The 135,419-nt window shown below is 38.2% G+C and overlaps 17 protein-coding genes, 1 long non-coding RNA gene and 1 pseudogene across 27 annotated transcripts in view; 8 read left to right on the plus strand and 11 right to left on the minus strand.

Annotated features, from left to right (window-relative positions):
• The first annotated feature begins 347 nt into the window (after positions 1–347).
• Positions 348–8,971, plus strand: LOC148731987 (putative histone-lysine N-methyltransferase PRDM6). 3 transcript variants are annotated; one of them, XM_088758415.1, is made up of 6 exons: positions 348–624; positions 1,290–1,476; positions 3,429–3,694; positions 4,296–4,551; positions 7,370–7,531; positions 7,731–8,971. In XM_088758415.1, exons 3-6 carry the CDS (start codon positions 3,449–3,451, stop codon positions 8,315–8,317), a joined length of 1,251 nt encoding a protein of 416 aa, XP_088614541.1. In that variant the 5' UTR covers positions 348–624; positions 1,290–1,476; positions 3,429–3,448; the 3' UTR covers positions 8,318–8,971. The 3 variants fall into 3 exon arrangements, with proteins under 3 accessions (XP_088614541.1, XP_088614539.1, XP_088614540.1); XM_088758413.1 differs by lacking the exon at positions 348–624 and adding an exon at positions 655–885; XM_088758414.1 differs by lacking the exon at positions 348–624 and adding an exon at positions 656–885 and having other exon boundaries at positions 1,344–1,476.
• Positions 8,972–9,097: 126 nt separating this feature from the next.
• On the plus strand, positions 9,098–15,101 carry LOC148731988 (uncharacterized). Its single transcript, XM_088758416.1, has 5 exons — positions 9,098–10,812; positions 11,337–11,550; positions 11,893–12,161; positions 12,324–12,582; positions 13,530–15,101. The coding sequence occupies exons 1-5, from the start codon at positions 10,795–10,797 to the stop codon at positions 14,234–14,236; spliced, it is 1,467 nt and encodes a 488-aa protein (XP_088614542.1). The 5' UTR covers positions 9,098–10,794; the 3' UTR covers positions 14,237–15,101.
• A 434-nt stretch (positions 15,102–15,535) lies between these two features.
• On the plus strand, positions 15,536–21,512 carry LOC111336163 (putative histone-lysine N-methyltransferase PRDM6). Of its 3 annotated transcripts, none has more exons than XM_088758408.1 (5): positions 15,536–15,678; positions 16,895–17,108; positions 18,698–19,002; positions 19,596–19,854; positions 20,212–21,512. In XM_088758408.1, the coding sequence occupies exons 2-5, from the start codon at positions 16,895–16,897 to the stop codon at positions 21,099–21,101; spliced, it is 1,668 nt and encodes a 555-aa protein (XP_088614534.1). In that variant the 5' UTR covers positions 15,536–15,678; the 3' UTR covers positions 21,102–21,512. The 3 variants fall into 3 exon arrangements, with proteins under 3 accessions (XP_088614534.1, XP_022797975.2, XP_088614533.1); XM_022942240.2 differs by having other exon boundaries at positions 15,575–15,723; XM_088758407.1 differs by lacking the exon at positions 15,536–15,678 and adding an exon at positions 15,748–16,698.
• Positions 21,513–23,096: 1,584 nt separating this feature from the next.
• Positions 23,097–26,654, minus strand: LOC111336247 (putative histone-lysine N-methyltransferase PRDM6). Of its 2 annotated transcripts, XM_088758811.1 has the most exons (6): positions 26,487–26,654; positions 25,802–25,937; positions 25,270–25,501; positions 24,691–24,959; positions 24,327–24,585; positions 23,097–24,214 (listed from the first exon to the last, which is right to left on the minus strand). In XM_088758811.1, exons 3-6 carry the CDS (start codon positions 25,490–25,492, stop codon positions 23,493–23,495), a joined length of 1,473 nt encoding a protein of 490 aa, XP_088614937.1. In that variant the 5' UTR covers positions 25,493–25,501; positions 25,802–25,937; positions 26,487–26,654; the 3' UTR covers positions 23,097–23,492. The 2 variants fall into 2 exon arrangements, with proteins under 2 accessions (XP_088614937.1, XP_022798068.2); XM_022942333.2 differs by lacking the exon at positions 25,802–25,937.
• An 810-nt stretch (positions 26,655–27,464) lies between these two features.
• LOC148731989 (putative histone-lysine N-methyltransferase PRDM6) lies at positions 27,465–33,427 on the minus strand. Of its 2 annotated transcripts, XM_088757283.1 has the most exons (6): positions 32,480–33,427; positions 32,305–32,410; positions 31,680–31,854; positions 30,167–30,438; positions 29,239–29,500; positions 27,465–29,019 (listed from the first exon to the last, which is right to left on the minus strand). In XM_088757283.1, exons 1-6 carry the CDS (start codon positions 32,485–32,487, stop codon positions 28,436–28,438), a joined length of 1,407 nt encoding a protein of 468 aa, XP_088613409.1. In that variant the 5' UTR covers positions 32,488–33,427; the 3' UTR covers positions 27,465–28,435. The 2 variants fall into 2 exon arrangements, with proteins under 2 accessions (XP_088613409.1, XP_088613410.1); XM_088757284.1 differs by lacking the exon at positions 32,305–32,410.
• A 124-nt stretch (positions 33,428–33,551) lies between these two features.
• LOC111322345 (centrosomal protein of 120 kDa) lies at positions 33,552–43,743 on the minus strand. 2 transcript variants are annotated; one of them, XM_088757282.1, is made up of 22 exons: positions 43,613–43,743; positions 42,876–43,060; positions 42,451–42,537; positions 42,184–42,310; positions 41,483–41,643; positions 40,620–40,823; positions 40,041–40,316; positions 39,696–39,920; positions 39,407–39,603; positions 39,176–39,325; positions 38,729–38,849; positions 38,437–38,501; positions 38,047–38,137; positions 37,635–37,823; positions 37,215–37,304; positions 37,016–37,108; positions 36,615–36,727; positions 36,037–36,085; positions 35,842–35,964; positions 35,514–35,705; positions 35,337–35,389; positions 33,552–35,221 (listed from the first exon to the last, which is right to left on the minus strand). In XM_088757282.1, exons 1-22 carry the CDS (start codon positions 43,641–43,643, stop codon positions 34,939–34,941), a joined length of 3,105 nt encoding a protein of 1,034 aa, XP_088613408.1. In that variant the 5' UTR covers positions 43,644–43,743; the 3' UTR covers positions 33,552–34,938. The 2 variants fall into 2 exon arrangements, with proteins under 2 accessions (XP_088613408.1, XP_022781191.2); XM_022925456.2 differs by lacking the exon at positions 43,613–43,743 and adding an exon at positions 43,152–43,562.
• A 719-nt stretch (positions 43,744–44,462) lies between these two features.
• On the plus strand, positions 44,463–47,153 carry LOC111323325 (uncharacterized). The gene is made up of 3 exons (XM_022926682.2): positions 44,463–45,347; positions 45,915–46,073; positions 46,411–47,153. The coding sequence occupies exons 1-3, from the start codon at positions 44,463–44,465 to the stop codon at positions 46,525–46,527; spliced, it is 1,161 nt and encodes a 386-aa protein (XP_022782417.1). The 3' UTR covers positions 46,528–47,153.
• LOC111323420 (uncharacterized) lies at positions 47,132–48,650 on the minus strand. Of its 2 annotated transcripts, none has more exons than XM_022926792.2 (5): positions 48,310–48,650; positions 48,114–48,225; positions 47,889–47,960; positions 47,491–47,543; positions 47,132–47,383 (listed from the first exon to the last, which is right to left on the minus strand). In XM_022926792.2, the coding sequence occupies exons 1-5, from the start codon at positions 48,648–48,650 to the stop codon at positions 47,275–47,277; spliced, it is 687 nt and encodes a 228-aa protein (XP_022782527.2). In that variant the 3' UTR covers positions 47,132–47,274. The 2 variants fall into 2 exon arrangements, with proteins under 2 accessions (XP_022782527.2, XP_088613411.1); XM_088757285.1 differs by having other exon boundaries at positions 47,856–47,960.
• A 31-nt stretch (positions 48,651–48,681) lies between these two features.
• LOC111336976 (dynein regulatory complex protein 8) lies at positions 48,682–50,744 on the minus strand. Its single transcript, XM_022943208.2, has 5 exons — positions 50,563–50,744; positions 50,398–50,470; positions 50,150–50,229; positions 49,894–50,003; positions 48,682–49,221 (listed from the first exon to the last, which is right to left on the minus strand). Exons 1-5 carry the CDS (start codon positions 50,709–50,711, stop codon positions 49,106–49,108), a joined length of 528 nt encoding a protein of 175 aa, XP_022798943.1. The 5' UTR covers positions 50,712–50,744; the 3' UTR covers positions 48,682–49,105.
• A 53-nt stretch (positions 50,745–50,797) lies between these two features.
• LOC111320668 (DET1- and DDB1-associated protein 1) lies at positions 50,798–53,915 on the plus strand. The gene is made up of 5 exons (XM_022923333.2): positions 50,798–50,868; positions 50,946–51,026; positions 51,529–51,583; positions 52,418–52,479; positions 52,936–53,915. The coding sequence occupies exons 1-5, from the start codon at positions 50,866–50,868 to the stop codon at positions 53,056–53,058; spliced, it is 324 nt and encodes a 107-aa protein (XP_022779068.1). The 5' UTR covers positions 50,798–50,865; the 3' UTR covers positions 53,059–53,915.
• Positions 53,916–55,035: 1,120 nt separating this feature from the next.
• LOC111329162 (protein unc-13 homolog B) lies at positions 55,036–80,853 on the minus strand. 2 transcript variants are annotated; one of them, XM_022933809.2, is made up of 45 exons: positions 80,633–80,853; positions 80,034–80,163; positions 77,260–77,289; positions 76,573–76,672; positions 76,032–76,252; positions 75,165–75,293; positions 74,091–74,425; positions 72,231–72,421; positions 71,183–71,261; positions 70,255–70,335; positions 70,046–70,097; positions 69,838–69,945; positions 69,083–69,142; positions 68,781–68,901; positions 68,527–68,633; positions 68,135–68,173; positions 67,716–67,818; positions 67,338–67,379; positions 66,905–67,032; positions 66,709–66,824; positions 66,492–66,554; positions 66,275–66,375; positions 65,750–65,900; positions 65,390–65,458; positions 65,187–65,276; positions 64,850–64,903; positions 64,531–64,730; positions 64,259–64,344; positions 63,814–63,875; positions 63,238–63,308; positions 63,068–63,164; positions 62,481–62,549; positions 61,837–61,911; positions 61,479–61,637; positions 61,019–61,107; positions 60,641–60,694; positions 60,239–60,346; positions 59,808–59,862; positions 59,613–59,681; positions 59,110–59,199; positions 58,838–58,985; positions 58,660–58,755; positions 58,519–58,554; positions 58,168–58,291; positions 55,036–57,812 (listed from the first exon to the last, which is right to left on the minus strand). In XM_022933809.2, exons 2-45 carry the CDS (start codon positions 80,128–80,130, stop codon positions 57,530–57,532), a joined length of 4,638 nt encoding a protein of 1,545 aa, XP_022789544.2. In that variant the 5' UTR covers positions 80,131–80,163; positions 80,633–80,853; the 3' UTR covers positions 55,036–57,529. The 2 variants fall into 2 exon arrangements, with proteins under 2 accessions (XP_022789544.2, XP_022789614.2); XM_022933879.2 differs by lacking the exons at positions 80,034–80,163; positions 80,633–80,853 and adding an exon at positions 77,457–77,622.
• On the plus strand, positions 72,874–76,242 carry LOC148731990 (uncharacterized). The gene is made up of 4 exons (XR_016000254.1): positions 72,874–73,783; positions 74,165–74,399; positions 75,214–75,301; positions 76,042–76,242. It is a non-coding gene; the product is annotated as an uncharacterized LOC148731990 (long non-coding RNA).
• Positions 80,854–84,292: 3,439 nt separating the features above from the next.
• On the plus strand, positions 84,293–93,612 carry LOC111329064 (E3 ubiquitin-protein ligase RNF126-B). Its single transcript, XM_022933699.2, has 11 exons — positions 84,293–84,441; positions 85,558–85,610; positions 86,162–86,222; positions 86,869–86,902; positions 87,171–87,285; positions 87,479–87,516; positions 87,707–87,761; positions 89,525–89,600; positions 90,024–90,117; positions 90,350–90,465; positions 91,090–93,612. The coding sequence occupies exons 1-11, from the start codon at positions 84,361–84,363 to the stop codon at positions 91,147–91,149; spliced, it is 783 nt and encodes a 260-aa protein (XP_022789434.2). The 5' UTR covers positions 84,293–84,360; the 3' UTR covers positions 91,150–93,612.
• LOC111328988 (uncharacterized) lies at positions 92,024–99,778 on the minus strand. The gene is made up of 13 exons (XM_088757360.1): positions 99,578–99,778; positions 99,434–99,496; positions 98,434–98,807; positions 97,987–98,046; positions 97,636–97,886; positions 97,257–97,317; positions 96,968–97,033; positions 96,465–96,593; positions 95,751–96,065; positions 94,994–95,071; positions 94,556–94,690; positions 94,175–94,457; positions 92,024–94,029 (listed from the first exon to the last, which is right to left on the minus strand). The coding sequence occupies exons 1-13, from the start codon at positions 99,633–99,635 to the stop codon at positions 93,347–93,349; spliced, it is 2,556 nt and encodes an 851-aa protein (XP_088613486.1). The 5' UTR covers positions 99,636–99,778; the 3' UTR covers positions 92,024–93,346.
• A 102-nt stretch (positions 99,779–99,880) lies between these two features.
• On the plus strand, positions 99,881–101,394 carry LOC111342203 (DNA-directed RNA polymerase II subunit RPB11-a). The gene is made up of 4 exons (XM_022949285.2): positions 99,881–100,040; positions 100,135–100,224; positions 100,659–100,833; positions 101,105–101,394. Exons 1-4 carry the CDS (start codon positions 99,988–99,990, stop codon positions 101,138–101,140), a joined length of 354 nt encoding a protein of 117 aa, XP_022805020.2. The 5' UTR covers positions 99,881–99,987; the 3' UTR covers positions 101,141–101,394.
• Positions 101,395–102,102: 708 nt separating this feature from the next.
• Positions 102,103–104,813, minus strand: LOC111342296 (protein boule-like). Its single transcript, XM_022949397.2, has 6 exons — positions 104,014–104,813; positions 103,662–103,759; positions 103,529–103,583; positions 103,107–103,163; positions 102,809–102,949; positions 102,103–102,489 (listed from the first exon to the last, which is right to left on the minus strand). Exons 1-6 carry the CDS (start codon positions 104,125–104,127, stop codon positions 102,478–102,480), a joined length of 477 nt encoding a protein of 158 aa, XP_022805132.1. The 5' UTR covers positions 104,128–104,813; the 3' UTR covers positions 102,103–102,477.
• Positions 104,814–106,454: 1,641 nt separating this feature from the next.
• On the minus strand, positions 106,455–111,749 carry LOC111319446 (uncharacterized). The gene is made up of 9 exons (XM_022922245.2): positions 111,511–111,749; positions 111,162–111,295; positions 109,362–109,407; positions 109,196–109,267; positions 108,713–108,783; positions 108,188–108,263; positions 107,805–107,867; positions 107,085–107,154; positions 106,455–106,716 (listed from the first exon to the last, which is right to left on the minus strand). Exons 1-9 carry the CDS (start codon positions 111,622–111,624, stop codon positions 106,634–106,636), a joined length of 729 nt encoding a protein of 242 aa, XP_022777980.1. The 5' UTR covers positions 111,625–111,749; the 3' UTR covers positions 106,455–106,633.
• Positions 111,750–122,758: 11,009 nt separating this feature from the next.
• Positions 122,759–125,721, minus strand: LOC148731991 (uncharacterized; annotated as a pseudogene).
• A 3,761-nt stretch (positions 125,722–129,482) lies between these two features.
• LOC111343294 (uncharacterized) overlaps positions 129,483–135,419 on the minus strand; it is a 7,285-nt gene continuing 1,348 nt past the window's right edge. The window contains exons 2-9 of the mRNA XM_022950474.2: positions 135,186–135,319; positions 134,562–134,607; positions 133,841–133,912; positions 132,671–132,741; positions 131,414–131,489; positions 130,955–131,017; positions 130,242–130,311; positions 129,483–129,731 (exon numbers count right to left, since the gene is read on the minus strand). Of these exons, the coding sequence (XP_022806209.1) occupies positions 129,649–129,731; positions 130,242–130,311; positions 130,955–131,017; positions 131,414–131,489; positions 132,671–132,741; positions 133,841–133,912; positions 134,562–134,607; positions 135,186–135,319 (615 nt within the window). The 3' untranslated portion in view covers positions 129,483–129,648. The remainder of the gene's footprint in view (positions 129,732–130,241; positions 130,312–130,954; positions 131,018–131,413; positions 131,490–132,670; positions 132,742–133,840; positions 133,913–134,561; positions 134,608–135,185; positions 135,320–135,419) is intronic.

Below are 135,419 nucleotides of genomic sequence, written 5' to 3' on the forward strand. Positions count from 1 at the left end.
TTTGTAGGATTTAAGAAACTGAATCAACCATTCCTTTGAGATTTATGTGGTTTAGAAGTCAATTTGTCTTGAAATTCCTGTTTCTATTTTGAGTGAGCTTGATAAGTTTTAATCAAGTCTAATTGCATAGTTTTATTGTGATTACCTACCCTTAGTATGCAAATTATGATTTCCTCTTAAATGACCTAAGTGAACTTTTTTCGTCTTTGCATTCAAAGAAGACCACAAAACACCTTGCGAACATATCTTTCTTCTCTAATGAATCATTATGCGACATTTCGACGTCACCACTTTGCGAAAAAAAAATTTAGTCTGCGTTTGTTAATAACACGCTTTCTATGGTTGAGTGGCTTTAGAAATTCGTGAACAATTAACTCAACCAAGGACGTGATCTATTCAAAGCTTTAAACGAAAAGACACAAGAGTAGAAAGATCTCACAAGACCCTAGATAGATAACGGTACAAACGAAACTACCACAAGACCACAGACTTTACAGTGCAACAGCCCGCTACAACTTCACGTGCACATCATCGTACATCATTCGAACTCACTCAGAGAAGGCGTTTATTTCATATTCAAGTTATTTCATGATGACAATGAAAAGAACACCGTAGAAGCGAAGGGTGAGATTGACCAATCAGATAACTTTATAGAGCTTATTTCAAGCCAAGCGTGGATAAGTGACAGCTTATACTGAAATGAACATTTTGGAACTTCAATTCAACGCCCGTCCAAAGTGTTCAGATTGTTTTTAAATTCAATCGGTGCACTTTAGCCTTCAGCTGACACATTTTATGACAAGGAAATCGAGCAAACAAGACGTGTCCTGCAAAATGTCACATCTGTTTAGTGAAGAGGCTAAAAAGAGGCTTGAGCTAAATTTGGTAAGCATTAAACAGAGAGAGAGAGTAATTCCGAGAATGCTCCGTGTAGAGCAAACGAGATATATTACGATTTCAGCGGGGAACAAAAAAGGCGGTTTTATTTCTTGTCCTCTCTATGCCTCTTATTTAAAAACAGAAAGTACATTTTGTTTTCGGATTGTGCCAACATATTTGTTAATTTACTGTTGCCGGGAAGTACTTATTCCAACCAGACTTTTTCTATGATCGACTGCTAAGGCAAATATCACTCATTGCATTTGCAATTTAAAGAACCAGTTGTCTTGTTCTAACACGTAGTTCAGTCGACCAGACCTAATTAATTTACATATGCTATCTCCCGTAGATTTAATGTTCAGGTTAATTCGAGATTCTTTGTAATTTTAAGACATAAAATTTCTTGTCAGTTGAATCAGATTGCTTTGCCATCTAACCTGGAACCCAATGCATCTTCACATCAGAGCCCCAGATATTTCACCCCTTCAGAAGTGTTTACCGTCCTTTATGGCCAAACAACACGGTGGCAGGTGAATAAAGATGAAATTGGTTCGCAGTCAGCAGGGCGTTTTGTAGAACAAGAAGCACTCAATCCAGGTAATTTTTGTGAACATAATTTAGAACGTTTCGTGCGCCGAAAATATTTTGACTGGAAACCAAAACCAATCACGCGCGACTTCGCGTCAAGGCGCGTATTGATGGGAATAAACACGCGCATTTATACTCAGTTTTCTGATTTGCTTTCATTGGTCTAAGATTGTCCCTGATTTATTTACGGTTTTGAAGAGGACATCTCGACTTTTTTCTCGGCTTTAACAATTATCGATGAGTCCAGTAATACTATAGTTCCTTGTCTGCACCTGACAATTAAGAAACAAATCATCCCTTTTCTTTCCTCGAAAAAAAATTGCACTTGAAAGCAAAACCTTCTTAGGTGCTTAAATTATTTTGTGTGTATAATCACGTAAGATGAAACGAGTGGAGGAAATGTATAAATGTCGCAACATTGGTCACCAGTTTTCTCACCTGATCAGTTATCTGGTGAGGCCTAGTGACTATTATAAATTTGTTATTTGGCGAGAGCTTACTTTCAAGAAGATCATACAATTTAGTTTGGCTGCTGCAGAAACGTCATTCATAAGGCTTGGGATTTAATTTATTCTTTTTAAACTACAGTGGTTGTTTGAAAAATACTTCAATTCAATGACAATTACCTAGAGCCAAACAAACAAATTAGAATCTTGACAACCATTTTAGTAGTTACAGGCATTTATTTGGAATGATTGATAGAGTATTTCATAGTTTTCCCAACTGTGACTGTGCAGTGGTTGCGCTTTATTCACCTCTGAGTGCCCTACGTTATGATGTGCAGTCATGCAATTAAATAAAATCTATTTATAAAGGAGTTTTGTCGCACGAAAGTTAGGTCTATACCAAACATGACGTAAATCCAAACTTCTTTGCCACAATTGCGAAATATTTTCTAGTATGTACCAAAGATTTCCGTTCGAATAGGCGGACGAAAGCTAAATTGGCAACTATTTCAATGAGAAATATTTGCGATAATAGTTTTGTGGTAATTAAAGTTTATGATGCTGTCCTTTAACATTCATTCTTTTCAGTTAAGTATTCAAGACTGGGGGGATACCATTCAAACCAATTATGTTAATAACGTAGACGGTTGCATTGATGTTTCAAGAAAAGGAGGAAAAATATTCAACGTATTTTTACTCCTGAACTTTGTTGAGTTATACGTTAAGATTGATTCCTCAATACACGTTAGCTGAAAAAATTACCAGATTTTTCGCATCAAACATTCTGTCCACGGCATGGATAAGCAAACTCGTTGATGTAAATTATGATAAAAAAACAACTTGACAAAAAGCTATTTATCATCAAGTTCAATTTTAAATTTAGTCACAGAAAACTTGATTTAACGACCTCGAGAGAAATATGGAAAGTTTAAGCACACAACTCCACAGACTTTTCCACTCACTTTGACTGGCAGCAGCGTCACGCGAGTGGACAGATGGAATGTTTTACCTTCTTGAAGCATTGCTCAGGGCAAAAAAGGGGGGCAGACAAAGACCTTTATTGAAATTTTAATTGCCAGAGATAATTCTAGTTTTCTATAAGTATATGATGAAGGTAGAGCATGTCAGAGCCTGTACTTTCCTCAGACACTAGCCATCTAATCATGGCAAAGATATCCATAGATTTTGAAATAATCCATGATGAAGATTTTACCATCATTACTTACAAAATCGATTGTCTTGGTCATAAGTGGGGCAAAACCTTTCTTTCTCAAGATCTCAATGTCAATTCTCCCTACAGTCTGCCATACATTTCTTGATGTTTTTGCTCTGAGAATTTGGGAATGAATCAAACCATAGCCCTCAGTTGATATTTTTTTACTTTATCCTCATCACATTGCTGTATAGTGATAACGTAAGCAGAAATTACTCACCGGTCAGTCCTGAAAAGATTCATATAAATATTCCCAAAGAAGGTTGGAGCAGTCTAACTGTGATCACTAATTTTTCCTTCAGCATGTGAACTTTGTCAATCGATGCCCCGTGGCTCATGCGCCCTGCATAGGCAATCCACTCAGCCTTTGATTGACAAACGTGTAAGCTACGCCGTCAAGTCCTTACCATCGGAATGTAAGCTTGGAGTCTCCTACTCGGCTGGGGAGGGGTACGGTGTGTACACCAATCAGCCCATTCCTACGGGAACATGGATTGGTCCATTTGAAGGAAGACGAATTCGTCCACGTGACGTCACATCAGAAATGGATACGTCACACATGTGGGAGGTAAATTGAAATAGGGAGCCTTGGGAGCCTGGGTCTCATCTCGCGCTGTTGAAAAATAGCGGCCAGTTGTTGTCGCAACAAAAAAAAGCAGCTTAGATAAGTAAGGAGCAGTATTGCGTTCGTTTGACTCCAATTTATAAGAAATTCATCGCAGAAGACGTGCAAAATTTAGGAAGCTGACCACGACAGCAATGATGTAGGATTTAGCAAAAAGTACATAAAAATCGTGTTTTTCTAATAAAAACAAGATCAGGACTATGATTGGGAAAGATCTAGTTCTTCCAGAGTTAACTTTCACAGGTGAAAAGAGAATAGAAACCAACTGAAATTTGTTCTCATGCCCGACAATAGATGATGAGTCAGGAGGATTAGGATCTGAAATAGGTCCAGTTTGAACTCTGAAAGTTTTTTGAGTGTCAAAACACTTTGCTGTTAATCGGTGAAGTAGTTTAAGATGAGAGCACAGGTCTTTCATCATCGATCCCCGTTACGTCACTCGTTTGTTAAGCTTCCTACGCTGCCGCACTGGTTCGTAAAGGACGCACGAAAACAATACAATAGCGCGCATGTGCATTTAAATAAAACGCAATCAATCCCACAGATATACGAAGGTTCCACATTGTCTCATTACATTGACGGGAGTGACGAGAGCTGCTCCAGTTGGATGCGATTTATCCGCTGCGCAAGACATAAGGGCGAGCAGAACTTGTATGCATTTCAGTTTAACGGAAACATTTACTACAGAGCGTTCAAAGATATTCCAACAGGCACAGAGCTGCTTGTATGGTACGATGACAAATACCCGATGTACATGGGCATTCCATTCGTTAGCGCTTTTCCAGGTGAAGCTAGTTCAGGTGAGATATTGGGTCAAATTGATGTTCAAGTTAAGGCAGTGTGTATTTTAAAAGCCTCTCATCTATATCTAGCACAAGTTATTAAAACTGGGTTTCTCACCAGGTGGGTACATTAAAAAATATTTGAAAATACAAATTAAGTTACACTGGTGGTTAAAAGCGTCTCTGAAATTAGTAACAATAAAAATGTTCCCTTTCACTTCCCCTAAAGAAGGTCCATGATTGCGACCGAAACGTCGGGAACATTTTTATTGTTACTAATTTCAGAAACGCTTTTAACCACCAGTGTAACTTAATTTGTATTTTCAACTATTTTTGAATAGCACAAGTTAGTTGAAAGATGGAGGTAGTCAGAAAGGTAACTACATCGTCATTGAGAGAGACAGACAAATGACATGCAGCGACAGATAGTTAGTGGTTCTCGATTGATAAACAGGCAAGTAATTAGTGAATGAGTTGGCTAATTATTTCTCAGACTTCCTCAGTCAGTATCGATGTGTAGGTAAAACTGCCAGCCAACAGTTCAGCTACTTAGTTACTTCGTTGATCATCCTATCCAGCCATCCAGCCATTGCTTAGTAAGTCGAATTTGTGTCAGTCAGCCTTTTGTGAGTTATTAAGTCAGTCATTGTGAGTCACAAAGTCAGTTGATTGACAATTTGTCAGTAATCCTATCAGTCAGTCATTGTGAGTCACAAAGTCAGTTGATTGACAATTTGTCAGTAATCCTATCAGTCAGTCATTGTGAGTCACGAAGTCAGTTGATTGACAATTTGTCAGTAATCCTATCAGTCAGTCATTGTGAGTCACAAAGTCAGTTGATTGACAATTTGTCAGTAATCCTATCAGTCATCCAATCTGTCATTGGGCCGCTCTATACGTCAATTAGCCAGCCAGATTGCTAGCCAGATTGTCAGCCAGATTGTCAGCCAGATTGTCAGCCAGATTGCCAGCCAGATTGTCAGCCAGATTGTCAGCCAGATTGCCAGCCAGATTGTCAGCCAGATTGTCAGCCAGATTGTCAGCCAGATTGCCAGCCAGATTGTCAGCCAGATTGTCAGCCAGATTGCCAGCCAGATGGTCAGCCAGATTGCCAGCCAGATTGTCAGCCAGATTGCCAGCCAGATTGTCAGCCAGATTGCGAGCCAGATTGTCAGCCAGATTGTCGGCCAGATTGTCAGCCAGATTGCGAGCCAGATTATCAGCCAGATTGCCAGCCAGATTGTCAGCCAGATTGTCAGCCAGATTGTCGGCCAGATTGTCGGCCAGATTGCCAGCCAGATTGTCAGCCAGATTGCCAGCCAGATTGTCAGCCAGATTGTCGGCCAGATTGCCAGCCAGATTGTCCGCCAGATTGTCAGCCAGATTGTCGGCCAGATTGTCGGCCAGATTGCCAGCCAGATTGTCAGCCAGATTGCCAGCCAGATTGTCAGCCAGATTGTCAGCCAGATTGCCAGCCAGATTGTCCGCCAGATTGTCGGCCAGATTGTCAGCCAGATTGTCGGCCAGATTGTCAGCCAGATTGTCAGCCAGATTGCGAGCCAGATTGTCAGCCAGATTGTCGGCCAGATTGTCAGCCAGATTGCCAGCCAGATTGTCAGCCAGATTGCCAGCCAGATTGTCCGCCAGATTGTCAGCCAGATTGCCGGCCAGATTGCCAGCCAGATTGTCCGCCAGATTGTCAGCCAGATTGCCGGCCAGATTGTCAGCCAGATTGCCAGCCAGATTGTCAGCCAGATTGTCAGCCAGATTGCCAGCCAGATTGTCAGCCAGATTGCGAGCCAGATTGTCAGCCAGATTGCGAGCCAGATTGTCAGCCAGATTGTCGGCCAGATTGTCAGCCAGATTGTCAGCCAGATTGCCAGCCAGATTGTCGGCCAGATTGTCAGCCAGATTGCCAGCCAGATTGCCAGCCAGATTGCCAGCCAGATTGTCAGCCAGATTGTCAGCCAGATTACCAGCCAGATTGCCAGCCAGATTGCCAGCCAGATTGTCAGCCAGATTGTCAGCCAGATTGTCAGCCAGATTACCAGCCAGATTGCCAGCCAGATTGCCAGCCAGATTGTCAGCCAGATGGTCAGCCAGATGGTCAGCCAGATTGTCAGCCAGATTGTCAGCCAGATTGTCAGCCAGATTGCCAGCCAGATTGTCAGCCAGATGGTCAGCGAGATGGTCAGCCAGATTGCCAACCAGATTGTCAGCCAGATTGCCAGCCAGATTGTCAGCCAGATTGTCAGCCAGATTGCCAGCCAGATTGTCAGCCAGATTGCCAGCCAGATTGTCAGCCAGATTGCGAGCCAGATTGTCAGCCAGATTGTCGGCCAGATTGTCAGCCATATTGCCAGCCAGATTGTCAGCCAGATTGCCAGCCAGATTGTCAGCCAGATTGCCAGCCAGATTGTCAGTCAGATTGTCGGCCAGATTGCGAGCCAGATTGTCAGCCAGATTGCCAGCCAGATTGTCAGCCAGATTGTCGGCCAGATTGCCAGCCAGATTGTCCGCCAGATTGTCAGCCAGATTGTCAGCCAGATTGTCCGCCAGATTGCCAGCCAGATTGCCGGCCAGATTGCCAGCCAGATTGTCAGCCAGATTGCCAGCCAGATTGTCAGCCAGATCGTCAGCCAGATTGTCAGCCAGATTTTCGGCCAGATTGCCAGCCAGATTGCCAGCCAGATTGCCAGCCAGATCGTCAGCCAGATCGTCAGCCAGATTGTCAGCCAGATTGTCGGCCAGATTGCCAGCCAGATTGTCAGCCAGATTGTAAGGCATTACAAGCTAAGCAATCCTCACAATTTTCAATAACTTGTCATTCTCACAGCCACGCATGACAAAAAACAAGACAAAATGGTACCGCAACAGTCCAACCGACCAATAAACTCAATATCATCCTCAGTAAAACCTCAAGACACTACCCGATATACAAGAACAGCCTCTAGTTCCCAGTTCACGCCAAGTACAAGTCCTGTTTGGAGTTCTCAAGGTATGTAATAGTAATCAAAGTTTAATGTCTTTTTATTGCCCGAGCCAGAGGCTCATGTATGAAACGCTAGACAACAACCCACTATCACACAGTAATCTCGTGCGTGGGAAATTAACGTCTCCTACCCCTAACCCTGCATAGTTGATCCCCTATGAAAAGGAAAAGCAACTGATTAGTTTTATTTGTAACTTGTTTTCAGATACGAAAACTCCGCCGACTGATGCAAAAAGACTACCTCCGCTTATTCCGACATACACCTTGAACCAAAGACGACCATCGTTAGAGAGCGTACCACGAGACCAGAGGTCTCCTTTGAAAAGTGACGTGAAAAGTGACGTCGCTAACCTAGGCAACAATAGAATACCCAGTCCAACTAGTCAAACAAGCGAGTTAACATCATGGCGATGTCAACAGTGCCATAAGACTTTCACTCAGCGAGTTGCATTACAAATGCACGTTTGTCCAACCCAACCAACCAAACCTTACCAATGCGGACAGTGCAGTAAGACATTCACTAACTCCTCAGAACTGCGCGCGCACGTGGTATCTCATACAACAGAGCGGCCGTTCAAGTGCGGCTTTTGCTCGCGCACGTTCGTTGGGGCAACGACGCTGAATAATCACGTGCGGACTCACATGGGTCAGAAACCTTTTAGCTGCGAGAAGTGCGGCAAGACATTTTCACAGGCTATGCACCTCGCGAGACACGCGCGGGAATCGTGTGACCTCGTGAAGGAAAAAAGTAGAACTGATACTGGCACAGCACATACGCTGTCGACCTTCTAAGCCACGAGGGTTTTTTTCATGCTACATTATTTTTTTAAAAAAGGAGTAAACTGCTCTTTATTTAGTCGAAAGAAACCTCAAATTATGGATAAAAATGTGAAAATAAGATACTTAATCAAACTGAAAAACAAAAAAAGTCAGAAAAGATTAACGGAGAAATTGCACTTTGCGTTCTTGCAAAAAAATGCCTGCGCGTTTATTGAAAGATTTTTTTAACCAATGTACATCACAGGATCAGAGGTATATCGCATTACTATTTCACTGTGTAGGTAGACAAAGGAAATAAAATTTTTGAACACGTCACAGTGTCTTCTTTATCATATAGAGCATACAATGATTGATGGGCATCAAGATTCTCTACACAGTGGGGAGGAGGGGGGTGGGGTGGTGGTTGTTGGGAGGACCCATGAGTGATCAGGTTCAAATCTTTTTCCCAGATCATACTTACGCGATTGAACTGCTTGACTTTGAGGCCTGGATACAAAGCCCAATTAAGACTTAAAACGAGGGTATTAAAATGACCCCCGCCTCTTGAAACGTCAGGCTTCCAATATCGCTTATTTAGTTAGCATGTGTTAATTCGTTTTATGCTTAAAGTATTTTTGGTTCCCGCCAGTTTTAATTCAGAAGAGTTAATAAATCTGCTTTGCTTGACTTCTTTTATTTCTGACGGCTTCTTTTGTGTGCAGAAGCCATGCTATTTGCATTTACATATTTGTGAAAGAGGTCCTTGTCATAGCTTAACTAAGGTACCATACATCAAAACTGCTCTTAAAAAACTTGTTCTGCTGACATCTTCTATGTAACAAGCTATCGAAATTACTTCCGTGAGGGCAGTAACATTGATAACTCAGGCCTTTGGCACATTGGTATGTTGGATTCACAAAGTAATATCAACTAACAATAGGAATTAGGTGTTTGTTCTCCACAGGCCATTTAAAAGACTGCATTCCATGCAAATACGTGCGGCGTGTTTTCTTAAATCGGAGATTAGAAGCTTCTCGGGAATCTTTTCCTTTTGTCTCTTGTTCCCCAAAGATATCTGTGTCCATTGTTGTCAAATGTTGACATTAACTAATGAGTTCTTCACGGAGCAGTGATTTCTTTTGCAGCAGACACAATTTAAAAAGTCATTAATAATCAGACAGTTTTTTCCAAAGTCTTTCGGTCTATTGGTATTTAAATCAGAAATTGATTTTGTATAACTAAGTTTGTGAGTAAGGACAGTTCTCCTGTCAAAACTCGATATAATGATATTAAATACCCTGGAAATGTGCATCGCTGTGCACGAAAGGAAACCGTTCTTCAGCGAGAGAAACGCCAACAGTCTTTTAAGAAGTACAACGTCGCAGATTGCTGTGATAAACAAACGGGTTTATAAATATTCAAATCCTTTTTCTTCGCAGGGCTCTTAAGAAGGGTTACGTTTTGCTTTGAAAAGAGTTACTTAAAAGCATTATAAAGCTTTCATTAACTTTATACCAGCAATGGTTTCGAATGGGATAATTAGGGTGACAAAAGTCCAGTCCGTGAGAGGGTAAAACATTTCTTCTTGGTTTTTTGGTGTATGCGGAAAGATTTGATGTTTGATGTTTAAAAGTTTTACAGAAATTCAAAGTTATCATGAGTTTGAATCATTTATACACGTGAGCAAAATCTGATTGCACATAATAGAAACGGGGAGACGATGGCTGCTAACAAGACAGCCGAATAAAATAGTAATTTTGGTTTTATCAATTGAGTTGATAAAGTAAATTGGCCACCGTAAAGATTTTCAAAGCTGACGTTTCTTTAGAAACTGACGCCCTTTATCGGATAAAGTAGTATTGTTCGTATGGGCCAAGAAATGGAATAATCAACAATAAATAGTTCTAGGAGATCCGATATAATTATTACTACGTAACGATCTGCGTGAAATGTTATAAACAAAAGGAAGGTGTCAGCATATATTTCGAATACATTAACAGTTTTGGCGCTAAAAAATCATTTCAGAGAAAGTTAAACTTCTAAATATTTTCAGGCGAATTTCACAATCACTTTTAACTGCGTCAGGTTTCATGAATTATCTCAGACGATAGCTGTATTATTATAATTTCATTTACATCATTGATCAATGCATCCTTGAAACTTTGTTCAATATTGCCATGTGGGAAATGGTTGTAGCTCTAAAATTAGGCGAGCTGATACATGCGGAAATGGCGCGAAATTATTGAAACCAGTGTCATTGTTTGGGAGCCCAATCGTGGTAATTATGTAAGAAAACAATACTCTCTTCGTACGTGGACGTTCAATTAAATAGCAAAAAGGGCGCTAAAGTGTAAACCGTCTCTTTAGTTAAATTATAAATCACAAATTTGACAAACAGACCGAAGCACACATGTCCGGATTCTCTTGTGGGCCTTCCCGCGGTAAAGACAATAACAAAAACCAAGTTGACGCACAGCACCTGAGTTAAACCGAAAGAATACTTCAATGAAATGGAGCTAACATACGAGGTAAGAAATTGCATCGAATTTAGACATAAATGAGTGTAAAGCGAAAGGTAAACAGCATCATCAGGAATCATTGTTTGAAGAAATGGGTCCAGTATGGTTTTATGTTTCATGAACTGTATTTTAAACCTGCATGTTAATATCCCAACAGTCAAAAACTGATAATTCAGCTCGGCAATATTGCGTTAATGTTTAACAGCCATTTCCGCTAAATCTGTTAAATCTAGTAGTCTTTTTTCCCCCTCTTTTTACCTTGAATCTTAAAATATTCGATTAAACATCCCGTCAGTCGCTGCATTTGTTTATTCTATAAATATTCCCATTTTGTTTTTGAAAGCTAAATAGCTTTTGAGCAGCGATTATTACTTGAAGCGAATTTATTCACGCACTGATGAATTTCTTCAAAGTCAGTCAGATGAATATTTATCATCATTAAAAATTTGTTGTCGTTATAATCAAAATCAACACTATCGATATCCTAGTGTATGCTTTAAGGATATTCTCCTTTTTTATTCTTTCCCCTTTAGAAACAAAATCTTGAGATTTCGACAAAGAATTTTCAACCTGTTTTAAAGAAACCACGGTTTCAGAAAAACTACGCTAATTTCAGTCCCTCCAGAAGGAATTCTACAGGGAACAGCTTCAGTTATGAAGATTTACTGAGCTTTTTGTTCGACAAGAACAATATTCGGCCCCTAAACATCGAACAATCAGCCGTAACACACCAAAAAGATTGCTTCTGTAAGTATGCTGGAGTAAATGATTGATCTCCTTGGGGTTAATAAGTTAAAGTCAGCTTTAACTAGTGTTCTATGACAGCCTCTCTTTTTCATATGATTCAGGATTAGTAATTGAAAGAAATTCAAAGCACAAAGCGCAAGGTACTAGTGAAGCGCAATGGATCATGGGAAGAGGGATAAAATACCTAATTCACGAATCCCCTTCAACTTTTGCCCATTATTTTAGTTTTCATTTGTGTGTTGTACTCTGTGTCCGTGTTTTTTTGTTTTGTTTTTGTTTTGTTAGGGTTAGAATGGACACACACAAGGAATTATGGAATTTTTGTGATTTTGTCATTTTCAGGGTGTAACGCCAGTTTAGTAGAATCAAAGTTTCGGTGTCCTCAACACAGATTAGAAAGCCTTGGCACGAAGCAAACAAATCAGTTACCACTCACGATAAGATCCCTTCCGCCGGAAGTTGGCTTGTGTCAGTCCAGCATTCCTGGCGCAGGATATGGGGTGTGTGCTAAGAGAACAATTCCTATTGGTGCATGGATTGGGCCCTATGAAGGAAAGTTTGTGAAGCCCGAGGAAATATCTTCTGCTGTAGACACATCTTACATGTGGGAGGTAGGGTTTCTCTTGGAAAATACACCGTGCAAAATATTTTAAATATAGTACGTCCTCAATCGCTTGGTAGACACACAGCAAATTTAAACTAATTGGGTGTTGGCCAAATGGCTTTACGACGATTACATATTTGATTTACCCCCCCCCCCCCTTTCCCAATAGATCTACAAAGACGGCATAATGACAGGATGCATTGATGGCAGCGATGAAAATTATTCCAGCTGGATGCGTTTTATCCGCTGCGCACGACACACAGGGGAACAAAACATGTTTGCATTTCAATACCTGGGCAAGGTGTTTTATCGCGCTTTCAAGACCATCCAACCAGGACAGGAAATGCTTGTGTGGTACGACGACAAATATCCACAGTACTTTGGTATCCCCTCAGCTATGTTTGACATGGGTACTGTCATACCAAGTGGTGAGTGACCCTTTCTCCTCTAACATTTGAGCAGTCACAATAAAGATAAACAAATAAACAACAAAAACCACAAGAGACATAGTACCCACAGTCCACTAAATCCTGGATTGGAAGTGGATATATGTGGCAGTTACACGAGGCGGGTCACCGTTCCTGGTATTCTGCGTAACGAGTGAAAGGTGGGGAGTGTAAGTTTTAGGAGGTGACCGAGACATAGCCAAGATGACGAGCAATTCCAGAGGATTCCTCTGTAGTTCTGACCTAAACCAGGAGTCCATTACCCGGAGCTTCCATCTTCCATACTGACCCTCTGCGCCAACCCTGTTCCGTATCTTTCTATTTTTAGAAGCACCTCCCACGGCGGTTTTCGCGGGTGTTTTTATAATAGCCAATCATAAGAGAGCTGTCGTCTCTATTGTGTTACGTCTCTATTGTGTCACTTGTCAGGCCGCACGAAATTATTTCAACAATGGCGGAAAGCGCGGAAAGATTAAAGAGCCACCGCAAATATCTCAGTTCTAAAAATAAAAAGATACGGGACAGGGTTGACTCAAGGGTACAACTGAGATGGAAGCTCCGGGTAATGGGCTCTTGCCTAAAATCGTTAAAGTGACAAATGAGAGAAAGTAATACAAATGTTTAAGTTCATCTGAACTGGAGGATAAGTGGCTGAGACGTTAAAGCACTTGTGGTAATAACTAAAAGTCTGTCAAGTGTCATCAGCATAGTTAGAAATGGGGGGAAATATTTGAAAAGTTTCAAAGTGAATCTCACGATAAATAACGGTTTACCTCTGGTAAAGATGACATTAGTGGTTGTGCTTGACTTGTTAGTTAGTTAGTTGTGATTGAGTGGTTGCTAGTGTTTATGATTGCTTTTATATTTAAGACAGAGATGATATGAAAAGTTTACAGCAGCTTAAGCTAGACTTTACATTGTTTTGTTAGATACCAGCTCCAAACTTAATGAGGTGATTGTTGTCACTACTCACGTAACAAACCAGCCGTTAGACACCAGTCCACAAAGTTCCTTCTTTCCCAGTCCTCCTCCCTCGCCTGTTTCTCATTCCAGTAGCCAATTTGGATCAAATCCAGTTAGTTTGAAAGGAAATTGCTCTCCTATACGTAAGACCGGCGATGAAAGGCTTTCTTCTCCCAAGCACGAAGGCGCGATGAAACCTGTGCCAGACATGAAGTTCGTCTTTGAGAATGGCTACAGTCCGCTGAAACAGAATGAGGGTAATGCAGTAACAGAAGCTGAGCGAGGACGTCCTGAATCATATGAATCACTCTCGCTGCCTGGGGATGAATCAAATGTTTGTAAAAAGACAGCAGCAGTAAATACCGACTCCAAAGCCACGGAGCTTAGCGTAGGAACAGCTACAACTTTTAAAGAAATGTCTGTGTCTCAGATGGCAATTGGTACCCAGATCCCACCAATTCCTTATCAGTGTGGTCACTGCCCAGCCTCTTTTAACAATGTCTGTAAATTGCGCGCACATGCTGTCATCCATGTCAGCAAGAAACCCTTCAAGTGTGGGTACTGCTCACGCTCTTTCACGGGGGCAACCACTGTGAACAACCACATTCGATCACATGTTGGAGGCCGATTGTTCGCCTCTAGAAAACGTCCTCTCCAGACTGAGGAAGTGTGAATTCACTCGTAGTGACAAATTAAGGAACAGAATAATAAAAGGACCTCCTCACTGTAAAAAATAACATCGAATGTAGAATTTGTTAACGGGTAAGAAAATCATGAAGAACTGCGGTTGTCTTGCCCGGGCACTGATGTGTTTGCAAACACTTGTTCTATTGAACGTATCACGTGCAATGACGCCCACTCAAACTCTTGCACTCCATTCTGAGTAGGAAAAATTCTGCGCAAAAACCAGGAAAATGTCTGCACAAAAAACCAGGAAAATGTCTGCGCATAAACCAGGAAAATGTCTGCACAAAAACCAGGAAAATGTCTGTGCAAAAACTAATAAAATGTCACATCAGATGTAGAATGAGCTAACGGGTAAGAGAGGCATAAAGATCTGCAGTTGTCTCGACAGTCTTTTTGCAAACACTCGTTCTATCGAACGTATCGTGTGCAGTAATGCCTACGAAAACTCTTGCGAATGGAAAAAAATTCCGCGCTAATTTGAATCATACTGAGTGGAATCAAACTCTTGTGATACTTAAAGTGTTGAGCAAGGCTCAGATGAATACACCTTTCCTCTGGCATTTCTGTTCATATTTTCTTGCAACAGCACGACGGTAATGTTTGGGACATATACAAGAGTTCCCATTTCTAATATATTTGTGAACAGAAGAGAATAAGATAGACTAATAGTATTGCATTAAAATCCTGTAATGTTCGAAGATAAGACTTACCACAACCTTGTTAATAACTTATTACAAATACTTAATATTAATTGTTGTGGAGTGGAAATCACATAAACAGTAAAAACATTTGTCCAAAAAAGTAAGAGAGAGAAAAATGATATTTCAGTAGTAAATCATTCAGAGTCTTTCGCGTGTCGATATTATTGTTTTGTACGGCTTAAAACTGCAAGGCCCCCAAAGAATTATACCTCGAGGGCTACCTAAACCGCAGAGCAAGTGCCAGGTATCACAAACATCCAGTGATGGGCTTTCTTCCCCTTGATCTTTAAGTGCTAGATTTACACGCAAATCAATTTAATTGCATTGACTTTCTCATTGGCTTAGGAAAATAAAGAGGCTTTAAAAATCATTAATCGCACAAATGCTCTGCTTTGGAATACAGCATAAAAAAACTAACTACTTCAACTCTGATCACTATACAGAGCTAAGAGAGCTGTTATAGGAATACATACCATATTTAGCACGGGAGCAAATACTAAACTTTCACTAAAGAATATCTTTCATGCCGCGATGCCCTCAGACGGTGCGCTGTGAAAGTGACGTAATTTGAATGTCAATCAAATGTTGACATTTCTATTGAGTCAGTATGAGTGGTTGGGCACACCTTGGTCAATCTCCATGAACGCAACGACGAGTTTCTTGCACAAAATGGGCGGTGTTGCTAGTTATTTCCTTGAAATATGCCCTGGAACTTAATACCTTTGAGGTAAGCTTTAGGTCTTTGCACCTCCTTCCAAGCGAGCACACTGAGGTAAGGAAACTGTATTTTTTATGTGATGCAAATAAAGGTTTGTGCAGATAACCTTCTGATGAGAGGTGTGTATAATTAGACACAGAAACCAAACAACGCGTTCTAGAGGCGTCGAAACGTTAACTTTAGGTTTTTCTGTTCGTTTTAATAGCCAAATGATGTCTCAGATGGCTATTCATATCATCACACTCGGCAGATCTAGAAACTTTCGTTCATAAAAGCGTTTTTAAAAAAATTACCAATCCATAACAATAATTAAAATAGTGGTTGAAAATTGATCTCGATTAATTCGTGTTTTCAACGGGAAAGTAATCAAATTCGTTCCAAAAACCTCCGTTTAATTAAAATGTACCTCAATATGAAATATTCGTTGAGCTTGTTCATTTGGATTCAAAGTTGTGGAAGTTCTCACGCAAAATTTGCATTTTTTTCAATCTCCAAGTTACGCTTGATTAGTTAGGGACGACAAGACTCGCTAAAACCTCTGCACAACAGATGAGATCTCGCCTCACCACAAAGGGATCACTCTAAATTCAAGTGACTTATCTTTATGAACTGCAATGGTAATATGTTTTCCAACTGCCCACGTAAAACCTTCTAGATAAACTCGTGTCGAAAGTAGCAGCTGGGGTTGCTCGGGCGAAGAAACAACAATGAATGTGAGCAAAGGAAGCTTCTGACAGAAATAAACACAAAACGTATGCGTTTTGATAGACGATTTCTTTGCACAAACATGAAATAAGTTTGGCGCTTGCTAAAAATAGTTACTTACAAACGGTCGTCTCTTGCGGTCATAGACACGATTTAAGTTTATTACGTCACAAGTTCGTCAAAGTCGTCAAAGTCAAAACAAAGTAATCACACATTGAAAATCTTATGGAATCTTAGCAACTTGGAAATATGTTGTAGTGATCGTTGCAATGCCAACCTTAGTCCCTGACGGTGGCAACTTTCGCTAATTTCTTTGTCAAAATGGTAATCATCTTTAAAATTTAGGGCAATCCGTTCTTGGCGCGCATCCGCGTAATCTCAAATATTTTTCACCTGAACTCTCTTGGGTTATTTCATTGGACTCTGTGGGGAGCAATGGATGAGCGGTGTTATATAAGTGGACTTGTGCTTGAGTCTTACATCAGTTTTGTGATAAATCGATTTACCTTTTGAATTTCAGATGAGTAGCGCAGGCATTTCACGTCCTAAATCCACAAGCGAACACACATTATTAAATCGAACGCAACGAAGAATTCGCACACAAGCCGCGGATGCCAACCTTTGTACCACAGAAGATCTTTACCAATGTTTATACCAGCGAAATCAAGTCATTTCTGTGAGCAAGGACGATTTTAGAACTTCACGTCTACATAAAGAAGAAGTGTTCAGCTACTGTAAGTCGCCATTTTGTCCAATGTTTGCCAAAGATATTTTTCAACGAATATTTCCGTAACCAATTGCAAGGTTTCGCAGGTTTACATCGGTATTGTTAAAATAGAGTTGTTTGCGGTTTAATTTTTCTCATGATAGAAACTAACTTTGCTTCAATTCCGTGTGGATAAGGTTTTAATTAATAAGTGTTCTCAGAAGATAACTGGGTAAATTGAATTAGGGACATCTGCACAATACCAAACACAACTTTGTAACATTCATCTAACAATTTTGACCAGTTTCGAAAAATTCTTGATTCCACCGTGATTACAAATAACCTCGAACAACATCAAATTAAAAAACCTATGTAGCTCCGCACAATATTTTCTTACCTCAGTATAATTATAAAATGTCTTAAGCAAACAACAGTCCTTTATGTGGAAGTTTTTTTTTTTATGTTTATGTGGAAGTAGCAAGAGACCGAAGCATATGTTTAGCTACACTTCAATATCATCATCCGATAGTTTTAGACAGAGATTAGAGGAGATTTGTTGTTATTTTCCCCATTCAGTTTGGTCGTCTTAAATTTAGTATATTGCATAATCTGTCATTTAAAAAAAAATTACAAACGGTTGCCGCTTCAACTTGACCGGAAGTTGGCTTTGGCCTTGGAATAGCGCCTCTGATGATCATTTTCCGCATAAGTTGAAGCCTAAAGAACTTAAATCATAAAACAGAATTTGGTTGATACCAAAATAGAAACTGAAAAATGCACATCTATCAAAACGAAAACGATCCTTCTCCCAAGTTATTTACTTGTTTTATGCTGTCTAGTTGTAACAACAGTTACCATAACCTAGAATCAAAGAGCTTTGATAGGAAAAGGCCGATTTTGCCACTGTTTTCATATGAAGAACCATTCCTCTAACATCTTAGAGTAAAAGGTGTCTCGTAATTAATGGCCTCTCAGAGTGACTTCCTCATACGTGCCGCGGTTTGTTTGCCTCTAAATCGAGCTGATTGTGAGTGACTTGAAGTTCGCAAAAATTAAGGTTATAAATAGCTTCATTTCCATTCACCTCTATTTTTTCATCCTTGTCAATAGAATGGGATAATGCGCTTTTTAGGTTTCGTTTTAATCAAGTCGGATAAAACATACTGATACTTTTAGAATACCGTTTCTTCTGAAACGATGATGATGATGATGATGATGAACTTTATTCATGTGTCAATTATAAAATAGCAGTAGTAAAACCACTGAGTAAAGACACAACAAGGTAATTTAAATAAAATAATAAATAACTAAATAACTATTTAATGTACGATTAAATAGCTTAAAATATACAGCATAAAATCTGTGGTCAACAGAATTAGGCTAGGGGACCTTAAGACGTGGGGGGGGGGGGGGGGGAGGAAGAAATAGTCTGAGCCTAACTAAGATATAACTAAGAATCATGCACTGCAAACCAAGCAGCCCACACAGCCACCAAATCCATTCCTCTAACTGCCCCCTTGAATGAAAAACAGTTACGTAATAGAGTTAACCATGCACGTGCTAACTTAGGAGCACATCAACATTAAGCTGTATCATACCTACTCTCTCCTCCCTTAGGGTGTAAAGGATGTCGCCTGGAACGGACAGAGCCATGTCAATTCCATGATCCTCAACTGTCATTCAAACTGACAACTTCAGAAAACCACAACAATAACACAAACAATAAAAACGTAAATTTGCCGAATGCGGTCGAATCGTTTCCAAACGAAGTGGGCTTGTGCATTTCCAGTATTCCTGGGGCGGGCTACGGAGTCTGCGCAAAACAGATCATTCCAGTGGGTACGTGGATTGGACCATATGAGGGGGAACTGGTGCGGCCTGAGGAGGTGGTGCTTGGATGTGATGCGTCATACATGTGGGAGGTAGACTTGGTTTATCTACGATTTAACTGACGATTGAGTAATATATATACGATGGCCTCTATTTGGCGCCAAAATACGCATGGATACTTATCCGCGGACACTACATGGAAAGTTCACTTTTCAGTGTTCTCTGATACAATTTTATGAACAAAATTACATATTCCTTCTTTTAGCTTATGTAACAACCACACGACGCTTTCTCATCTTGAAATGAATTTTGAGCGCAGAGTTTTCCGTATTGGACGTGAGGTTTGAAAATTGGGGAAGTACATCTATATTCAGGGTTATCTTCGTATTTGATGAACATTAAGCAAATAATCCCTTGAGATTCGCGTTAGGGTGATGCACAAAATGTTAAGTGGCAAATTTGAAGCGTTTCCCATTAAATGTTTTGTACTTTTCTTAAGAATAAGCTGTAGAAGAACATATGCTAAGTAAGGGCCGCAGATAAGTTTAATGTATTGAAATTCAGGAATTTTTAGACCTGCAAGATCGCTTTGGCTGTATAAACATATGACTCCGATAGAGCTAGGTTTAACTTCATTTAAGTCCTTAAGTTAATTTTACGCGTTTTATCAATCATTTTTCGACAGATATTTCACGAGGGAAAGTTGCTATATTACATCGACGGGAGCAATGAGAACAAGTCCAGCTGGATGAGATACATTAGATGCGCAAGGAATGGAACCGAGCAAAACATGTACGCTTTCCAGTACTGCGGTAACATTTACTACAGAGCCTTCAGGGACATCCCCACGGGCGGCGAACTGCTGGTTTGGTATGATGAAAAGTACCCACAATATATGGGCATTCCCCTAGAAATATGCGAAATATCCTTCAGTAATCCTGTTGGTAAGAATAGTTCGTATAATGGCAACTATACTTAGTAAGTCCGCTACCAACATAGAGAATTTCCTAGGAATTATTTTGCTGGATGTGGAGAAGTTGTGTACGTACAGTCTTGCATAACGTCTTCATCTTCATTCGTCATCTTCAAGATTTTCGTGTGCTTGCAAAATGTAAGTGCAAAACCATTTAACGGATGACTTAGCACGTAATACTTGCATTGATAAAACATAAATTTATATTTTCTATTTTAAAAACATCATGTTTCCTGTGAATGAAAAATACCCTGTAAAGTCATCGAAATACAGTAACTCTCCTTGCATACAGTTCTCAGACATCTTCTTGTGTGTGTTCTTGATACAGATCAAAGACAGCATCCCGAAATGGTCGTTGTAATTCCACATGATAATCCCAATCCAGGTTCCTGCCATTCAAAGGAGTCTTCATCCAGTCCCTGGAAGGATAATCTACAATTCACAACCAGAGTCAGATCCATATTACCGTCACGTGAACAATCACGTGTCAAACGGTGCTTATCTAATAACACTTCTAATAGAGGCGAAAGTCTGCGTGCATATGCTGAGGAATATAAACGTGTCCGCCATGTTTCCTGGACAGCCGATGGTACGCCATTACAAACCAGTGCGCAAATGACTGAAAATTCTCTTTCTTCGGAAGAAGCCCGAAGTAAGCCTGTAAGTCCAGTTCAACATTTTGGATTAAAGAGCGTACATGTGCAAAAGATTCCAAACAATAACCGTCGTGACCTCAAGTCTTCTGGGGGAAAATACAGTAACGGCTCAAAAATGGCGCCGTCAAGCATAGACGAGAAGCATGCGCAGCTACGGTCTACTGATGAAGATGAAATCAGTTCGGATGGTTCCGATGCGAACTTTTTCAACTGCGGTCAGTGTGGGAAATCATTTGCTCAACGCTCGGTGCTTCAGATTCACGTATGCCCCAACATGCCACGCAAGCCCTATCACTGTGGACAGTGCTCTCAGACATTTGATCATCCAAACGAGCTGCGCACGCATGCTGTCATTCATGTGGGCGAGAAGCCATTCAAGTGTGGTTATTGTTCACGATCATTTGCAGGCGCAACAACTCTTCATAACCACGTGCGCACACACACCGGTGAAAAACCTTTTTTATGCGAGAGATGTGGAAAGAACTTTACTCAGGCCTCCCAGCTTCACAAGCACGAGAATATACCCGGGGATTGTGTTCCATATGATGGCCTGCCTGACTGAAAGATTGCTAGCAATCTGGCTCTCTTTTTATGAAGCTCATAGCTAGTGTTCATCATACATTTTTTAGTTGATAAGATAAATTATTTCGCAAAAAATCGATTCAAAGATTGCTTAGGGAAAGGTTTTGTGTGACAGTAGCAAAAAATAAAGATGTCTCGTTGTAATTGAAAAAAAGAAAAACAAGTCCATTCATTTCTTTTCCCGAAAATTTCAATCCAGAATTATTCGTCCGTCTCAAATCTGATAGAGGATGTCTTCTCTTGTTAAATTGCGTAGGCATAGCAATAACGTCGTGAAACAAAATGTTCTTTTTTCATTGTTATATTTGAAACGCACACCTCAATGGCTTTTACCACGAGTAACTGTTTGACGTTAGCAACAAATGAAAATAAATTTTTGCTGTTGGTGGCATTTTTCTCAAGATATATCTTTATGAATTAAATAGAGGTGAACATTACTTTGAGCAAATGTTGAAATTCCGCAGCAGTGCCTAATAATAGCACTATCTCTTCATTTATTTTGTTTTTCCTAATAATAAATAAGCGCAAAAATAGTTTGCGCACAGACAAGGAAAATAGCAATCGGAAACAGTGACGGATATCAGCGGAAGCGAGGATGATGATGACGCACTTCCCTTTACGTTATATCCCAATTTGCCCCAAAAATTTGCGCGGGTGAGAACGATGTAAGGAGTTTGAGTGGCTTCCCACGGTTTCCCTCCATCCCTGATTGTTCTATAAAAAAAAAAACAAGCTTTGAGGACTTCTTGGTCACGTCTCAAGAAGAACTCACAGAAAACGAAAACAAAGATCTCCTTTCTCTTGTAAACCCCCGTTTTGTCTGTTACGCAGATAAGAATATTTTCAGGCTTCTCTGTTTTCTCTTTGAAGAGCCTGGATCGCCACTTCTACATTCATATTAAAATGCGACGCTGTAATTAAACATGAAGTCAGTTGTGCATATCTCACAGCAAATAAATGAGCAACTCCAAGAGATTTATAATTGTTTTCGTCAATTCTATTCAGAAAAATCAGTGAACTGTTTAGGATCATTGTGAAGTTATTGCTATTTATTTCAAACAGAAAAACATCAAATTTCCGTGTCATTCCTACCTTCTGTTTCGGCTAAAATCTGAAGTATATACGTGTTCGATTTGCGATGTTAAACTGAATGCAAAAAGAGAAGGCTCGGTCATTTAGTTCCAACACTGAGAAAAGATACGTGGTTGTTTATAAATCAATGAAACATGACGGCTTTCAAGGTGAAGGTTGGGGTGGGGCTCTTCAAACTCCGAAGGAAGAGAGAGAGAGAGAGAGAGAGAGAGAGAGAGAGAGAGAGAGAGAGAGTTAAGGGCAACGACAAAACGCTTCGAATAAAGATTAACTTTTTATACTTGACCCAAACGAAGAAATTCTTGTCAAAAGACTGAAGTATGGGCGATTTTAATTGTGCAATTCTTGGGCAAAAAATGTTCCGCCGACTGAGCAAGATGTTTTTATCTGCGCTAGGTGGTAGAATCACGATTGCCACAGGCGGACAGATAAAAATCTTTTTATTTTACGCCTGCTAAATTAAGGTTTATGTAAATAGTCGGCGTTCTTGAGAGAGTATTCACAAATTGCCAAACAAATTATCCCTCAATTATAATCACAGAAGCATATGTTTCTTCTCTCAACCCAGAACTCGTTAATTTTTTTCATGGTATTGCGTTTGACGTTGTGTAAGGCTGAAACAAAGCTGTGAACATGCAAATCAGAAACACGAGTCTTAGAAAACTTATGCCTAAAGGTTGATGACATTTGAAAAATTGAGGAAAACTTCGTGTAATAGAGTGCGCTGAAACACGTTTAGACATTTCGCTAGCGAGATCTCGCGCGAAACAGATATTGTGCGCGTGTCTTCCAGATTAACAGGATACTAGTGGTCTGGCAATTATATGTAGGAGGATTGTTGGTAATTCTGTTTCAATATTCAGATGAAAATGGAGACTACAGATAGTTTGTGTGGGATGAAGCCTTTTATTTTCAAAAACAATTAGTTCGAGCATCAACTTCCTTCCGTATGTACAATTTTCCATCTCGTAAAAGTGCTAACATTTTTGTCACGTTGTGAAAACTTCTGGATATTTACATTTTTTACGATACGTGATTACAGTTACGACTTCCTACATTTCTTCTTAAACATAAAACTCGATGTTGCTTTAGCTCTTTTGTATCGTCCCTACCCGCTTTCCCGAACGAATCACCTGTGTTTTCCTTTTAGGATGAATCACATGAAAATCTACAAACTTTGCCGCTAAGATCAGGTGACAAGATCTGAGCTATGAGCTCTCTTAAGGAACACTCAAAGTTTTAAAAACATTCAGATGAAGGTGAATTGTTTTCATTCTCTTCACACCCGTACCACACAGTCTCCAGGTATTCTCTGATGTCTGCTGAGCTGTGATCCTTGTGTAAAGTTCTTGCCGCACTTGTCGCAGACAAAGGGGCGTTCACCTGTGTGTGTTCTGATGTGGTTGTTCAATGTGGTCGCCCCTGCAAAAGCACGCGAACAGTAGCCGCACTTGAATGGTTTCTTGCTAGCGTGAATGACAGCATGCCCGCGTAGCTGAGCTGGGTGGGCGAAGCTCAGTGAACAGTGACCGCACTGGTATGGCTTCTTTGGGGCTTCATGGCACACATGAACCTGGAGCATGGTTCTTTGAGGGAAGGACTTTTTGCACTGGCCGCATTTCCACAAACTTAGTTCTGTAATGTTACTGAACGCGGGCTGATTGATTTTAGTGGCGTTGATCTGCCTGTCTTCACAAGAAGCTGGTGAGGGAGAATTGCTCCTCTCACTCTCTGGCGATGGCAGTGGATTGGAAAAGTTGGCTGCAGTGACAGAGGAAAAGTCGAAGGCGGAGGGCACTTCGCTCTGAAAACCATTCAAAGGCTCTCCACTGATTGGCATAGAAGGTGAATGTTGCTGGAGGCCGATTGGCTGGCTGTTTGGTGATGGCGGGCTTCCAGGAGAAGGTACTGAGCTGGGAGGAGTAGGAGGGTACTGATTTTGTGTCGAGGTCTCGGACGGCAAGCGCACAATTTCTGATGCTTCTGGATTATTTGACTTCCCTAGAGAAATTACAAACAAAGAACGTCTCAATTTCCCTTTAACCTCAACAAAACCGTCGCCACGAATCGCAGAAATTATCAGCCACTGCATAAAACATAGCTGAAATCTTACCTTTGACTGTAAGAGAGCCCAAATCAAAGACCGAGCTCGGAACGCCAAGGTACTGTGGATATTTATCATCGTACCATACCAACATTTCTTGTCCGGGCTGAATAGTCTTAAATGAACGATAGTAGACCTTACCCAAGAACTGGAAGGCAAAAAGGTTTTGTTCTCCTTTGTGGCGAGCACAGCGGATGAACCGCATCCAGCTGGAAACCTTTTCATCGCTGCCGTCCACAAATCCAACCAGTTTACCGTCTTTGAAGATCTGTTAACGTAAACAGAGAAATGAACAACACAATCTCCATACACACACACACACACACAAAAACAAAACAAAACAAAACAAAATATGATCATTCAACTTTCCTACCTCCCACATGTAAGATGTGTCTGTAACAGAAGAAATTTCCTCGAGCTTCACAAACTTTCCCTCGTAAGGACCTATCCATGCCCCAATCGGAATTGTTTGCTCGGCACAAACTCCATATCCTGCCCCGGGAATGCTGGATGCACACAGACCAACTTCCGGCGGAAATGATCTTAAAGCGAGAGGCAATTGACTTGTCTGTTTCGCGGCAGTGGTTTCACGTTTATGATTTGGGCAGTTAAAGTCTGGGTCTGTCGTGCTAGCATCACACCCTGAGAGAAGAATAATAAACATTCGATATTGCCATGTTTCATAAAATAATAGAGAATGGATTAAGTCATATTAGCGCTACGCACGCAAAATCACGGTTAAAAAAAAATTAAGTAACCTTGCACTGTCGATAGCTGTTCAAAGTCTTTTCATTCAAAATAAGAACACAAGCATTATTGTGAGATTTTGATGCTGTTACAGGATGTATCGAAGGAACAGAAAACATCTTGCGAACTTTCTTTTTCCTTTTTTTTTTTTCAAAATCATCTAACGCATCATTTCGCGCAAGCAATTCAAGCACGAAACACTTACAAAAACAACCCGCTGCATCTTTTTGTCCTAAAATTTCACGGGTGTTAACTGGATGAACAGTGGATACGTTAAATAGGCACTTCTGCACATCAGCCATAGAGAAAGAAAACTGTTTCAAGTTCGAAACTGATGCGCTTTTGGAGGAAGGAGTTGACATCTTCGCTTTCTTGGTCACGGGCTGATAAAAACTGTTAGCGCTTTCTCCCCCAAAAGGTTTGTTCATTTTTCGCGTCTGCAAAAAATAAAACAAAGTTTGCATTAGATAGAATTCAAGAACGAAAACATTCAAACTTCCATTACAGAAAAAATAAAAAATAAAATCAAGAAGAAAATGTCAAGGCCGGATGAGGAAACAATATAGTGTGTTTGTCCGGTGCGATTCAATTCAATGATCACATGACAGTCGCAATATTGCTTTCAAGATCGCTGACAGAAATCAGAAGTCTATTAAGTTTGACTAAACTTGGTGAGCGACATTAACTCTTAACTCTGTCCGTGATTCATTGACTCCACAGTAATTATTCACAAATACCTCATTTCCGAAAGCACCGAAGCAGATCCGTTTTTCGGCTTAATGAACTATAGTCATTGTTCCAAGCTGTTAGCAAGACTTTTTAGAAATTCTGTTTCTTTTCTAAACCATGACCATCTGTTTACCTACGAGAACACTGAAAATGGACGGTAACCTTGAAAATTGTTTTTAAGGGTGAAAAAATATGAGAAACGTCATACAAATTGCACTGGTATTTGGCTATTGTTTTTCCCCTTTAAAAGTTTAGGTTCTTGCATAATGAGATTTGGAAACTCAAATCTTCGAGTTTCAAAGGTGACGTCGTAGAAGAAACCACAAGAAATGTGTTTATCGATTGTCCTACGTTGCTTTGGAACGATTGTTGTCGAAATATCGCCCTCAGACGCTCATATGCGTGGATCAGGGCGAGTTGGTAGGAAACTCAATTCGGTGAGGCGTAACAGGTTTAAACATCAAGAAGGTGAGGAAACGAGAGAAATCAAGAACGGTTCTATACAACGCTACAAGCAAAAATGAGTCCAAACCATTAAAAGAACGAGAGATGCGCAGTGTTTCATGCAACTCAAGCGTTTTTTCCTCCGTTTACTAAAGATTCGTGGAATTGGGGTTTGCGTTCCGATGCATCATTCGACTTCACCCCAAAGTGGGTCGCCCAAAATAAGTTTATTTTAGAGATTGAACCTACCTTGCTTTCAACTTCCATTTGCAATCCTCTTAAATTATCGATCTTCAAGTCTTCTTTAAGTTTGGCGAGTACAGAGTCGTATGCCTCCTCACTCCCTGAGCGCTCTCTTTCCACTCAGTGCGCAAAGTAGACGTGTGATTAGTTTAAAGGACAGAAAACTGATTAATCCGAAGGCGGCGGGTGTTTATTCGCCCGCCTTTTTATGCAAAATTCACATATTTTGACTGAGGACAAAAGTCAATTACCTTCACGGAGAATTACCACAAATAATAAAAATAGAAAACAATAGACTTTAAGCACTTTTCTTCTCATTTTCTCTCAAAGTTAAGCTCAGACACTTTTCATAAGATACTGTGAATACAAAACAGCAAGGCTGCAGAGACAGAGCAAAATCTCAATTCAAGCGCAGTGTAGAGTTTATAATCAAGCAAGATATCCAATTTGCTTTATGGCGCCCCTGCAAGGCTGATGTGATCATTGTTCAGCTTAGCTGCTCATGCGGAGAAATGAAGCTGAAGTTTCTATCGTTTCCTGGCTTATCTCTTTCGTTCATCTGTAGATTTCATTTTCGTATTTTGTTTCTGAGCGATTTTGCACGACACCAGTCTGCTTTGTCTCTATCGGCAAACCCTGCACTTGAACTTTTAGTTCTGGTGCAGAATAAAGACTATTTTAGATTCATTTGGGAATGGGAAAGACAAAGAGAACAAAGGCAACTAAGCGAGGTTAACTAGGACCACATATTCATCAGTGCAACAGTACTGTGCTGAGCTAGGAATCTGTGCAAGAACTCTGGGAAGTCAGCACCCCTTTTCTCCATCAACGTACAAAGGGTTTTTTAACTCGCGTTGCGCAAATTAATGCCAAGTCAATTTTCTTTAATTCATTCCCTTCAACATCACTAGAAAATGCAAAGGTAATGAGCCATAAAAACAAATAAAGATGAATAAACGCTTTGGTGAACGAGAGAAAAGACAATGATGGTGAATTTTTCTTTAATGAAGATGCCGACAGAGAGGTAAAACTAGGGAAAGAATCAAAACTTGTGCGTAAACATTCTGCAAGCGTGTAAAACGTGATCTGACCAAGTCAAACAAGATGTCACCAAAACGCTAAAAGACCTTCGGTCACAATCAACCAGCCAAAAATTTTTATTTGAATACCCAGAATTCTTCTGATAAAATTTCGGGCATGATCGGTCTTCAAAGTTCGCTTGGTCTCCAGACTCTCTCCTCCCTCTCTTTCACGTGAAAATAATCATATTTAGCATATACGTATCACACACTTGTGTGATTAGTCTCCCTCGCAGTCGTTTTTAGTCTCGTCATGCAACGCTTCTCCCCACAAGGGAGGGGAGGAGCGTTGCGTGACGAGACTAAAAACGGCTGCGAGGGAGACTATTGTGTGATACGTGTGAATGGTGCTTTTTTGTACGCACTCATTGGCTAGTTCGGAAGTGAATAGCAAGCACTAGTCACTTCCACTTCAGTAAATAATTGTTAATGTATTCGAGAACCTTTTGCTTATTATATAAGAGAAAATTATTTGAATAATAATAATAATAATAATAATATTAATAATGATAATGATAATAGTCATAATAGTAATAATGACGATGGTGATAAAATTATTAAAAGTCGGTATTACCGATGAAATCATAAAACTAACATAAGCATTGTTTTCTGACAGTTTCGCTCCTTTCCTCTGTATGTTCAATAGATTAGCTATTTTATGCTGGGTTTTTGAAAACGCGAATTTTCAAACAAACTTTTCTGCAAGCTTTTTTATTCGTTACGGTGGCCAATTTACAGTTTCAACTTAGTTGATATAACCAAATTACCTTTTTTGCAGCAAACTGGCTGCTTAAAATTAATGTGTCAGAAGTTCTCAAAATGTGCCAAGAATTCCAAAATAAACTCTCTTCGACAAATTTAATTGTAAGCGGAGATTTAGCTTTTGATGAATGAAATGGGCAGGGTGCTTTTACATTCGCGCGGATTTCTTTGGTGTCTAGAAAGAAGTCCAGGCTGACAAAATGTTTTCCCGCACTTATCACAGCCAAAAGGCTTTTGTCCGAAATGAGATTTAATGTGATTGTTTAGTGTTGTCGCGCCGACAAAAGCGCGCGAACAGAAGCCACATTTAAAAAGTTTTTCACTGGAATGCGACGTGACATGCGCGCGGAGCTGAGAAGAAGAGGAAAAAGCCAAGCTGCACTGGCCACACTGGTAAGGCTTGGATGATTGGCATGGGCAAACATGAATTTGCAGGGCCACCCGCTGAGTGAAGGTCTTGCGACACTGCTGGCACCGCCATGTAGTAAATTCCCTTTCCGGAGAACTTTTGGGAACGGGCACCGGTATATTTCCAGGGTCATTAACGTCACTTTCTACGTCACTGTTAGAAGAGGACCGCTGACCATCTGCATCGCTGTCCGATGATAATTGTCTACGCAATAAACTAGCAGGAGCATACACAGCTTTCCGCTCGGATTTGCTATCCTCTGTCGGCTGTTTTACCATTGGCCGAGAATCTAAAGAACAAACACCAACAGATGTAATGTAAAATATACGATAGCAAATCATCCTTGTAGTCTGTATGCTACATTTTTACTTAAAAAGACATCTGAGGTATTGCACTTGAGATTCACGAGGCGAGTAAACTTTTCTTTAGCCTGTTTCAAATACTCCTGCAAACCATATTGACGATACTACTTGAAAATTTGTAATGAATAATTAACAAACATAACTACCTTCAAAATCTTTTACCAAGGACATGTTCTGATATCCAAACGGTATTCCAAAGTGCTGTAAATATTGTTCATCATACCAGACAAGAAGTTCTTCACCAACGGTAATGTCTTTGAATGACCGATAGTATACGTCGCCCTTGTGCTGAAACGCGTAAAGGTTTTGTTCATCTTTTGAGCGTGCGCACTGGATAAATCGCATCCAACCTGATGTCTCCTCATCACTTCCGTCAATGAAACAAGTTAATTTGCTTCCGGCGAAAATCTAAAAAGTAAAAAACCAAAGGAAGCAAAAACAACAACAGCAACAACAACAACAACAAAAATCAGCCTAAAAAGTCCATGATAACCTTATAAAGTGTCTTCACTTTTTAGAAAATCAGTCTTACGTCTTCGATGCATTTTTCAAGAGGTATACAGACCGTGTTATGCTCAAACAAGTTTCCTGCAAAGGGATCGATATATCTTGACTTGTACAATTTGTTCTGGCACCAAATAAAAGAGTCTTTCCTCCCCTAAAACACTAACGGTTATGTAAATGCGGCTAGACACGAGTAATAAAATTTTCTCCCTCTCCATACAAGAAAACTTATCAGAGAGCTTGAAAAAACGCTGGTGGGTAACCTATGATGGAAAAGCATTTCACCAAGGGAGGGAATAGGGAACGCTGGTGGGTAACCTGTGATGGAGTAGCTGACTCCACCAAGGAATGGGAACTGGTCTCTTCCTAAACAACCGTTGGGATAAACGCCGGCTGTTATAGCATGGTGTCATAGAATTTACTTCTCACAGAGCTTACAATTTTCTTAATTGAAGTACCGGACAATCTTTCGTTTGATCAATACAGAACCCACAGGCTTATAGTAAACCTTCAACCGCCAGGCTGTCTGCATAACAATGTATCGGATATGGTAACGCAGTAGACTCCTACCTCCCACATATACGATGTGTCCATGCCTAATTTGACCTCTTCTGGTCGGATTCTCCGGCCTTCAAATGGCCCAATCCAGGTGCCCGCAGGAAGGTGTTTCCTGGTACTAACTCCTAACTCAGTCCCAGGGACACTCGATCTGCAGAAACTCACTTCCGGCGGAAGTGACCTCACAGCTCTGCTCTCTTGCAGAGCTTTGTGGGTTAACATCGAATGGTGCAAACCATGTAAAGGACAAGGTACTGAATATTCTATCTTACAGAGAAAACAACCTGAAAAAAAAAAGGGTATTTTTTTTATTTAACACGCGTTTACGTCTTCAGCGCAAGATTCACGATCCGGAGTAAAAAAAAAAACTTATTTCTTTTGACAGTGTCTCTGGCGGTTGAGTGTCTTTAGCAGACAAAGAAGGGCGTATGAAGTGTTTACTCTTACGGAAGAATGAGAAGATTGGATCCCTCGGGTATTTGCGATGAATTTTGACAACAATTGCACAAAAAAATTCACCTCTTTCAAAAGAACTGCTCGAATTGAGTCCTTGAGATTTTGGGTAACGCGAGCGACACGCCTACAAGCTTCCACAGATAGCGTGATTATTTTCCAAGTGAGGGGTTTCTTACGAAAGACTACTTGAGATAATGGGGTTTGAATGTATAAGAAAACGCACGTACGCAAGCCTATTGAATTAATTTAGCCTTTAGATAGGCCTCAAACTTTTGCATAACAAACACTTCTAAATCGAATATTCTAGAGAGTTCTGTAAGCAAGTTAAAAAGTGTCTAGAAAGGCATTTCTGGCCATTTGCTTTTTGCTTTCTTGATGTCTTCAGCAGTATGGGCTAAACTGCAGAATACCCTGCCACTCATTTACATGTCACTTCATAAGAATAGCCTCTACTGTGTTAAATACGAACCTAATTCATCTCAGTGGGCATCGGAATTCGACTTATTCGTGGTTGCATTTAGAAAACGTTCAACAATAGCGTCCATTTTAAAGGGACGTGTGGTTCCTTGTAGCTTTTCAAAAAATGACGTGCGGTATTTTCAAGCTTTTCAAGACAATGGAAAAAAGGCAGAGGTCACGACTCCAAATGAAACGAAAATTAACCTAAAACAATAGAAATGATATTACAATATCAAGACAAGAGATAGATATCTTTTGATCTTGAACGTAGTCGCTAGTAATAAATGAAAAAAATATTAAATGCACATTCAAAGATGGAACCACTTCAAGGCAAACTGCAAATTGTCCCGAATATCGCACCAGGTTTTACGGGTGACTTTACCTCGTTAAGTTAAAATCACAATTTGATAATGTCTGAACATTTAAGAAAAGTTTTTCAGGACCGGTTTATTATTTTTACTGCGTGAATCATGAGCGTTTTAGAGGGAAGGGTAAGTTTACTTGAAAAGTTGGCAAACACGCTATATCCGGTTTCGTGAGTAATTCTAAATATTTAGTCTTGGGAGCGACTAAGCCTAAAAACAACGGATTTACGAATGAATAAACTTACGTAATTTCTTGTTAAAGCCCTCAAAATTCTGTCTTCGTAGTTTATCTACGTCAACAGACACAGGTTGTTTTCTTTCGTATAAGCAGCTTCTTACAGCGGCAGAGGTAATTGTGTATCGCTTTCTTTCAGACGGAGAGTTCGCCACAAACGCCCTTTTAGTCGAGGAGCGGTCGACCTGAAATAATCGTATTGTTAATTAGATCCGTGATTTAAATGCCTTTAAAAATAAATTGACTTTTTTCTGCCAAGATGGCATGACCCATAAGTTATTAATTATAAGGACATGAATTTTAAATGTTGCATGCGAGAAAACCACGTTTTATGTCCGTAGAAGTTCATAATTAGGAGGGTCAATCTTGTAGAATGTAACATTGTGTAAATTACTGGTAGAGTAAAACGGTGTAAATTGTGTTTGGCGATTGTTCTCTCATTCGAGGGGGACTTCAATTATCAGCGTGATTTTGAGGATCGTAAAATTTGTTTTCATCACAATTGCCGAGAAAGATATATGAATCTCAATAAAACTCACCACAATATTTTACAACTATGGCAGTGTATGAATTAGGATAAGAGATTTAAACACTGCCCATTGCACCAAGTTATTTGTTTCAGTGTCCCAAAATACCTTTAGACATTGCTTGTCGGGTAAGAGTTCCTTGTCCTCTGGTGAGGAGGTCAGTGTCCACACTTCTTGAAAGATTGCTCTTTTTTCCGCTGGTCTAGGTGTCAAACTACTATTCAAAACTAACCAAACTACGAATACTGTATAACAACTTGGCAATTTTATAGACAATACTCACCAACTCATGCTGGTTTGACCTCTTCATCTCTTCAAAGTGCTCAAATATCGAAGTGTCTCGGCTCCCTATCTTAAATGAACCGTAAGCTATAGTAACAGGTGATGACTACACCAGTAACAGCTTATTTGTTGTTACTACCTTCTGCCCAACACTGACAGAGAAGAATCTGCTCGCAGATTCTAGAATCAATGATCAGCCCATCGCACGTGAATCACAGATTTGGTCTTGGCAAGAATCTGATTGGATAATTATCTTTCTGGTTGCTGATTGTTCATTATTCGTGCTCACTGAGATTTTAAGAGACAAGAGAATACTGAATCATTGATGAACGAGTTGTGCATAACATTTGTCTTTGAACCTACATCTGCTCTGTTCGATTCCGACAAAAAGTCATCGCTTCCGCCTTTTTCGAAACCCATCCCCAAAAAGTGGAGTTCATTTGTTTGTTTCTTTTTTTGGAAAAGAATTGTCAAAAGAAATTCACTTCACACGAACACAAAGTTCTTGAGGCACTCAACCATATCTGAAATGTTAATACGTGGATCATTTCAGCGACGATGCTCAACTTAAATTTGTCGGCAGGCGCTATTTTTGCGTTTGAAGGAATCTTTTTTTCAGTTGGCCTTCTCTCTTACGCGCGGTGTCATGGCTGGAAAGAGAGGTATCTGATGGGTAGTGTTTAATCTGCGCATGGAAAGTGCTGCTTAGAAGCCATTTATTCAAGGTCTGCGAAAAATTGAGCTCTGCCGTAAAATTGATAAACCATTACACTCCGATTATCAACATAGAAGCAGCGGAGCGAAAAAATGAGCGAGGTTTGGATGGTTGACCAGTCGATCAACCGACCCGACCCAAGCTCCCTCTTTCTTTCGGGAAAGAGTTCCATATAACCCCATACATTAATTATGCATTCATTTCATAAAGACTAAATATAAAGGTTTCTTTGCAACACTCTATGCATAATTAATGTATGGGGTTATGGAACTCTTGCCTTTTTTCGCTTCACTCTTACTACTACTCCATTTGCTACTGCGTTCGTTAAATATATCATGAAAGGTCAAACTAAACAAACTAAAACGAAAAAAGGACACGCCTATGTATTTTTACAAACAGAATTTATGACCGCAAAATAATTACATAATAAAACAGCGAAAATTGCATTCGTCTAGTTATTTAAATTACTTGTGTACTCAAAGAATGTTAAGAAAGTAAAAATACTTTATTAATTTACATTAATCCGAGACCTATTCATAATCAAATCCGTCTGCGTCTTCGTTTCCTGTTTTAGATTGATAAAAACTGGCACTGCATTGTCTATGGCGGCATGTTGAGCTTGGCCGCCCTTCCTACTGCAGACTTGGCTGTAATCATTCAGGACAAGTCTTTGTGTCAGTAAACAACAGAATACGTGTAGCGTAGAGATTTTTGGTAGCAAACCACTTTCACACTCCTTTAAATAAACTTTGCTCGATTTAACTCTCCTGTAGCTTCACCCTTAGGTGTCACCGAACAGTAATGCAAATATTTCGAGAAATGAAGGCAAGCGCTGGCAGAGATTGCGCAAGAAATTTCAAATCGAACAAAACGTATTGAAAGCGGTTTCACTTCTATTTCTGATAGCGTTTGTTGTATGCCTTAATTGTATTGGTATTAATTTTGTTAAGGTGTGTACAGTGTTTCAATCAAGGCGTCACACACTCCACAGGTTCTCGCACATTACTTTACTTTCAGTTCTCACACATTACTTTGTTTTCAGTTCCGCGGAAAAGTCTCAGAATCTAAGTTCGTTCAAATTACAAACCGTTTTTTCACCTATTTTGAAAATGGTCAAACTGCCTTCTTTGTGTTCTGCAAATCGCGTCATCAATAAATGAAAAACAATAAGTATTTTCTTCTTTTTTCGTAGAATTGCCAGTTCCAAACACATGCCACACAATCTGTGATCGTTAAACATTTGGCTTAAAAGACTAGAAATCTGCTGCAGAACTTGACGCCTGATTTTTAAATGAGGAAATACAAAAGTACTGGATTATTGAAAGAAGCTCGCAATCACTATTCAACTCTTCTCGTGAATCCCTAGACTACCATTAAACCTTCTATTTCAGCGTAAACTGTCGTGCCGATCTGTAGAAATATCCGGGCGCCGTATGGACTCTGAGAGAGCGAAGCCTCACTGACTTTTATGAATCTTCCGCGAGGGACTGCTCATAGTCTAGCTATTCTTCGCCCTTCTCAAATGTCCCACCCCTCCCCTGCCCTACCGGAAGTGCGCAGTGCCTTACATCCCCAGCCTTTCCCCCTCTCCTCTTCACCGCTCCTCTCCTAGTTTTTATATCCAGTTTTCCCTGCAATTCGCATTACGAAAAGTTCAATCAATAAACCAATCGGGATTACTTGGTACAAATTCTAGCTTCCTCCCCTTCCCTCACGTGCCCCTGCTGGCACGTGATATGATTCTCTCACGTGCCCCTACTGGCTATTGCGTCTCTTATTTGTCGATCTAGTTCAACTATAATCCGATCATCAGTGGTGTAAACTCCAGTATGTAACAACGTGTCTCTTTCCTCGATCAGTTTTGCTATCCTGCTGTCTATGTCTTCCTCGTCATGTTCATGAACAGATGTGAGTCCAGGTGAATGCTTAACGCTTCTTCTTAGTGAAGAATTGGCATCTGATGTTCTTCCCTGTCCTTCAGTTGGCGCTTCATTCACCCGAGCTTTCGCCTCTTCCTGCTGTTTCAGTCTGTTGTAGAGAAGGAAGGGACACCCATGAACTCATGAGGTCAATCAGAGCATATTGAACATTTTTAACCACAGCATTTGACAACGACAATAAAACTAAAACACCCACTGCTCACCTGGCTAGTTCAAGTTTAATTTCTTCCAGTTCCTCTTTCTCAGATTTAACAACCTATATGGTTAAAGAAATTCAATGATAAAACAAAAACAGCGCTATCAATAAATTTAAAAAAGTACTCATAAGACCTAAAGTAAAGATACTGTCACAAGGTGTGGTAGGCGCACACAGTATGTACCTCCTTCTCCTCAGCGGCAAGATAACGCAGGCGCATGTGTTCCAGCTCTTGCTCTTGTTTTTTTAGCCGCGCTCTGGCAGCTGTCTGCTCTTGCTGTTTCAGTCGCGCCAGTTCCCTCAGCGCTCGGCCCCACTGCTGCTTGTAGTGGATCTTTGACTTGTTCGCAGTTTCTAACTTACGTTCAAGTTCCGTCTGTTGGGGAAAAGATGAGTTATAGCGGTTAAAACAGACTTTTTTCATTTAGTTCAATAATTCAACGGTTTTCTTCAGAGGATAAAAGAAAAGAAATAAATCAACAACATATAAACGTTCGTAATAACAGTTTTACCTTTTCCATTCTTAAAAGATTTATTTCAGACTCGAGTTTCACTTCAGGTTTTGTCAGCTGCTGTTCCTTGTAAGCCATAAACTCATTCTCCTTTGCTTGATATCGTTTCTCTGCTTCGTAAACCTGAACAAAATAGTAATGGATTAATTCCAAGAAACAGAACTAGCAACTACTTTGGAGAAGGATGTTACTTACCTGCTCCACTAGTCTCTGTTTCTGTTCTTCCAGGCCCTTGACTTTCATCCTTGAAACAAAATTACTCACATCAAAGTCTGTGACTTTGGCTGCACAAGGAGCTCGCAACAAGTGCAATAAAAATGCAATCTTGTGGTCGAATTTCAAGACTATTTCCGTAAGAATGTGCGCCTTTTTTTTTCCTAATGCATACGAATACACGCTGGGAGAGAGAAACGTAACAAAACCTTAATTACCACTATATTGTAATCACTGTGAAAAAGAGTACAATCACCTTTTAACCATAGAAGTTTCAACTCTTAAAGCATCTTTCACTAAACACTCGGAGTGAAATGGCATTTTTTCAGGGAAGGAACAAACAGAGATTTTTTGAAGGTCTCAGGGGGAAGCAAAATACTATGACCTCTAACAACAACAATGTCAACTGCACTTACAACGATGAAAACTCGATGCATCCCCCCCCCCTCCATTCCATCCGAAAACACGCTTCGAGCATGTAGCACTCTTATCAAAAATACGCTGTACAGCAATGCCGGCTCAAAGCAATGGTTAAACATCAATCAATAGTATCACGAAACCTCTCCATTTCTACTTGATGTGAGCAGTCATCTTTCAGTCTCCGCGCAGCTTCTCTCATTTCTGTCGTCCTTCGTTCGTGTTCTCGTTCTAGTTCTATCTTCATGTGCATCACCTACGGAACCATTATATTGAATTTTAAAAATGTTGCCCATCAACTATTTCGTGGCGATCCAAAGCGGTAGACGTCTAATGCTTCCCATTCTGACAAGTCCCGCTTACTTTTGCTTTGTTATCGAGTTCCGTGTACTTAAAGATTGCATCATATGATCCATAAACCCAGTATTAGCAGACAAAAGTTGAGTCTTACGTTTTTTTGAAAGCTTTTAAAACAAAAGTGAAGCAATATTCACATGAGATGAAGGCAGAATCTTACAATCGTCTTGCAAACTCTCTCACAAACCTGAGCCTCATTTGTGGACAGCAGTTTTTCTCGCCTTTCCAGGTCAGCGATGGACTGTTTGATCTTGTCTTCCAATCTTGAATATTCTTCCAGCTAAAAATTTCATTGAGAAAAATAAATTTCAAAAGTCATCCCAACAAGCTATATATCAAACACAAAAACAGATTTCTAAATTAACAAAATGAGGTTTCTGCTCCACCTTTTTCTTAACCATCAGTTCACGCTCTTTGTCGCGTCTTTTCCATTCCTCAGCAAGAGCTTTCATGTGCGAGTTTTCTCGATCTTGCATCTGTTTTGGCAGAAAGGAAAGATATTAAAGACAGACAGAGGAAGCAATTTTACAAGCTCTCTTTATTAGGGGATGAAAAATCCCCTAGTGCTAATAGGTAGCATTATCATATTTCTTTATCTTGGCAAAATATAAAAAAACAAATCAGACCATTGACTCAACGGCTTACTTTTGTTTACTCTATTCAATAGTGTTTTTATGGAAAAAGATAAGGGCGTCGTACACTTTACAGGATATCATAGGAAATCAGTTTGACAATGGTCTTATTCATTCCTCGTCAAAGGTTCTTCAGCTAGAGCACCATTCTTCCATCACAAAGTTGAGCTTCACCTGTGCTTGAAACATCTCTTCCTGTTGCTCTTTCCAAAGTTCCAGTTCTAGGGCGGTCTTGTACTCTGCTGTATCACGTGGGTCGGTAACAGGAGGAGGCTTGGGCTGAGCGGGTGGAACACGCTGCGGCTCAGAGAGAGGAATGGCACTAGATGTCTGGCTGCTTTCAAGTGAAGAGGAAAGACTGTACTAAAATATGAAAAAGGAAAACGTTCGTTAAACAAATTTCATTTTGATTTTCACGAAGCTTAGTTCTTTCTGATCACACCTAATTCGCATCCTTTAAGAGTTCTACATCATATCTTTGTAGGATTTTCGTCCTGCTGAGTTTCAGTCATAAACTTCCTCACCCTCCTGTCTCCGTAGAAGCCACCCACCCACCCACCCACCCCCACCCTTTTCTTAATCTTACCTCGTTTGCCTCCATTAAGCGCTGTATATTCACTGGACCCATGTCCTCTAAACCGAGAACCACATGAAGCTCACCGATCCTCCGAGCAGGCCTAGAAAAAAAGGTTCATTTTTTAACCTCGTTAAATGAAGATTAAAAAAAAAATCAAACGAACAAACAAAACAAAACACTATTCTAATTTTTACGATGGTTGTGAGCGTGCGAAAGGTCTGCGGAGGTTCTGGCACGAAAATGAGGTTATTGGAAAATCACTTCTCCCAGCCTCTCACACTGGTATATCTACTACAACCTCAAATATCACGAGTAACTAAGTTAACGGTGAATAAAGAGAGCTTTTATCAGTATCAACTCTGTTAGTATCTATCGAGTCTACAAAATCGTCGTACTTACTTTTCCGAAGTAAAGATCAACACCCTCTCGTTGTAAATTTGCCTGTGGCCGGTCACTTCTTTGCCCTTGACACGTGAAATAATAATATGACAAATGCAAAAAATTTAGCAACAACAGTCACGGTGAGAAATAAATGTGTCAGATCACTCGTCCCCACTTTTTTTTCAATTGAAAGCACTCAAGAAACCACATACGGTATTTTCGCTATGCGCTTTGAAAAGGGTGCTGGTGCATCATGACTCGATGAAGCACGAACCGATTGTCTATCAAAGAATTTCAACTTGACTCTCACCTGCGACAAGACTTGAACTTTATTTGCACTTAAGACAGAGGCTAATGACATACTGGAAACCCCAATCAGAAGATTTCCAGCCATGCTGTCTTTATGCCACACCTCAATAATGAGGGGAACTCTACGGTTAAACAAAAACAAATTGAGATACGTAAGTAATCTAGGACTGAACTGACTGATTTACTACACATAGTGATTTATCTGGAACACAAGTGCTGTCTGCAAAACTAGAACCAATTCCCATGTGATCATGTGATCGCGTTTTCCCGCGCTTCAATTCGGTCACGTGAGCACTCATTGAGTTCTCATATACTCCTTGTCATGTTAATCTCTCCCCTGATTGGTCAGTGTAATTACTTTTAAATTAGCTTTGTTTTACCGACACTCAGCCAAAAAAAGCGCACGACTACAAACTTAAATTTATCGAGCTAAAACATTTTTGCTAACCTTGTGAGAGTCTGTTGAAGAAGTACTGGCGACGACGCAAAGTCAAAGGCACAAAATGATTTTGGTAGAAGAACTTCCATGTTGCGTTGGACTTGCACCGGGGGACTAGTCATTACAGGTGCAGCACTGCCAAAGAAGGGATATGTGTACCTGGTACAAGAATAAACGTAGTATTCACTCCATTAGTTACGATTTTCTTAGTACAAACTAGGCCAATATTAACAGACAAACCTGAGGAAACAGTTAACAGGAGATGTTACATCAAAATTGGAAATACTGCGCAGGTCAATAGAAAAACAGAAGTGGTGTGCTCCTGGATCAATTGGTAGCCTGGTACCAAGTAAAGGAACAGTGCTGAAGGGGCCTGGGGCTGGTATTTGTGACTGAGGAGCCTGGGCTGTCTTCTTTGACTTTTTTGAAGGAGATTCCTGTAAGAAATGAAATTCGTTTTTGAAACTGGTTTAGATTCAACTCTGCTTGTGAACTGAAGAATGAATTAACAGAAGCACTAAACGTGTACCTTTCGTACCCCTACAGGGACCCCACCTCCTAGCCCTGGTTTTTCAGGATCACTGTGTGGAGTACTGGATTGTGGTCGAGGTGGTGTACCCTTAGGGTGCTCCCCAGCAATCTCTGTCTCTGACCCTCTCCCAGGCTCTCTCTGTCTTCCTCTTGAAGGGGAGCTTGAAAGCTGTTTAGCAGGAGATTTGCTTCCATATGGGAGGTTGTCTACTTCAGGTACCCTCTGGAAATATAATTTAAAACCATGGTTGGTCACAAAACATTATGCAAACATTGGCTGTAGGAATATCATCATCATCAATATCTTTATTGTCATTATCATTAACCTGCAGACAATGTTTACCTGTCTTCCCATTCCACCTGCAGCAACAATTGGCGAGGGGGCACTGGCAACATTCCCAATTGTCTCCTGTGGCTCTAGTCTTAAAGACACAGACACACCTACTCCTGGCTCAGAGTCATCTACTACGCCTGAGGATTGGTGACTATGACCAGGTGCAATTAACGGAAATAAACCTTCAATTACAGCTGGGGTGGCTAAATTTTGTTGCTCATTGAGAAGGCCTTGAAAAGAGACTGCAGCTTTGCCTAAGGACTGGTCCCCACAGCACAGATAGATCTGTAAGAAATTGCTCCGACTGTTATCAATTTGTACAGGAATAAAATTTTGGGTTTTCTTTTATTTCATTATAACATCTTTGTGATACTAGTCTTGTTAGCAATCCATTCATTTGTAGATTGAAAACAATCTCCTTTCAGTCAAAAATGAAGAGCCAAAATCAAAGTAAAAACTTTTTAGCATGTTACAGTGTGGCATGTTGGGTTTTCATCAAGAAAAATTAGATATTTCCATAATGATATCATTAAAAGAAATGCTTAATCATCATTATAATCTCAGGAATCAAAACAATTTTAAATGTACCTCCAGTCCTGAATGTTGGGTGAAAAATGTTCTGAGAAGTTCCAAGTTACTTCTGATTCTTACTGAAGCTCGCTCAGCAGGAAAGTTTGGTTGAAGAAGATCATGAAAGACTTCATTGGTCACATCATTGCTTAACAATGAGTAATAAAAATAAAATCCCCCACCAAGGTTTGGATCAGGCAAGGCAAACCTAGATGGTACCAACTGGAGGGAAAAAGTTATTAACTTATTATAAAACTACAATCGATGTTAAATAGTGCAAACTGATTAAGGAAATGTCATTTTAAACCATAATTGGCAGTAATGTTGCAATCTGATTGTTCAATTTGCTTGTCAATAAGAATACAGACAATGCTACTTGCATCAACATGTCATGCAACCCCTCATGCACTGAAAGATGTCAATATTGCAATATAAATAAATTGACAGTGGTTTACCGTGGTCTGTACTCTTATCAACAATGATAATCATCATCACAGTGGTCAAATTTTGTTGCGGACACACTTGGCTGCACCTTGTTCAAGTCCACAACATTTTAGCATTCATAACGTGACTGGATACCAGATAAGGATCTATATTGCGAGAGTGGCACTGCCAAAGATAATTCACCAGTACATGTAAATATGTATAGGAAGTAATGTCCACATTTACTATTCAGACAACCTGACTCTGTAATGCAAAGGGGTGGTAACCAGTGATGCAACTGCAAATCAAGGGATATAGGCACAACTTACCAGTTATCTAGTTGTCTCGTGATAACTAAGTACTGTGAGTCATAATTAAATGACATTTAGAGAATTAAGGGCACCATTTAATTAAGACTCTTGATAAAAATGTAAAATATTAAAATTTAGCAAAGCTACCTTAGCTAAATTAGAGGCAAGTCCAATTGTGACCGACAAAATAAAAATCCTGTCATCTTCATGTTGTGGCCCAATTTCATAATATCCTTGATCTTCATTCAGCATGCACTGTATCCCATCAGATGCTGGTTTTCTTGGTGGAGAAGGTCTTGGGTGCTGCCCTTTAGAAGGCAAAAAGAATAAAAATGTCAAGTGACTGAAAAAACTGGCTAATTAGTCACAAATATATGTCATATATAGATAATTGAATGTCAATAATAAAAACAGTTTTCATAAGATGAATACTAAAGCAACATGTTAAACGCATGCAGGTCTATTTCAAACTTGGAGAAATTTATGTCTTATTGGTATTTTGTGGTAGATGTAGACAGGCTTAAAGAAAAACAAAATTCTGGTTAGTAATAAATGTTTTATATTCATTGATTGTGACATCCCTTTAATTCTTAATGGTAAATAAAATGGCCAAGTGGTAAAACAATAATTCCAAGTTTATCCTTCTCGACAACACTGCAACTGAATGATATTTAGAAGTGAGCTACCAATATTGAAGGGTAACAAAGAGTAAGACATTTCTGAATTAGGCTAAAAAATATTGTTCATGACATTGAGGTTTTTTGTTACATGGGAAAGGATTTATCTATTACAGTTCAACCTCATCTCTAGTCAAACAAATAGTTTCTCATTCTTTTTCTTTGACTTACTGTCATCTTGTTGTGACTGTTGCTCAGTCTGTTTAGACTGAATGTCATCTTCTAATGACAACATCAGCTTTAACTCTGGTTTCATTCTTTGGTACTTTGTGCTCAGCAGGGAATACCATTGTGCCCTCTGGAACAAAAAATGGTAATTTTTTTCTTCAACATGCTCATAAAATTGCATTCTCTAAACCATCATTTTCCATGTAATTTTTTAAGCTCTAAATGTTATTCTTTCCATCAGCCAGTAATCGAATGACATTGAATTCTTACCGCTGGTTTTTGTTGTGCTGTCCGCAAATCTAAGATCACATAACCAACAGCTTCCTTTTGAGATGACAGAGTATCCAGAGCATAACACTGTCCAAAAGCAGATCACAAGGGAATTTAGAAATATTTTTAAAATCAGTATAGGTAAGTCAGAACATATCTAACAAATCAAGTAATGTTACTTTTGCGATGAAGAAGTTGCCCATCATACTTCAATATGCCACAGAACTTGGATAGAGGAAAACAACAGCAAAACAAAGGATTATCTTTGAGACAACGGTTCTGTTTTAGAATAGTATGGGGCTACATGGAAATCTTGCCTTCATTTCTTACCATCGAACTCTCAGAAGTAAAAAAGTGCCACAAAAATTTTTTGATAATCTGTTAGCCCGAAAAAATACAATTCACATGTGTTGCACATATTTCACCTGAATTTTAATGGGTGTTCTCTGCAAGCGATGCTGGTGCAAAGACTTTTTGTTCAATTCCCAGGCAAGTTCTGTAGTGAACTCGGGGGTTTCCACATGATCAATGGGATCTGTAGTCAGAGTCTCTCCATCAAACTTTGTTTCGATAATGATCTTGTGTCGTGGTCTTTTAGGAAATCTTCTCCCTGAATGTATCACAAAATGTCCGCATAATAAATAATTAGCAAATTTAACCTGAAGCTGGACGATATTTGAAGGATTTTATTTCGAACGTACCTTCAAGAACCGAGACAACTACTAAAATGCCGTCACTCAGCCCCATTTACACCATATAAACTGACCATAAAGTTATTTACTCGCTATCTGTGGCTGCAATACTTTGAAAACAACACATCGATGAATTCACAAAATTCCGCCATTTTTCAAAAATATTGGTTACCACGTTGTGTAAGCAACTCTTCGAGACCTTCATTGCTATTTCCACTCTTCTCGCGGCTAGACAATTCGCTACCCTGTGATTATTTTTCACCCTTAAGTAACAGAAAGAAGTGAATTCAAGTTAATAATTTTACAAGTACTCAAGTACTATTTAACAATAATTTTTGACTATTTTTTTAATTCCTCGGTATTTTGACGGTTCTTTACATTCTTCTACTTTTACATCATTTTTCACAGTTTCTTCTAATTCTTTTTAAGGTGTTGATTCATATCCAGAGTCGCTCCCTAACATTTCTTACCGTCATACCCTTTCTCTTCCATTTGAGACATAACCTTCCAATGTTACGGTTTCTCTCCCCTGACCCTCTTCACTCCCATTCATCACTGTTTACCCAGACAACTAGAACCAGGCTTGCGACGCCGGTCGTCCAACATGGCGGACAAAGACGGTTAATTTCTGAATTGAAAACTCATCAACTCTTGTGTAAACAGAGCGGGCAGCTGACTTTCGTTGCCGAGACGGTGGATTTATGTGAACGAATAGATAACTGGACCTATTATTTACGTCCATACAACAGGCCAACTTTGGGCAATTGTCATGCAAATGAAGCCAAATCCTACCTCTCTTCGTCTTAGCAACATATGTTGGTTCATTGCTCTATCTTGAATTTATTAATCAACACTTTGGTCTGTTTTTCAAAGGACACAAGCTGTGAAACTTCAAACGATCCAGTTGATCTTTTTCAACAGATCGCTAACGAGAGATCAACAGCACGCGCAATAGAATTGCCAGAAGATTATTGGAGCGACGTTAAAAAGTTAAAATTGTTGGTGCACCAGCTCGACATGATCGATTTAGTCCAGTTTAAAACGGAGACCGAAAGGGCAGCTTGTCAACCAGCTGTCGCTGTGGTCGGAGTATGAGTCGCGTTTCACGCTACAGTACACCTTCGACGTGGAAATAGAGATATTATGGATTTCTTCCTTATCAGACACAACCTTCGCCAATTTGAACTCAGGTGATGAAGTCGATATTTTGGGCATAAGCTTAATTTGCACGATTGAAATAATTTGATGTCATATCGTACAAATATCATCTGTTTCGAGAGTCTTGTTCTCATCTGTGTGGCCGTCTACAAATAAACCAAAATGGCTCACCACCGGGATAAAGATCGTGAACCCGACTTGAAGGGAAAACTATCACGCAAGATAGCTGAACTCACGATGGTCATTCACTTGTTGTTTACGAGAAATCACGAGCGTGAGATTGAAGTAGAATCATTGAAAACTGCATACGAACATGAGATAAGTGTTATTCTTGAAGAAGCAAAAGGAAAAATTTCGTGGTTGGAGGGCCAACTGGATGAACTTGAAAAATACCGTGTTTTGTTGGACTTGAAAAATACAGAGATTGAGAAAAACAAACAGCAGATCCAAGATCTACAAAATAGGGAGGAGGAATTAAATGCACAGTTGGGGCATAAGGATCAGCTTTTAACAATTGCCGAAAAACAAATAGTACAACTAAAAGAAAGCCTTATGGACGTGTCAAACTCTAGGGATGATCATTTGTCAGGTGAACTAGAAAATGTAAAGAAGGATAACAGTAACTTGAAAGAAAAAATCAAGGTTAAAAATGACAAGATAAAGAAAAGCCAAAATCAAGTAGATAATCTTCAGTCGAAATTAAAAACATTGGAGGATGAATTAAAGGATGTATTGGAAAAAAAGCAGAGGCTTGAAGCAAGTGTTGATGGCTTACAAGGGGACTGGCAGGATGAAATTGAGAGACTGGGCCAGAAAATTACAGAATACACCAAACAGCAGCAAGAAGACCAAATAAGAGCTGACAAACTTGAATGGAAAAATAAACAGTTGAGTCATCAAGTAAAGGAGCTTGAGGATGAAAAGCAACAGTTGGAACTTAAAATTCAACAATATATTGATGAGAGAAACAAAAGAAAGGAATCAAAGAGATCACCAAGATCAGTGACCAAAGGAAGTCCTGAAGTACCTCGACCATCACCAATTGATGTATGTTAAGTTGAGAGCTTTGTTTAACCCTCTTATTCGTTGAGATTATGAGTTGATCTAATACCAAATTCTCCAAACCAACATCATAAGAACTGTATGACAGGTGGCAAGGAGAATTCTTGATGAGATCATGGGAGGAAAGGGTTAACTTTGCAGTTTTATTATAACATCATTTATGAGAAAATATTGGTTTGTTGGATTTCCAGTCTTGGTCACACTGCCATTTTAAAACAATGTTGATGAAAATATTTCCTTCTACTACTTTCTCTCTCTAGATTACTATTTCCTATTGTTCTTACATGTTTTGATGAATTCGTTTCTTGTTTTCTTAACCTAAGCTCAAAGCCATGGAATTTAGGATTTAATGACATCTGGACAAAAGGGTGAAGGAAACTTCAAAATCAACCTTGAAAAAATTTCCTCTCATTTATTTTCAAGAGATGGACTGATCTCAGCTTTATGTGTCTGACCCCTACTGTTGGGGAGGGGGTTAAAAAAACATTTTTCAATTGTTACAAAGGAGGAACAAATTTGAACTTATGGGGGTTTGGTCTGCATTCACTATAGAGAGATGACGAGCTTGAACGTCTCAGGAGAGAGGTACAGCGTTATCGACTGGAGCTGAGCAACAGGGAAATGAGTTTCAATCGAATGTTTACTGATCATAAGCCTGTCATTGTTGATCCAAACCGAAGGAAAACGTCCTCTAACCTTGCTCATGACAACGTAAGTAGTAAAGGTAGTGTCATTGGGGTTGTTTATGATGAGTAATTGAGTTCCAATGATTGGTAGGTTACTTAAATGATGAGTTGACATTGAACCTTTCAAAGATGGACACTGAAGGAACAAAGTAAAGTGTTCTTTTCAGTAAAGTCCTCAACATTGACCTTTCTTACTACACTACACTCAAGGGCTAGGACTTCAAGAAGAATGAAATTCATTCAGATATAAACAAGAAACGTCAGATGCTTGCAAATTTGAGAATTAGGGGAGAGAACTTGAAAGCAACATTCATGTCCAGGTTGACATGTTGTTTCACTTTTGTTGTTGTTGTTTCTTTTAGTCCTTCCCAAATCTTAGTGGTGTACAAGGACGGAAAAGAAGTGGAATTCAACAATTACCAGCTCTTGGGGAACAAAGGATTCAGAGCAATCCTCAACAACAATTTCATGGCTTATGATTCAAATTTTAAAGAACAGGCATGCACACAGATTAGTGCAACTTGTATTTATCAAGAAAACAGATTCTTTTGGGGTTTATATATTAAATATTTTAGGGAACAAATTTATTTACATATTGTCAATAAAAATCTTAAATTCAGTGTTAACATTTGTCAGAAATGAAAAATTCTAGATCCCATTAAGGAATTGAACACTCAGATTTTGGACTAATCAGTTGAGTAGCAGTTACAAGTTTGAGTGCCTTGGGAGATCAGGATTAGATCTTTCATTAATTCATGCCTTGAGCTTCTTAATCTTTTATTTAATTGATAACCAATGGCTGACAAATTTACTCTTCTTTAATTTCTTTCTGCATAAATGTATTGAGGATATCTTGCTCTTCTAGGACAATATCGCATATTTACCAAAAAGTTATGATAACAGTTGTCTTTTTTTTAATCTTAAACATTTTCTAATTTTCATGAACATGCACGTTAACTCAATATATCAACCACATGCATGGAAAGTGGCAGTTTTAAAAAGATAACTAAAAAGAAGTGATGTATATCAAATCTTCAGTGTAAACAATTATTATACATTGTAAATAGGATGGTAGTGTAGAAGTAGATTAAAAATTATTTCTCTATTTTATTTGTCATTGACAAGGAATATTTGCAAAAGTGATTTGTTCAAACAGTTCCCTTTTTTACAAACCAGTGGCATTTGTCTTTCTTCTTATAGGAATGTTTTTTAGAAACCTTTTAGAGTTATGTGTCAGTGTTTTGCAAATTTTTATTGTTAAATTTGCCGATATCAAAATCTGTTGTGTGCAAGCCAGAAAAGAACAAGTTTCTTTTTTCCAAGGCATCTGCACAACTGGAAAAAATAAATAAATAAAACTGGTTATGTAAAAGGTCTTGAGAAAATTTAGACAACAAGGAAGTACATAAACACATAAAAAAACACGTAACAAGTATTTTCACCTCCCGAGTTTGTCTTGAATCTCATCAATATATTGTTGCATTGAATTTATTTCCTGGAATGATGTAAAAATAAAAAAAATTCAGTTCTAAAATTAACCCTTTGAGTCCGAAAGAGTGACTAACATCTAATTTCTCCTAAAACATCACCCCTGAATCAAATATTGAGGTAAATGAACTTAAGAAGCTTAGGAAATCTTTTCAGAACAGTATGGAGAATATGCGTACTGATGTTAAGAAGGAGAAAAACAAGCTTGCTGTGGTATTACCTAGTCTACCCACTAATTTCACAATTTCCTGATAAAAAGCTATAAAACTATCGTTCAAATGTACGATGATCACCGAGCTGAGACATCACCGAGACTTGCGAAGATAAAAACAATTTTCTGTATTTCACATACATCCTGCAGGACCACTTCTCTTTGTTCTAATTCCAATATGTCACCCTCACGTTTACTGTCACTTGCATCGTCCTGACAAAATAAATAACAGCATAACATAACAACGTACAAAGCTTTTAGCGGGATGTTTTTAGAAATCGTTTCATTACATTATAGGAGAGGATGGAAGAGGGTTTGAGAACTGAACGTAAACAAACTTGTAAGGACAATAACTGGGTATTTCACCTGTTGATCACGTTGCCTACAAAACGATCTTACATTCATCTGGACTCTATCTCTTGTTTGTATTCGCTTTCTTTGATAGGCTTCGTACAAAACCTTCACATCTTTATGGTCCCTGACACAAAACAAAGGGAAGATATTACACATCTCTTCTTAATAGTTATGCGATTTAACCAAGGTTATTCAAAACAAAACGTACCGGTATTTTCTTGGAAAGAGTTGTTTAAATTGTTCCATGCTATAGCTGTTATAAATTTGTGGATTGATCAAAGCTTCTGTGAGTAATGCCTTGAATTCGTCTCCAACCCCAGCGGCCATGTTTGAGCGCCAAACGGACAAAACTGTCGCAATTGTCACGCAATGCTCATAAAAAACGTGACAACTACAAGAAAAGAAAGAGGGGAAATTGTCTTTGGCAGAAATAATTATTATTCTTCGCCGTGTTTTCGTATTTTGAAACTGAGAATTGACCGACACATAAATAGGTTGGAGTCGGGGGTCTGAATAACAGTTGAAAATTGTCCGGTGAAGAAATGGCATGTTTTTCCCAAAAAACAGCAAAACAAAAATGTAAATGAAAGTGTAACTTTTAATACAAATTCAAAATATATATACACAACTTAAGTACCATAATCAGATTAAAATGTATCTTGTAGTAGAGCTACATTTTCCTTTCATTCAAGACAAAATTCTTTTGGTATCATTTATACTTAAAAAAAAGCTGAAACTGTGTTGTCTAAGCTATGTATACTGGCATGGATCATTCAATTTAACATTTATTGCCATTGCATGTTCAGGTGAAAAACTTGGAAAGGATTTTTGGTATCAGACCATAAATTAATTCCAAGTTATAATTATTTACAAAGGTAAAGTCTGTTTACGAGCCTAGTGGCCCATTAGGCCGGTGCTTAACTCCGGTTTCTATTTATTTACAAAACTGACACAGAAATAAGCACCAATGCAGAGAAGAATAAAATTTCTGTGATTCTATCCAGTTACAAGTCTTCTACTACCATCATTGAAACAAAATCCTTGTAAAATATAATCCCTTTATCTGGGTCAACAGCAGCAGAAAGCATTTCTTCTATTTCCTCTTGTGTGAAAGGTTCACCTGTTGTAAATGTAAAGGATAACCCAAGTCCTTAAACACTTCTCCAACCAACAAGTAAAGAAATGGTCCTCACATGACTGTCATTACAAGACTAATATATAGATTTAGCCAAGCCTAAAAGAGGAGCTCCCAAGTTCGTAATGTTAGTGATAACATAAAAGATGTGCATTTGCCAAGACTCACCTGAGTCACCCCTCCCTTAGGCACGTACATACGAATGTACGCTTGGTCAGTCACGTGACAACCAAACAAAAAGAGGTTGACCATATTCGATGGGTATGGGGCTCTGCCCCATGTGTGCTTGGTGCATGTGGGAGCCCTGCTATTACAGAATTTCAGAAAGAAGTTTGAAAAAACTCAGGCTTCAATCAACAGGATTTGAACCCTTCCCTCTTGGGTACTAATTGGTTGCTACTACCAACTGAGGGGAGGGGGGACGGGGTCATAAGGTGCATCTGACCATGTGTGCCCTCAAAGCCAAAAAGGCACAAACAAGGATTATTAATAATGTACAACCTAATGATTTCCCAATCACGAGTAAGACTCAAGTGCACAACTCCATTTCACCTCCCAAACAGGAGAATTTTGTGTACACTCTTGCTATCTGCGAGATAACAGGCATAGCATACCGTAATGTTCCAACTACTACTTCCATTTTAACACTCTGCATACCTTCTTCAGTCATATATTTTGTAAGTTCTTCTGTGGTAAGGTAGCCTTTGTTTTCCTGATCTAGAACTTCAAATGCTTTCATTATTTGGTCTTCAGGTGCTGGTTTGTATCTAAGAAAAATTAAATGATGATTAAATTGGGTGTGGACCAAGCCATAAAGAGGCATCTTCTTTTTTCCCTCATGGGAAGAGGAACATGTTCATTTCAAGAGTTAGAATAGACATGACACCCCTAGCAATTTTAGAACATTCCTTACCTTCTTTCCAGAAGAGTTTTTAACATAACAGGTTCAAATTTTTCAAATCTTATGTATCCTGTTGGTTCTTCCTCTTCCACCTATAAAGAAAATGTATAGAACCTTGACATCACTCAACTGAGAAAACACATTCAGACTATTTTCATTAACTAATCACTCTCACTAAAATGAAACTTACTCCTGACAAAAGAATTAAAAAAAAAAATAAAACAAAAAAAGACAAAACAAAACACCAATGCTTCACATACCTCAGCTAAAATGTCATGAAGCTCTCCTTCAGTAGGACAACACCTCAGTGATCTTACAATCGTCCCAACCTCTCTTAAAATGTACAAGATCACAGCTGGATATTTAGAAAAATAAATTTGCCAAATGAATTCGTCAGAAGCGAAATATTATTATTACTTTCTCACCTAACGTCGACAGTTTTGTTAGATTCGTGATCAAATATATCAAAAGAATCTGAAATCCTCTTTTGCAGCTCTGCAGCAGACGAATCGGAGGACTCTATGACAGGTCTTTCGGGCTCATTACTTAGGTTTGGTGAACTAACGTTCGCCATTTTGCTTTCTTCAGTGTTGCCTGGATACCTAAATTTACGCCCGCGATTCGACAACACAATTGACTTTCAAAGATGATGCGCGTTAAAATAAATCTATAAATAAAATTGCGCATATATTTTAGTAAGTTCATACTGGAAATTTCGCGTAGACAACATGGTATGTAACTACATATTCTGTCAATTCTGATTTGCCTGTAAGCCTGTATCTGAAGAAATTCGTTCATTTTTGTTTAGGGCGACCTCCTGAAGGAACTACCTTCCTTTAATCAGCGCAATTTTTCAAAATATTGCACAGATTCTAGTTCCAAACCCACGGTAGGTGTAAACCTCGTTACTTGTTGAATTTTAATTGCTTGAAATGAACTTCTCTTTCTTTACGACAGCCCCATATTTTGTTTCTTCAGTGGCAAATCTTCAAGAAAAATGACTGCATTTTATATTTTATAACAAAAGTTTGACTGAGATGCGCAAGCTAAGTCTGAAGTAGGCAACGACAAGTTACGTTAACAAATGCAACAAAATACACGTAAATTTTTTGATGGAAACAAAAACCATGTTTCAGATTCTTGACTTTTTTTATTTCTTCTTTATTCTTGTCATCTGTTTAACATCTCATTTAATGACTGCGTTGAACGATATTTGATAGCCTAATACTGCCCATTAAAACAATGTTGCCTCTTTTAATTTGTTTGTAAATTTGTAAAAATTCTGACTTGCTAGTAATTACTTATTTTTATTGTATTACATAAAAAATGATTTTTTTGCAATACGTGATCGATCAAAATCGTAGTGGACGTATTTTTTTTTTTTTCGTCAGAACCGTAGGCCTGTTGTTTACTTGCCAACTAAAGAAGATGGAGCAGCTGAACAAGGTACAATACATGAGAGGCCATTGTTCCCATGAAAACATTGTTTTAACTTGTTGCTCATACTTTGCTGTTGCATTAGATCTTGAACAGGACAGGGAAAATTGCTTCTTGGTGTACACTGAGATACAACACCTCAAACTTTTGGGCGCTCTTGTCTCATTTTACCCATCCAGTGTATGTGTGGGCTTCATTGATATTACCACCCACCCCTTCTTCCACCCCTTCTTCCACCCCCTCCCCCTGTTGCATATTATTATTATCCCTCAATGTGATCATAATCATTATTACCAATAAGATCACCAGCAGCAGCAGCAGCAGCAGCACAATGAATAATAGGGAGTTAAAGAAACGAGAACGGTGATGCTGTGGACCATTTTGGTTAAAAACTAAACTTATATTTTACCTACAAATCTTGGGATACTCTAAAGTCATTTAGTTCATTCTCATGGTCAAAACTATCTTGAAGTTAGAGATATAATTTGGCCATCCTCATTTACGTTCTCCAGACGAAGCAAAGTTTGTTTAATTCATATTAATGTTTTGAAGTGGTCATGATGAAATTTGTAAAAATTTATGCATTTACATAGCCATTGTTCTACTTATAAAACTTTTTGTTTGGTGACTTTCCCCTTGCCCACTACCATTGTGGTTTTCTTAAACTCCCTAATTTACAACAACATTAGAAACTTCAAGTGGGAGGGGTGGTACCCATGCCACATTGTTATTAATAAGGACCTGTCCATTATCACAGCCATATTTTGAGATGAACATCCATAGTGATATTTTTGCTTAAAGGGGAATGATTATGGTACTAGTTTTTGTTCTGTTTTATTTTAGTAATTGTCACAGATAAAGCAAATATTCTATTGAGATATCTACACCAGCAATGGGAAGTCAAAGTAGGATAATTTTCTTTTGTAAAAATACATTCAAGTGATGTTGGTGTCTTCAGTGTTCTCCTGTTTAGTTGTTAACGAGCAAAATTTACCACCAGTAGTACCCCTCTTATTACACAACCGCCCAAAGTAGAGTACAAATAATGCGTGAATAGAGTACAAATGTCCTGCAATATTGTATAAAGGGTCATTTTGTACTGTAAAAAAACCTGTCCAACCGGTCAGCTGCCCAAACTTTGCTTCTCTGTCCAATATCTTTCTAATGTCTCCTATTGATTGGAATCCAATTTAATAGTATATTGTTCCTACAAATATTTTTCTTCAAATACTGTTTTACCAAAAACAATGTCTCTCCTTTCAGGAAATAAAAATTTTTTGAGAAAACAAGTTTTCTTTGTGAAGTTCATGCTTATGGTTCTTTCAGGTCATTATGACAACATGTTTTGTTTTGTTTTTTAGAACACCCAATCTGGCAAAAAACGTGATGTCGATAGCGCTGATCTTCCTGAAACCACAGAACTTAATCCATCAAGGAAGGCAAAAAGATTGAATTATGACGAGGAATACAGCCCACCTGACTAGACACAGTTCAATCTGAGTAAAATGATTAGATTTTTACCACCCATGAACGTCAACATGTCTTTGTAAAAATATGTCACCCTTATGAGGTTGAAGACTCAATCTTTGATTGGAAATTCCTTTATGGTGTAATCAACAGTGAATCAGAACTGTCACATACTAGATATTTATTTTCAAAGTGAACATAATAATTAGTAATGATGGAAGTGTTACAGGTCAGTCATGGTTTCTCACACCTCACACTTGTCTCCTATAAATATGGCATTGTTTTGAACTTGCATCAGGGTGTCACAATGAATTATATTTCCCCCGATTTCCTAAACCCCTGTTATTTTGATGTTAGGCTCCTTCCAACTTCCTATGGGTTCTCATCATTTTAGCCTTTCCTTAAACATCTCAGGGCCTTGATATCCATAACATTTTCTGGCCCCAGTTGTTGGATGGCTGGTTAAAACTATCCAATGAATAAATCCCTGTCAGGTGGATGGTGCAGTATGTTTTTCTGACACCCATCTGCTGGATAGATATTTATTCTCCCTTTGGACAAGTGGCCCCTTGTGGTCTGAAGAAAATTGTTTTCCTAGTACTGTCCCTACAATTTTGCCCCTACATCTCAATCCAAGAGCAACAAGAACAAGACAACTTGATTGTAATGGTAAACCATGAATCTTTTATGTAGTGACAATCATAAACTGCACTATTCCACTCTGGTGCATTTAGGCAGTCTAATGTGTGATTTTTAATTACATTTTACATTAAGTCTTAAACAATAATGCTAAGTACTGTATTGATATTGCAAAGAGAAATTGAATATCAATCACGTTAAGGTTATCTCTAATAAAAGAACACTGTCCAAGAAAGGTCTGTTTTGTGAAATCAATTCTAACAATATTGTCAGGATAGTTAGACACCAGCAAGGGTTTCAGTGATGGCTGGATAACAAGTAGATCTACCTGCTTGAGGTGTGCTGGTTACTTGCCTGTAGCCTTCATTCAAATGTCAGTGTGTACTCCCAACCTACTGCATTTCCTCTACTAGGTGCCTGGGTGTTCATTTAAATTTCAGCTTTTACTGGAAGGTGTTTAATTAAGTGGGTGGGGCTTATTATTATCCTGTGCTGATTTTGCTGTAGTTGAAGCTTGAAGAGTTATCAATTCAGGTTTTCCTTACATCCCTACTATTTAGTGAGGGAGGAGAAGGTGTAGGTACTTATGGGGGGGGGGGAAGGGGAGGGGAGGGTGCTTACTTGAGAAAATTTGGATATATCAACAAAGTTGAAATGGTAAATTGGCCACCGTAATGATTACAAGCTTTTGTAATCATTACGGTGGCCAATTTACCATTTCAACTTTGTTGATATATCCAAATTATTTCGTTACTCCCACCGACGCAGCCCCAAACAGTTTCTTTCGAAACTATCAGCCTTTATACTTGAGAAAATGCCTGGGCAAGCCAGACCTTCCAGAAATCATAGAGGTTCTCCAGGCCTTCAAAGCTACCCTCTGCAATTCTATACTACCCATTTATAGCATACAAAATGTAGGAAACTTCAAGAAAACAGCTAATGGCCATAGATAAATTACCCTGGCTCCAGAGGTTTCTCTTTTCCTCTCCTTTTTCTCCCTGTTTACTTTTGAGGTGCGAAGCAGCAAGATTCGCCAAGATTCGAGAAAAAGAGACGCTGCTACGCAGCTCGGCCAATCTCGCTGCTTTGCAGCCTGAAGGGATTGTAAACAGGGAGAAAAAGAGAAACCTCTGGAGCCAGGGTATAGATAAATCCGAGGTTGTTTTTTTCACTGTCCTCTCTTTAAATCTCTTATTTTCCCTGGCCTCTTTATCTTCTGCATGATCAAACCTGAACTCCACAAAACAACAATAGAACAAGGAGCCAGGTGGGGTCTGTGATGCCTCTGCAAATATTAGCTTTTTTTTATGCACTGAGTTGCTTGCAAACCCAAAATCTCACTAAAAGGAAACCTCTATGGTAACTTTCTTTTATTTTGTCAGTATCAAAAATAATGCACTTCTGTACAACTTAAAAACGTGCCCTTATAGAAATAATAACCTCACCCAAGTTAAGCATATAGAAAGCTAAAGAATATCAAACACAAGTTTGGAGCATAGTACTATTTTTTAATTGTTAAATATTCACTTCAATATACAATCAGTACTTCATTCTATTCTGAATCAAATGGTTTTGGTGCTTGCAGCACTGAGTATATATGCTTTAAGCTGAGTTACCACAATACTAGATAAATTTCCCACTGGTAAAAGTTCATGTGTTTGGATATTCTGCTCACGGCACTTCGCCTAGCCGAACGCTGAAATCGTTGACAAATTTTCAGCCGTCACAGTCGAAAGTTTGACCGGTAGGGTGTGAACACGTTGCACGTCCAAACTTTGGAATGGCAAAGGTGTGGTTGCGCGAGTAACGAAAACCTCCTTTCTAGACTCAGTTGGTTCCATCCTTTTCATGGATGACGTATCTTGCACAATAAATTGCCAAACTGCAGTTCGTAGCAGAATTTTCTGTAAATTCGAACTTGACGATGCAGAATACTTCTGGGGATTGAAACCTAAAGCCCAAATTGTAAGAGCATGCGCGAGGGAGGGAACTTTCGCTCGGATGATTTCATGCCTAACCAAGTGCCCCTCCCACTGTCCTTGATCGCCCGCGATTCAAACGAGTCACGGCTGATTGTACTCTTGAAGTAAATATTAAATCTTAATCCTAATTTAAAACATTTTACTGTCAGAACCTGATACACCTTTCAAATCCTAAGCTTCAACTGCCCACGACGTTCATTTTAAAGTATCGCTCAGTAAATGACAAGCAAAACCGACCCCTGTTTGTTTGAGATCTTTACGAATGAGAGCCATCGCAAAAAACCCACGACCTAAAGCGAACTAAAAGCGAGAGTAACAAAGTCGCGATTGGCCATTACTTTACGTATTATTGACTAAGAGGGTGTCATGAAATCTGTCGATCAATCAGCGACTGTGATAAAAAAAAAAACAATACTTTCCCAGATCATTATCGGCACTCATTTTCGTATCTTTGAGCGAGGGTTTCTTTTCCAATTTTATACAATCAGCACTAAGTACTGCAGAACAAACTACATATAAACTTTACACAAATGAGAAAATGTTAGGATAATTCTCTAAATCTCAACAACACTCTAATAAGGTCGTAGTAGTAGCAAGTATGATAAATATTGTAAGAAATAGACAACGTTTTTGAGAGACATGTTTCGGCATGCTTATGCCATCTTCAATCAATGAGTAACAGAACGTGAGTAATTATATAACAGACAAGTAGATGAATAAAATATTTACAGTATGATGTAATACAAAAGCGGGTACTAATTACAACGTGACACCAAACATCAAAGGTGTGAACTAAAACGCTAGAAAAGTGTTATAATGCTGTAATTGTTTGTTAAGTTCAGGTTTGATCTAGTTTTCACTTCTTTTAAAATTAAGAACATGTTCAGTGTTAAAGATCGTACTCCTGATGCTCTAAAATCCATGGTAGTTTATCAATTTTCTTGTGCGGGATGTAGTTCCCGTTATATTGGCGAAACTAGTCGCCACTTCTCTACTAGGATAAAGGAGCACACGGAAAGCCATAAAAACTCGCATATTTTTAAGCATTTCAACACATCTCCTTGTAAGAACAAATACTCCCTTTCTTGCTTTAGTATTCTGGATTCTGGTAACAACTGAATTGATTTAAAACTCAAAGAAGCTTTTTGATCAAACCTGAACTTAACAAACAATTACAGCATTATAGCACTTTTCTAGCGTTTTAGTTCACACCTTTCATGTTTGGTGTCACGTTGTAATTAGTGCCCGCTATTGTATTACATCATACTGTAAATATTTTATTCATCTACCCTTCTGTTATATAATTACTCACGTTCTGTTACTCATTGATTGAAGATGGCATAAGCATGCCGAAACATGTCTCTAAAAAAAGTTGTATATTTCTTACAACACTCTAATAACAATTTTAAATACATTCCACTGAATATCTGTGGTTTAAGACATTACACTACCATCAAATATTTGAAGATTCGCCAAAAATTCCTTTTGCATGTTTATTATAAGTTAGCTCTATGCAAATAGTACTTAACTTCCATACTTTCCAAAAATAAGTTCTACACAGGAGCAATTCAACCTGACTAATCGTGACTTTTCAAAGAAGGAAAACGAAGAATTCAATAATAGGAATCGATAATCTATTGATTTTTTTTCCATTTTATCGGTTGTGTTATATATATTAAATTATACAAAAAAATTGCTGCGGCCAGAATGTAAGTAAGTTGCAAAATTTCTCTTTTCATCCGAATGTCAAACTTACAGAATAATTATTCATAGCGCTGAACTTCAATTTACATCGTTTTAAACCAAATCTACGTTAAATAAATATGAATATAGGTAATATGATAATTTAGCGAAAAATTCACGGTAATTAATCAAAACCCTCCGATCTTCTGTTATTTTTGAGCAATACAAATTCACGGGCGACTTCATCGTTCATTCTTTGTGACAGAATCTTTAAAATGGTCCAACCTTTGGGATCCATCTGGACGTAGCGTCCAAGGGCTGGGGTGCATGCACATGATCCCATCTCAGCAATGTTCTTCAAGTGAAGCACTGTCATGCCAACAAGATTGTCTGCCCGAGCAAAGCAGTAGTCCTTTACACATATCTGAAGCTCATACGAATCCAATTCACCTTCATTGCCCAAGTGACTGGAGACAAATGCAAACAAATGGTTAGCTAAGCAAATAAAGAGCTTTTCGATTGAGGGGCGCGAAACCAGTATCCGAGAGCAAACACAACGGCTAATGAGATCAGAGGGAGATGTTAGGAGCCAATGAGAATTCAAGAAACAGGTAGACTGTGTAAAGCGCGGGAAAATGGGAGTCATCACGTCGAGGGTTGAGTTTCAAATCAAATGTTAGGGAGGGTGGAGGGGGGAAATTTTTCTCGACCAATCAGAGAGCGAAGTAAAGCAAAACCAACATAACTAACACCCCCAATGAAAACTGCCCTGGTTTCTCCGTTAAAACCTTCCTGCACTCAGACCTTCTCCTTCCAACTTACAAGAAAAATGTTTCGTTGTACAACGGAGACCAGTTGTTGTTTTTTGACCTGGTGGAATTCTTCCGTTTCTTTCCATTGAGACTGGGACCCACAATGTTCACTTCCACAAACGGACGGAACATTCCTAAAAACAAAACCAGGACAACATTAACTTCGAACTTTCCTTTCTCTTTGTGACAGTGCAAATGTAACATTTTTAAAAGAAACTGTAGCTGTTTTGTTTTTTGACATTTTATTTCATTTGAATATACATTTACATACATTACTTACTAGTATAATACTACCATTACTGACATTCTTCGCATTCCTTATATTTCTTTCCAATCGCTGTTAAAATACTAAGTTACTCACCAGGAGACTGCCACCTGAGGTCTTTGGCAGCAACAACTGCAATACAACAACACAATGGACAAATTTAACACTTTCCATCACAAAATAAATTCATAAAAATAGAAACATATCAAGTTTTGGTATTTCCATATTTCTCAGTACCTTTGACAGTAACCTTATGATCTCCTGTTCCAGGGTGGGTGAACAGGTCCACTTGCACTGACACCTCCCCCACTGGGTCATCGACTCCTGGATCCTCTAAAAACACGTGGAAGTGCAACAGATAGTATGAATGGACACCAACTAATCAAGTCAATTGAAAATGACAAATTATATTTACCTTGGGAAGTCTGGCTCTTCACAAACTCCTTGATGAGAGAATCGGTGGTTTGTGAGTACAAGGACAAGGCTGACTTCAGAGAATGCATTTTGGTGCACTTGTCTAAAAATGCCTTCTTCAAACCTTTCCCAGAAGCATTGAAATAATCCTTTATTACAAAGAAATAGAAGAACAAAGAGGAAGAAATCAATAATTCATCTCATCAACTAAAAGTGACAAAAGCAGCTGATTATAAAAACCAACTCGCAGTGATAAATTCTTGATGAGATTACCTTTATCTTTAAAAGAGCGGTTTCCAGCACGGCACATTGTTTGAGGCTCATGTTTCTGGAATCGGACTGACTACTGATTCCACTCATCTCCTGTGTGAGAGGAAATACGTTAATCATCACCAACTTTTACCTACCATAGAGTTTTCAAGTTGCTTGGAAACCTATGTGAGCTGCCTTCTAAGACCTTTTTTGATGTTTTCTCCACAAAAAGGTACATAGAGCGCATTTCGACAGGTATCGTCAAACACAAACCAAAGTCATCACAACGACCAACGAGAAATATAGGACATGTCACAAAGCGAGGAACTCATGAGAATAAGTGGCCTGTCTAAAGCGCGGGAAAACGTGGTGAACCAAGACGCGATTTTGTTTGATTTAGAATCCTATTGGTTGATAAAGTGGCACGAGCTAGAGCAATCCTGGAATACTATCTACTTTCAAATGAAAATTATCCAATGTATGACAACAGCTTTCACCGCGAATAAGTCGACCAGCAACTTTACCTTAATATCTGGAAGAGGAGGCAAGACTATTGTCTTCTCAATGTTTACCATAACAAGCTTCCACAGTTCCTGTAAGAGATTACATGAATCCGATTAAAATTAAGATGAACCAGACGGTACTCCATTAAAAACCAAGTGATTTACTTCTAGAGAACAATGTTATCCTTGAGGTGCAAATACAATGAAATGTCTCACCTTCAATACCCTTTTCAATACTGTTTTCTCGCATGATTTGTAGAAAATTTCTAAGCTGTAAGAAACAAAGTCAGCATAAGTAACACCTATTAAATCAAGCGTGTACGCAGTCGGAACGACCGGGTGAAATAGAACTTGTTGGTGACAGCGAGTAACCTTTAAAACCCAAGTTAAAGTGCGCGCAGATGTTGTTATCTGGGCCCATCTCCTCAAAGGAAGACGACGCTATCCAGCGGATAAGTGTTGACAAAACTTACTGCCTAATTAACAGGATAGCGATTTCCTTGTAACCAATGGGAATCGTTATCCTCCTTTCGTACGACCGGGGACTGAATATTGAGCGGAGTCTGTTTCAAGTTGGTTTCACCTTTTTTGGTCTTTTAACTCGTCAATATAGAAGTCATTTTTAGAATTTTAATATATTTTCCTACCTTCCTTCAAGAATTCCAAGCAAGGGTTGAAGAATTGATTCGGATTCATTAACGACAACGTTTTTAGTACTTGGCAAAGCTTGGTTAAAGTTGCCCGTACTTTTGATCCTAAAGAGGAAATCGAAGAAGGCTTAAACGTGACATACGATTTATACACCTCACTGGTATACAACCAAGGTACATGTGAGGGTATGCGTTAGCCAGGCAATGTCAAAAAGTTCACCGATAGACTTGCAAATGTCAACAACATATTCTTATGGTTATAATATTCGTTAGAAAGAAATGAGTGAAAATCAGTCTTTCAAAACAGTCTGAACTGAAATACTACATCAAAGTTGGCATGGAAAGTGAATGGTAAGAGTAAAATAAACAGTGAAAGGTAAATTTTGAGTGACTACTTACTTGAATAGCAGGTTTCCTACACCCTTGACGCTTTCTTGTATTGTGGAATCGAGGCTGCAGGAAAAAACAGGAAATAATCGTATAAAGGCTACCCTTAAATTTAAAAAAAAAAACACCCACACATACACACAAACAAAAAACATTGAATTTGGTTGCAAGAGCGACCTCCCAGAAGTGATCAACATGTATCTTCTCCCTATAATATCCATACATCATCCAGCAAACAGGTAATGAGAATACTCAAACTTATCAGGTAGTTATCGTGATCTAACATCAAATTCTCGTTACCAATTTACAAGGAAATGTGTAGCAGCTTGAAGGGAGAATTAACTATCAGATCTTGAGAGTTAAAGGGTTCAGTAGTAAATTTATATTTACCTTCGAACAAATAAAACACAAAGTTCATCCAGAGTGAGATTAAGTTTGACTTGCAGTTCTTTGAATACCTCGCTGCATTCTGGGGAAAGCTGTGTAAGGAAAAGGAACATCAATGCACAAATCCTGCACGAGCATTTTAGTAATATCGCCAAAGTTTTCCAAAAAAGAAAGAGCAATTTTCAATCTTGTGTAAAAAATAATCTAGGATCCATTAGTTTTACTTTGCTTCGCTTTATGGTCAATCCAAAACTCCAGCGCCGCTTTCTTAACCGACCGCTTTTCCATTCACGACTAGCAAAGATGATTCTTTAATAGTTTAAGAACTCTGTAATAACACTTCTCTACTGCGCTTTCAGGAACATTTTCGGCTTCTGACAGCTGTCCACTAAAAAAGAGCTACAATAAAATTTTCATCTCATCTTTCCTGCCTCACTAAAAGACAGATATCACCATTGATCACCTTTCCTCCTCCACCCATAGTTTCGTAAAGTTTCTCCAACTGCACTCGTAGTTGTTGGATGTTGTTCATGAGGATGCAGGCCGTTCTTCCCTGGTCACACCACACACTGAACTCCCCAATTATCCTCTCAGCATACTGAAGCAACACATTCTGCACAGTCTTCAAATAAAGAAAGGAACTATACGTTAGACTGCGCGTCACAAAGACCGCTATACCCTTCACATCATAACATCAGTGTACATATTCTCCAAACTGTTCTCTATACATTTCCTACAGAGCTAACATGGAGAATTTGTTTTACAATCAAAACGTCAAAAGGTCTTTCATTTGAGATTTAATATCTTTGTGTTTAGCTTACCACAGTGAACTTGATAACGTAGCGTGTCTGGATTTCTGGATTTGGGCAGTCAAGTTTCTTGACAATCTCAAAACTCTGAAGTATGTGTAAAAAACAAACAAATGATTGACATTTTAGCGATTATTTTTCAGAAGAGATACAATGCAATATATGAAGTTCATATATTGTGTACTGCGGTATTAGATACATATGATGCACGATCCTCGCAGTAGATAGCGCTATCAACTGCGAGGATCGTGCATCATATGTATCTGATACCGCAGTACACAATATATGAACTTCATATATTGCATTGTATCTCATTTATCACTTTCACGGGTTTATTAAGAATCAACTTAACGGCCTGCTCCCAGTTGGCTTGTTAGCTCAATTGGTAGAGCGCTGCACTAGTATCGCAGAGGTCAGTGGTTCGAATCCCGTACAGGCCTGATTTTTTTCAGGTCTGACTTTCGCTATTGCTTTAATAGCGCTATCCACTGCGAGGATCGTGCATCATATGTATTTTTCAGAAGAAAAGCTTAAGCTATGGTAGCTTTTGTGCACGTCCAAATGTCAAAGTGTCCTTCATTAAACAACTAGAAACAAGGAGTTGATGGCTGCCAAAATCCTACAGTGAAATGTAAAATGAAGGGAAAACGACTTACTTGATTCAAAGAGCAGAAAATATCTACCACTGAATTGGAGAACAAAGTGTGAGGAGAGCTCGTAGGAAACTGCAAATGAAACAAAAATAAACCAACAAAAATTTTACAATGGTTTATGTAAACAAAATCCACCCATAAATGGAAGAATCCTTATAAGAATGGAAACTGTATCCATTTCTCAATTTCATTTCGTCTCCAGTCGTGTAGTCTAATTATTCATCAATCATTAATCATTCAGGTGAGAGATAAACTTAAAAGGACTGTTGTCAGAGGGAGTGACTGACCTGTCGTCAACCCGAGCGGCAGTCACGCGAGGAGTTGTTTGTCAGTAGAGTGTTTTCATTCGCGCTTGTGAAATCTGATTTGTCACTATTGTCGTTATGTCATTGGCCGTAAGACGTAAGGAACGTACGTCATTTTCGATTCGCCAATAAAATGCAGTCATTCTGATTATTTCATAGGTTATGTTTATACCGTGAACAAGTCGTTTGAAGGGCGCCGGTTGCTGTTGACATCTGTTGAGAGAGGTCTGTTCTAAATATCATGTCTGGTCTGGATATCTAGGTTTAAATTCGCCTTTTACTTACTCCATCTCTTTTGTCTCTCTCAAGAGCTCCAATCATAAATTCCATCGACACTTCATCGTTCTCTGTCAGCCACTGGGACACAAAAGGCTCAAACCAACTGTAAAAAGCAAAATTTTATCATTAGTCGTGTTGTCATGGGGAAGCACACACTCTGAATGGCCGCACTTTACCTGGGAAACTCTGGTACTTTGCCTTTGTTTTCTGGACACACCCTGACATACTCATGGTAGAACCATTTCACCTAAAACAAATCATAATTTATTTGTAAGAGCAATTTTCAGTTCAGTGAAGAAATTAATCCGGGACTGAACTGGTTTTGGTTCACATGGCTCTGTGATCAGTCCAGAAAACTCACGCTAACTCCTCGACCAATCAGACTCTGATCACAACGTTGCCACTTGCGTTTTCCCGCGCTTGATGACGTTTACTTGTTCGTTTGTTTTTTTGGAGTTCTCATTGGCTCCTTGTGATATACTTAGACTTTGTTATTAAATTAATGTTGGTGCAAAATTTTAATTTTCCATTTGATAAACTGTCTTGAAATCTTAACGATCCTGAAGCGTCTATGTGAGATTATCACGATATATAGTAAAGAAGGCAAGGCAAGAAAATTTTCAAGAAAACAAACAGAGCCAAGGGCAGCGTCCTAAATTTTTTCACAGTCGCCTTATACTTTGGATGAGTTGGGTTGATAATCACAGAGTAATATAGCTTTGCCCGTTGTCATGTTATCATAACGGTTTTACCTTGAAGTGAAGGTTCATATAATCAGCACTGCCCCATCGTGACTGCTGTTTTGAGCTGTGCTCTGGATATATTACAAAACATTGAGTAATCAGTACTCCTCTCGATGAGATTTAAATTTGACGAGAGATCTTTTAAAAAGGTTTCCATCTTAAACACCACCTGTAATCAACTTAATAATGACTAGAGATTTTCCTTAGTTTCCATGGCTTAGGGTGAAGCTATGAAGCTATGCTAAGTGGCACCAGTTAGCTGTGGAAATCACTTGTGTTGGGAAGGGAGAGGCACTGGAAGTTTTGGACCACGACGAAGGAAAATCATGACGCTACCTTAGGGTCAATGACGCTACCTAGGGTCAATGACACGCTCCATCCCACGCCTGTCCAATATAACTGGTATTACATACATATAATACATATATACGACTTGTAAATTCAGCTGCACTACCTTTTAACATATCTTGCAGGTCTGAACAGAACATGTCCCAAAACACCTGTGCACTGACCTCGCCGACATTAAGTTCAGTGGGAAACCTAAAATAGATTTTAAAACGAAGAATCATAGAGTAAGGTTTTATCTTGAGATGTTTAATAGCGGTCGAGAAAAGCGCAAACATCTGGAAAATGGACATTTAAAAGAAAAGGAGAAAAGCAAGGCAATGAGCAACCCCTTGAGATGGGAAACTGGTGTCTGTAGACTAATCTGCAAAAATCACATACTGGTTTAACACTTGAGTGTAGGTGCTCTTGTCCTCTTCAATCACAGACACCACCAGTGAAATCAACTTTGGCCAGAAGTCCAGGGTCTTGGGCCCTGACTGTATGCTTGGATCTAACGTGGAGCTTTCTGAAGCGAGCTCTCTGTCGTACAACTCAGCGCAGTTTGCATACAGATAAGCATAACTTCCCTTCATGCAGTTCTGTGACAAAGATGATTGTAAAGAAGTAAACATGTAAGGGGTGGTAGGAATCTATTCATCTGTAAGTAGCATAGTATATGTCTTATGTTAACACAGTCCCTATGACAACTTCAACTTACCTTAACACACTCTCGCACAATTTCTGCTGTTCTAGTGGGCCGCTGATTGAGTACCTGTAAAATGTTAAAAAAAAATATGTCATTAACGAAAGCCACGCAATCTCATTCTCATAAAACGAGGGTACCAAAGGGTTCAGTTTGGGTGAAGCGGTATTAAGTCAAAAATTAATACATGACGCGTTTATAAAGGTGTACATTGTAGTAGGTAAGATTTAAAGTCTTCCCCCATAAATTCGTGACGCATAAAATACTGTTTAAGTACACGTAACGCAAGAATTTTTTCTAAAATGCGTGCGTGAAATGGGATTAGTTTCTCCTTGTAATTTTATGAACCAACCTTCATTCTGAAGAAGGTGACACTTGTCAACAGATCCACTGATGACTTTAAGTCGACCAACTTCTCAGCGCTTGACGATGGAAAGTTTGTCTAAGAATTAAACAGAGGAGTTTCAAATTAAACTTATTCAATATCAAGTGTTGTTCATTGATACTTCAATATTTTGAATGATCTTCTAATTTGATTACCTTTCCTTATCTTACCCGATAGTTTGCTATGTCAATTCTTAATGTATTGTAAAGGAGGTCCACAATCTTCACAAACTTTTCACTCTGAAAGTTAAATTAAAAAAAAATTAATCAAAAATGTTAAAATTACGACAAATACTGAGAAATCCTCACTGTACACAAATATGGTGTATAGAACTTATGTCTGTCAAGATTTAAAAACAAGGCTAAAGATCAACTTTACTGGCACCCAAAAAAGTACAAATAATTTTCACTGTCCACTCAGTGAGTACCTTAGATGGATAAAGCAGCAGCCAAGTACAAAGTCTAACAAACACAACTTTTGTCGCACTCTGCTCTTTTTGAGGCTTCCATCTAATTGTTCTAATTTCTTACCCCAAAGTTAGTGGAAGTGAATCTGTGTGAGGCAGATGTGGCAGAATTAGCAGTGGTGTGAGAGAAGAAGGCATTGATGTTGGCCAGCAGACTGCTGATGACAGCTGGGACACCTGGACACATGTAGCATGTTGTCAGACAGGACAGGTGACTGATGAGAAAAAATTAAACCATCAACAGAAATCATGTGAATAAGACAAGCCGGTCACTTTTTCTGACCAGTTATTGGTAACTGGCTGGCTGTCTGTCTGACCAATAACCTGTTGGTCTGTCTGACTGCCTGTTGTGTAGGTCTATGTAATGGACTAACAAAGGGACTGTCAATCTCCTGACTGATCAACTTCATGATTAAGTGATGGGCCAAATTAATATTTCACTGACTGACTAGTTACCTTTCTGGCTGTCTAACTAGAAGACTAACTGTATGTCTGTCACACTAACAGACTGACTGTATTCCTGAAAGATTGATTGACCTACTTACTAGCTGGCCTGGGGACTGACTGACAGATTGACTAGTAAACTTACGTCATTGCCTGGTAGATGCTTTCAATGCCATATCGCATGGCAAATTCATTCACTATTTCAAGAGCTGGTTGTGGGAAAAACACTTTCCATGGATCTTCTTTCTGGAAAAAATTAGCAAGAATGACATAAATAAAACTCACTTCTTAATCAATTAAACACTTAACTGCACAATGATTACATGAAACCAGTAGTGAAAACAGCAGTTGTAAAGACTTACTGAGCTAGATACTGGAAGTGGAACCTGGCCATTATTCTTCTCACACAAGAAATGAAATATGTTCTACAAGAAAGAAAAATGAATGATCAGAAATACCTTTAAATCATGAACTAACATATCTTGGAGGGAAGCAAAAGCTTCATAAGAATCACTGCTTCTGGGCCATCTTTTTTTTATATAACAAAAATCAGAAATGAGGTGATTTGTTAACATTCACCTCATGAAGACAAGTATACTGCTGATGGTAAGGTACAACTTTTTCCTCTCCTTTGATCTCGATGCTGATTCTAAGACGTATAGCACCAGATACAGCGGATCTGTCAGTTCTCTTTTCTACATGAGAAAAATTACAATGGTTATCATTAGTCAACAGCCCTGTACACAAAGGTTAAGAAAGAGAGTCTTCTTCTTACCTAAATTATACCAAACATCCATCTCTCCACTTAGTGTTCGGACTTCAATAATTGTCTGCCCAAGGAAGTCATCAGGTTCTCTGATCAGCTTTGATCTCACACGGGCCTTGATATCATCATCCTCGTCCCTGCCGTCAGATGGAATCAGGAATAAGACTAACATGTCTGTTTTTGTAAACAAACATTACACTAAAGCTCGTATTTTCACATAAGTAAGTGTTTTTTTTCCAAAGTGACAGCTCTGTTATCTTTTGGGTAATTCTAACTTCAAGACAGTTGAACGTGATAGAATATCCCACTTCCTGGTCCTGTAGGTTAGTGGTACCTTGTTCTCGACTGAAGGTGCAATAAGGTACATGCAATTAGACTTCAAGTCTTAGATCATTTTGTTCATTATTTTTCATCCACTCATTTGCCATCATGCCATACATACCAAACGCGCACTTTAATTCTGTCAGAAGAGTTATGGCACTCACTGTAAAAGAGAAAAAAGAAAAAGATGAAAATGGTCCAACCTTAAATCAATAAATTTTGATAAAAACAACCACCATTCATGATAAGCAACAGTACTACACAGTACTTTATAATTATCAGCTCACTGAAGAGAGTTAAGAGTAAATTAAGGCAACAACTACTATCTGTAAGAACCTTGGTCAGAAAATATTCCCTATTGATTAAAAAGTTTGCAGCCAATCAGTGTACTAGATAAGGAAAAACAACTTGTACAAGTATAAACTTCTTTTTGGCTTTTTTAACCACACTGCAGCAAATTCAGGAATAATAACTTTAGATTATCAGTCCGTCAACTCACAAAGGAAATGTCTCATTCCACTCTGGATTCAGTTCATGAGGAATGGTCTTCGTCCTCCTCTTTGTTCTTCCAATCTGAACTGAGACATAGGGGTCACTAGTACCTGGAGAAGGGCCCAAACAAAATCAACAATATCTATGAAATATTACTTTTAATCACTCTTTTTTTCAATTATTTACAAATGATGAATTACTCTATTTTAGAAACTATGAAGTGCAATTATAATTTCTACATTCGAGATCGAGCCACATGGAAAAAATACCGCTGCTGTTGAGGGGTGTTTGCTGTAATAATTATTCTAATAATTTAAAAGACATCAATTGAAAGTGGTTCTCAATAAATGACTGTGTTTTCCATAAAATAACACCAGAACAAAAAAGTAATTTAAATGCGATCAGGCACACATAAATCTGACTGACCTGTTTTGTCCTTGGCAATGAGTCCTTGTGCACTGACAACTGGTGAGAAAGAAAAAAAACACCATGATGGGTTGATTTGTCTCCTTGAAGTGACATATGAGTATACAATTAGCTTTCAAACCATTACCACTGGGAAGTTATACCAATCCCCAGAGAAAGAACACAAGGGGGGCTTGGAGAATTCTCCAGCAATAATGTAACAAGTTACTTTACTTTACTACAATATTTACAGGTAATTGTGCACTCCTCCAAACTTACAAGCAAATAATTGGAAGTACTGTGAAATACAGCAAAGCGAGTCTTGATATAAAAAAAAACCAATACCAATAGAGGAATTTACTCCAAGTTAGCCAGAAAGGTTCCAATTGAAAAAGTTGTTTTTGTACATTTACCTGTGATAAATATTTTTGCCAACCACTTTGATGTTCCATCTAGGATCAAATTCTTGACAGCTTTCATATGACCAGTGTGTGTTTTGGCCTCCATACGAAATACTTCACTAATTAAAAATCAAAACAATACTACCATTTAAAGCAATCACATCCTCACTGATAAACTGAATGTCTGAATCTCTTTAGCCTTCGCTATGTTTGTTTGCTAGAAGATATTATTTAGTTAATCCTGAGAAAATATTACATCTATGCACCTGATTTGTTCAAAAATTTCAGGTCTTTTTGCTTCTCTAGATTCCATTCTTGCCTTCATGGCAACAATAATAGACTGTGTCTTGTCATCTGTTCCATGTTTTGCTGATTTTTCAGCAGCACCTGAAAGAACAAGTATTCACACGCTGTTTGGGAGGAGCAGATACAGTATAGGGTCAAGTAACTGTTTATAAATGCTTCTAAGCCAAATGTCTTTCACCACAGTTTGGGCATATTGATTCTAAATATAGAATAAAATCATGATGTTTTGTGCAAATTAAAGGACTGATGTAACAACACTTACGTTGTAAGCAATCAGCATTCAACAAGTCCTTACATCTCTCATGGCATTTTACTCCACACTCTGAAATAAAGACATTTGTTAGCCTTATTCTATAGTATAATTTGTCTCACTGACAAACTGTCTGTCTGATTCACAAAAATATTTCAATTTGTCTGTGTCTAACTGATAACTGATTGCAATAGCTTTTTGAGAAATATTTAATGCATTGTCATGGCTTGACAATGACTACTCGATTACTCTAAATCCTCTAATAAGCCCAGTGGGGCCTTATATACTTCAGGTACTTAGGAGGGGGGGAGGAATGGCTTATTAGAGGGGGGGCTTAATAGAGGAGGGGGCTTATTAATTAAGTACTCAATAAAGAACTCAGTTTTATGATCTAACTCTCTCAAATTGAATGGACTTTGTATAGCCATGTTATATACTTTTAGCTTTGCTCTGTCATTTCCAAATACCATATTCTATTGATGCCAGCATGATAACATCAATCAATCAATGACCACAATCAATTTTAAATGGCAAACTAAAAATTAATTACAGTACTTGAATAAATTTACCGTACCAACTGACATCAAATGTTATTTTGAATTTTTGGTTTTTGAGGGGAGGGGTGGGGGGGGGGGCCTTAATAAATTTCTTCCTCTAAAGAGGGGGGTGGCTAATTAGAGGGGGGTTTATTAGAAGATTTACAGTATCTGTCCAAAGGTCTTTCTTCTAAAGAAACTGGCAGCATTGCTAGCAATGTGATATATCACCTTTGCACTTAAGCCCTTGTCTGGCTAAACCCCAAAGCAGTCCTTCACACTCATAGCAATAAGCTGGTACTTGAGTCGACCAGATCTCAAATCTGTGAGGTGTGGTGTCTACAAGACAGTGCACAATGTATTAACACCACATTGAGACAAACAAGAACAACAAAACACAAAATCACACAAAAATGTTAAATAATCCAAATGCCAATACCGGAAATAGGATAGAGAAGCGCTTGAAGAGTTTTCTTGTAAACATGAAGTTTCTAAAAAAGAATTTTTCTGAGTTACACCATTTCTAATCTTTATTACTAGGCATTAAAATATTCTTACACACTCACATAAATCAATGAAAGTCACTAAAAACCTAACCACCTAATCATTTATAATAGTATCATTTTAAAATATCTTTTCTAAACATACTAGCTCTTCATCATTCAAATGCGCTCTTTGTGACATTATTATGTGGGGTTTCCTGATTGTTTTTGTGCTTGTTTTTGGTTGCTGTGGAGAAAGCAAATAAAAAATCTTTGAATAGACCACTTAAAATTACAATTATAACATAATCATGAGAGACATATAATCATCTAAGGATTTTCTGATGATGACAATTGAACACTAGTACAACGACAGTACTGTAATGTATGTATTATACTAAGCAAAACTCAAGACGAATAGTTATCATATCTGCATACTAAACAAAAATAGCAACATTGATCTGTAGTATGAATTTCAAACATCTCAGACTCTTTCACTCACAAACTCCAATATAATCTTTCATTAGTTTAATAACAAAGACATATAACATTTCAAATAACCAAAGAACTTGAAATACCATGATAGCATTCTTTAATAATGACTCCTGTCACTAAGTCAAAGAACCATGAAATTTAAAAATAAAGAGCAGTTCTAATGAACATGCAAATCTTAACCAAGTGGCATTTTTGGGGATGAATAAATAACAGTAGTGGAGAAAATTCAAACAATGCAGCTCAAAGTTATGCCTACTTAGCTTGGCATTCAATGGTATTTGTCAAGTCTACCATGATGCCTTCTAGCTCTCACAAAATTGGATACAGATCTTTCGCCAGTTAGCCAGTCAACATTTGAAAAAGGAAGAGATGTTAATTTCATGGTCTTAGGCTTAATTTAATTCAGTTGAAAACATAACCATGAAATTAAAAAATCAGACCAGTATTATTAATATTAACATAAGGTGGCAAAAATTTATGGCAATCTAGTTGATGCGACTAAAAATTAAAGACTGTAATGTAGCTCTAATTTTGCTCAGACATGGGTTGAATTACTCTTAAAATATTATATAATGAAAAAATTAACACTTGGAACTTACAAAGGGAATAGAAGGTCTTCGTTTCCTTAGGATGGAACCTGAATTAGCTGAGTTAAGAATTGCTTTAGTTTTCTCATTCCTGTAAAGAAAAAGATAGATTTTATGAATTCAGTGATCAACATTTGGGCAGTGACACATCAAAATATATCACACAAACAAAATAAAACATCATTGTCAGTAGTAATTAAGAAAACCCAATGGACAGAATTGACTTGTATGTCATTTTACATTATTTTGTTTACTTTGCAGTTAGCCTTGCAAATATAGCCCTTAAATTCCATGTTCTTCTTAACTTTGAATAATTTTTTGGACTGTCTGAGTATTTGGGAAAGAGACTTCCTGTTGTAAGTATTATCTTTACAAGAAATCATTTACACAATCTGAAGCACTTTCTCTCTCCAAAATATATTTAGTTAACATTCGACAATGCTGCAAGACACACATTAAATGCTTTTGTAAACCAGATCAAAATTCATGTATCATTTAGTATCAAGTCATGTTTGATATGCACAATTAAACACATTTCCTAATTAAAAATTACTTCCTTTGTATCATCAAGGAAGTCATTATTATATAATACTATACACTTCATATAGTGTATATAAAGCATCTCCTCAGTATACATGGTAGAGTCTATTTTTACTTTAAAGAGAACTAGCACAATACCCCAGCCAAAAGAAAGATTATCAATAGGGTTAAATCAACCTTTTTAACCCTGGGGGTGAGCAAAACAGAGATTCTCCTTACAGAGTCTCAGGAGAAAAGATAAAACCACCTGGGGATATCATTTGTTTAAACATAAAATTCTAAGAGCCAATTAATTGTAAGAGAAGTATAGAAAAATTTACAGAGTATTGATATTTGGATTGTTGAAGTGAAAGTGATAAAGAGGGACTTAATGAGTTGTAAATAATTAATAACAACCCTATAATTATTGATTCAGATAAAGTTAGATCTATTAAGCAACACACAACTAGCTAACTTCTTATCGTTCCTAGTTTTATTCTATCTTTTAATTAGATTAAATTGAAATCTTTTAAAAGCTGACCATGAGCATCTCCTTGTGATTCCTGGTGACTTTTTGAAGCCTCCTTTGCGTTTCAGAGGTCCATTTCTGTCATGAGCTTCATTCTCACTGTCTTCATCCTCCTCTGGGATATTTTCAACAGTCTCAGCATCAATCTTTGCTCTTTCAGTGACAACTACATCATGATCAAGGAATTCAACTTCTTCCTCAACCTACAAGATAAATACTCAAGCCTCACTAAACAAGAAATGTAAATTTAATTTTAATTATTAAACCAGTAAATCAGAAACTTCTTAAATCTGCGCTTAACCTTCACATCCCTATCAATAAATTATAATTATCAAATAATTTTTATTTCACGAATTTAGACCCATTTAACAAAATTCAACTACATTGGGGACCTTGGAATATTTTTTCAAATAAAAATGAGATGACATTTGTTACAAGGATCGGAATTGTCTAGAAAGTTCACGAAAGTCAATGTCACACAATATGTTGTTTCAAGAATTTTCTAGAACTGTGACTCATCAGTTTAAAAATAGAGTTTATTGTAATAGTTATAATTAGTTACTATTGTAATAGTTATAACTAGTTACTATTGTAATGGTTATAAATAATCACTCTTAGAAACTTCTAGACTCTCTTCGGATGCTTATATAAGCAGCTCGCTAGTCAGGTCGTTGTTGTGATTTGGGACTTCGTTCCCTGTTTGTGATCTACAAGCGATATTGTGTGACAAGTGACAAGTGAAGGGATTTTCCCATTCGGATGTGAGACTGACATTCTGCTGTCAAGTCCAGAGTTGTTTACTGTGGAGTGCGATACTGCGAAGGAAGTCTTCAGGAGATTTCGCAGAAGAGAAGGACAGTACTTTGCTTGTGGTCAGATAAATGTAGAGAAGTACATAGTTAATTTTAGTTGGATTGTTCCAAGAGTACTCGCTAGCTGGTGTTAAGTTATTTCCCGTTGTTTACAGTTAAATAAATTGTGTTTCGTGGAAATAGCGAGGTTATTATCTTTCTGCCGGTAATCAGTTACCGTAACACATTCAAGGCCTAGTTGCTCGAAGGCCAATCGGTGCTAACCCAAGGCAAACCCTTAAACTCCCATGAGTGACCAAGACAGAATTTCTCCTTACCATATCAATGCAATATCAAGCAGACGTGCGATGAGAACAAAAGAAAAAATATCAATATGGAAATTATTGGTTGATCCAATACCAAATTCTCCAAACCAACATCATAAAAATTATAGAGCAGACAGTAAGGAGAATAACGAATGAGATCGTCGAAGTAAAAGGGTTAAATTTCAATCCAAGTTCCTTTATTCTTTTGTTCAAAAGCCTTTTTCACATGATTTTTTCTATTCTTTTTAGGGCATCCACCATCAAATAGCTAAACAAAATGGATTATAATTAATTTTCATTTTAAGCTTCCAGTTCTGATATGACACTAGCCCTCGGTTCTCTTAAACCAGCTTTAATCAACATGGCCCAGGACTATATGTAAAATCATAAGAGAACATAGCCACCACTGATCTAGCACAAGTAACATATACAAGGACAGACAAACAAAGTAAGAGACAAACAAAGTAATAGACAAGTAATAGACGTAGCTCCATTTTCTGCCTTTAAAAGCACACACAACCCACTATTCTTCTATTTGCTCCGACAAAGGGCTAACGCTCGAAACGTCAGCTTTTGTAATCGTTACGGTGGCCAATTTACCATTTCAACTTTGTTGATACATCCAAATTATAAAGTAATAGACATACAGGATTAGAATAACAGGTGGAGAAAGAGAGAGATCTCCAAAACGTTTAATGACAGAACACATTCATTCATTGACAAGCATTTCTTGGAAGATGGAAAATGATACTCACATCACAATTTGATTGATCTAAGTATTCAAACAAATATTCCTCTGTTTCCTCCTCTTCTCCTTGCTGACTCTCAGGTAAACCACAAGTTTTAAGCAGGCTGCACTCTTCAAACTCTTCCTCCAGTTCCTCACGGATGTCATCAGAGGTGCTCCTTATACTGGGATCAAAATGTTCTGTATAATTGATCATCAGTCTGTCTCTGTCAGCTTCACTGTCACTGATTTGCCCATCCATAACATCATCGGAATATTGGTCATTCATATCTGGGTCTGAGTCCAAGTGAGGGTTATAGACTGCTGCATCACTTGTGTAAGCACTGTCTAATTCATCATTCACTAGTACCAAAAAATACATTAATTAAAATATATATTAAATAGGAAACATTACCAAATTTAGTGGAGAAGTGTGCATACTGTATTTACTCATGTAGCAGTCAAACTCGCATGCAAGTCAAAAGAAAATATCAGAAAAGGAAACAGATTGAATGACCTGGTTTATGAGCTAGCTAAGACAAGTACCATCTCTCTCAGACGTAGAGAAAAAGTGACCCTGGTCCAGATATAAAACTGAGTCCCCTGTACAGTTGTAGAAGATGGGCATTCATTGTAATTAAACCCTGCCCAATCCCTGCTCCTTGCTATGTTTCTATAAATCCTATTCCTATTTCTATGAATCCTCCCGGTTAGCTCAATTGGTAGAGCGCTGGACTGTTGTGCGGGAGGTCGTGAGTTCAAATCCGGCCGGAGCAACACTCAGGGTCTTTAATTAACTGAGAAGAAAGTGCTGCCTTTGTAATAATATCTGCAAATGGTTAGACTTCATAGTCTTCTCGGATAGGGACGATAAATGGAGGTCCCTTCTCCTGCAGGGTTGGGGTAGGAGACGTTAATTTCCCATACACGAGATTACTGTGTGATGGATGTCCTCCCCGGGTGGGATGGGTGGGTAAAAAAGGGGTTAGGTGTCAATTGAAATGAAAGTTCTGTTCCTTTCTCCTGCCATTCCTGTGGTGAATTAATTAAACTTAAACTTAAACTTAAACTATTCCCATATATTACAAGACAATGCTCTTACAATTCTTTATGTCCTTTTCTCTTTGTACTTTCCTTGCTTGTTCCTTCAGGACTTCCATTTCTTGATTCATGATGGTGTAAAAAGCATCCAGTTTATTTTGGAGAGCCAATGCTTCTTCCTCTGAAAGTCCTTTGCAAGTGAGAAGAAAATTGTGTTGCTATTAGGGATTAATTTACCAAAACATTTAATTAAAAAGGCTAAGAAAAAAGTTAAGCTGTCCACAACTACAATGGCCTGTTTAAACTGATAAAATTACTGCACTTCAATGAAAAAGGTGAAGAATCCTAGAGGGGTTTGAATTGCAGTGGTTCTTTATGACTGTGACTGAGTTTCAGTTTTTAGGAAGTGTCTTTCTTTTGAGCATGTACATCAATTTACTATAATATTATTTACAAGCTAGAATCATACACTGGCTAAACAAGGCAGGAACAAACATCAGACCAGATTAACTTAAAACTCTTTTTCTTTTAGAATACTCACTATGCCTCAAAACCTGACTTATTTAACAGGACATCATATTCTCTTGAGTCTACTACATAACTGTAACAGTAACTGTGATCCAGTTAACCCTTTAAGTTACAGAATTGATTAACATGTAACTTCTCCTTATCATACTATAATATGCAGACTTTATCCAGCAAACAGGCAAATTAAGTATACTCAAGCTCACCAAGTAGAAATTGTCATCTTGATCTGAGAACAAATTACAGTTTTGGAAATAAGTTTACAAAGAATGTGTAGCAGCTGGAAGGGTGTATTAACAATCAGATCTTGGGAGATTATCGGTTAAGTCTGATTTTTTCTGACCTAGACTAGCTGTCCTTTCTAATATGCTCTACCTTATTATTATAAAATAATTCTGTTTACCCGATGGTAGTTCAAATCGAGTGTCCACAAGCAACAAATGGCCTGACGACAACAGTCCATTAGCTGATTCACTGCTCATCTGAATCCAGGCACCACTTCCCTCGGCATTTGAATGATGGATCTGCACCAAAGGGATCCAAGCACTTCCCAGCAAGGTGTCTTTGAAGAATCCCTTCTCCCACAGTTGGAAACATAGCAACTGGTCCAACTGGTTTGTCTCACTATGTGTACAATTAAGAGACTAGTTAATCCCACATATAAGGAATGCAGTGTTCAAGTGATTATCAAATACAGCCGAAAACTAACTGAGAAGTTCATGTTCAATCTCAACTGTCCCCCACTTTGTCAATTATGTAACCTGGTGCAGCCAAATGAGGGCTTAAGCAGATGTCAAAGTTTACATAAATGCTCTGTAAAGTTCTCTTGGGGGAAAAGTTGTCAGACAGGTACCCAAGACTATATAGCTGGGGCCTAATAGATACTTGTACCCCAATAATCAGGAGAGTTGGCATATAAAGTTTGCAAAAAATAAGAGACTTACAAGACAAACTCTTGATCCCATGCTGGTGAAATTCCTTTGCAAATTTCAGTCTCCAAAGTAACGTTTTGAAGCAAAACACGTACAAATGTATTTGTTTTATCTACAAAAAAAAAGAGAAGAGAAACTGAACATGGCATTTATACTTAAGAGAAAGGCTAAAAATACAAGAATAGCACTAAAGGACATCAAACAAGAACATAATTTATCAAAATGGATTTGATACCGAGACCAGCTCAAATATTCAAGATTTTACTATTCAAATTCTTGAGCATATATGTAAATAAAACAACTATTAACTCTTAGGGAAGCGTTGTTATGAAACAAAAGAGATTTTAACTCTTAAGATTTGAAAGTCTTTATTTTGAATAATTTTAAGGATATGAAAGAAAGTGAAAAATTAGCAATGCAACAAATTTCGCCATGATCGAGATCAAACTAGTTTAATTGAATTCATAGCTCACACTTGTTTTCTAATGGAATTTTGTTCTTGCTAAATAAAGAATGTTAACTAAAAATGGGATGCACAAAGTATCAACCTGCAAAAGGAAATTAATTTACTTCCTTAAACATTTAATTGTGAAACAGAAGGTCTCGAACATAGTGTCCCTCGACCTTTCCGGGTTGAAAGTGGTTAGTACATGATCGGGAATCTATCGAATTTAAGCCAAAATACGAAAATTTCCTTACCAGAGAGGGATCGTAATTTGCCCTTTTTAACTGCTCATTCCGTCCATGGATTAGAACATGCGTGAAAAAGAAAATAAAATATGAGTTAAATCATCATTTTGTTTTCTCATTAATGAAGAAGCAACCCTAGGAGACGAACAGAATTCTAAAACATTCGACATTTGCCTGCCAACTACTAATTCATCATTCGCACTTACCGAGTACACACAAAATTGGCATGCCTAGTTCCTAAGTAAAACTAACTTCTTTCTGTACTATCCTATCAAAAATTTCCCCTTTGACGAGGGTTCATGGTTGCTTTTTTAGGGGTTGTAATGGACTCATCGAAGTGAACAACCAACTACTGTAAACTTTGACGTCACGACGGGAGGTCATGTCGTAAATTCAGAAACTTAGAGGGGGTGGGAGTGGAGCAAGCTGTAAACTTGATAATCATTTAAGCACCAAAACTTCCCAGCTGGTATGTTTTCACTCAAAGTAAAAACAGATGCAATATCGTTAATTACTTTTTCTCTAAATCAATTGGAATAACATCATGTTAGATTGCGATCAGTCACGATAAATTCTTCAAAGAACGTTCGGAATGAAAAACATAGGGTGTAGGTGTAATTTATCATCCTAATACGAGATTAATTATGGTCTTGAGGCAAATGAACGCAAATGTCATTTTCAACACAGGTTAAGGATGTAAAAACTTCTTAATACTTTTGCAGTTACGGTGGAACTGAGTTAAAAAACATGAGTGGAATATTTTGTCAATGCCCACGACTGTAACGAATCGCAAGTCATGGTTACGTAATTTTTTTCAAATTACGTTGTATGTGAAAGGCGAATCAGAAATGCCCTTTTTTCAGGGAAAAATAAGGAAATTTATGGCTCACGTGCAGCTTCACGAGGAGAAATGTCAGACAAACAGGAAAAGGCCACTGACTCGTGAAGACAATTCGCAATTAAAACCGGTTCAATAACTGCGACAATTTTTCATTTTTTAATGATGACAGTAATAATTTCACTGAGCTTGATAAGGATTTAAAGGTCGATAAAGACAATTTGAATCTTTAAGCACTAATGTCGTAGAATGGTGTTTTATCGACATAATGCCCTCGACAAGAAAACGTATTGCTTTCCCGAATTAAGTTAAAAAATAATCAGCAGTTATAGGAGAGTCTCAACGATGTTAGCCGTAAAACGGCTTAATACTTAGCACGGTAAGGCCGGTGTAAAAATTGGTAATTTTCAACCGTTATTTGTAGGAAAAAGTTAACCGTAAAGTATTCCTTTTTCCATCTACCATGTGTCATTTTGAAAGTGTCAAAATCTTTTGACCGTTATGTGTCTTATTGTGGTTAATGCGGTTGAAGGTTATGCAGTCATACCAGTAAATAAAAACAAAGATATTTGGTTCAGGTCTCCAAAGTTCACTGAAAAGCATGCTATGCATGTCCATCAGAATTCTTATCACCAATACCGTAATTACTTTTATAAGAATTTTTTTAATCCCGGAATTGATCAAAGAAGTATACTGGCCAGTCGTAAATGTGTTTTAGAGCAGTGAAAATTAATCATTAACTTTTTAAAGGTAATTGAAATAAAGTTTTAACATTTCTGTTAACCCTAACGGAGATAAATTGACCGTTAGCCGTTAAATGGCCAAACTTTTAGCCGTAAGCCGTAAACAAACGAGCGGAAAAAAATGGCCCTCTCTGCTAAAGGTCATAAACTCAGAAGACTTTGTTGATCAAATGAATACAAAGTTATTTCCTCGTTCTTTATTCGAAACCCTTATTTGCAGCAAGCTGTATCCATCTTGTCACTGCGTCTTTCGTTCAGTATTTCTGGAGAATCAGGAAATGTAAATCAATTCTGGTACATATACATATAAAAAGGACCGGCCATTTACCGAGATCAAATCTTGGCTTTTACCGCCCCATCGGACGATCAGTTTCCATGATAATCAACGGAAGTTTTAAGCGATTAAAGCTATTTCAAGACCCACCGAGGAAGAAATCAAAATATCTCGATGCCTGTTTACTAAAAAAACTGCTTGTGAAAAAACGGAAAATACACCTTTTGATATTGTAGACGAGAGTATTTTTCTTCAAATTCTAATTATTATACTTCATTAGTAAAAGGATGACACAGCAAGAAGTGACTTCATTAAGATAATTAGTATATCTTCTGTTTTGATAGGTTCTCTTTTCTGTAGCGTGTATCCGGCCCATCTCAAGCAGTTCGTCGGTTATCAACAGCAACCTTCTTTTTCTTATAACATCTCATACCATACCGTCCCCTCGTTCAGAAAAAAAGGGATTTTGACTGGAAAATTGCCGCCGTAACTGCTAAGCTTTCTGAAATTGTATACCAATGGGAGACATTTACATAGTGCTAGTCAGTAGCCAAGAATCTTTCACAGACGCGGATCCAGGGATTTTTTATTGGGGGGGGGGGGTCCAAACTTTGGCTCAGAAAGGACTGTTGGACTCTTTGAGGCAAATTACTTCTCCCCCACACCCCCTCCCACCAGTCGCGGTTGCACGTTATAATTCCTTGGCCGCTACCGTTTATTTGGATTCATTAAAAAAATCAGCCTGTTAAAAGTGATATACGATCCTGTCTCACAGTTGTAAGCGTCAGGTTTGATGGGGGGGGGTCCGGACCCCCAAGACCCTCCCCCTGGATCCGCCACTGTTTCAAAGAAAGGTTTGCCTTTACCGTGGTAAGATAAGTAATTTATGTCAGTGGACCGTGTTAAAAAAATTCTGAGTAGCACCTACCTTTTCCACGAACGCACAACGTTTCTCGAAATGCTGATTTTCCAAAAATGAGACAAGCACAGTTTAAGCACGTTCGAGGAATCTGATTAACCTCCATTATGTTATGGTCACTTAATTTCCAAAAGCTTAGCTGCAAAATTAAAATTTACAAATATCAAATGATTCTCCCCGATTTGTAAATCGGCTATTTGAAAACAAACAGAGCCCACACTCAAGGAAATAATACAATCGAATATGCGCAGAAGTGAACCTTGTCCTAATTAAGGACTTTTTTATTTATCATAAACTCAGCTTGAGATCTAGGAACAGTGAAAAATGTTTATAGAAATTTTCCCCACAATTCTTAGAGAATGGCGTTACTTCTACCATGAAGACAAGATTTTCCGCTTCAGTCGAAATCGATGGCTTCATTCTTGTTTATCAAAATTATAAACTGCATTTACATTTATTGCTTCTATCGAGTGCCTTTTTGTTCGTCGACAAAATTTCATTATTAATTCTTCACGAACTGAAGCCCGAATTTCGAACAAATCATTTCATAGGAAAACGAAGAAATCGGTAAATTAACGGATAAATTCTGTGAGATTCCAATGACGTACCTTTTCAGACCCTTTTCAAGCCATTGGTAGCATGATTTGCGACGTCAAGGCAATCTTTTTGCGTGGTAAGCGCAGTTAATGAAGTACGATGGAAGTTACAAGACCATTCACATCGATAATCAACTGTCCGTGAATCGTAAAATAACCGCTTCAGAGATAAACATGTTTGTCAGGCCTCTTCTTTAGTGCTGATATATTACACTGTATTGAACAGGAGACAGAATTAGCATATTTCCATGGATGAAATAGCCTTTTCAATCAAATAGTACACTGACATCATTATCTCATACGTTATCTTGGTCTCTTGACAACCGCACAAAACTTGGAGCTTGTTAGCAGGTGAATAAACACACTCCAAGGCGAAACTTTAAGAAATCAAGAAAAGCTCAACCGCAGGGATAACAAAAAATAAATAAATAAAACTTGAGAGACTACAAGGAAATTATGACGAAAAAAGTTTTGTTGCTTTTCATTCGCATTTGTTTAGAGGGGAGGGGGATTTGCTGGCGTTTTATGCTTATACTGAGCAATTGGCGTTTCTAGACCTCAATAAGACCTCGACGGGACCATTCAACCATTGTCTCGTGAGTCGAACGAAAAAGTGTGGGAGTTATTACGAAGTTTTATTCACACAAGGCCCTGTACCATTACGTTGATCAAATATATAAATCCCCATGGCGGTTGACGGAAATATTGGGCTAGAACGTAAAGAACTATGACTGAAAATAGCATTCTTGACGTCATATCATAGATAAGCTAATCGATCACGTAAATCTCTTCTTAAAATAGAGGGTCACTTTAAAATAAAATTATATATTTTAACTTTGTTGCGGAAACTGTACAGCGATTAAGACGTTAAAAAAGAGGAAATAATGGTAATGATACTAAGTTTGTCATTTTGTTATCCTCATGGTAGTCAGAACACCAGGGTTGTTGTAAACTGTCAGTAGTATCGACCCAGGCTGGGTTGTTCAAAGATGGATTAAGATAACCCAGGGTTAGTGTGAAATTTGATTTTAGATCTGAAAGCTTCATAAGAAAATTCAGTGTAATTCCATTTGTCTAAAATTTGATGATCGATTGTTCTAAAAAGAATTGGGAAAATCATTCCAAAACTGCTTTTGAACAGAGAAATATAGAAACCGGGATTGAAATTTAACCCTGGGTTAGCACTAATCGGCCTGCGAACAACTGGGCGTATAATTTTAAACTTACGGTTATTGAAAAAGTTAGAAGTCAAAATCAAGAGATCAGAAAAGGAAGGAAAAATTGTTGGATTTTAAGACTCAATCCTACTCTCAATAAGCTTACTACATGAATCATAACTATTTTAATTTATCTATTTTAGTCACTATAACACGTTTCGCTATTATCAATTCTATTTTTATATTATTACGTCATGACATGTTAACTGTTGACACGAATTTAAAAGTTGAATATTGCGCATGTAATTAGTATGCTCCTGAGGAAGACCGAGACGATCGAAACGTCGAGCTAATAAACCAACGAAGCTACATTGGAGTTGGCCTCTTGACCATCACATTTCTGCTTTTATTTAGGTTATTTCAAGAGCCCACGATCGCTTCAGTGATCCTCCAGGCAGCGCGTTTGAGACTGATCAGCATTGTTTGTGGGACCCCTTACAAGTTTCTACTTATAAGGGAACAAAAGGAATGAGCTGGCGAGTGCGTGCTGGGACTCAACTAAATACTTGATAAGGCATGCTTGAACCACCAACTTATAAAAGGATCGTTAGTCAACCAGTACTTTAACTTTATGCACCCGCCCAGTTAGCCCAATGGATAGAGCGCTGGTCTGTTGTGCGGGAGGTCGAGGGTTCAAGCCCCGGCCGGACCAACACTCAAGGTCTTAAATTAAATGAGAAGAATTTGCTACCTTTCTATAACATCAAGAAATGGTTAGATATTCTAGTCTTCTCGGATAGGGACGAATAGATGGAGGTCCCGTCTCCTGCAGGGTTGGGGTAGGAGACGTTAATTTCCCACACACGAGATTACTGTGTGATGGATGTCCTCCCCTGGGGTGGGATGGGTGGGTACAAAAGGGGTTAGGTCTCAATTGGGACGAAAGTTCTGTTCCTTTCTCCTGCCATTCCCATGGCGAATGAATTAAATTCTAAAAATTCTAAAATTGACGAGAGAGGAGTACCAGACCCTTTCGAAACAGTTCTGTAGTGCGAAGTTTTAATTTTTATTTTCCTATACAATTGATTACAAAGCTCCATGATTGTAGAGCACTCTCCGATTCGAGGATAAAGTTTTTTACGTTTTTATATACATATATATATATATGGTCGACCATTAAACTCGATGAAGTCATCCTAGCGTAGGTGTGTGCGCCTATGGGATCTGAGGCCGAATTGGGAGACGCACAAGCGGCCACAGGGTGTTCTGCTCTGGCCTTCTTTGCCGCTCTCTTTGCCACCTGCCTGCTTCTTCTCTCGTGTTCAAATGATTCCAAAGCCTTGTGAGTGGCCGTACCCCAAGCAGATCGATCGTTGGCCATGTTCTCCTACTGGTCCACTGATATGTTGCATTTCTTAAGTGACCTTTTCAGGGTGTCCCTGTAACGCAGACGGGGTCTGCCTCTTGGCCGTTGACCTTCACTTAGCTCACTGTAAAATATCTGTTTAGGCAACCTGGTGTCCTCCATGCGCACAATGTGTCCTGTCCATCTGAGCTGTGCCTTTGTTAGCAAGGAGTCTATGCTTGGCATCTTGGTTTATATATTTATATATATATTTAGTATAATTTCAGAGCTGTGCAAAGAGTTTCCAGCAATCTGATTGGTCGAGCGGTTCCTTGTATGACGCTATATAAACCGCTCCACGCGGTTTATATAAAATGTTAAAATAAAATGTTAATAAATGTTACTAAAATGTTATGATTTTAGAAATTTCTCTGTTGTTCAGCTCTGAAATTATAATAAAACATTTATTTCTCGGGGATTATTGGACGATATTCACCTCGCCTTCGGCGAATAATTGTTAATTATAGACAGGGTTCGAATTTAATTTTTGGAGCACTAACCCTTCGGGTTAGTAGACATCTTTTTTACTAACCAAATTATAAAGTTTAGTATCCAAGCTCACAAGTTACGATATCTCAAATATTCAACATTTTCATAATAACGACTAGGACAAATTAAAGAGTGGCTGAAATTGCATGGTGACCTTAAAAACGTTGACAATTATGCACTTAGTTTATTTCCCTCTCGTTTACCATGACTAGTCAAGAACAGTACATCTACAGCACATTCTCTAAAAAGAGTTTAAGTTGATTTAACAACTTGAGTATTCTAAGTGTTCTTCTGAGAGTCGGGTCTACGTGTTCTTTGTACAGAATATGTTAGAAAATTAATTACTAACCATGTCGGGTTAGTTAGACACATTTTTAGTAACCAAACGTTGAAAATTACTAACCATTGGTTAACCGGTTACCGTTAATTTCGAGCCCTGAATTAGATGTAGGAAGTCTGTGTTTCGATTTTTCCGTAGTACAGTGCTCGATACATAAAAGTAGAGTGGAAATATGGTAAGTTAGGAAAATACAAAGACTATACGTTGGTCCCTACAAACAGGCTCTTTATTTTCCCCTTAGATTTATATGTGATAGTTGATATATGACTAACTGTTGAGTCCTATTTGATGACGTCATCTTTTCCAAAAATGGTAGTGGAGAAATGTCGATGCTTGTGAAATTCTCAAGATGGCCGAAGCTACTGTCGAAAGAGCAAATGAACGATTCTATTGCCATGAGTGCAATCGAGAAGTTTCTCTGAATTTACCAGTAAGTATTGGTTTATATAGATTTTTGCGGTGTATATTTTTCATTGAAATCAGCACTGCGATTTCGTGAAAAGCCTCACATAGCGAATCCATATTTCTCGGTGTGGATCCGTAATTCTACCATTTTCACTTTATCGGATGAGTGATCAGTCCAAGCGACCCAAGTTTTCTTTGTTATGATTATAAGTGTCAGCTAATGCTGCTTTGATAAGAAGGTGTTAATATTAAGCCATAGTTTGGTCGGTAACCATTCTCGTAGAGGAAAAAAATTGAGTCTTTGGAAACTGAATAGCTTCCGCCATGCCGACGAAAACCATATATAATCGCAACAGGTAAAGATGTTGCGATTGTTTTATCTGATTTCCCATAAGTTTTTATTCAGAGCCAAAGCAAAGAGAAAGTCGGTTATCAAGTTAGGTAAACTATCCATCAGCTGTCAAGGAAACTTTTTACAAATCAATTTAATCATACACCGTCAATTTTAAGCACGTTTCGTTTCTAGGGTGTTGTGTGAATTATAAAGTAAAAGTTTCTTGATAGCAAGTACGTAATTTAGTTGTACTTGACCGGAGTTCGGTTCGGTATTTATGCATCGATTACATACTGAAATTTTTGTCAAAGTTCTGGATGGTTATGTTCAAATTTGCATGTCTGTCACTATTATTTTACACTTCTTCCAAGCATTCCGCCCCTGGTACTCTTCATTTACCTCCATTTTGCTTAGATACTGCAATTTTTCTTTAGATGGCAGGTTTTTTTAAGCAAAGGTGTAAGATTTTCAGAAGATAGTAGCACTACTTCTTAACAAAAGGCTTTTAAGATTTCTAGAGATGACCAAAGCAAAGATTCTAAGAAATATCCAAAAACGTAAATTTTTTTTACAGGCATACAGATCTGGTGTTAGCTGCATTTTTTAATGCCAGTACATGTTGGAAAAGGGAGCTGATGTTATTTTCCTAATTTGTTAAAAATCAGTAAACTCTGGTCAGAGCTTGTAACAATTATTAATTCATAGTTGGCAACAAATATTATGCAATTAGAGATGACATTGCTTCATTCTAATGGGCTGACTGGCTCAGCAGTCATGTTTCAAATTTATTTCTTGTGTTCTTTTCAGGATTTCACTTGCTCACAATGCCAGGGAGAATTTATTGAACAATTATGCGACAGGTATACTGCTGTAGGGTAATCCATCAATTACATTGTAACAGTTAGGAAAGTTAAGAAATGAGAACTAATTGCATGATAACCTTAGATTGATCCTGAATACATTTTACCAACGTTTTGACACTGTTTTTCAATAAAGCTAGCGCTCAAGGAAAGAAATGATAGTTATTAATTTAGAGAATAATAATATATTTTGATAATCTATTGATATATATGTATTTAATGAAGTTTGATCTCTGTAAATGAAGAGTCAACAGTAGCCTAATACTTAGAGTCCACAGAGGTACCATGGTCAGTTGTTGGTCAGTATAAAGAGACTCAGAGTTCACAGGTATTATGGTAAGTGGTTGGTCTTCAAGTGGAGCCTTTTTTATGGAGATTATATTTTGGTTTTGATTGGCTGTTTGTGTAACTCCTACATGTGACAGAAGTGATTCATAAGTTTGGATCTGTTAGATAAGAAACTCTATTATTCCAGAGTTTCAACATTGACCAATAGTAGTCTCAAGAGCCTAATCAAGTGGTTTTCCAATTACATGCTAAATTCTTTTCAGCAATGAAGAGGAAGAAAGTACAGCAGAAGCTGAAAGAGACCCTGCTGCCCAGTTTGCAGAGGTGAGAAGTACATGACTGTTTGCTTCATCCGCTAAAAATGACTTAATATACATATTTTGCCTTCACTGTGTAATAATCATCACTCAAGACTATGATGGAGCTGGATCAACCTAGTTAACTAAGGGAAATCACAAAAAGTGTTACAACATGGCTGATTCTACACACTACCAGTCCTTTCCACCCATGTCTATTACACTGTAATAAATACTGCTGATCATTACATGTTGAAATCTGGCAAACCTCTGTGATAATAAAATGAATGTTTTTGTTGATTCATGGGTAACCAGTGTTATTGTTCTTGTTCATTGACCAAGTTGTTTTCAGCAAATCATTTAAACAATCTTAATGCCATTTACAGTTGATATGCATTAATTTGATTGATAACTTTTGCAATTAGTCACTAGATTTGGTTTTTCAATTCAGGATAACCGGTATTTATTGTAGTTTGCAGGTCCAAAGCATTCCTCTGTCTGTCTTTTGCTACAACCCATGTTTCAAATCAAGTTTGACTGGGTTTTATTATTATCATTGTCATTCCAGACAGGCCAGCCCCAGAGAAGATAATTGCATTTCCCTAACATATCTCAATGCTCTTTTTTTGTTATAATTATTGTCTAAACATTATTTCATTATAATTCTTTTTCAGTTGTTTCATAGAAATTTTTTTGGACCAATGCCTGGTAAGAAGTGACATTTTGTTTAAAAAAAAAAAAAGTATTAAATTTGGATTTTGTATTGAATACAAAGCAAAGTTAAATGAGTATAAACACAGCTGGTTACAAAAGTTGCAAACTAAAAAAGAATTATCACAACATATAATGTGGTTATAAAATTTCTTCTCTTCTGAGAATTCTACTTCAATGAATCTAGGAAGAATGTGGTAGTGATAATATTTATTTATGATTAACTTCCTAATGTTCTCTGAAGCTGGAAATTTGAACTTTGTAGATGAGGGTAGAAGACGGTCACGTAGACCCAGAACTAGAATAAGTATTCGTACCAATCAGAGGCCAGGAGAAAGAGGAGATGCTGCCAATGCCACAACTGCTGCAGCTATTGATGTGTAAGTTGTTTACCATGATTGACAATACCTTAAGGAGCACTATATGCCAGAGCATTGCCTCTCAGGAGGGTTAAGAATTTAAATATTTAGACTTGAAATGGCTGACTTTGGTAAAATTTCATATACAAGTACATTTGTGGTGTGGCTGTATATTGCTTCACATAACATCGTGTAATTTTCTTTTGTTGTACAGAATTCTTCAAAATCTCTTTGGTGGCTTGGGATCACCAGGTATTTTGTTTACCGTGTTTTTTATTTGGGGGAGAGCATGCAGCATGTTAAAGATGGCAGACCAGTTGTTAAATATCTTGAGAAAATGATGGCTCCATCTGTTTCTTGGAATCATTAGATTCTGCACAGTATATCCATTAGTTCACCATAGTGTCTCTTTGGTTTATTGCTGTTGTTATATTTATTCAAGGCAGTAGCACAAGTGAAGATGGAGCAGGAACATCAGGAAATATGGGATTTCCATTGTAAGTTTCATTATATTGTAACCATCTCAATATTATTAGATGGTGTAGTGTCTAAAAATGAAGAAGTATGCCACAAAAGGCAGCCACGAAGGCGAACAACAACAGTACACACAGTACACGTTTCTTTTAATAATCTTCCCGCGCTCACACTTTCCCGGATGTATACTTTTACATAAACAACCGCTGTCCTAGTATACTACAGATGGCAATATGTAATTCATGTATGTTTAATCTTCAGTTCAATGTGAAAGTTTAGCAAGGCTGTGCTCTAAGAAAAATTGAAGGGAGACAAGTGCTCTGAAACTGTGAAATCCAGGGTGCCCAGAATATGTTGTTATGAAAAAACTAAGATTCTTTGGTCACCCAAGAGCAAAAGTAAGGTGCCAGGGGCCACCAAGCGCTGCTAGACCACAGCCCCTGGTTTAGTTAGCACAATTTATCAATTTATTTTCAGTTTATCATTTCATTGTCACTTCTTTAGAGGGATGCTATTTTGAATTGTTACCAGCACTTATTGTGTACTCCTGGCTGTTTGTTTGTTAACCCTTTAAGCCCTGATATCAATTTCCAAGTTCTCAATACTGTTCTCTATACATTTCCTATGGTATTGTACTTACAAGGGGGGTAATACTGTTGGGAGAATTTAGATGCATATCACTCTTAGAGGTTAAAGGGTTAATAGATGGAGAGATTTACCCTGAGAGCAATGAGTATTGTTTTCAGTGAAACACAAAAGCTTGGCCATCTTGACAAATCTGAATCAATGATATTACCTGTCTGCCAGCATGTCTATCATGTCACATCAGTGACATACACATTGGACACTTATGTTAGACAGTAATTCCTTAAGACACCATGACTGCACTTTCTCCAGGTATGTTTGTTTCTTTGGTGCACAACACAGTTGCCGAGTGGTTATATTAACCCCCAGAGATGTCTCTGTCGTGTGGCAAAGACACTCTCTTTCACAATGCCACTTTCTGCCTTGGAGTTTAAAGTGCACCTAAACCCAAAATTTTTTTTGCGCTTCATGAAATAAGCTTATTTTTTGGAGTATTTCTGTGCAAAAATTTTTTAATTTGCTCAAATCTTTAATTTTCTATGGCCAGTCAAATACGGAAAATCGGCCACCATCTTGCCCCACGACCGAGTTTAAAGAAGAATGGCTCTAGCGGGTAATGTGACGTCAAATCGAGAACACAAAAGTCTGCATCTCACACATTTTCACTTGTTTGGGAAGATTGTCGTCGATATTGTCCGAAATATGCCGATTAGGTGTGTTGTATGAAGAATGTATGAAGCACGATACCCTCTTCCAAATTTCGCACATTGCTACATCCTTCTACAACACACTTAGTTGGCATATTTTCGGACAATTATCGACTACAACCTTCCCAAACAAGGGAAAATGTGTGAAATGCAGACTTTCGTGTTCTCGATTTGACGTCACATTACCCACTAGAGCCATTCCTCTTTAAACTCGGTCGTGGGGCAAGATGGCGGCCGATTTTCCGTATTTTGACTGGGCATAGATTTGCACAGAAATACTCAAAAAAAAAAGCTTACTTCGTTAAGCGAAAAAAATTTTTTGGGTGTAGGTGCACTTTAAATGAAAATGAGGAACCCTACAGTGGACTTTTCTCCCTGAATGGGAGAAAAAGTAATACCCCTTGTACTGCATGCTCCTGAAAGTGCAATAACCTCGAGTATAATGGATCTCCCAGCTTATAAGCTGACTTTCCTTTTCTTTAATTATCTGATAGTAACTTGTTGCGTCTCCATGGGAACCCAGCTGATTATGCCTGGGGTGCAGAGGGATTGGATTCAATAATAACACAGGTAAGATAACTGTGACATGAAAAGGCTCATTTAGATGTTAATACTTTGTCACCAGTTTGACCCTAAATAACTAGTCAAAAGAGTGGTGGAGGGAAGCATTGTTTCTAGAAAAAAAATTAAATGAAAATTTCTGAAAACTAAAAAAAAAAACTGGCTAGTGAATGATCCCAACTGAACAAATGATGCAACTGACATGTCAAAAGAAAAAACTGAAAAAGAGCTTTTTTTCATTCATGAAACTGAAAACCAGCTGTCAACAAAGGGTAAAATCCAAGAATAGCAGTAGATACCAGAACAAAACTCTAGATTTTGATTGCAATGACATAAAAAACTGATCTCAAAAACTGCAAATACAAAGAAACCGATTCCTGCCCCATAATGGCCCATCAATGTGGCACAGTAATTGTAATATCTATTCAACAGCTTCTAAACCAGATGGATGGAGCAGGACCTCCCCCTGCAGATTCCAAAAAAATAGAGGATCTTCAAAAGGTAGAAGTCACAGAAGAATCAGCTGGTAAGAGAAAATAACAGTCAGTGGACAATTTTATTCCATTCTTGTATGTAAAGCAGGAATACATTTTGCCATTCACTAGGTTCTAGATTTGTGTTTCCATCCAAGTACCCCTTCTCTTTGATTTCACAGAAAATTTTACAGTACCAAAGGATCACTTTCCTCGATTGTTGTTCTTGTACCTAACAATTTTTTTACCTTTTCTTTCTTTCTTTCTTTCTTTCTTGTTGTCCAGAATCTGATAAATTTTGTGCAGTTTGCAAAGAACAATTTTCAAGAGATGAGGATGTAAGGAGATTACCCTGTAGTCATATCTTCCATTTTGAGTGTATAAAACCTTGGTTAAAAATGGTAAGTTTATATTTTAGTAGATATGTAATATAATGATACATGTGAAAGGTTATTTGTTCTTGGAAATCTGGATCTTTCAACATCAGCTTAACTTAAGCATGAGGCAGTAACTTGTGTTGCACTGTTGTTTGACAAAAGGCTTTGTGCATGGCTAAAATTTAGAGTCAACAATTACCTATAGACATTCACTCCAGGAGAAAAACAACCAAATTTTAATGGTTCACTGTACCTGTAAAGGAAGGTGATCACAGATAAATAAAAAAAAAATTAAATATTTGGCCTTTGGATGACAACAAATAAAGACATGATTCTTACAGGTAAACTTGAGTAGCCCATATTGGAATTATCTGTAGCTTCTTTTTCAAAGGGAGTCCTGTGGCTCATCCTTTCCTATGATTGTAAGTCTTCTTTAACATGCAAATTAAACTTATCTTTTTGCAAATGGTAGAGCACTAGGTCTTGTTATGAAAAAAGAAAAAAAAAAAAAACTATTTTGGAAAAAGTGCAAAAACAAAAGAGCATGAAAAAATTTAGGCTTCAACAGGATTCTAACCTTTACTTCTTAGATACTACATGTAGTTGGGTTATCTTTATACTGAAAGTGAAGTTTTGTCTTTTTTTCAGCATGATTCTTGTCCAGTCTGCCGCTTGAGTCTAAGCAATACCCAAACAAGAGGGTCATGAAATAGTGATCAAGTACACTTATCAATAAAACTGATTTGTGCAGGGAAATCCTTAAAAAGCTTTTGAAATGTTTTTGGTACAATCTAGTTTTAAGTTATTGAGTACATAACACAATAGAAACAAAATGGGATGCTGTGAATATTTGCACTGTCTGTCTGTTAAAACAATACTTATGCTTTTTCAATATAAAGTTTATTTACAGATCATGGTTACTGCTTTTGTTTGTAATGAGTGTAAATAAAAAAGTGAGTAGGTTATCAAATATTGGAATTTCTGGTTTGTTAGAGCTTCTGTCAAGCAACATATTTCTACAGACTTCACATCATTTTACCAATTTTAAGCTCCCAAACATTCTTGGAAACAGAACTATGGTTTTTTCCCTTGCATTTTAATATCTTGTTACTTTCAATGTGACCCTTAGATGTAGACATTACTGGGAACTTTTGTGCACATCTGCATGTTGTTTGAGATTGTTGCAGTAAAACCTTTGTCTATTGAACATTTGGACATGAGCCAGGAAACTGGGTCCAGTACACAAAGGAAAGGAAAGGAACATTGGGAAGGTTTTTGTGGAGAGTATTGAAAATAAAATTCTCCTCATCTTTACAGACAATTTTTCCTGCAAAGTTCCATCACAAAACTAAAGAAAAATAATAGTAGGAACTTAATAAAACATATATATATATATTGGAAAAGCTGAACAAAACAAGTAAAACTATGAGGAAATTTTGGAGCCCTTTCATTACAATTCCCAGCCTATTTACAGGGGAACCTCAATTTGATAAACTTAACCCAGTTTTCCTGCTTGTTTTCAAATGCTTAGCAAATGGATAATTTAAGAAAGTTATTATCTAAAATTTCAACAGCAAGAAAACTGTGTAGACCATTATTGTATTTTTTTCTGTACTTTGAAAGATTTTTTAAGTTACTGATAGCTATCTCATACATATAATTGGATTTTACAAAGATGTCTCAAAGGTTGAATTACTCCATTACACAATTAACAATAAGTAATCAAATGTAGGTGTTTCTAGTTTAATTTTGTTATAGCACTTATAACTTACTGATAAAAAGGACAGTATTCAAAACATTTTCCTACACGTTGTGAAGGTTGGATGATGATCCCAGTTTTGTGTGCCTGGGTGAAATATGCACCAAGAAAAGGCTCAATTATGGAAATTATTTGTGGTGGTTATTTTTGCCAAAATAGAAATAAAGCCCAAGACTCGTAAGTATGAAGAAATTTGTATTTGCTTATTAGAGAAACTTGCTAGGAGAATGATGTTCATGTTGCAAGACCTTATCTATACAATGTTAATCAAATGAGGTAAACATTTTTGTAGACCCAACCATTTATCAATACCAAAATTTGTGTAATCATGAAAAAAAAAAAAAAACATTTCTTTTATGCCAAGGTAGTTTTAATACCTTTTTCATTTCAAGGTAACATTTTGCATTCAACTGTTGGTTCGGTCATGCTGTGCCGGTGACCTTAACATTCTCATAATTTATTGGACAGAGACTGCATGTGTAAACTGAAATCCTTGTACACTGCATGTTTTACATCAGTTGTCAAACAGTTGATAATTGGTCAATCAATTCAAGCTTGAACATTCCCCCACGGGCAATTGAACTCTTGATATGCTTGTTCAAATTCCTGTCCCACTGGGCCAAAATTTTGTTCAAATCCCCCACAAAATATTGAATGATTCTTTGTGATCAACAAGTGATGTGGAATTTAGCAGTCATGTTAGATTTTGGTGTGACAGGCACATTTTTTGGATTGTAGACAATACATTATCATTTGATGTGAAAACTGTCTTATTTAGCCATTTGCTCACAAAAGCAGACTCCTTTCCTTTCAAATTTCACCATTTTAAACAAGTGTTTTACACTGGAAAGACTTGACACTTGGTTCAAATGCCCTACCTCATAGGTTCAAATGCTCAGGTGGGGAGGGGGGGGATGTTCAAGCTTCAAATTGATTGGCACCTAACTATGAAAACTCAACAGTACCTCTATCTCAGGACTGCAAGAAGTAACACTGTATTTAATCTTTATTTCATCAAATCAGAAAATGCCTCATAACTCAACTGTGAACAAAACCTGTTCTGTTGTGTTTTCTCTATAAATCAGCTACAAATTTACCTAGTACTATGTACAAAATAGATGAAAGATAACACCAGTGTAGCATCAGTCAATACACAGTTTCAATAACATTTCCAGTAGAATTATTTATTGTATTTTGGTTGGTTTTTGAGCCAGCCATTGTTAGAGTAATCTTACTTAATTCAGTGTCATTCCAAATTGGTGTGGTACTCTTGCCTTGGGATTCACTATCTACTTCCGAGTGTAAATTTCCTCTATTAGAACCTGAAATGCCATCACAACCTGTTAAGCCCTTGTTGTCAATCTCCATGGGTGAATTTGAATTTGAAGTACACAATAAACTTGCTGGTTGGATCTTAGGAGTGTTATTTTGCATTTCAGGACTTCCACCCATTGCAGAAGTTGGTGAAACAGGCCTGGCAAATTGAGTGATACTGGGAGTATTTGCCTGCAAAGCCACAGAAGACTTAGGGGCATCTGAAGATGCATCTGAGCTCATACATCCATCAACCACCAAATTACCTAAGCCATAGGCTTCCAGAATGTGACTGTGGACATACCAGCGAGGCCGATCATTTCTTCTTTCCTTAGAAGCAATATTCTGAATTTTCTTCTCAAGTTGTCGTTTGGAAATTGGACTTTTTTCATCAACTTCTTCATCTGTGACATTTCTACCCTGACATTTTGAAGTCCAATGCTTTCTGAACTTGATCATTAACTTGCTGAGACCTGCTGTATTGCCATGAACTAACTTAATTAGATCAGGCATTGCTGGAAATAGGAGAGAGAATAATTACTAAGATGAGAGCAACAACACTTAGGCAGTTTCTTGCCCAGTCACAGATTGTGAGTTTATAAAATAGCTTATGTTTCTTCTTCATTTATTCTTATGCATTAGCAAACTATTGAGTGTTACCTTCCTCTGGTACATAGAGAGCTCCACTGGTGTTTCCATTACTTGGTGTGTCCACAGAGAACTCAGCACTCCTGCTGTTTGTAGACAGGCTTTCAATGCTTATGGATCCTTCAACAAGTAAGCATGCAGCAAACTGCTTGAGCATCACATTCACTTCAGCCTCCTCAAGCCACAGGCATCCCAGTGATATAGGTTTCATGGGCTTGCACTTTCTTTTCATTGCAGCTTCCCAAGCTTTAGCCTTTGCAAGCTGTTGATCTCTTCTATTTTCAGGATTCTCTCCCTATGTGGAAAAAAATGTAATAGCAATACAGTAAAATACCTCTTTATTTTTGTTGTGTAGAAATATGTAATTAAAACTGCCAGCAATAAGTCTACTACCTTATTCTCTTCATTCTCATCACATTCATCATCATCTCCATCCTCGACTCCTTCATCATCTGATAAGTAACCGTGAGGAACAAAGAATCCATCATCATCTCCATTGTCATCATCACCATCACCTTCTTCCTCTCCCTGAAAATTAAAATTCACTTCACTGATCATGGTAAGAAAGGATGCCACATCAGAAGGTTAGGTAATTGATCTGTAACCCTAACTAGTTTCAGCATAAAGAGCATGAAAACTCTGGCTAAGTTGATCAAAGTGCCAGTAGATATAGCCCTGGGTCAACAGGATGCAAAGATGGTGCCTTACCACAGCACGGATAAGCCAAGAATATAGTGGTACCTTATTATGTTGGAGTTTTCCATCAGTAATAATTTATTTTCATGGACTTCTAAGACTGCAGTTGTTGTCTCCTTGAAGAACAATCATTACCTCACTGTGGGAGAGACTCTCCCCTGGTTCCTCCTCTTCCCATTCGTCATCACTGTCAACCTCATAATCTAACAGGTCCTGAAGAATATTGAGGATAAGAGAGTTTTAGATCCGAGTTTACCGTGAACCTCTCACCGCGGTTTGCGGTTACCTGTTTGCGGATCGACGTTCAAACATAATTCGATTTAGATTGGCGGTGAATTAAAGAAGTGGATTCTGGGTACGGCCGCCATTTTGAATCAGCAGCCAAGAATAGCACTTGTTTTCAAGATCCAATAGGATTTATCAAATGTAGCATTTCGCCCGATTTTATGCCTCTGTTAATGGATAAAGACTTGCTCCACAAAATTTTTGTATCATTACATGGGATAAAACAAGAATTATATGCTTAAAGCTTTCAGGTAAATGACCTACGTGAAAACACCTCTCCACGTTGAAAACGCCCGTCGTGAACCTCAAACGTGATGCGAAAGACTTGTCACGTGACCTCTAGCAGTTAGAGGTTCGCGGTAAACTCGGATCTAAAACTCATTGTTGATTATCCATCCACAATTTTACTAAATCGTACGTTTTGACATACAAGTGCAACAGAAGGTTAAGCTAACATGCCAATCTTGTACACAAAATGATAGGAGAAAAATTAATTGGCTGACACCAACAATATCTGTAGTTAGAATTCTGGATAAATGGAGCATCCTTGTGACATTATACAAATTTTAATACTGAATTGGTAATCATTTAATAATTTGGACTTTACCAAGTCCTTTTTGAATGGGTTCCTTGGAGAGATGTGGTAGCTTTTCTTTCTATATGTACCAAAGTATGCTGGCCTGTAGTCAGTATGGAACTGGAATAGTTTGCATTTTAGACCAATAAAGGAAGAAATGTCCTTCTTTTTCTCAACAATTTCAACACTTGAGTTGCTGTTTTCATCAATTGCTACAGGTCCCTCAGATGTTTTTTCATCAGCATCACATTCATTCTGTTCTTCAATGGTAGACAGTTTTCTCTTCCTGTATTTAAGAATCGGTTTTCTAGCCTCTAGATCTCTCAGATAGGACCTGTGGTCTTCCTGCAAGATAAAACGCAAGTTTTTTAAAAAATATATGTAATGTACAGACACATTAAGAGGCAAGTTAATCAGACTCCAGAACTTCATAGATATTTGAGAACTTGGTTGTTTTGAATTTTTCAGTATAATTCAGAGTCCATTTCAAGAACTTACACAATTGCAGAATGATTTTGCAAATTCAAACTACCACACTATTTTATAGACATGAGGTAGCTGTTATGTACAGTTTATTGGAATATGGATCAGTGAATGATCCTTATGGCATTCTAGGAGATTCACCAATTTTTAGTTACTCAGAGCTGTGACAAAGTAGAACACATGTTCTAAAGACTGTTTGATTGCTTTACTCAGCATGCCTGGTTGTTTATTGACATTTTGTTATTAGCTCAAGATACATACCTGAAGTTTCAGTTCCATATCTAAGACCTCTTTTGTTTCAAGTGACAATTGTTTACGTGTTGCTGGAGCAATACTCATTCCTATTTTTAGCTGAAATGGTTTGAATCTACTACCACTGTCTGATGAAGCCTGAAAGTAGACAAAAAACTTTCATTAGTTCAATGTAATTACCAGGGAATTGGCAATGCTTGGGTTAATATGCTATGCAGCAAAAACAAAGAATACTAGTAGCATAGAGACGATCTTCAATGTTAGGACATTCCCACAATCTGACAGATTTTTCAGTAGCAGCCAATCTTAAACCAAACAGAGAAAGTGAGCCACCTTCTTAAATTTATAGGTCCTAGGGCTGACAAAGATGTTTTGAAGTTCAATTTTTTCCCAAATTTTTGTTGCTTAAAACAGTTGGTGTGATATCCTCCCATTTGACAAACTTAGATAAGCCAGCAGTTGTACATTGATTCAGAAGATCTGTGTTTGATAAAAATATTTCAATTTGGTACCTTGGGTGCAGATGTCTTGGTGAAATAGCCTACAAAGGTTTCTTCTCTCTTCAGTCTTTTCCTTGTCTAACATAAAGAGAAACAATTAGAACAGTGAATAATAAGACAAACCTTGCCAAAGAAAGACAGTAAACAACACAGAAAATAGTACTATTGCTAACGAATCCTGCAGTGTAATATTGGTACAAAATATTTAGTTACAATATATCATGTAAAAAAAAAAGCCAACCGATGCTTTACTTAGAATCTACCAAGCTTTGATCAACAGCATTACTACTGTTACTTGTACCTTTTCCTCTTCTTGATTTCTCCTCTCTTCTTCTCGCTTCCTCTTTTCTTCTATCTTTGCACTGAAATCAACCAAACAAAAGTAAATTAAACGATAACATTTACAGCCCTTTCCAATCAGAATACTTCATTTTTAAAAGAAGTTGATAATCCTATTGACTGCATGTAAAATACTTCTCATCACTCTGTTACTGGGATCTTCTCATCCTCAATTTAATCATGGTTGAATCCAAACATGATGAATTGAACATCTTTCACAAACTGGACTTTTATCTAATGAAGGTTGCATAATACCCATATAACACATGCAATTCAAATAATGACACCTGTGCATGTATGTATATCTAACTACCCTCTGTTTGTATTCTTTTTAAACTTACTTATTTTCCTCCTCTCGTTTTCTCCTTTCCTCCTCTCTTTTTCCTTTCTTTTCTAAACGTTCCCTTTCTTCCTTCTCCCTCCTCTCTATTCTCTCTTTCTCTCTTCTCTCCCTTTCAGCCTGTTTTTCCTGTTTTTCAAGGTCACGCTTTCTTTTGGCTTCTAATCTTTCCTTTTCTTTGGCTGCCTTGGCCTCTTGCTTTTCTTTAAGTTTCTCTTCTCTTAATCTTTGCTTCTCTTGTCTTTCTTTCTCCTGAAATGAAAATGCAATTTCAAAAAAGAAACATCATTCAATTCTCCATTCTCCTTTTTGCAATTTAAGTTTTAATCAAGAAGTATCATGATCACTTTACCTGTTCCTCCTTCCTCTTCAACTTTTCAACACTCTTTGGGGTTAAGTGCCTTCTATTTCCCTATAGAAAATCAAAGAAATTTATCAATTTTGAATGAATATTATTTGAAAAAATCAGATCAAAATATTTCATGGTCTCCTTTTCTAGTACATACAGTTGTGGCAAGATCTCTGAAAACAAAGTTTGAAAAAATGGTTGCATGTAGTACAAGGATCTCAGATAACTTTTACCATCAAGGTCAGTATGAACTTTACTTCAGTCTTTACAGATCTCCTTGAACTTGTTAGGGCAGATAGCAGACCTTGTTTTGTTTGTTGACTGGAGACCCCTTTGACAGAACACTAATACATGTATATAGGGTCAGTTTGAGGAAGTGGAGTTGAAAGGGTGACCCAATAGATGATGTGCATTTCTTTATGCCTACTCTATGCATTAGATATTTATTACCTTAACTGGTGGTGACTGATCTATAACCATTGCTTCATCTTCACGGGAAGAGGAATTGGATTCTGGTGATGAAATGGAGCTTGCATCTATCTGCACAACTGGTTTATCATCTGTATTTTCAAGAACCAAACTTTTGGAGATTTTTGATAAATCTGTGGTGTTCTGTGGCTTTCCTAAACTTTCCTTTAAATCAGGGGGAGAGGGAGCACCAGTAACAAGACCTCCACCAGGTTGAGTTTTTGTCTCACATGGTTCAGACAGTTTGTTTTGGCAGTTGCTGATGCTCACAGCATTACTTTGGACAGAAACAGGAGTTTTGATGGATCCCATAGAGGTCAACGGAGATGAAGATACAGTTGGAAAGGACAATACACCTGAAAAAATATATATATATGGTGGTTACCCCTTAAATTAGTCTTCCCTGTTGCCAAATATGTCATATTTGAAATTGGGAGTTTCATGGTGGAATTACTGCAACTAAACACCGTAAACGCATTTCAAGATGTGCAGGATATTGTCCAATTATATCACAATCTGCAACAATTAAGGACCTAAGCATTCTTTCAAAGTTCTACAATTTTATTTTTAGCAGAAAATTAATATCTCAAAGTCACACTGCAGTGAAAATAGCAAACTATTCTTTTGCACAAAAAAAAAGAACTGTATAAGCGTTTCATCCTGCAAATAGTTGATCGAGCCAAAACAGGGCACAACGTAATACTATCATCGATAGCTCTAAATTCTCAGCTTGCCAGGTTAAAAAAAAAAAAAAAAAAAAAACAGCCTCAAACTATAGATAGTTTTACATCCCAATTTTTTTTTACCTTTATTAATTTTGTTGGGAAACCTAACATTTAATGAGCACAACGTCCAAGCTGGATTTTCTCGATGCCTTCTGCGACAAGCTTTCTTAAGTTTCATGTGCATACGTATACGTTCACGAGAAAGCTGAAAAAATTGTTTACCTTGTACCCTTTTTTCTTATTTCGTAGCTACTGACCTTGCTTGAGTCTTTTGCATGGTGGACTGTCACATTCGTCTCTTTCAGAGCCTTTAGCATATGCTTTAAACAAAATAAATAAAACCAGAGGTTTTTGTGTAAGGTATGAAATTATCAATGGCAGGATCATAGGACCAATCGTACCTTCGCTCGAAGTTTCACTTTGAACACGTCCTTCCGAACTTTCACCCGGATTTCTCATAGTTTTACGAACTTCAACACAATTGCAACAACAAGAAAAACATTTAGAAACGAAAGAAAGAGAAAGAATCGAAGAAGAAGAAGAAGGAAAAGGAACAATTTGCGCTCAGAAGCTCTGCAATGTGTATATGGAGAGCGCGTTCTTCAAAATTGGCGGGAATAGCCTATGTGATGCATTCTGGGACTGTTTTGACCTAGGGGATCCTGGATCTAGTATGTCTACAGGAGAGAAATGGAGGGAATTACATGATATACTAAGAGTTCTAAAAGAGAGAGAACACGCTCTAGCAGAGGAAACGGTTCTTTTATTCGTTAAATATTTTGGTGCAGAATTACTGCTTGATTCCCTTAAAATGAATGCTCCAGAATCATTTGAACCATTTCTATTGCTTGATGGAGATAAAAAGTAGGTGTATGTACCGTAATTCAGCTGTTTTTTCCAGATTTAGACAGGGTACACAGGGAGGAAGGATTGATCCGTGAACATCTTCATTTTTCAGGATAACTATTACCAAAGATACCAAAGTTCCAAATGCTGCCCACTTTGTCGTAAATAAAGAAGATCACACATTAGGAAACCTTCTCCGCGCGTAAGTTTAATTAACAACGGACTTCACGATCAAATTAGGATTAACTGTTTTCTGACAAGTACTATCTAGAGATGACCTGATGGTACAGAGACATTCAACACTACTTTAAACATTAAGACTCTTGTCTTGCCACGATGATAATTATGTTATTAATTATTCTACATGTAGGCCAATAAAAAAACTTGCGTTCATGTAGTGGTACTGGTAGGCTACTTAGGACGGAGCAGCATTATTCAAGACATTCCATTTTCAGGGTGCAAACCAAGGGAGCCTCTTTAAGTTTAAATTTAGTCCCGTTTACCGGAATGACACATTTCTTTCTAAAAATTTGAGGATATTTTCCAGCTCAAATGTGAGAGGTGGTTTTACTATCATAAACTTTGCTACCCATGAAATGATTTTCTAAAATAATATTTGTGATTTTCAACTAACAGGCAACTGCTACGAGACCCACAGGTAATATTTGCTGGTTATAAAGTTCCTCATCCCCTTGAGCACAAGTTTGTTCTTCGAGTGCAAACTACACCTGACTACAGTCCTCAAGAAGCATTCACAAATGCTATCACAGATCTTATCAGTGAAGTGTCTCTTTTAGAGGAAAGGTTCAAGGTTAGATTATTTTTCTTGTTCTCAGTCTTCCTCAGATAGTTCTATCAAATTGTCTCAATTATACTGTCTGAATTCAGATTCAAAGTTCTGTACATTGTGTTTGATGTCCAAGATTGGAAATGAAATTTCATTAATACTTCATCTCTACCAACAGATTGCTCTAACCAGGGCTTAAAGCTTAATGTTAACTTGGCTAGTACAAGTTATGTCAATATGAGCTTCAATTTCATCAGGGTACAGTGGTTTTAATTTCCTTTTCTCTTAATTACAGGCATCAGTCAAAGATAAACAAGAGGGGATAGAATGAATTGAAAGTTCTTGAAATGAAAGTTGGATTACATTTTCAAAAAGGGATGTATTTGCATCTGTACCAATGGTGTCTCTAGAGGCCCTTGTATGTCATTTTTTTTTTGTAGGGAATTTGTTTATAGTGACTTCGATGATTGCTACTGACAAAGAACTTCTAAGAGATCTATTCCATTACTCCAGATATTTTCCTTGATCTTGTTAGTTTTTTTTTCTTGAGTAATGATTAAAACATTTAGTTGATGTTTATTGATACCAGTAGGTTATTTGTTTTGAGAAATTTTCTTGATAATTGGTATTTTAAGTTTTTTCTTAGCTTAAAAAGTTCACGAAAAATATTCCAAACTCAGTGTAGCAAAATATAGAACAACACTTTTCCTTAGAATCTACAGGGTTCGTACACTTTTTCAGGCCAAAGATTCAAGGACTTTTCAAGGACATTCCAGGACCCTACTTAGAAACTCAAGGACTTTTTGTAATGACAATTTTACCTCAAAACCAAGAAAAATGTTTCTGTTGACATCTATATTTTGGGTTTACCAATGGTGCAAAACAAAAGAAGATACTTTTCGATGTTGTTCAATAAAAAATCAAGGACTTTCAAGGACCCAAAACGAAATTCAAGTACTTTCAAGGCCTTCAAATGGGCCTCCTGAAATTCAAGGGTTTTCAAGAAGCCTACGAAACCTGAATCTACAGCAGGAAAAAAAAATGACTTGCAGAAGCTAACTTTAGGTCATGTAAAGATGTTGTGGTTAACAGTTATCTCACAATCTTTGAACCCTCTACAAGAGCAAAGGCTAACTTATTTTTCACTACTGTAGCATAGTAAATCAATTACCTCACTCCACCCTCACCTTTCTTCCATTTAAAGGATCTCTCATTACTCAAAGGAGAATTTCTGTTGGCAGTCATTTCTCTAAATCAATTTTACCCTTATTCATGACGAACAACAGCCATGCATTGAGGCAAAAGGCATTTAATTTCAACAGTTAAATCAATACTTTCCTTTCTTAAATATTCTAAGTAATACATCCACTGGTCAGATATTAGCTACAAGTGACTATCCATTAGATACAAATTGTGGCTCTTTTAGATGTGACTGGTCCACATCATCTCCTAAACATTACTGATATTTGAAGTCAATTACTTCACAACATTTTCAGCAATTAAAATACTAGTTAAATAGTAATTAAAGACTTTTAAATGATTGAAGTTTCCTCCTATGTTTATTACTAATTTTGTAGATCATTATGTATTTAATTTAGCCATTAAAAACACAACTATCTATCACAAATGTCTTGTTCCATGTTGTTTCTTCAACTGTTGATTCGACTCTTACTGCCATGCCTTGAAAAAAAGAAAAAAAGTAAAATAAAGGAAAGTAATTTTGGTAAGGAATTTTGTCATTTAAAGTAACTGTTCTTGAGAAATTTCATTCCAACAAGCAATTCTCTCATTTTAGTTGTTTGGTGCATGTTTGCACTCGGGCTTGAATACAAAAACTATTGAAATATGTTTTCCTTAATTTGTTTAATATAAGAAAGAAATATTGTATCATCTGAAAATTAACCTCATATAGGAAGTTCCATCTTGCTGACAGCATAACCATAATGAAAAACAGAAATAACAACAGCAACAAAGAAATACAGAACTTGTTTTAACTTACAAGACCATCCATGATAACTGGTACTGAATACCCTGTATCTGGCTGAACAGCCATTACATAAACTGCCTGGGCTCCCTGTGTCATAGCAGACTGCTGTCCTGCTGTCATAGCAAACCTCTGTTGAAGGGCCCACATCATTGGCTAGATGAATAAAACCAACTGATTCAATTCTGTTTTTCCCCCTTCCATTTAAATACACAACTTATAGCAGATTCAGGACAGTTATCTTAACTAGGTCACTTTGAGTTAGGTATTACAGATGACAAGACAATACTAGTGAAAAATGCATGTTCTTTACCTTTCGTTTGACTGCTACATCAACTTGAAGAGTTTTTCCTTTCCATCGCACCAAGCCCTACAAAATAATTTCCCCAAATTTTTCTTGCCCCTTAAACTTCAAAGAGTGGTGACTGGCTTCTAATTTCTCCTTAAAAAATGTCACTCTTAAATCAAGTGTAAGGTCATGAGAATAAAGGAAATGATCACCAACTTAAGAAGCTCTTGATCCTCAATCAACTTCTCCTTAATAGTATCATAGGAAATGTAAAGAGATCACAGGGGAGAATCTGGTTGTTAATACAAGGGTGTAAGAGATTAACCCAACAACTATTGTCTCTTTTGACTGGAAGCGCCATTATTAGGCTTTCGTTCAGGTTTTCCACAATCAGGTTAAACTATTTACAAATGTGACATGTGGTTGGAGATAACTTAAGATCTCACCATGTCTTTCACTTGCTGTGCTTCCTCTGCTGTGCGAAATGTTACAAAACCATATCTGTGAAAGAAGATGGAACTTTGAGCTTGGGGAATGCACTGGAAACTGTTAAAAGGGTACGAGTAATGATTTACTTACCCTTTGTTTGTACCACTTCTAAGATCTTCAATAATCCTCACATTCTGTACCTCAAAACCCATGCCACCAAAGAGAATTTCAAGCTGAAGCTCAGTCATCTGTAAGTTAATTAGATGAAAACTGAAAAATGTTAATTAGGACAACTATGGTCTGAGAAGTGTTGCCAGGTGAGATCCAAACAGCTCTTATATCAATGCACCCTGTTGATCCCCCTCCTTACTGGTGAGAAAGGATTGATAAGGATTTTTGGCAAAAAAAAAATTCCAATTTGGTTCTTTGACAGTTTTAATTAATTTTTCTATTTTTACAACTGAATAATGTCAACAGATTTGTGACTGTAAAATCAGCTTACCTTAGTAGGTATTCCTCTGATGAAAACCCTGTTCAAAACCTGAATGCCGTGTTCTGTCCAAACCTCCACTTGAGATGCTGAGCGTAATGGTCTATTGTTATATGAAACCTGCATACTGTATTAGAATGTGAGATTTAGTAATACTCGCAGTCGACATTAGTAGTTAAATAAAAAAATTAGTAGTTGAAAGAAAATGAAGTTTGATTACAGCTATGTCACGCATCTGGGATAATTTTTCCCTTATGTGCTCTAAAATAGCGTGACAGTGCTTCCAAAACGGATGCAAAGAAAGCGTGACTTTCAAATGTGATGTTTTTCCCAAGGTTATGAACGCAGCGTAACTTGTACTTCCGCTAAACATAAAATGTTGCACCTTTATCCTAAATAAATGATTACTCTTAAATACAGACCCATCGTAGAAAATAAGAGGAAATAAGCGTGGGCATCACTAGTCTGATATGCTATTTTGACGTGGATTGATTCCGAAATCAAGTCGAGTAACCTACTTAACTCTTGAATAATTCACAGTTAATTCAAATTAGTACAGGGCCACTTATTAAGCCATCATAGATTCGCGGAGGTAGTTATCTGCAGTTTTTGGAGCACGTGTAAAGAACCTAATTAAGCAGACCAGATCGTCCGACTGAAATAGAAAGGAGAGAAATTTGTAAAAGCGCAAATAAAAATGGATGAGTCTGAGGGGATTTACAATGCACTTATCCTTGTGTTAGTGAAACAACTATTTCGTATGGAGCCCCTATAGTGTGATAAGATTTCGTGAAGAGAGGCGCGCCTTAAGACCGAGGTAGTTTTCCCGCCAAAACTGGGTGGTCCTCACAAGAAACGTTTCCAGCCGAAACCAGCAAATTTTTTACCAGGAGACTACAAAAAACACTGTTTCGTATCTAACGCATGTTTTCCTCGTTTTAAACCTGTATTTGCATTAACTGTTACAGTGCAGACCGCCAACGAATCAAATCGAGTGTCCAGTCTAAAGTTCTTCCCATGCCCTAAAAAGATACTACACTGCTACTGGCTGTGATCTCCGGGAAAAAATGCTCAGAACCCTTGTTTTTTCCCGATGGTTCCACGTTTTCTATAGAGGTATTTAACGTAACAGTTTCGCATTTCGTGGGATTGCTTACCTGGCTGGTGGACTGAATATACACCTTCGATATGGTTGTCCTAATCAACTCTTTAAATACTTTGACCTAATCAAATTACTTCAGGTAAGCCCTGTGTAAATAAACTCGCCTGGGAACCCTGGTATTCCCACGTGCAAGCCACAAAGATGGGAAAATTGTTGACGTCGATACTCTATGGAAAACATTTTCCTGTTGATCTCATGAACGAAGAAAATTATGAAGGCATCGTTTTATCTTCACTAAACGATGACGTTGTTTCAATGTACGCAAAGGAAAAAAATTGATAGAGAACCAGATTTGATCACGTGAATAGTTAGTTGGTGACAGCTGCGAATGCTACTCCGCTCTAGAAAGATCTGAGAAAAGTTTGCATCAAATTGGTAGATAACCAGAGACTTGAAGTATTATTTGTGATCGAACATAATTATGGATGAACTGAATTAATTTTTTTGTCCATGAGATTGCGGCTTGGTTTGGAGAATTCTCTAGTGTAATAAGGGTCAGTCAGGGGCGGGGCACTTTAAAAGGTGTCAAAATGTCTACAGTGATGGTAAAGCTTGATTGGGTTGTTTGAGGACGAATTACCTGGATTGGGTAGCCTAGAGAGGAAAAGAAAATATACAGACTAAACGAAAACAAAACGCAGTGGAAGCAGAGTCATGGAAAAATGCTTCGACCGTCCAACGGAAGGAATCTGGAATTCTTGTCAGAGAAACCTCCGCAAGCAATCCCCCAACCCCCACCCTCGATCCTTGCGAACATCTCTAAAAAACGCAATCCCTCCTTCCATCACCTCATTGGTCCGTCCCATAGGACCGAAGAGTTTATCGTGGCAGGTCATAATACATGAATATTGCGGTACGACTGGCCGATAAGGACCATCTATTTCACAACTCAACAGATCTTTAACAGCCTTTCAGCACGAACCGGTTTGAAAACCTCAACTTTCGCGGCATATGAGCGCGCAGTGCAAACGATTGTGATAAGAATAGAAAAATGTGCACCTGTTAAATCCGTCAACGCCTAGAATAACACCTTTAATATCTCAACATTGCAGATTCAATTCAAGGAGTACGGCCTCAAACTCACTTTGTTTTCAATGAGTCAATTTTTAATACTTCTCGGTATGGGTTGATGTTTCGCTTTCGTTGCCATTACTTCCCGCACCCTCCCTGTATCTGCCTATGGCTTTGAAAAATAACAGCTGCAGCTGAAAGCCTAAATAACATATACTCTTTCGGTTGCCAGATACTTTGCTTGACTTTCCAGACTAATAACAATCAAAACGCAACAATATATTGACAAAGTACAATGTTTTTATTGGACCATCAAAAACGGTTAACGCAAATACCTTACATGTCTTAAAAAACCTCAAAAAGCTTACAGCGATGGCTATGAAACTCTTCTCTACTGAATTATCGTTTAATCAGCCAAATCACTTGAAATGCCATAAAAAACTGATAATGATTCTTGTCTTACATCTCCTCAAACTCCTGTATAGTCTGAACCAACTCCTGTTCGGCTTCAGCATGTTTCTCTTTTATTTTTTCTAAGGCAGCTGCAAAGCAAAACAACAGCGATAGATTTTGAGATAAAGTTGTTCGACTGATACCGGAGGGTTCTCATGCAACCCTTTTCCCTACCCCCATCCCCCCGCTCTTACCACCGCAATATCTCCCTGGAGGGTGCGGAGAGGTGCGAGGTGAGAACAGAATGCTTAACTAGCTTATGAACCTCTGGCGTCCTCTTGACTTCTAAGCCACCGATAAAGTTCATTGCACACCCCTTCCCTCAAGTTTTTCAATTAAACCCTACCCACCCCTCTCTTTTGCACAACTCTGCACTAACAAAACATTCGTACGGTTGTATTCGCCTATCCCGAGTACATTCAAACATTCCGATGTGAACGAAAAAGGCCATTCATACCATCTAATTGGTCAGCTTCTCTTTCCAAATCCGCAATTTGAGCCTCTGCTGTATCAGCGCGTTGCACAGTCTGTAAAACATTGAAAAATATGGTTAGTTTCTTACCCTTTTAACTCCTACAGGTGATCAACATGTAACTTTTCCCTTGAATATCCATACAATATCTAGCAAACAGGTAATGAGAATACGCATACCTATCAGGTGAAAGTTGTTATATTGATCTCACACCAAATTCTCACAAATAATTTACAGAAAATTGTTCTTCAGCTAAAGGGGAGAATTAACAATCTGATCGGGGGAGTTAAAGGTTAATAAATAACAAGTTTTATAGGCAGGCAACTGAAATGCTCAGGTCGATTGAACTGAATGGAGATCAAGCCGATAAATGTGGTTTTATAGGCAGGCAACTGAAATGCTCAGGTCGATTGAACTGAATGGAGATCGAGCCGATAAATGTGGTTTTGGGCGTGAGTCAAATTTGGTTCCTAGAACCTCTGGTGAAGAGAATCTGGTTAAAATAGAAAAATAAATAAATAATAGTAATGGAAACAATCCGTTTCTTAAGCCGAAAAATCTTTCCATAAAGGTTGACAGCTCGCAACAAAGAGATAGAAGTATTTTCTCTCTAGGAATATACAAACAAAAGCATAATCCTCAAGAGTACAAGTGCTTCTTTCTGAGCATCGTTTAAACATTATTAGTGTTTGATATCAATCTCACTTCTTCATATTCTCGCCCAATTCTCTCTATTTTTTCTTCTAACTCTTGAATTCGTCTGTTGCCCTGGAAAAAAAAAGACACAATCAATGTGCAACACGAACTGCCTTAAGCTAAAACCGGGTTAGATTTCAACACTTGTTTTGAAAAAAATCTTGAGCACGGGTTCCCATTCCTTGTTCCACTTCCTTTCCTATTTTTATTTTCGCTCTCGGATGGGTGATGCCCCATCCTCATTGTTCGTGTCCCGTTTACTACTTCTGCATTTACAATTTCCGTTCTTAGGTTTTCAAGTTGACATCATCCGCAGAAATAACAACAACAATAACAACAACAACACATTACCAGACAATCTGATGATGAACACAAAAGAGCTAGTGCCTTACATCGGACTCCTGGACCCTCAGAGACTGGAGAGTGTTATCGACTGTTTTGCTTTCATCATCCAACTCTTTGACTCGCCTTACAAAGATTTAGACAAAATGATGGTTAACCTGAGCATTCGTTACTTAGAATGTCACGTAACGGCTACCGCATTTCGTTGTGTGACATCCCAGGGACGGCTGCGAAGGAGTACAGAAGCGGTCAAACAAAGCTCATACGCGAGCTGGTCACTTTTGGCAGGATTTTGACCGTGCGTGCGCCAATTTCCAGCGCAAAATTTAACAAGAAAAAAGGGGAAAGTATTGAAAATTTCATAGAAATTGATGAAAGGACACATGTAATGCATGCAATAAAGTAGGATCATCACCGGCATTGTTTCGTTCCGTCACACAACTCAAAGGGGAGAACACGTTGCGTGACGATCAAGGGTGAAGAAAAATAATTACAGACAGAGGTCTGTTCTTTCTAATCCTTGCGTTTTCTTCAGAGTGAAAAATTGAGGTAAATCATCTTTACTTAAAACTTACTCGTCTGCGTCTTCAGCGCGGCTTTCCCACTCATCGAGTTCCTCTTCCGCCGCTGCAAGCTTTGCTTCCAACTGTAAAAGAATGATTGATACGGGATATTTTAGAGAAAATGGAAAGAAGTGCCCTTAGCCATGATCAGTGGAAAAACTCTGAATTGGTTCAAGATCTCAGCAGGTGTATGCAAGTATCAATCACGAAAAAAGTCGGACAGCTCGGGTGACAATCTCTGAAGACCTGTTTATGAAACTGATGGATCAGGAGTAATCGTAGGGGGAATTCTTATCAAATCCTCTGAAGCATAGAGAGAACCGGCAAAGGCGAGAAAAAGCGTGCATTACATTTTGTAAGGGAACAAACCCCCACACTAATACAAAAACTTTCTCTATGGCAAAAGTTTCAACCCATTATCCCCCCCCCCCTCAAATTGAGTTATCGTATGAAAGTCCCAAGGGAGGGAGGGTACACGGGAAAATTGATTCTTACTTCTTCAATTTCTCTTTCGGCATCCTCATGCTTTTGTTTCTCTTCCTCTAACTTGGCTTCAAACTGGGCTTGCTAATGAGAAACAACAAACCGCGGTTAAATACGTATCTGTGAAAATCGGTATTACAAAAAGACTGACTGAAAGGACCGTGACAATTATACTAACTCGTTCTTCGTCACCCATGGCCCTAGTTTCCAGAACCTTCCTCACTCTGCAAAAAGAAATCAACAGTAAGATATATTATCAGCATTTGTAAAAAATGATTGTTGACATTTTTCTGCTACCCCCAACTCATTAACTCTTAAGAGTGACTGGCATCTTATTTCTCCTTTACGATATCAAGATTGCGAGAATGGAGGAAATTATTTCTCTATACATTTCCTAAGATACTGACACAAGGAGCTTTGTTTAACAATCAAGAGCTTCTTTAGCTGATTATCGAATGTGTGTCGAAAATTTGCATGAGCGAGGTTCAAAAAAGTAGTTTGTTAATTAGTGACCAGGCAAACATCAAAGACGTGAAAATGAAATAGAAAAATAGGCCAAAGATTGACGAAGATTATAAATGAAAAAGTCGAAAATAAAAGGGGTAAATTCTTCAGGATTCACGAGTATGACGGAGTTTGGTAAAGCGGCAATGAAGGTTAGAAATCGAGAACTTTGCATAACGGATGCGACAAAGCCACGAAGAGATTTAAGGATCGAAAATTATGGTAAAGGTTAGCGGATAGCCTAGTTTTGAGACGTGTTTGAATCTATATCCGTTGAGCACTCACAGTTTTCATTATGGGTCATTATACTCTTCTATTGTGGTCAATTTTGGAAAATTCCGTACTTAAGAATAGAAAGAAACGTCAAGCTTACAAAAGACCGGCAACCAAACTTGTACAAGAAGCGTTAAACTTATGCTAAAAAAACAAAACAAATGAATTTATTGTGGGCTCATGATCAAGTTGAAGCAGGTAGAAACCAGAATTTGACAATCACAATCTAGTGTATTATACTGGATGCACAACTGAAATTATCCGGTTTCTAATCGGTCTGCGTCTTAAAAGACAATCGAGGACAGACAAAGAGCGTGAAAGGTACACCCTATGCTCTACATTTCAGTTATTTCTCTGGAATTGTGGATTACCATCATTTACAAACACATTTCGTAAGAACAAAAAATTCCAATTTGACAACAACTGATTTTATCGGCCGTATGATAATAGCATAGTGCGTCAACATATTCCAACACTGATTACCTCTGGGAGGTCACGTTTACCACGAATGTAATTGGCTGAGACGATTGCACCCTAACTGCGCCATACGAACCGCAAAATCGGTCCTTAGAATTGATTTATGACGATTATTTATAATTATCGATATTAATACTTTTCAGTTTTGTCTTGAAAAAATCCGTAAGAATTTTCTTAGGAGTAAAATTCGTGAGCGTTGGCTTTGAAAACGTGGAGGAATATTAGATGCCATAAATTGAGGTTAATTAGACGACCTCTGTCAGTTGACCGCTTCTCGCTTGGTTGAATCAGTTCGCTTTGTCCAATGCACTGTCACGAAATGCCTTAGCTAAAAACTCTGTTAATCGAAACTGTGCAATATTTTGTGTGCCGAGAAGCCTATGTGCGCGAAATACTCATTAACATTCGTTACTAATCGTTTGGAGACTAAAGGAAGAGTAAATCGCTCGGAATTTTTCTCGAATCAAGAACAGAGTCGCCAAAAAGAACATCCCTTTAAACTGTATAATGAGCTTTGTTTGCTGTAATTCAAATGCATGCTCGCAGACGGAAAGAAATTACGTATGATAAAGTGACGAAAACACAGAGAAGCAGCTTTAAAAGTCGGCAATGATAACCTGGTATAGAATTCAATAGTGCAGTGTTATTTAACCATGTTTGTTGAAGTCTCTTGGTAGTTGTTGCTTTGAGATATTTTCCTAGTTTATGAACGATCGAATTGTACCTCTCATTTTCATCTGAGGTTTGCTCGGCCTCCTCTAGCTGTAGGTTAACCTCAGCCAGTTGTGATTCTTTCCCATCTAGCTGGTCTTCAATGTCTTGAAGGTCATGGGTGAGTTTCTTGACTTCCTCTTCTGCCTACGGAAAACATAAAAGCGCAATACATGACTTCTAGTTTACAAGTTGTTTATAAATTTGGCCGACAGTTCTGTTCATGTAACCTGAAAGTAAGAGGGACTTAAATCACGTAAGTAGCTTAAACTAAAGGATATTTCGCATGAGAATATAAAATGTAAAAGTTTCAGGCGCATTTCAGCAAGCGTAAAACTACAAAATCCAGTTAAGATTCTTACAGTTGCATTTCTCTCTTTGGCTTTCTTTAACTCGTCTTCGGCCGAATGTGCTCTGCTTTCTGCATTATTCAGAGTTTCTCGCAGCATATCAAGCTTTTTTCTAATTGTCTCCATTTTGCTTTCTGTGTGAGAACTTTCCGAAAGCCAACTCTCTAAAACAATGCCAAAACAACCCAGCAAGGATCGATGTTACTTGTGTACAGCCAAGCAAAGTTGCCTGTGACCTAGATTTAATTATGTCATCGACCAATGTCTTGTCAAGGGTGTGACGCGGAATTTCAGCTATGCCATGGCTTTCTTCGTCTTAGCATGATAGAGCATTTATTCAGCTGTGAGAAAGAACTAACTCCTTATTTACATGCATAGCTATGTAGCAATTTACTGGAAGCAGGAATATACGACGATTTGACTGCTTTTTGGAAATTTGTGGTTTAGCGTTGTTTTGGTGAACAGCTTATCGTGGGGTGCAATTTCAATGTGTACTCCAATTGTAGGCGTATCAGCTATTATCTAAGGCCTATCGGCCTTCATGATTCCAAGCAAAACACAAGCGTCTGTTCTCGTTTAAAAGTAAATATTTTACTTGACCAGTTTCGGACTCGTTCAAGATTTGAAGTTGTTGCAAATAAAACGCTATCCGCAAACCATTTAAAATCGTATCTTAGTGAGAGGTTGCTACACGTAAACAGAGGGCTTGCACAGGAACTGGACTCAACGTGACTTGCGGTTAGCGAAGCTAATTTTTTTTTTTTTTTTATAATCAAACAGATTGGGACGAGATTTATACCAGTAGATTGCGCTTATTTTGATCATCTTGGGATAAATTGGGGGAAATCATTTTGCCGCATCATATTTAAGGTAAAGTGGTTTGGTTAGGCATAACAGCCAAAGAAAAAATTTCCGTCGTTTGAAGGAAAACAAATGTATTTGCCCTTTTATATTGAAAAGACGTCTGCAAAACTAGGAAATTAAATTAATGTGAACTTTCACCACGGAAAATTCAATAGTTATCAGTTAAGCCCAAGACCGAGTGGAGCAAGATCTACAGCTAGTAGAGGTGTGTGTTGGCCTACACTCGCCGCTTTTGTATTCTTCCCCTAGCTAAAGACTTTTAAAGATTTTCCATCACGCGAATGACACCTTACGGTTGGATTCAATTCACTTGCAAAATGATATCAAAAATTATGAACTCTTGGACAAAGACAATTGTTGTAATTATTCAATACTGATAAAGCTACCCTTACACGAACATCAAAACAATCAACGGTGACAGAGAAAATGATGTCAGATTGGCATAATTATAAAATAAAGGGTTCTTAAAAAACGAAGCAGACAACATATGTCCTCTCTACAAAAACAATTTCAAAAGTGCCTCGTCTTAAGACAAGAAAAAGTTGAAAACACTTCCCTTAAAGTGAATGCAATTTTATAGTTTATTCTGTGGTGAACTGTCAATTGCCCGATCAACAAATTTTTTACTACATCTCAGAAACGAAAAAACCTGAAAATATGAATATTCAACCAAAATCTGTCACTTACGTCAGTGTATTTTACATCATTTCTGAGTGCATCTATTGCTTTGAAAAACGACCAGGTATAGTCTCGATCTATTTACTTTAGCCTACTGACACCTAAGAGTAACCAACGTCTAACTTCTCCTTACAAAATAACTCCTAAATCACACATAAAAGTTAAGAGAATAAAGGAAATAAATGATCACCATTTAAGAGACTCTTGATTGTTAAACAAATTATCCTTGTCAGCATCATAAGAAATGTATAGAGAACAGTATGGAGAATATGCATACTAATTTTAGGATGTATAAAAAGGTGAGCAGTGAATAGAGGTGTTATTAGTGTCAGTTCAGAAAGAATTTAGCGTCCTGTCTCTTTGACCGTTGTGGCATGCAATAAATCCTGTGTAATACGGATCACTTACAGAAATGGCTTTCCATTCAAGCTATCCAGCGCGAAGAGCAAATAAAGAATTCATCGAATACAAATCTAAGACCTATTTTTGGATGATCAGTTGCAAAAAAAAGTTACAATCTCTTTGTCTGTCTTATTCTCGTCAAATAAGTGTTTGATATCATCTGCCAAAGTCTTGGCAAGTGGATAAGCATCATCGTTGTAGCGTTTCCCCGCATCGCTGTAATGATCTACCATCTCCTTGATTTCGCGCAGCGGCTTATTCATGAAATATCCGCGAATCGCATAGTACGTTGCCTTCTCGTAGCTATCAAACTCCTCTGAGATATTCTTCCGGGCATCTGCCATCTCTTTGAGCTGGTCATAACTCTTGGCTGGAAGACCTGCTACCTCCACGATCGGATCCAAGGCTTCCTCCATGGCTGCGTGAAATTTAGTCACCTGTTCTTGTTTCACCTCCACATGTTCTATTGCATCGTGCAATTTATCCAGGGTCCACAACCCTAATCCGACGGTCGCTGCGAGGCCTGCCAACCCGAACACTATTCCTGCGACGTTGAGAACCCTGATACGTCTATCCAGCTTCGGAGTTTTTGAGAGAGAACTGGTTTGTTCTGCTGGAGCCGCTGGACGTTCCTGGCCAGGTGCTAGAGGAAGGTCACTCTCTACAAAGGTATTTTCTTCGGGCGGAGGGCTTTTACCTTGAGCTCTTTGAGCTCGACTGTAGCGGACAATCTGGAGAATCCCGGAGCCCAGTCCTACCACATTTCCAAGGTAGCCTATCGTTTTCGCCAAAATCTTGATGGCCTCCTCCTCTTGGCTACTCTTGATGTCTTTGTTGATCTCTTGCTGAAGAGCGTCCAACATATCACTTGGAAGTTTGTCGGCGGTTTTCTTCACGCGGTCGAGATTGACAGTCACCAAATATATATGTGCACGATCCTTCGCAGTAAAGCACTATTTGAGCAATAGTGAAAATCAGACCTGAAAAAAATTTCAGGCCTGTACGGGACTCGAACCACTGACTGAATTAATTTGATGGCCTGCTCTCAGTTGGCTTGTTAGCTCAATTGGTAGAGCGCTGCACTAGTATCGCAGAGGTCAGTGGTTCGAGTCCCGTACAGGCCTGAAATTTTTTTCAGGTCTGATTTTCACTATTGCTCAAATAGTGCTTTACTGCGAAGGATCGTGCACATATACGTTTCATAACCGCAGTTCATACATACGTTTCATATGTTTGTTGTTGTTTGATTTATCATCTACGGGTTCATGTCGAATTAATTTGATGGCCTGCTCTCAGTTGGCTTGTTAGCTCAATTGGTAGAGCGCTGCACTAGTATCGCAGAGGTCAGTGGTTCGAGTCCCGTACAGGCCTGAAATTTTTTTCAGGTCTGATTTTCACTATTGCTCAAATAGTGCTTTACTGCGAAGGATCGTGCACATATACGTTTCATAACCGCAGTTCATACATATGTTTCATATGTTTGTTGTAGTCACCAAATAATAAACGCGATTGTAAAGATCACCAGCTGCTTCGACATCTTTTTTCAACTTTTCTGCTTTCCTATTCAGTTCTTTCATTTTCTCATGCTCGGCGGCGCCAAACCCAATCCCGGCGCCAATATTCGCCATACCAAGGCAAACGTTTGTGATTGCTAAAACAGAATTCGACATCGCCATTTCAGCTCCCTTTTCAGGTAAACGAAATGCGTTATGCTTGAGAATCAACTGAAGAAGCTTTAAAAAAGCATTGTTTTTACACTATGGCAACTGTACATACATACATACATACATACATACATACTTTATTTATTCCAGAAGCATATGATAACTATTATATACAAATAAAACTAAAAAGAAAATACTTCTAGAAAAGGAAGTTAAGAGGTTATCCCTGTGTAAAAACTCCCTTAAAAGAAAAGACAAAATATAAATCAAAATCATTACAATCAAATATTTAAGTACGATTTAAGTTTAGATTTAAAATGCTGAAAGCTGTCAGCTTCCACTATATCACCCGGTAACTCATTCCATAATTTGACAATCCTAATAAAAAAAGAATTTTTGTAACAATTAAGTCTAGCTGGTTTAATATAGAGTTTGTATTGATGATTTGCTCTCGTAGACCGAATCGTGGCAATATCAAAGAAGTCTTCAAAATTTAAATGATAAAAACCAAAAACTATCTTATAACATTCGACTAAAGATAAGTAAGTTCTACGGTCAGAGAGAGTGGGCCATTTTAGCAGTTTGCATCGGTCTTCATAGGACATTTCTCCTTTGCGTTGATTTAAAGCGAGTCTTGAGGCTCTTCGCTGTACATTTTCAAGGGTATGGATGTCCTTAACAAGGTAAGGACACCAAACAGGTACCGCATATTCCAAGATTGGCCGTACCAGAGACATGTACAGCATAGAAAAAACATTTGTGTTAGCGGTGCCTACTGAGCGTTTAATGGAACCTAAAACTTTGTTCGCTTTATTGACAGTGATACTTATGTGATGGCCCCATGAAAGATCTCTAGTTAGTGTGACACCGAGATCTTTAAAATTAGTCACATCTTTCAGGGGCTTTTCTAAGAAATAATTAGTTACCGACTTATCGCGTAAATGCGTAATTCGCATAGATTCGCATTTGTCTGCGTTGAAACGTAGCTGCCACTTACGAGCCCATGCGCTAAGATTATTAAGATCATCCTGAAGAAGCTGACTATCTTTTATAGGGTCAATTATCTCTCTGTAGATCTTCGTGTCGTCTGCATATAGTTTCACTGTAGATGATAGGAATTCAGATATGTCATTAATATACAATAAAAACAATAGGGGCCCGAGAATGGTTCCCTGTGGAGTTCCGGAGGTAACGCACGACCAATCAGAATAAGATCCCCTAACGACTACACGTTGTTTGCGCCCCACCAAAAAATGTCTCAGCCAGTTGAGTAAACATTCGTCGATGCCGCTACATTTCAATTTTAAAAGCAGTCGCTCATGAGGAACGCTGTCAAAGGCTTTGGCAAGATCCAGAAAAACAACATCGGTAGGAGTGGATGAATTACGGGATTTCGCCCAGTCATTAAACGTTGATAACATTTGAGTTGTAGTAGATCTTCCTCGTAAAAAGCCAAATTGGTTGCTATTGATAAAGTCGATTTCGCGCCAGAACTTAATCATCCTATCAAAAACAATTTTTTCACAGATCTTACAAGCAATTGAAGTAAGGGAAATTGGGCGGTAATTTTCTCTCGAAGATTTGGAACCCTTCTTATGTAGAGGTGTAATGTCGGCATGTTTCCATTCCTCAGGCAAAAGGCCAAGAGACAACGATTTGTTTATCATATACGTCAACGAAGGTGCTAATTCCGAAGCACACGACTTAAAAATGCACGGCGCGATATGGTCAGGCCCAGGAGACTTATTGGGCTTGAGTTTCAGAAGATGGCGTTTGACCTCATTGACAGAACAATCAATTTTCGCAAGTTTCTTGTCAACAGTGCAGTCTTGAGTGGGAAAATTTGCATAATCTTCGGTAGTAAACACCGAAGAGAAGTATGAGTTCATACTCTGAGCAATACTGAAGTCGTCAGTCAGAACACATCCATCGACGCTTATAGAGATGAGATTATTAGTGCCTCTTCTCTTGGACTTAACAAAATTCCAGAAAGGTTTCGGGTTTTCATTTTCCTGAAGATCAAGTGCAAGTTTCTCTATATAAGACCATCTAGCTGTGTTACAAAGTCTCTTAACAGAATTGTTGAGTTGCCGATATTTTTCCCAAATAGTTGAATTGTTTTTTCTGCGAGCTCTATTATACAATAATTTCTTCTTTTTGCACAAAACGATAAGTTCCTGTGTAATCCAGGGGGCACTGGATCTCTTTTTATTCTTGCGTTTGGGAATGCACTCATCCACTGCTGTAAATAACAAGTCTTTCCAGCAAGCCCAATTATGATTAATATCGCTGTCGAAGAAGGCGCAATGCCATGGAATATGAGATAACAGCGATCTTAAGTGATCCCAGTCGGCTTTACCATAGCAATACAACAACTTCTGTGATTTACGCTGGACGTAAGGTATACCAGATAACGAGAAGGAGATAGAATTGTGATCTGAAAAGGGTTCTCCAACAACCAAATGGTTTACGAGGTCGGGCGAAGTAGTGAGAACTAAGTCTAGGATGTTCGAGTCTCTGGTAGGTTTATTTATCAACTGTGTCAAAAAATTGTCTTGGACGATGTCCATCATGAGTGTGTAAATATCAGATTGACGCAAGAATCTGTTATTCAACCAATCAATCTCCGGAAGATTGAAATCGCCAACAAGAATCAACTCGTTCGTCGAAAACTCTTGCAAAACAGCTTGTAAGTCCTCTAAAGGCTTAGGATCGTTATTGGGAGGACGATAGAAAACTCCCAAGGTGACTTTGCGATTGTATGAGAAAAGAAGATCGACGAAGATGAACTCTGAATCGTTCTGTGTAGTATCACGGGGAACCGCTTTGATGTGTTCTCGCGTAGCAATCAATACCCCGCCTCCATGACGTCCATTGAGCTTTCGGTCCCGCCTAAATACCGAGTAGTTACTAGGAAAGATTTCACCGTCAGGGATGGAGCTGTCCAGATGAGTTTCAGTTAAAACAATTATATCATAGCCCAGAGCGGCAATGGCTAAATCCAATTTGCTTGATTTGTTGACGATGCTTCGTGCATTAGCATAAAAGGTTAGAAGACGAGAGGACTTTTGCTGTTCCGTAAAATTGTGCCGCTCGGCTCCATTTGGACCAGGATTTGGGTTTACGTCGCCGCTCAACTGGAGAAGAATAATTTGGTAACTTGCAACAGAGTTAGGATAATAACTGATTCTTGACGAAGAAAAACCTCTTCGAAGGATTGGCAAAACAATATGGCGCCTAGTCCAGGACGCTGTGAAGATATTTAAGTTCATTGAAACTACAAACTCATCTTGTAGAACCAAGAAGAAATCGTCAGCTAAACACGGGAACATTTGAGATTGGCCCTGATCAGTCGTTTTTCCGCGATATAGAAGAATTAAACTGAGAATAAAACAAAGAAAACCGGAGAGTCGAAATGAGTGACCGTCAGCCATGACGACTCCACACCGTTAACTTAGAATTATTACATTGTTAATAACCTGTTTCTTTGTGACTTTCCTAATTGGACAATGTGCACCTATTCTAGAACCCTCGCTTGCTTGACGCCATATGCCTGTAAGTTGCATTATAGTCACAAAAACCCTCTCTTTCAAGTGAGCTATTTCCCTTTCAACTTTGAATTCTTCAGTAGAATGTACGCCTCACCAGCTAAGATGATATAGTGCCAATAGAAAGTAAAATTCAAATTGCAGGTTTCGTGGGTAGACCTGTCTACCCTGCCTATCGTTTTATAGTCAGAATCAGGGTCCATTTCATGAGGTAATCCTTAGGTATGGTGTCTTCCTGAAGCTGTCACTTGCATCTCGCATGTTACTTGCCGTAATGTTTTGGTCCAAACTGATAAGACACTGTGGGAAATCCGCAAAATTCACGGCTAGGAATCGGTTTATCTGATTCCCGTTGTGAGATCGCAGATGGCTAAACTCGATATTCTTATAAATGAGTGCTACGTTGTTACCGCGCAAAATAATTTAAAAATGAGGGAAACTATTGCAATTAGTGAGCAAAAATGAAATATTGATATTGCTGTATTTGGCTCTACATGCTCTCTGTTTTGCTAAATTTTCTTTATATTCTTCGGGTTCAATAAAAAAATTTTATCTATACACCTTGTTAAAGTCTCTTTCGTTATGAACCTCACCACACCTTATTATTTTCTACATATGATTTAAGATAGGTGGGTAAATAATTTTATCTCATGCAACAGTACAAGATTCACAGAAAGCTAACTTGATTTGCAGTTAGTTAAGACTGAATTCTTATAAATGTCAATCATCAATAATTTGGTCTATCGATCCAAACTGTTAATAAAGAATTATTTTCTTTCCTTTATTTATTAATTTACAAACACAATATACCTAGGGAAAAAGCTAAACAAAATAAAAAAGAGGAAAGTAGTAATATTACAGCACAATACTTGCAGTACAATGTGATGGTCAAGACTAGTTGCATCGTTTAGTTTACATGACCAGAACAATACAGTTTGTAGAAGTGTACAGTTTCGAAAAAAAGGCAGCTCTACTAACGTTGCACTTGCTACATATGTACAGAATTTTCTCTACGTTACGAGACAGAGTTCACAAGATGTTTATGATCGATATACGGAAACAACGTAAATTTAAGGAGCAGTAGATTGTAATACATATGTATTATTGGGCCAACGCAAAGTGCTTATAAAGAATTCATCGAACAAACATCTCAGGCCTACTGAAGGATACGTTTGTGCAAAGTAGGTGGCAATCTGTTTGTCTGTCTGGCCTTCTTGGATTTTAGATTGGATTTCGTTCACCAAAGTTTGAGTGAGTGGATATGCACTGTCTGGGAAGGGCATGTCGGCATCGCTGTGATCTTTCACCAAAGTTCTGACTCTTTCCAGTGTTGCATTTGGCATGAAATATCCTCGAATTGAATAGTAAAAGCTTTTGTGGTAGCTTTCACAGTTTTTGGCAATTTTCTCCCAAGTTTCGGCAGTGTTGACCAAATGTTCGTAGTTGCTCCCAGCTTGAATGTTCGCAGCTGCCACCCGTTGGTCCAACACCCTCTTCATTTCTTCCAGAAATGCCGTCACTCACTTCTGCTTGAATTCTAAACTAGAAATTGCAGATTCCAATTTTTGCATTGTTCAGACTCCTAGACCAATTAGGGCAGCAACGCTTCCTAACCCAAAAACTGCATTAGCGACAGTGATACCTTTGGCACAAATTTTTTACATCGCGTTCCTCGGGAATGAGGATGTTTCTCGTGGAACTAACGGCATTCGCTCTTCATTCTCCACCGGAACTGGAAAGGCATCTTCCACCATGCTGTCGCTATGACTGTCGCTGAAATTTTCGCGCACAGTCCTCACGTTTGAGCTCATTTCAATACCTAGGTCTTCTGGAGGTTTTGCCGGTTGATTCTCAGAGGGCGCTACATCTCCTCCTCCACCTCTTGTATGAGGTATAGGGCCGCCGCCTGGATGTCCACTCGGGGCAGACCCGGACCCACATCTCCAGGAGTTGTACTATCGACGGTAATGTTTGTAGAAATCTTCGCCAGCAGATCGCTGGGAAGTTTGTCAAGATCCTTCTTTACTCGTCGAAGTTTGACGGCGACAGGATAGTAAATGTTGTCATATAAGTCACCTGCTGCACTCACGTCTCCTTGTAGCTTTTCTGCTTTTCTGTGGAGCTCGTGAATTTTCTTTCTTGAAGCGAAATCAAAACCAGCCCCGGCTGAAATGTTTCCCGCGCCGACCAAAACTGCTGTAATACCGGCTGCTGCCATCGCAATCCACCAATTTGACAGTAAACTGATAGAGTCTGAGTCTGAAAATTCTCGTTAAGTCTTGAATACATTTATTTCTTAACAGCGGTTTTATCTTAGCAACGCTTCATAAAATGATATACAATAGGGCTTCTCAGTTGTGATTTGTTGTTTGACACGGCACTGTCACGGTCAGTAAGTAAACAAATACCCCCTTGGATAACATTTCAGCTTAGATATTGGTTTTAAAAGGGAACAACTAATCAGGTAGGCTGTTTGATCAAAGCAAAATGCTGATGATTTTAGGAGGTGGTGGAGTAAAAGATAAATTTCTACATTCCTTTTTTGTTAGAACAGGAAAATTCTCACATTACGCTCAATCGTGCGTCATGCGTAAAAAAGAAAAAAAAAAAGAAAAAAAAAAAGAAAGAAAAAAAAATTTACTGGTGAACCAGTAGTTTCCATTGTGGTCCTTGCAAACAAATGAAACAAATGAAACAAATAGTCTAAATTGAACATAACATCACTAAGAACCCCAACAGGCCGGAGGCAAACCAGTTGGCTAGTTACAAGCGTGGCCAAGGATCTGAACTCGGGGCTACCGTAAAACAAATCCGGTGGTCAGGGTGGGACTCGAACCCGGGAGCGGCGGATTACGAGTCCGACACTCTAACCACTCGGCCACACTGCCTCCACTGCCAAAAGTTATCAGATTTATTTTGTTATACCTGTTAATCGAACAAAACAAAAAAAATAAACGTTTACATTATGGATAATGAAATATTTTTATCGTGCGAAGGAGTCCCATGTAACTTCTCCTCCCACTTGCCTCGTGCGTGTGTGCCACTTGCATTGTGGTTCCCTTGCGCTTGCTTTGAGCTGACTTGAATACGCACAAAAGTAACCCCAGGCGACTGCACATAGGACTTTGGTCAACCATTGTGACCTTTGTAAGTTTAAGGACTTTTCCATAAGGTCGTAATAGTTGCAAGTATGATAAATATTGTAAGAAATAGACAACTTTTTTGAGAGACATGTTTCGGCATGCTTATGTCATCTTCAATCAATGAGTAACAGAACGTGAGTAATTATATAACAGATAAGTAGATGAATAAAATATTTACAGTATGATGTAATACAAAAGCGGGTACTACTTACAACGTGACACCAAGCATCAAAGGTAAAACTAAAAAAACAAACTAAAACGCTAGAAAAGTGTTATAATGCTGTAATTTTTTGTTAAGTTCAGGTTTGATCTAATTTATATAAAAAGCTTCTTTGAGTTTTAAATCAATTGAGTTGTTAGCAGAATCCAGAATTCTAAAGCAAGAAAGGGAGTCTTTGTTCTTACAAGAAGGAGATGTGTTGAAATGCTTAAAAATATGCGAGTTTTTATCGCTTTCCGTGTGCTCCATCCTAGTAGAGAAGTGGCGACTAGTTTCGCCAATATAACGGGAATTACATCCCGCACAAGAAATTGATAAACTGCTCAAATTGCGTGATCAACATGTTGATCCAAAAAAATGCAGGATTAGCCAATATCATTGAAAGCGGTAGTTGTCTATATTTCAGTATGATACAAAAGAGTACTGCAGTATATTGAAACACCACCCTAACAATTCTACCTAAAGCAGTTACAGTCATGGTCTTCACCCAGTTCTTAAGTGTCACCTATCTGATATAACGCAAGGGGCAAATATTTTGAAAGAAGATTCAGTTAAACTTCAAGATGCTAGTCTCCTAATTGACCAATACGTCTGTTGAAAACAATTGCAGTGCTATGTAGAGTCCTGTTCTTTTATTATACATATACAAAGGAAGCCAATAAACGCTTTTTCTTATTCAAAAAGGCGCATATAATGTACGCTCATGGACCTCTCTTCTCAGCCACGCCCAAAGACTTGTCCACCTAGGTTGGTGAGATCCAACGCAAGGAGCTGATGAAGAATTCATCGAAAACGAATCTCAAACCTACTTTTGGATTTTCTGTAGCAAAAAAGGCAGCAATCTCCTGGTCTGTCTTCTTTTGGTCAAACATGTACTTGATGTCATCTGCCAAGGTCTTGGCAAGTGGATAAACATCGTCTGGGTAGGTCTTACTCTTGTCCCCATATTCTGCGACCATTGCTTTGATGTCTGCCAGCGACTTTTTCATGAAGTATCCTCGAATTGCATAATCCGTCGATTTCTCATAACTGTCAAATTCCTCCGAGATCTTCTTCCAGACCTTAGCCATCGAAGTGAGCTGGCTGTAACTCTTTGTTGGAAGACCTGCTTCCTCCGCGATTGGATCTTGAAGCTTTCTCCATGGCCGATTGAAATGCAGTCACCTGAGTTTGCTTCGCTTTTACATCTTTTATCGCGTCTTTCAACTTGTCCAGGGTCCATACCCCCAGGCCGATGGTGACGCCAAGACCTGCCACTCCAAAAACTATTCCAGCCATGTTAAGACCATTGATGGCTTTCAAGTTAAGCTTTGGAGTTTTTGAGAAGGAACTGGCTGGTTCTGGAGGAAACCGGAGCTTCTTCACCATCAAGAGGAACGTATTCGAAAGGATCGGGCTCTTCTGGAGGATCCTCGTTTTGAGCTCTCCTATTTCGTTTGTAGCGGACGATCTGGAGTATTCCGGATATGACTCTAGCAGTACCTCCAGTGTACCCTATCACTTGACCAAGTATTTTAACAGCATGTTCACCTTCGCTCTCCTTGAGGGCATCGTTCATCTCGTTTTGCAGCTTCACTAGTAAATCGCTCGGGAGTTTGTCGATGGCCTTTTTTATACGCTCAAGATCGACAGCCACTAAGAAATAGACGTGATCGTAGAGATCACTGGATGTCTTCACATCATTTTTGAGTTTGTCTGCTTTTTTGTTCAACTCGTCAATTTTGTTTTGCTAAAAACGGGAACTTTGTTCTTAGCTTTGCAACTCTTTTCAATCTGATTTATCTCTAACAATCCTTGTTCCATCTAGTTTAAGATTTCCCACTGTGTTGTTATGTCTTACCAAATTAAAGTTTTTTTCTTTCTTAAGTGCATTTTAGAATGTCCCATAAGTCGCACAAAGTGACACAAAATATTACTATGGATCATATGAACGTCTTAAACCCTCAGGTACTAAAGAGTGACACACACATGATTTCTCGTCGAGGTAATACAGCTGAAGCATTCATTAATCACGAGAATAAAGGAAGTGATCGTCAACCTAAGAAGCTTTGATTTTTAAACGAATTCTTCTCGTAAGTATCAAAGGAAATGTATAGAGAACAGTATGGAGAATATGCATACTGATGTTACGGTGTAAAGGATAAGGTGAAAAGCCGAGATTCCCTGAGTGCGACTAGAGGCCGTGGTAATGTCTTTTCGTGACCACGTCCTTGAAAGAAATGTTTTTACAATTTGTCTCCAAAACAAAGGACAAACAGCAGTAGTGATAAACACGATACAAACGCGCACACTGTAATAAATGTTTTGAAAAAGTATGTTGGTTAGATTGGTCATTGAGCCTCTGACAGCGAGGGCAGTAACAACAGTTTCCGTGATACGCTGTTTTGAACTTCACACTGTGAACCCAATGAGGTTACAGGCCATTGTTTTAGTGAATTAGTGAAAATACTTAAATAATTACCCAGAGTTCTCAGTGGTTATGAATGAAAGGGTTAGGTATCAGGTTATTCGCCTGCAAGTGCGTTTGACGCCTAAAAGAGAAAGAACAACTTTCCAAGAGGCTTTAAATCATTAAATCATAAAATTGATCCTGTTCCAAATATTGGGCCGAAACAATTTTAATCTTCACATGTGCAAGAATCATTTACACAGGCACGTCCTAGCATACATATGTGCGCTGAACCGTGAAATAAGCCACGTACGTAGGAAATTAAAACGTGGTGATAGCGAGGGAGCCAGAGCTGAATCAGATCGGACCCTTGGACTATTGCCGCCCACAGCACTATTGCAGTCGGCAATTTGCAATTTCCTCAACTAAGGTGGTAGACAGAAACTAACAGAAAACTTTATTTATTTAATTTTTTTAATCACTTTATTTAATCACGGAATCCTCATCACTAAAAGAAAGTGGTCTTCAAACGAGCCGTGCAAACGTTAAATCATCGCTGAATTTTAATATACTCTGAAATGATAAATGGATGATACAGACAAAATTGAATTACATCAAATGAATTATTCAATAAAAGTTCCACAGAATAGCCCTTGTCTCCAAGACCCGTGACCTAAGAAAATCAACAAACAGTTTATCGAATCGCGTGCAGGAAAGATCTTTCCAGCCAGAGTCCATGAGAACCGAATTCCACTGCAATATCATGATCGCTTTTTCCCTGCGCGTGCATGGACTTAATTTTTTCAGCCATTAGCTTCCCGAGCATAGATTCGTCAAGTGGAAGTGTAGGCGCAGCTGGTCTTGTGAAATTTGTAGCAGCCATTACCATCAACATATTCTTAGAGGAGAATGACTCTTCGACAGCGTGATGCATGCTCAAGGGAAGCACTTCTGAGCTGCTGAGGTTTCTCCATTTTGGGACCATATCTTTCAGCTTATCCCAGCTGCGATCGCTCGGGGGCAGTTTCTCAAGCAATGGACGCATTTCGTCTTGCATTTTATGGTAGATTGACTCCAGCTCTTGGCAGCGTTGGCGCAATTTGGCGAGTGTTGGCTGACTTGTCTTCTGGTTTTTGTAGGTAGAAAGTTCAAAGACTGTAAAGGTTATGTTACCAAGAACCTTCTCGCTGGCTGTCTTCAGACCAGTTCCGTCGTCGATCCATGGCAACGCCTGCAGAACTGGGGCATAAACATCCTCGTAAAAGGCGCCGACGGTTTTCGATAGAGAAAGTAACTGATTATACTGGCTTTCCATTGCAAACGACCTCAGCTGAATTGTGAAAATACTTGAAAACTGGTGGGCAAAGAGGTACACAGCCCTGGTGCGTTTCCAAAGCAGATAAGTGTGTTTTCGTAAATAACTGTTGTTTAGTGAACCGAGTTGTTGTTGTAAAGCTGTGATGAGGAGAAGTACGTCTGGTAATTGGAGTGGGTTGTTCAACAACTAAACAAACAGCCGAAAGTGCGTGTTTCGGGATCTAATCCGATTGTAGCCGCATATTTTCATGTTCCAATTGCAGGCGGGTGCAATGGTGAAAAAATACGCTTGGGATATCTGGTGACCTTCTTAAAATTAAAAGACAAATCTCGTCCATAAATATTGATAACACATTACTCGTGATTAGAGGAAAGTTCACTATTCCAAAGAAAATTGTGGAAGAGAGATTTCGTGATCGGGTCACCTGATGCTAATCGAAGGATCTGTGTAAGGTCAAGTTCCTGTAGAGTTTTATTGTTGTCATTGCCCCTGAACAAGGCTTTTTGTAAATTGCAACCGATACACAACAACACTACTGGTTAATACTTCACGTTCTTACAACACAAATTCATTTAGTTCCTTAAGACCGAGTTAAGAGGAGAGCTCAACACTCCGTTCTACAAATCATGGGTGTCGGTATTGCAATAGCTGCAGTTGCCATTACAGCCACTTTGGCGAGTGACGTGGCCTTCACTGTCGAAGAAGACAAGAAGCAAAAGCAACTGAAATCAGCCCTCGAAAGTGCGCAGACAGCCATCGATCACGCGAACGATTTCTACCAGAATGTGTACAAGATCGTTAAGACTCGTCTCGACCATTTGAAGCAGAGCATGAGGAAACTACCGGCTGATGTTGTGAGCAAACTGAACGACGAATTGCAGTTGAACCTCAGCAATCCAAGCAAAGTTATGAAAGACATTGGTCTGGCCCTGAACATCACACAAACTACAGTTGGGGTTGTCGGCCTCGTCTCCTACGGCCTGACCAGCGCAGGAATAGCTGCAGCCGATGGAATCGTTGCTGATATAGGAGCCATAGCCGGAGCAGCAGGTGCCGCTCTGGCTGTGGCTGGCTTTGGTTTGACGTTGTACACCGGAATAACAGAGTTGAACAAACTAAACGACGCCATAGACAAAGTGAACGGAAAACGACAACAAGCTGAAGACGCCGTGACGAAAATGAAGAAGTCTCTTGATGGTCTTCTTTCTGCACTGGGAATGGAGGTTAGAAGTTACGAAACCCTCAGAGACATCTCCAATGACTGGGCCACTCTTGCTGCAAACTTTGACAAGTATGCAACCGCATTTTACTACGCCATGAAAGGATTTGCAATGAAGAAAACCCAGGCACAAGTAAATGATTTCCTTAAAGCAAGGGGTTGCCCCACTTTGAAGGATGACGTACTGGTCTTGGCAAATCTGATTCAGGAAAACATCATGAAAATGATGAAAGATGGGAAAACCGATGAACAAATAATCAACTTCTATGCTAAAAACAATCCCAAGGAAGGACTCCGTTTTGTTATGGATCCATACTTTGTCAGCACACTCCGTTCTTTTGTAAAGTAACCTTCAATGCTTCCCTAGTTTAAAACAGATATTTACCTGTTATTGCAATCTTATGATAAACCTCACCCTCTGATAGTTAAGTACCTGCAGGCTTGAGATCAAACGAGTCATTTTCATGTCAAGTTTGAAACAAATAAAACACTTCAAATCTGAGAAAATATTTAAATTGTTTTGTCATTATTTGAAAGGAAAGAAGCGTTCGCAGACCGCAGGTTAGGCAAAGTCTCCAAAACTCTCTGCGAAGAAGCTCGATCTCGGCTCGATGTTCAGCGGCTATTCGGGAAATGAGCCAGAGACTCCGGCGTTAAACGTTCCCTTCTTTGGTGGATTGATGACCATACACGAGAAAACGGCGGAAATGGAGCCCAAGTTCGATCTAGTCCCTACTCCTGAAAGCTAGAAAAGCATCTATCAATAAAGTCATTTCCGGTCACAATCATGAAAGGCAAAGCGACCGTACTGTAGGCTGACCGACCCTTGCTAATTGAGGCTAATAAAAGAAATAAATCAAATGGAAGATCGAAGGAATTTAGGCTGACCCCTTTGGTCTGCCAAGTCATCTCGTCATAAAATCCTTTCGACGCTTATGCACGAGCAGTTCATATAATGGTGCTAGGACACCAATTTCTCACCACTGGCCAAAGATGAAGGATTGAACGTTTACTAGTTTGGAAGGATTAAAACGACTCACCTTATGATATCTCTCCCCCCCTCCCCCCGTGGGGTTACATGAGAACTAAAGTAATCTATCAAGTTAAGCAATGAACCTCGCACGTGAGCCGTAATACAAACAATGACAGAAAAGAAACCTGTAAAAGTGAACGCTCTCAATAGTGTGTTGAGTGAGGTTACCAAGCGAGGGAGATTTCGGTACTAAACACAGGTATTTGTTAGATCCTTATGTGACACGCTCTCGGAATGCTTGCATAGTTATTGAGGCACAATCGGCTGTATAGCCCTATATCCAAGCTTAAGTATATCATAATCAACTTTCTTTACTGTAGTAGATCTCGCGCAAGTTTTTACGCGAAACATTAGAGATGGTTAGACAGGTTTTACTTCCCTCAAAGGACACAATATTACTGATAAAAACAAGTTTCAATTGATTTTTAATCTGACCAGCTAACTTGCGGAATAAATTATTCTTAAAGGTTGACCGTGGCTTACCGCTGATTTCCCAGTCAAAAGGCATCAAAAGGAAATGATATCGTATTTGGTGATCAAGAAAGAGGACCTAGCGTGACTAGCAGACTAGTCACGCTAGCGTCACAATGTTTAAAGGTTAGGTCACTCTTGTCTAGTGACTACTGCATAACACCTCAATTTCGTTAACTCAAATTCATGGCAGCTCTGAGGAATTTTATCGATGACACTACTTCCAAATAATCAACAAAGAACTCTTGGTCAATGAAGGCAACCTTCTTTCATTTGCTCTCTAGAAAGGCAAACCTGAATATATGGTGTGAATTGAACCAATCCAAAAGGGTCTGACTGAGCTAGCTCTTTATTTCACTTTTTCTCAGTGGCCAAGACTCACCCAAAACTGTACAACCAATCCTTTAAGCTTTTGACCCCTAAAGAGTGACTAGCATTTAATTTCTCCCTACAATATCACCTCTGAATCACACATTAAGGTCACGAGAATAAAGAAAATGATCACAAAGGAGGATCTCGATTGTTAAGCAAATTCTCCTCATCAGCACTTTAGGAAACATACAGAGAACAGTATGGAGAAAATGGAAACAGATGTCAGGGTGAAAAGGATTAAGGGGCTTAGCCATTCTGATCAGTTTTCAAAACGAATTACAAATAAAAGGTAGAATAAAACAAATCCCTTCCTCAAGATATTGCCACAAAAGGTTAGAAAATTACTATGCTGATAAACAAAGCCAGTGAATGCAACTGTTTCTTGACAACTCTACACTTCTAAAACAGGTGTTTATTGAAAGTGATCGCCCCAGTAGCAATAAAAACAAAGATAAAGAATTAATGTATTAACAGACTATGTTAATCAGATGTTTTTTTTTCTACATGCAAGGCTGTGGTCTAGTATCGCCAAGTGGCCCCTTACTTTTGCTTGTGAAATTTTAGTTTTTTCATCCAAAGCATAGGCTGGGCACCCTGGATTTCACAGTTTCAGAGCACTGGGCTCCATTCAATTTTCTTTAGAGCACAGCCTTGACATAGATGTTACATGTAATTCAATTTTCCTAAATACCTAATTAAATTAAAAAAAGAAGTTATTCAACTGAAAAACTCGTCTTGTTAACCCAAAACTCCTAATTCATACAAGTTTACATGACACAAGAGGAAAATTGTTCCTGATGGTTCCTTGTGAACTGTTTTTTTTTCTTTTTTACATTTCACTCAACTCCTGCATTGTTGCATCCAGTTCCTCTTTCACTTTGGCATATTCATTCTTGGACTGTTCCAGTTCAGCTGCAGAAATTGAAATAAAATAAGTAAAAAAAAATCATCTCAAAGTCCAGAAATAGATACAATAGGAAAAGAAAAAAGAACAAACACACAAAAGCACAGCATTATTTAGGCAATGGTCATCACAAAACTCTCTGACAAAATATTCATAGCTTGGGCCATTTTGTTGTTCAGATGTGGAGAGAATAATTTTCTCTTTCAATTCATACTTCTCTCATGCCACTGCATTTCTAAATGAAAACCCTAAACAGAATCTGGCTAAAAGCACTACACCATACTTTTTACTTGGTCTGCCTTTCCTATTTGGCTTTTTCCTTTTAGTCCTTTACTCTTTTTGCATATTTTTTAAACCATTAATGCAACTATGTGCGACTCCTTCAGGGCAAAATACAGACACAGAGATCTACATCAGTTGTTCTTAGCTAAAGAACCAGCTTCTTTTCTATTTCATGTTCAATGAAGCCTGGATGTGATGAAGTCAATTCATGTTTATCTAATCAATGAACTTCTTACCATCCAAGTTATCAATCTCTTTCTCCAGTTCTACTACCTTTGCCTCAGCTTGATTTGCTCTATCTTCAGCCTGGCAAATAAAGTCTTCAAGTTTTAATAATAAAATAATGTATTGTAAATTCAGGATCTATCAAGTTTACAAAGTCCTTCTCATCAGTATATATATATTATTAAACATTTTGTTGTGTAGTATTGCTGAGTATTTTTACGAGTTGTGCTGTATTTTCACGAGCTTGTATAACAAAACATTTAATAAGAGATTTATTATCCAACACCTCAAATTGTTATTTCAGTGTGCCAAGTTTCATGGATATTTATTAATGGGGAGTGCGTGACAGAAGTATGTGAAGTGGAACAGAATTCTTTGTTGTGTTGCTGTTTCTGTTTCCTTTAATTAATGATAACATTTCATTGTCGTCTTGACTGCTTTTCGTTGTTTGACTTAACTAAAAAACTCGGATCAATATTCACCAGCCATTCCAACTCTTTGTTGTCAGAAAAATAATTTAAATTGTCTGCCATTCTATTTTATAACTCCAATCCAATTTTTTGCTTGCACAATGTGAGAAAACTTATCTAACCATTCTCTGGAGTAGAAATACCGCAAGATATTTGTAATTGTCTTGGGTATTATTTGTACTCTACCAAGCACAGTTGGATAATAAATACAAATATGGCAGCCAAAGGAAAACATAAACAAAACGAAATAATACCTCAGTGTACTCTGCTTCAAGCCTTTTGATCTTGTCATCATAATCTATTTCTCGTTTGGAAGCCTAACAATGAAACACAACAACAAAATAATGGTATGTACAAATCCGAAATGATTACTTAAGTTTGAATATATACCCCCCCCGATTAAAATGAAATCTTTTCTTTAAAAGGTGAATTTGCTTTAGATATAACTTGCCTTCACAGATGAACCCTTTTGACCGTAGCATCAGTATGCATATTTTATTTACTGTTCTCTACATATTTTCTAATGTGTTGACAAGAAGATATTGAACAATCAAGAACCTCTTCCATTAGCTTTGATTTCTTTATTCTTGTGATTTGAATGTACGATCAGGGGTGATATTGTATGGAGAAACTAGAGGGAAGTCACTCTTAGAGGTTGACTTTGCTTTAATTGCAACATGCCCTCACAAATTAATTATTAATTAAACACTGACCTCTCCTTCACTGACTTCTAAACTTCGCAGATTATTTCCAACCAAGGTGACCTCTTCCTCCAAGTTCTTAACACTCCTACAGACCAAGTTAAGAAATATAACATATGAGAAAATGAACATAAGAATTAAAAAAAAAAAAATTAACAGTGTTACTGGTTTAACATGACATACATTCAGTAACTGACTAAAGTAGTCTCCAAGTTCCTGTAACTCAATGCCAAAGATAGCTTTGCTTGAAGCCCAAAAAATTGTGTCTGAAATGGGCTATTAGCTAGAGCAAAATACAGTGTACCTGACAAGTTCTTGCCTTAGATCTGTCTCTTACCTTTTTTCACTCAAAATTTCATAAGTGATTCCCATTACTGTCAGCAATGCAATTCTTACGGTGGTTTAGAGAATTTGGTTTATAACATAACTAAAGTAAAGCGCGCGCTCTGATTGGTCAATTTAGCGTCCCCCATTTGCCCATGGGTGTACGCTGCTGACGTGAGCAAATGTAAAGACCATTTTTCCGCGCACGCTTGTTTTTTCTGGTCACATGAGATTTGTTAAATAAAAGGGAACTCTTTAGCTACAATGTGTTAATGTTATGTTATAAAACAAATGGTAAACACCACAGCGTACACTATTGAGTTATGGATGCACTTGGGAGGTTGCTGAGCACTCAAGAAGCTAGAGTCACTCTCGGCTATTGCCTCAAGCGACTCTTACGCTTCTTTCGTGCTTAGCAACCTCCCGCGTGCATCCATAACTCAATAGTGTACACTGTGGTGTTTACCATTTGTTAAATTGCATTGACAGATAGTCCCCTAATTGATGTTTTGCATGATTCTCATAACTTGTCTGCTTGTTATTGTAAGGAGAAATTCTGTCTTGGTCACTCACAAGAGCTACATGTAAAGGGTTAATCTGGTACACAAAAGCAGGACCATGGCATACAAATTTCATATTACTTCAAGGTGAGTTAATGAATTGTTAGTTAATGGCTGGAAAATGTTTGAACTTATCTCTACCCCTTAAAGATGGAAATTAAGATGTGGCTTTCTGGCAAACATGTAAGTGAATGTGTTGGGCTGATATGGAAATGCGTTTTTGCTTTTGGATCATAAGTAAATCCTTTCCAGATGTGTATATTCCATTCAAAATAAAGGCACAAAAATTCCAAATCCAACTGACCACCATTGTACCAATTCTGGTGTTAATTTGGGCTTAATTTTCACTGTACCACTAAGAAATAATTATTAAGACTTGACTTACTCTTCTGCCTCCTCAGCTCTAGACTCGGTTTCTTCTAATTCATTTTCCAGGTTAGCAATCTTTGCAGCAATCTTAAATAACAAGCAACTATAGCCATTAAAACAGATGCCAAGAGCCTTAATTCCTGCTATCCCTCTTTGCATATCCATGCTGAAAGGCTTTTGCAATTCCAATTTTTGCAATTCCAATCCATTTTTTTTCTTCGCAAGACATGTACATGTATCCTTCATCAAAGCTTTCATTTAAGCAGAGAAACCTGATTTCCTATGGTTTAGCAACAACAAAATAGACCATTCCCCTTTTCTTGATTTTTTTCAGATAAACAGGTTCTCTTTTAGGCCTCAACAATAGAATAGCTACTACAACAATTGTGCAACTTGAAGTAACAATTGTGCAACTTGAAGTCTTTTCTGCCAATCGTTTTATCAATTAAAGTGCACCTAAACCCCAAATTTTTTTTCGCTTAACGAAATAAGCTTATTTTTTGGAGTATTTCTGTGCAAAAATTTCTTAATTTGCTCAAATCTTTAATTTTCTGTGCCCAGTCAAAATACGGAAAATCAGCCGCCATCTTGCCCTACGGCCGAGTTTAAAGAGGAATGGCTCTAGCAGGTAATGTGACGTCAAATCGAGAATACGAAAGTCTGCATTTCACACATTTTCACTTGTTTGAGAACATTGTTGCCGATATTGTCCGAAATATGCTGACTAGGTGTGTTGTATGAGGAAAGTATGAAGCGCGATACCCTCTTGCAAATTTCGCACGTTGCTACAACCTCCTACAACACACTTAGTCAGCATATTTTCAGACAATATTGACTACAACCTTCCCAAACAAGCGAAAATGTGTGAAATGCAGACTTTTGTGTTCTCGATTTGACCTCACATTACCCGCTAGAGCCATTCCTCTTTAAACTCGGTCATGGGGCAAGATAGCGGCCGATTTTCCGTATTTTGACTGGGCACAGAAAATTGAAGATTTGAGCAAATAAAAAAATTTTTGCACAGAAATACTCCAAAAAATACGCTTATTTCGTTACGCGAAAATAATTTTTTGGGGTTTAGGTGCACTTTAATTGTTTCTACTAATACAAGGATGTAACTGTACAGTTAACGCCAAACCTAAATGAGTAAAAATATTCTCCACATAACAAACTATGCAAGACAAACCTCTTCATACTCTCTCTCAGCTCTTTCCGCTCTATCTCGTTCCTCAGCCAATTTGGCCTCAAACTGGGAAGACTAAATGAAGGGCAGGACCATATTTATAAACTTATTATAAAATTTGTAGTTTGAATAAGCAATTCCCTGATGCACTTCCTATCAACATCATCTTTTGAAGCCTCCTTCTTAAAAAGATTTCCAATCTGAATTGAGTAGGCAACTCAATTATGCTTGTGTAGCAAGCATGGCAAATTACTTTGCAATGTGCCCTACTCAGGTCAAGAAGCATGAAATTTGAAACTCTGAAAAGTGATTTCCAGAAATCTGGGACATATCTGAGTAACTCTTCCTTAGCCATACATTAACACAATTCACAGAGTAACTGGTGCAAAAAAACCGTCCGACAGCCAGCAGGTTTCTGCCACCTATCACCTTCTAGTGACAACTCTGGTATATCACTAATAATAGGGTAATCCTACTCAATATATTAGGATTTTCTTCTGAGCAACCACATTGTCTAAACCAGAAACTAAATCACTGATTTAGAACAAAACACAGAACTATCAATATGACCTCAACTTCAGCAACATGCAGTTAGGTGGAGCAAAATGAAAATGTTCAAGGTTCATTCTGAGGGTCGCAAAATTTACATAAGGCTAACAGCACACTCAATTTCAGTTTAAGCTTCCAAAAGCTCCATCAAAAGAAACTGGCGAGGCTTTCTCACCCTCTCTTCATCAGCCAAACCCCTGTTTTCCAAAACCTTCCTCACTCTGAAAAGTAAAGAGAGACAAGGTTAGGTACTCAGCAGATAATGACAACTTAAGCTGGGTCTCTTGTGAAATCAACCCATCTTAACATTAAATCTTTACAAACTGAACTTAAGAAGTTGTGCATATATCATATGTACAGCCTTATCTCTTAGGAAAAGAAAATTTCAATTAGTTTTGGAAATATAGAACCAATGCCACAAGGTCACTTCAATAGGATCAACAAAACTTCCATCTAAGTCAAAATGTTTACATGCTCACAAATAAGAATACTTCAAGTTGAGGTGATTTCTGATCTGATCTGAATCCACAAATCATGATGGGCTCACCTATCAGTGGTCAAATATATTTTTAGTGCACCAATCGCCATCTGAATTGTAATTATACCACTCTGGCACCTTGACTCCACTCACAAGAGTGTGAAGTTGTTGAGTGCTCATGATTACAATTGTTGAGTGTTTTGCGATTGTAGTTGAGCCATAACAGAAAGTAAATATGGGCAATTCATGCTTCAAGGTCAAAATCAATCAAGTGAATGTTACTGAAATAAGCCCAGTTTAACCTAAAAAATCTTGCCGTACCTTTCACTCTCATCTGCTTGTGCCTCAGCTTGTTTCAGCTGTTCTGTTATTGTGCTCAAGCGAGATTCTGCAGCATCCAGTTCATCTTCAATTTGTTGCAACTCTTTTGTCAAACAAGATACCTCCTCTTCAGTCTAAAATTAAGAGTTGACAAATATTTCCCAAATTGACTATGAAATCACTCATTGCTGATTGTTAATCAGATTTTCAGGATACAGACCAAAAATTACCCAC

The sequence above is a fragment of the Stylophora pistillata genome, chromosome 4, assembly GCF_964205215.1.
Source record: "Stylophora pistillata chromosome 4, jaStyPist1.2, whole genome shotgun sequence".
Taxonomy (NCBI): Eukaryota; Metazoa; Cnidaria; class Anthozoa; order Scleractinia; family Pocilloporidae; genus Stylophora; species Stylophora pistillata.

What these genes read in the sequence shown, in the direction of transcription:
- LOC148731987 (XM_088758413.1), top strand. Translation starts at nt 796, where the DNA reads ATGACAAGGAAATCGAGCAAACAAGACGTGTCCTGCAAAATGTCACAT. An exon ending in ATACGTCACACATGTGGGAG is followed by an intron (nt 3,695 to 4,295) that starts GTAAATTGAAAT and finishes TCAATCCCACAG; the next exon opens with ATATACGAAGGTTCCACATT. An exon ending in TCCAGGTGAAGCTAGTTCAG is followed by an intron (nt 4,552 to 7,369) that starts GTGAGATATTGG and finishes TCATTCTCACAG; the next exon opens with CCACGCATGACAAAAAACAA.
- LOC111329162 (XM_022933809.2), bottom strand. Translation starts at nt 80,130, where the DNA reads ATGGAGGTTAATCAGATTCCTCGAACGTGCTTAAACTGTGCTTGTCTC. An exon ending in CAAATTACGATCCCTCTCTG is followed by an intron (nt 76,673 to 77,259) that starts GTAAGGAAATTT and finishes TTTTTTTTGTAG; the next exon opens with ATAAAACAAATACATTTGTA. An exon ending in AGTATACTTGTCTTCATGAG is followed by an intron (nt 66,555 to 66,708) that starts GTGAATGTTAAC and finishes TCTTTCTTGTAG; the next exon opens with AACATATTTCATTTCTTGTG.
- LOC111329064 (XM_022933699.2), top strand. Translation starts at nt 84,361, where the DNA reads ATGGCCGAAGCTACTGTCGAAAGAGCAAATGAACGATTCTATTGCCAT. An exon ending in TTTTTTTGGACCAATGCCTG is followed by an intron (nt 86,903 to 87,170) that starts GTAAGAAGTGAC and finishes TGAACTTTGTAG; the next exon opens with ATGAGGGTAGAAGACGGTCA. An exon ending in ACTGCTGCAGCTATTGATGT is followed by an intron (nt 87,286 to 87,478) that starts GTAAGTTGTTTA and finishes TTTGTTGTACAG; the next exon opens with AATTCTTCAAAATCTCTTTG.
- LOC111342203 (XM_022949285.2), top strand. Translation starts at nt 99,988, where the DNA reads ATGAATGCTCCAGAATCATTTGAACCATTTCTATTGCTTGATGGAGAT. An exon ending in TTAGGAAACCTTCTCCGCGC is followed by an intron (nt 100,225 to 100,658) that starts GTAAGTTTAATT and finishes TTCAACTAACAG; the next exon opens with GCAACTGCTACGAGACCCAC. An exon ending in TTTTAGAGGAAAGGTTCAAG is followed by an intron (nt 100,834 to 101,104) that starts GTTAGATTATTT and finishes TCTTAATTACAG; the next exon opens with GCATCAGTCAAAGATAAACA.
- LOC111336976 (XM_022943208.2), bottom strand. Translation starts at nt 50,711, where the DNA reads ATGGCGAACGTTAGTTCACCAAACCTAAGTAATGAGCCCGAAAGACCT. An exon ending in AAAACTCTTCTGGAAAGAAG is followed by an intron (nt 50,004 to 50,149) that starts GTAAGGAATGTT and finishes AATTTTTCTTAG; the next exon opens with ATACAAACCAGCACCTGAAG. An exon ending in AAAATATATGACTGAAGAAG is followed by an intron (nt 49,222 to 49,893) that starts GTATGCAGAGTG and finishes CATTTACAACAG; the next exon opens with GTGAACCTTTCACACAAGAG.
- LOC111342296 (XM_022949397.2), bottom strand. Translation starts at nt 104,127, where the DNA reads ATGCAGGTTTCATATAACAATAGACCATTACGCTCAGCATCTCAAGTG. An exon ending in TCAGAGGAATACCTACTAAG is followed by an intron (nt 103,760 to 104,013) that starts GTAAGCTGATTT and finishes ATTAACTTACAG; the next exon opens with ATGACTGAGCTTCAGCTTGA. An exon ending in CACAGCAAGTGAAAGACATG is followed by an intron (nt 103,164 to 103,528) that starts GTGAGATCTTAA and finishes ATTATTTTGTAG; the next exon opens with GGCTTGGTGCGATGGAAAGG.
- LOC148731989 (XM_088757283.1), bottom strand. An exon ending in GGGCTTTAACAAGAAATTAC is followed by an intron (nt 30,439 to 31,679) that starts GTAAGTTTATTC and finishes TTTTTTTTTCAG; the next exon opens with GTTGTTTTCTCTGTAAGATA. An exon ending in ACACATCGTATATGTGGGAG is followed by an intron (nt 29,501 to 30,166) that starts GTAGGAGTCTAC and finishes TTTACTTTTTAG; the next exon opens with ATTTTCGCCGGAAGCAAATT.
- LOC111320668 (XM_022923333.2), top strand. An exon ending in AGATGGAGCAGCTGAACAAG is followed by an intron (nt 51,584 to 52,417) that starts GTACAATACATG and finishes GTTTTATTTTAG; the next exon opens with TAATTGTCACAGATAAAGCA. An exon ending in ACCAGCAATGGGAAGTCAAA is followed by an intron (nt 52,480 to 52,935) that starts GTAGGATAATTT and finishes TTTGTTTTTTAG; the next exon opens with AACACCCAATCTGGCAAAAA.
- LOC111322345 (XM_022925456.2), bottom strand. Translation starts at nt 43,197, where the DNA reads ATGGGGCTGAGTGACGGCATTTTAGTAGTTGTCTCGGTTCTTGAAG. An exon ending in AAGTTCAAGTCTTGTCGCAG is followed by an intron (nt 38,502 to 38,728) that starts GTGAGAGTCAAG and finishes TCACGTGTCAAG; the next exon opens with GGCAAAGAAGTGACCGGCCA. An exon ending in AACTGATGGTTAAGAAAAAG is followed by an intron (nt 37,109 to 37,214) that starts GTGGAGCAGAAA and finishes TGAAATTTTTAG; the next exon opens with CTGGAAGAATATTCAAGATT.
- LOC111323325 (XM_022926682.2), top strand. Translation starts at nt 44,463, where the DNA reads ATGGCTCACCACCGGGATAAAGATCGTGAACCCGACTTGAAGGGAAAA. An exon ending in CTCGACCATCACCAATTGAT is followed by an intron (nt 45,348 to 45,914) that starts GTATGTTAAGTT and finishes CATTCACTATAG; the next exon opens with AGAGATGACGAGCTTGAACG. An exon ending in CTAACCTTGCTCATGACAAC is followed by an intron (nt 46,074 to 46,410) that starts GTAAGTAGTAAA and finishes TGTTTCTTTTAG; the next exon opens with TCCTTCCCAAATCTTAGTGG.
- LOC111323420 (XM_088757285.1), bottom strand. Translation starts at nt 48,650, where the DNA reads ATGCCATTTCTTCACCGGACAATTTTCAACTGTTATTCAGACCCCCGA. An exon ending in CTCTTTCCAAGAAAATACCG is followed by an intron (nt 48,226 to 48,309) that starts GTACGTTTTGTT and finishes GTTTTGTGTCAG; the next exon opens with GGACCATAAAGATGTGAAGG. An exon ending in GTAGGCAACGTGATCAACAG is followed by an intron (nt 47,961 to 48,113) that starts GTGAAATACCCA and finishes TTATTTTGTCAG; the next exon opens with GACGATGCAAGTGACAGTAA.
- LOC111336247 (XM_022942333.2), bottom strand. An exon ending in ACACATCTTACATGTGGGAG is followed by an intron (nt 24,586 to 24,690) that starts GTAGGAAAGTTG and finishes TTACGTTAACAG; the next exon opens with ATCTTCAAAGACGGTAAACT. An exon ending in GGGCTCTCTTACAGTCAAAG is followed by an intron (nt 24,215 to 24,326) that starts GTAAGATTTCAG and finishes TAATTTCTCTAG; the next exon opens with GGAAGTCAAATAATCCAGAA.
- LOC111328988 (XM_088757360.1), bottom strand. Translation starts at nt 99,635, where the DNA reads ATGAGAAATCCGGGTGAAAGTTCGGAAGGACGTGTTCAAAGTGAAACT. An exon ending in GAAATCAAGAAGAGGAAAAG is followed by an intron (nt 97,034 to 97,256) that starts GTACAAGTAACA and finishes TCTTTATGTTAG; the next exon opens with ACAAGGAAAAGACTGAAGAG. An exon ending in CCAAGACATCTGCACCCAAG is followed by an intron (nt 96,594 to 96,967) that starts GTACCAAATTGA and finishes GTCTACTTTCAG; the next exon opens with GCTTCATCAGACAGTGGTAG.
- LOC111336163 (XM_088758407.1), top strand. An exon ending in AGAAGAAGTGTTCAGCTACT is followed by an intron (nt 17,109 to 18,697) that starts GTAAGTCGCCAT and finishes CTCCTCCCTTAG; the next exon opens with GGTGTAAAGGATGTCGCCTG. An exon ending in ATGCGTCATACATGTGGGAG is followed by an intron (nt 19,003 to 19,595) that starts GTAGACTTGGTT and finishes ATTTTTCGACAG; the next exon opens with ATATTTCACGAGGGAAAGTT.
- LOC148731988 (XM_088758416.1), top strand. An exon ending in ACACCAAAAAGATTGCTTCT is followed by an intron (nt 11,551 to 11,892) that starts GTAAGTATGCTG and finishes TGTCATTTTCAG; the next exon opens with GGTGTAACGCCAGTTTAGTA. An exon ending in ACACATCTTACATGTGGGAG is followed by an intron (nt 12,162 to 12,323) that starts GTAGGGTTTCTC and finishes CTTTCCCAATAG; the next exon opens with ATCTACAAAGACGGCATAAT.
- LOC111319446 (XM_022922245.2), bottom strand. Translation starts at nt 111,624, where the DNA reads ATGGAGACAATTAGAAAAAAGCTTGATATGCTGCGAGAAACTCTGAAT. An exon ending in CCGAAAGAGAAATTGAAGAA is followed by an intron (nt 108,784 to 109,195) that starts GTAAGAATCAAT and finishes ATTCTTTTACAG; the next exon opens with TTGGAAGCAAAGCTTGCAGC. An exon ending in AGAAGCTGACCAATTAGATG is followed by an intron (nt 106,717 to 107,084) that starts GTATGAATGGCC and finishes TTTGCTTTGCAG; the next exon opens with CTGCCTTAGAAAAAATAAAA.